The 139564-nt window shown below is 47.0% G+C and overlaps 8 protein-coding genes and 11 non-coding genes across 31 annotated transcripts; 13 read left to right on the plus strand and 6 right to left on the minus strand.

Annotated features, from left to right (window-relative positions):
• Window positions 1-1974: 1974 nt before the first annotated feature.
• Window positions 1975-3219, minus strand: LOC132486498 (interferon-gamma-inducible GTPase 10-like). The gene has a single exon (XM_060093776.1). The coding sequence runs from the start codon at window positions 3217-3219 to the stop codon at window positions 1975-1977; it is 1245 nt and encodes a 414-aa protein (XP_059949759.1).
• Window positions 3220-32427: 29208 nt separating this feature from the next.
• LOC132486497 (H-2 class I histocompatibility antigen, Q10 alpha chain-like) lies at window positions 32428-50614 on the plus strand. Of its 2 annotated transcripts, XM_060093774.1 has the most exons (8): window positions 32428-32791; window positions 36598-36705; window positions 42901-43161; window positions 44405-44680; window positions 46834-47103; window positions 47457-47552; window positions 47878-47913; window positions 48161-50614. In XM_060093774.1, exons 1-8 carry the CDS (start codon window positions 32632-32634, stop codon window positions 48223-48225), a joined length of 1272 nt encoding a protein of 423 aa, XP_059949757.1. In that variant the 5' UTR covers window positions 32428-32631; the 3' UTR covers window positions 48226-50614. The 2 variants fall into 2 exon arrangements, with proteins under 2 accessions (XP_059949757.1, XP_059949758.1); XM_060093775.1 differs by lacking the exon at window positions 47878-47913.
• Window positions 50615-57399: 6785 nt separating this feature from the next.
• Window positions 57400-61427, plus strand: TRIM52 (tripartite motif containing 52). 2 transcript variants are annotated; one of them, XM_060093779.1, is made up of 3 exons: window positions 57400-58233; window positions 60038-60039; window positions 61361-61427. In XM_060093779.1, exons 1-3 carry the CDS (start codon window positions 57448-57450, stop codon window positions 61425-61427), a joined length of 855 nt encoding a protein of 284 aa, XP_059949762.1. In that variant the 5' UTR covers window positions 57400-57447. The 2 variants fall into 2 exon arrangements, with proteins under 2 accessions (XP_059949762.1, XP_059949761.1); XM_060093778.1 differs by lacking the exons at window positions 60038-60039; window positions 61361-61427 and adding an exon at window positions 61153-61203.
• Window positions 61428-70919: 9492 nt separating this feature from the next.
• Window positions 70920-75755, plus strand: RACK1 (receptor for activated C kinase 1). The gene is made up of 8 exons (XM_060093780.1): window positions 70920-71170; window positions 72181-72352; window positions 72887-73034; window positions 73271-73366; window positions 73779-73889; window positions 74524-74664; window positions 75175-75285; window positions 75645-75755. Exons 1-8 carry the CDS (start codon window positions 71062-71064, stop codon window positions 75708-75710), a joined length of 954 nt encoding a protein of 317 aa, XP_059949763.1. The 5' UTR covers window positions 70920-71061; the 3' UTR covers window positions 75711-75755.
• Window positions 71433-71500, plus strand: LOC132487286 (small nucleolar RNA SNORD95). The gene has a single exon (XR_009531575.1). It is a non-coding gene; the product is annotated as a small nucleolar RNA SNORD95 (small nucleolar RNA).
• Window positions 72644-72722, plus strand: LOC132487278 (small nucleolar RNA SNORD96 family). Its single transcript, XR_009531568.1, has one exon. It is a non-coding gene; the product is annotated as a small nucleolar RNA SNORD96 family (small nucleolar RNA).
• An 831-nt stretch (window positions 75756-76586) lies between the features above and the next one.
• Window positions 76587-86466, minus strand: TRIM41 (tripartite motif containing 41). Of its 10 annotated transcripts, none has more exons than XM_060093752.1 (8): window positions 85339-86465; window positions 81501-81596; window positions 79514-79744; window positions 78939-78961; window positions 78614-78843; window positions 78016-78191; window positions 77369-77430; window positions 76587-77012 (listed from the first exon to the last, which is right to left on the minus strand). In XM_060093752.1, the coding sequence occupies exons 1-8, from the start codon at window positions 86137-86139 to the stop codon at window positions 76997-76999; spliced, it is 1635 nt and encodes a 544-aa protein (XP_059949735.1). In that variant the 5' UTR covers window positions 86140-86465; the 3' UTR covers window positions 76587-76996. The 10 variants fall into 10 exon arrangements, with proteins under 10 accessions (XP_059949735.1, XP_059949734.1, XP_059949737.1 ...); XM_060093751.1 differs by having other exon boundaries at window positions 78010-78191; XM_060093754.1 differs by lacking the exon at window positions 77369-77430.
• A 1811-nt stretch (window positions 86467-88277) lies between these two features.
• TRNAV-CAC (transfer RNA valine (anticodon CAC)) lies at window positions 88278-88350 on the plus strand. Its single transcript has one exon. It is a non-coding gene; the product is annotated as a tRNA-Val (tRNA).
• Window positions 88351-88738: 388 nt separating this feature from the next.
• Window positions 88739-88811, plus strand: TRNAK-CUU (transfer RNA lysine (anticodon CUU)). The gene has a single exon. It is a non-coding gene; the product is annotated as a tRNA-Lys (tRNA).
• Window positions 88812-92053: 3242 nt separating this feature from the next.
• TRNAV-AAC (transfer RNA valine (anticodon AAC)) lies at window positions 92054-92126 on the plus strand. The gene has a single exon. It is a non-coding gene; the product is annotated as a tRNA-Val (tRNA).
• A 6445-nt stretch (window positions 92127-98571) lies between these two features.
• TRNAK-CUU (transfer RNA lysine (anticodon CUU)) lies at window positions 98572-98644 on the minus strand. The gene has a single exon. It is a non-coding gene; the product is annotated as a tRNA-Lys (tRNA).
• Window positions 98645-99112: 468 nt separating this feature from the next.
• On the minus strand, window positions 99113-99184 carry TRNAA-UGC (transfer RNA alanine (anticodon UGC)). Its single transcript has one exon. It is a non-coding gene; the product is annotated as a tRNA-Ala (tRNA).
• Window positions 99185-101517: 2333 nt separating this feature from the next.
• TRIM7 (tripartite motif containing 7) lies at window positions 101518-113173 on the plus strand. Of its 2 annotated transcripts, XM_060093762.1 has the most exons (7): window positions 101519-102292; window positions 103182-103277; window positions 107488-107718; window positions 108517-108539; window positions 108826-108941; window positions 109434-109469; window positions 111566-113173. In XM_060093762.1, exons 1-7 carry the CDS (start codon window positions 101786-101788, stop codon window positions 112075-112077), a joined length of 1521 nt encoding a protein of 506 aa, XP_059949745.1. In that variant the 5' UTR covers window positions 101519-101785; the 3' UTR covers window positions 112078-113173. The 2 variants fall into 2 exon arrangements, with proteins under 2 accessions (XP_059949746.1, XP_059949745.1); XM_060093763.1 differs by lacking the exon at window positions 108826-108941 and having other exon boundaries at window positions 101518-102292; window positions 111566-111715.
• A 2425-nt stretch (window positions 113174-115598) lies between these two features.
• On the plus strand, window positions 115599-115671 carry TRNAT-UGU (transfer RNA threonine (anticodon UGU)). The gene has a single exon. It is a non-coding gene; the product is annotated as a tRNA-Thr (tRNA).
• A 2463-nt stretch (window positions 115672-118134) lies between these two features.
• Window positions 118135-118206, plus strand: TRNAP-UGG (transfer RNA proline (anticodon UGG)). Its single transcript has one exon. It is a non-coding gene; the product is annotated as a tRNA-Pro (tRNA).
• Window positions 118207-118502: 296 nt separating this feature from the next.
• Window positions 118503-118575, plus strand: TRNAV-AAC (transfer RNA valine (anticodon AAC)). Its single transcript has one exon. It is a non-coding gene; the product is annotated as a tRNA-Val (tRNA).
• Window positions 118576-118921: 346 nt separating this feature from the next.
• Window positions 118922-119003, minus strand: TRNAL-AAG (transfer RNA leucine (anticodon AAG)). Its single transcript has one exon. It is a non-coding gene; the product is annotated as a tRNA-Leu (tRNA).
• A 2275-nt stretch (window positions 119004-121278) lies between these two features.
• LOC132486503 (EP300-interacting inhibitor of differentiation 1-like) lies at window positions 121279-121786 on the minus strand. The gene is made up of 2 exons (XM_060093782.1): window positions 121631-121786; window positions 121279-121530 (listed from the first exon to the last, which is right to left on the minus strand). Exons 1-2 carry the CDS (start codon window positions 121784-121786, stop codon window positions 121279-121281), a joined length of 408 nt encoding a protein of 135 aa, XP_059949765.1.
• A 14483-nt stretch (window positions 121787-136269) lies between these two features.
• On the plus strand, window positions 136270-137203 carry LOC132486499 (olfactory receptor 2M3-like). The gene is given in 2 exon segments (XM_060093777.1): window positions 136270-136350; window positions 136352-137203. Coding segments are annotated over 2 exon segments (933 nt in total).
• The last annotated feature ends 2361 nt before the right edge of the window (window positions 137204-139564 follow it).

A 139564-nucleotide genomic window follows, 5' to 3' on the forward strand; every position in this document is an offset into this window, starting at 1 on the left:
TCTCAGTAACACCAACCCTCTAGTGGTCATGAAAAGGAGTTTTGTGCTCACAAGGTAAGACACATGGGGACCAAGGAAGTGGATGGCACAATGAGGTGGTGTTTCAGGCTATGGGCTGCAGGCTGCTGAATGAGAGAGTCTCACCCAATGCCTAACGTGGCGGTCAACCATTACAGCACCACCCACAGGAACTTCTGAAGCTTCTGCTGACAGAGTCTGGCTGGACTTCAGAAACTGCCCTTATAAGAGCCTGATGCTCACACATATTGATGTTCTAGACTCAAAGGTCTCAGTTTAGAGACACCGCACAGTTCTGTCCCCTCCTACCAGACCCTGAGACCTCTCTTCTTCTTCACAGCCTCCTCCTATTTCCCCACTTTTTTCCCTGCGAGGGGAATCATTCAGGCACTTCCTGAATGTTCTCCTAGGTACATGAACCCTCCTGTTCACTCTGGATGATGAAAACAAGGCACCAGAACAGATTCTCTATTTTCCTCCCCTGAGTTCTTTCTTCCTAGAGAGAAAGACTCATTAACCCTGCCTGTCTTATTTGGGAATAAGGGAACTTTGAAAACAAAACCACAGATGTAAGTATTTGATAACTCTTGTTTTGTAGCAAGGGTGTTTCCACTGGGACCCACACAAGACCCATTTGATTGGTCCTTTGCTATCTTGATGGAAGGCCACTGAAATGAAGCGAAAAAGCCTGGGGAATGTGGAAAGTCATAATTTCTGGAGAAGGGGAAGGTCATGTGAGTCCCCATGTTGGTCACATCTGATGAACAAAAAATTTTTAATGCAACCTGTCCGTAACAGAAAGTCAAGAGCTCCTTCCCTTTTATCATCTCGCATATCTGTTGAATATGAGGCAGCACACATAGTGATCTGCTTCATGCCCCACGGACTGCTTCTGCCCTCCAGGAGTCCTCTGCTGAGCACTGGGGGAACAGGGAGGAGCAGGGTGATTGTGGGCCCCTCATGCCCTACTTCACATCTCAGTGCCCTCCACCCACTGAGAGAGCCTCCGGAGTGTGGGGATCTAAGGGAAGGCCTCAGCGATGTACATCTCTTAGACCATAAAACATCTACCCTATACCAGTGATATAGGGAAGAAGAGAAGAAAGTCACATGTACAATTACAGTTACAGCAGGAGTGAGAATCCCCAAGACTCGAGATAGGCACTGTTGTTGTGTGCTTCTGTTTCAGAAGTTTGATGTAAAATTTGGGGTGAGAGAAAAAAACACTCTCTTCTCTCATTTATCCCAGTTCAGTTAACCATTTCTTTCCTTCCTAATTCAACTTCACTCTCTCAAATCTCCTGTCCCTCATCGTGCCCTGTTCACTGGTCTCTTAATCCAGCCAGTGTTGAAAAAGTCCTAGAGATATAAACGCTGACTTGGTTTCCCTCCCTTTAATCTCTAACAGTATCTAGAAATATTACATTCTATACCATTTCTCTAATCCTCTCTTCTTCTACTTGCTGTGGTTCCCCATACACATCATCAACTATTCACTTGGCCATATTCCCATAGTTGTGTATTTTCCCTTATTTTGGTGAGGATGGTCTTGAAATGATGACTGGGGATAATAATTCATAAAAAGCCGATAGATAACAGTTATCTTAATTACTACCAAATGTTTATTATCAGAGTAAAACTTGCAAATGAAAAATACCTTATAACACCAGGAGATTAATGAAAGTTATATGGTGCATATCTGTCATGATTAGAGCAAAATAACTTAGAGAGTACAGAAAAGAGGTTATGGTCAAATCCCCTTTACTTAGCAGTGTAGCATCAATGTGGAGCAATGGTCTTTTTCCAACAGTGAGACAATCTTTTTACTTTAGGGTAGTGTTGGCCTTGGTGGTGGGTAGAAGAGGATCCTGCTCCCACCCAGAGAACACAAGACCTGAAGCCCTTTTGTTATTCGGTTAGGCAACTCTACCCATCTCTGCCTCATTCTCTTAGACTTCAGCTCTCTAAAGTCTTATGCAATAGCATTTTAACATCATCAGCCACCGTATTGATGAATTTCAAACGTAGAAAATATACTTTCAAAAACTGAAAGATAGAAGATCGGAGTCCTCCGTTCACTGAGCAAAAGGATTCAGCACATTTCATGGCCTTTGCTGCTATACTGTCATTCTTCACAAATAACCAGAAATCCAAGGACTTTGTGGAGCTCTTGATCTCTTGCACAGATGTGCCCAGCTTCTGGGCAATCTCTTTTACTGACTGCTCATCCAAACCAAAATAGCTTCGATAAAGGTTCAAGCACTTCTCCTGTTTAGGCAAATCAAAGCCACTGAAGAAGGCCATGAAAGGGATGATGGCCAAAGCAGCTGATTTCAGGGCATTCAGCCAGATCTTCTCTTTGAGGATAACTCTCTTCACCTCAATGAAAGCATCAGACAAATTGGACAACTGGAGCACAAAGGTGTAGCGCTTATGAGCAGGGAGATCCTGCAGCAGTGTCTCCTGCAGTCTTGGGAAATCAAACTTATCCGGGTGAAAGTTGGAGACCAGGAAGACACACGGATTAGATACTCCGATGTTGCTGAGAATAGCCAGGTAGTCATCTCGGATCTGCTGAAGGACTCTCTCCTTTTTGAAGGATATGGGTTTGCTTTTCTCTTCACTATGCAATTCAACATCCACCATTGTTCTAACAAAGTAGAAATTCTTCCCCTTCTCCTTGATTTTCTGGGCCAGGAGAGCATCATTTGAGCTGAACCGTGAGGAAGAAATAATGATGAAAAAGTCATAGTCACCATCTCCCACAATTTCTAGATAAGGATCTGGAAGGGAATTGGGAGTCCCAGTTCCAGGCAGGTCCCAGAAGGTCACACTGGGATATTTTGGATATTGATAGGGGGTTTTCTTCATGGTAGTTGGCACAACTCCAACATGAGCAGACCCCTCCTCTTCATGACCAAGACCTAGCAGGGCATTGATGAAACTGGACTTCCCAGAACCAGATTGCCCGATCACAGCCACATTCAAGGGAGCATTCTCAGATTTCTGAAGTGCTTCCTGAATCTCTTCAACCACCTCTTTTAGCTTCCCCTCCTGAAAGACTCTTTGAATACGTTCAACGCTTTCCTGAGAGAGGATCTCCACTGCCTTGCTGATCAATGTGGAGTAGTGAGGGACAAATTTTTGGGCCAATTGCTCAAAATTCTTTCCTGACAGGAAATATGAGGTGAACCAATCCATGCCAGTTAACTCTGGATGATCTGTGGAAAAGGAAAGAGAATAAGGAGGCAAGGTGAATGAAGCGGCAGAACAGGCAGGTTCAGCTGAGGAAACACAGTGGTCTCAACAGGTCAGTCCCATCTCTCACACTTACTCATGTTACTACAGTTAATTTATTTTTCCTGATGACTTTTGTTTCCATTGCTACAGAAAAGACTACCTGTTTTCAAAGCTGATGATTTATAAGTCCCAGGAGTCAGGACAACATAGAGACAGAATAATGGCCCCTAAGATGTCCACATCCTGAACCCCAGAACCTGTGAATATGTTACCTTACATAGCGAAAAGCACTTTGCAGATGTGATTAAGTTAATGATCTTCAGATGGAAAGATTATCTTGGTTTGTCCACATGGGTTAAATATAATCACAGGCATCCCTATAAGAGTGAGGCATGGCCAAATGCAGAAAAGAAGATGGGATAACAGGAACAAAGGTTGTAGTGAAGATGGAGGGAGGGCAATGAGCCAAGGAATGCCAGGCAGCGTCTCGAGCCTGGAAAAGACAAGAAAATGGGTTACCTCCTGGAGCCTCCAGAAGGAACCAGTCCTACTGACACTTTAATTGTAGCCCCTTAAGACTCATTTTGACTGCTCACCTCCAAAACTATAAAAGAATGAACGTATATTGTCTTAAGCCACTAAGTTTGTGGTAATTTGTTACAGAGCAATGGGAAACTAATATAGACTGTCTGTATTTTCCTGAAACCTGAATACAGAGCCCAGCATCTTTCCATTCTGCAGGAAGAATCACTTAGGCCAACACGTTAGTGAGCACAGACGACTTTCAGGAAGACCTTCACTTCCAATAACCTGCAGCAAATCAGGACAGGACTTGCCTTGTGGGAGAGGCAGGAGACAGAGACAAGCCCACCAGGTGGCCTGCCCGCCAGGATGTATGTTCCATAAAGTGGACAACCAAGAAAATAGTCATTGTGGTAATAGTTACCCCATGGCAGCTTAATGTCTATTTATCTCACTTTATGGACCAGTTTGGGTGGAACTTAAAACATGTGACAGGAAGTTGCAGAGGAAGTAAATAAGAGCTCTAATTTTCCCTATCCAATTCAGCACAGTTTTGAAACATGGGCATCTGATTAAACAAAGGCAATTTAAAGAAATTATTAATATGATATTGATGGGACTTCCTATCATTCACTATGAGTGAGGAAAGTTATACCAAGAAACTGTGATTTAAAAAATATTTATACCATAAGATTGTTTCACGTATTACCAGTGGGTTCTGTCCAGTAGGGGTGTGCTGAATGCCCTCCACCCCCATTCTACATATTGTGCAAAGACAATTTTTAAAAAAAAATAAAATCATGACTATCAAAAAATATTAGGGCTTCCCTGGTGGCACAGTCGTTGAGGGTCCACCTGCCGATGCAGGGGACACAGGTTTGTGCCCCGGTTTGGGAAGATCCCACATGCCGCAGAGCGGCTGGGCCCGTGAGCCATGGCTGTTGAGCCTGTGCGTCCGGAGCCTGTGCTTCGCAATGTGAGAGGCCACAACAGTGAGAGGCCCGCGTACCGCAAAAAAAAAAAAAAAAAAAAAAAAATATATATATATATATATATTAAATGAATACATGTTAAAAATTTTATTTAACTGATCACTAATGAAGGAAATAAGCAGATATTAATGTTAGTTGAAAGGAGAATACCAAAGAAGAGACACATTTATAGCTCAGGAATATTGAAATGAATGTCAAAGTGAGACAAGAGTGCTGTCTTCTAAGAAGAAGGTGGGAAGACTATTGAACCTCAACAGACAGATTGTATTTCTATATGGGCTATGGACTAAATGTGTCCCCATAAATTCATAGATAAAATGTAATGCTCAAAGTGATTTTATTAGTAAGTGGACCTAGGTCATGAGGGCAGAGCCATCATGAATGGATTAGTGCCCTCATAAAAGAGACCCCAAAGAGCTAGCTTAACCCTTCTGACATATGAGCCTAAACAGAAAAGAAATTCATCTAGGAAGTGTGTTGTCATCAGACACCTAATCTACATGTGCCTTGATCTTGGTCTTTCATCCTCCAGAAGTATGAGAAATAGATTTTTCTTCATAAGGCACCCAGTCTGTGGTATTTGGTTATAGCCTGCACAGAGTAAGGAAATGGCAAAGAAACTAATTATTTTGCATTGCTATTAATTACCAAAACTCAAAGAAATTTAAATATCTCTATGGTAATGAAAGGCTAGAATCAGAAAACCCTGAGTGTACATTAAACATTACATAGTTTACTACTGGAGAAACCAGTAAACATTCTGTTGCCTCAAATTTTCTTACAACTTTCTCAAAGAAAGAAAGAAAGAATGAAAAGGCATCTTCAGACACAGGGGTTGTCTGTTCTTCAAAGAGGTTGGCATGAACTGCTGGATGGAATTCCAGCTCTCCACCAGCCAGCCCTGTCCTCAGCCCTCCAAGCACAAAGCTGGCCTTGGCCACTGCAGGTATAGAGCATGTTTTCCAGAGAGAAAACAGACTTCCTATGACAGAGATCAGATCCAAATGTTTCCACTAAAACAGCAGAAAATGCTGAGACTGCGCAGGGACACTCCCCAGAACTGTTCTCACCAGGAAATGCAGACACAGTGTGCTCCTGTGCTCACTGTAGAGAACAAAGGCTGGCAAGCCTCTACTGCCTGAGTAATGAGGCCCAGAAGCGGGAGGCGTCAGGAAGTACAATACCTTCTAACCTGAGCCTCTCCTGCTGGAAAATCTGATTGATATTTGAGAACCCACATTTCAAGGAGGAAATGGGAGGACCTGCCATACCTTGTATGGTATATTTTCATGTATATTTTATACATTATAAAAATAAACAAAGTATATTTAATGCTGTACTTGGGTGCTGGCGTAGGGATAAACCAACTGACTCACAGAACACAATACCAATCCCTGTCTTGGACTCAGGCATATGTGGAATTATGTTGAAAGGGAGACATATGGGTTGGCCAAAATGTTCATTCAGTTTTTTCCATAAAATGGCTCTAGTAGCACTTAGTTGTCTTTAACTTCATTTGAAAAAATTTTCCTAGAGTGTATGTGACAGCTGTCATATCAGCGTGCATTTAAAAAATGACATCAAAATTGATGAATTTTTGTGTAGCCATTTTAATATTGAAGATGGAAGAAAAAAGCAACATTTTTGGCATATTATCCTTTATTATTTCAAGAAGGGTAAAAATGAAACTGAAACGCAAAAAAAAAAAGATTTGTACAGTGTATGGAGAAGGTGCTGTGACTGATTGAACATGTCAAAAGTGGTTTGCAAAGTTTCGTGCTGGAAATTTCTCGCTGGACAATGCTCCATGGTTGGATAGACAAGTTGAAGTTGATAGTGATCAAATCGAGACATTAAGTGAGAACAACCAATGTTATACCATGTGGGAGATAGCCGACATACTCATAATACCCAAATCAAATGTTGAAAATCATTTGCACCAGCTTGGTTATGTTAAGCGCTTTGATGTTTAGGATCCTTACATAACTTATGCTAAAATAAACCTTCTTGACCATATTTCCACGTGTAATTCTCTACTTAAATGTATCTTTTTAAAAATAAATTGTGATGGGCGATGAAAAGTGGATACTGTACAATAATGTGGAACGGAAGAGATCGTGGGGCAAGCAAAATGAACCACAACCAACCGCACCAAAGTCTGGTCTTCATCCAAAGAAGGTGATGTTGTATATATGGTGGGATTGGAAGGGAGTCCTCTATTATGAGCTCCTTTTGGAAAACCAAACAATTAATTCCAACAAGTACTGCTCCCAGTTAGACCACCTGAAAGCAGCACTCGACGAAAGCATCCAGAATTAGTCAACAGAAAACTCATACTCTTCCATCGGGATAATGCAAGACTGCATGTTTCTTTGATGACCAGGCAAAACCTGTTACAGCTCAGCTGGGGAGTTCTGATTCCTCTGCCATATTCACCAGACATTGCCCCTTCAGGTTTCCATTATTTAGGTTTTTACAAAATTCTTTTAATGGAAAAACTTTCAATTCCCTGAAAGACTGTAAAAGACACCTGGAGCAGTTCTTTGCTCAAAAAGATGACAAACTTTTGGGCAGATGGAATTATGAAGTTGCCTGAAAAATGGCAGAAGGTAGTGGAACAAAAGGGTGACTATGTTGTTCAATAAAGTTCTTGGTGAAAATGAAAAGTGTGTCTTTTATTTTTACTTAAAAACTGAAGACACTTTTTGGCCAACCCAGTACATGGAATGTCAGTGAGTAAAGAAGGCACTATCAAGTAAATGAAGCTGTACAAACTGGTTTTCCATTTGGAGAATGTTACTCATTCCCTACCTATATCACTTTTGATAATCAACTCTAGAGGAAGAGTAAAGATCTAACTTCAAATAGAAAACTCTATTAGAAAATATAGCAGATCTTAGGGTACAGAAAAAATTTTTAAACAAGATACCCAGAAGATAACTGTATAAATAAGATTGAAAAATGGGGTGCCTTAGAGTACATTAAAATTAAAAGTTTCTGTTCATGAAAAGAAATGCTTCAGGGCAGTAAAAAATTCTCCAGACATGTGGAGAAGATATTGGCACAAATGTCGTAAACTAAAAATCAATACTAAGAAGGTATTTTTAAAATGCTAGAGATCACTAAGAAGCAAAACAATCCACTATGGAAGTGCAGGGCATGGGGGGGAATGAACAGATCTTTCTCAGGAAAAAAAAACAAAACAAAACAGGTGTGGTCAATAAGCACACAGAAAGTTTAGCATCCTCCTTAGAAATGAAGCAAATGCAAAACTGTGCACAGTGAGATGACATTGTACATCAATTCAATTGGAAAAATTTTAAAGTTGGACGATATTGAGTACTAGGGAAAATGTGAATCAGTAGAATCTCTGAAATATAGCTGCTGGGAATGTAAAATCAATACAATCACTATGAAAAAACTATAGATTAATTTTATTAAATTGTACATTCATGCACCTTAGGACCCAGCATTTCCACTCCTAACATGGTACTTAGGAATCACTGTGCAAAAATGTACAGGGGACATGTAAAATGTGTTTCTAACAGCAGTCTTCATTATTGTGAGAAAGGAGAGGATAGCCATTGACAGAGAATGGATAAATAAATTGAGCTCTACAACACTGATCCATTGTTATACATAGTGAAATAAATCTTAGTAACACAACACTGAGTTTAAAATAAATAGAATTTAGTAGAAATGATAGAAAAAAAATAGTAGGAAAAAAGAATACTCTTTAAATAAATCTTCAAGAAAATACAACAAAATATGGTTAAGGCATGCATATGTAAGTGATAACACAACAAATGACAGAAAGGAATCGTAAATACATACTTCAAGAAGTTGCTAAACAAGGGCTGGTGACAGAGTATGGAGTAAATAGGAACACATAGGTAAGTATAGTTATTGAAGATGTTCTACTTCTTGGGATGGTTGTTTAGTGTGTAGGTGATCATCATATTATATAAGTAAACAAAGGATTTTAAAAAGAAAAATATCTCAGTTCTTTCAAACTGGTGCTGCATGTATTCTTTTCTCTGTAGTCAGTCATGAATCTCTCCCTACTTCCATAGTTTGGGAACATCAGAGAAATACTCTCTCTGACACATAGAGACAATCAATGCTATGATGGAAGAAAGACAGAGAAATCATTGAGGGAGGAGGTGGGGACAAGAGAGGTTGTCATTCCAGGCAGAAAGAACTGCAAGGCAGAGATGAAAGATCACAAATGAATTTGAGAGCTAGCTGTAGATGCAGATGAACACATACAGACACCCAATTAAAAACTTCAGTTTGGGGACTTCCCTGGTGGTCCAATGGTAAAGAATCCACCTTCCAATGCAGGGGACACAGGTTCGATCCCTGATCAGGGAACTAAGATACCACATGCTGTGGGGCAACTAAGCCTGCGTGCCACAACTACTGAGCTCGCACACCTCAACTAGAGAGCCTGCATGCCACAAACTACAGAGCCCTTGTGCTCTGGAACCCCCATGCCACAACTACAGAGCTCACGCACCTGGGAGCCTGTGCGCCACAAATAGAAAAGAGAAAACCTGCGTGTCACAACTAGAGAGAAGTTCGTGCGCCACAATGAAGAGACTGTGCACCACAGTTAAAGATCTCGCATGCCTCAGCAAAGATACCACGTGCCACAACTAAGACCCGACGTAGCCAAAAAATAAATAAAATAAAATAAAATAAAATAAAAAACCTCAGTATTAATTAAAAACACCACTCAGAGTTCTCCAGGGCTGGGCCAGTCCTCATTGTGAGGGTCACTCACTCTGAGTCTGGTGCCCCATTTCATAGGCTCTGGCCTGGAGAGGCCATTGCTCAGTGATGGCCCTCAATGCACACCTCATGGTCCGTAGTCAGACTTTCTAGCCCTAAGTCCACTGAGATCACACGAACCTTCCTCAGGACAAGAGGTGACACAGCATGTCATGGTCACTGCTGTGTACCTACCAAATGGAATTTTTCTTGGACTCAAGCACGGCTTCTGCCTTTGCAGGAGAAACTCCTAACAGGTCCCATCAGAGGTCCGTGAGTCTCTGGCAAGGTGCCTTCTCCCTGCACGGAGTAGGAACCCAAAGTATGATGTGGGCAGAGTCCACAAGAGACATATATAGGTTGCTGATTGCACTTTAGGTCCACACTTTGAAAACCTTTTCTAGGTTTGGGTTCTGCTTTCAGGCTAATCTGTCTATTAGATGCCTGAAATCGTTTGAACCTGGGCTCAAAGGAACTCACAAGGTCCAGGCAGGCAGCCAAATTCAGCCTCTTTTTTGGTTGAGCCACCTCCTCTCATGTTTCTCCATCTTCTGGCAGGCCCTCAACCCATATGATGTTTGCATGGTCATCACTTCACCACCAGGAACTGGGCAGGCTGGAGAGCTGAACAAGAAGCTGTGTCACGCCTGTATCTGAGACCAGACTAGGTCTGGGAATACTAGCAAAGCAAAGCAGGGAACAGGAGAAAAGGGAAGGAGGACAGGCCTTAAATGCCTTGCCTTAAGCCCTCAGGCTGGGGTGTGGGCCAGCAGGGTTCAGGCTGAGTTCCTCCAGAAAAATCCTCTGCAAGTGGCTTAACTATAAAAGTGTTGCTAAAGTTGAAAATGGGTGTGGTCCTTCCGTTACCTTGCAAATATTTACTGAGCTTTTCAGTTGCAATTCGGCCCTGTTCTGTGGATGACTGACAAGACTAGGCCTCTAATATCTCGGTCTCCTTAGGACATCACACCTTCAGGACAGGGAAGTTATTCCTGGACATCAGTAAGGTCTCTGAAATGCACAGAGGCAAAACACACATTTCCTGGTTGGAAGAGGGGAGGAATGTCTCAGGAAATATCCTGTCTCCTGGTCCCACTCAGGTAAGCAAAAGTCCAATTGGTCTCATAAACAACCTGCAGACACTTACAGAGTTGAAATCTCTCCTGCCCTGGCTCAGTGCCTCCACCAAGTGAGATAGATAGCTGCAGCAGGGACAGGAAAAGAGTCTGCTTCTCCCTCTTTCTTCCTCCTACTGACCCTATTACAAGGATGGGAACAATAAAGGGTAGGAAAGACACACTCAGGTGGGACAGGTGCAATCCTGCTGAAGCCCCTGGTGTGGTGACTGTCCCTCATGTAGGTGGGGCCATGGGTGGCTCACACTGACATCCCCATTGGAATCTCAGGGACAGGCACAGCCCAGACCTGCAGGCCGGCTACCTCCTCCTTAGAGTTGGGCAAGGTGGGTAGCCCCAGCCTCTTATCTCCTGATATCATCTTACCCAGAAAAGAACATCCAGCCCTCACTGTTGGCCACACCCCTTGCAACAAGTTCACTAAAGTGATCTTTGCCTTCCCCTTTCCTCAACCTTTCAACTGTCTTCTTCTGACCCAGGGAAGGAATCGATGGTGGCTAAACTGAATTCACAATCTCTTAGATGCATAAGAATTTCCTATCCTATTATTGATGTTTGCAATTTCTGCCCAAACCTTGGAAGCATTGTAAGCCTTGAAAAACTTCTAACTATGTTACACTCACACTGTCCTCTGTCTGGGGCCTCTCTCCTGACCACAGAAGACTTGGGGAGCTTTTCCTTCTGATCCCTTCTGATCTTTTCTTTCTGATCTGAGAGCGAGCACATGACAATCATTAGGATGTTAGGCAGATGCCCAGGGTCACCTGGCCAGTGGTGAGCATTGCTGGGTCTCAGGCCCCCAGCAGGTGCATTGACAGCAGGTAGGGGTCAGAGCTTGGAGTCATCAGGGAGGTCACAGTGGATGGAGAATATGCACTCTGAGCAAAGCTGGTGATAGCAAGTGAACCCAAGTGCTGAGTGAGCTGGGCAACACCAGGGAGCATCTCTGCAGACAGTGTCTTGAGCCTCAGGAAGGGGCAGGGTTTGGGTGACGGTGAAGCTGAAGGTGGACATAGGACTGAGCTGAGGACCAACATCCGAGGACATGGCTCTAGAGGGAAGCAGCAGGGCTGGACCCAGGGCACCCCAACTCTGTGCTTGGCCTCTGTGCACTAACTTGACACTGACGCCTTAGAGTCTGGCTCAGGCCAGTGCCCCCTCCACTACGGAATGCAGAAAGGAAACTGGCACTCCCTTTCCTGGACAACTAGAGTCATTTCCAGGAATAGAACTGAAACTTCCGCTGCCTGAGTCCCCCTGGAGCTGGGGCCCTGCCAGCATTCAGATCTAGAAATAACCCAGAGGAGAGCTCCAGTGTCCCCGAGGGGCCGCTGAAGGAGAAAACTGCAGTACAACCAACTGTCCTTCCCAGTTCCTCTTCCCTCCTTTCCCTCAGCTCTCCCTAGGACAACCCCAACCCTCCACAATTCCATTTCTTCCTTCTAGAGCAACCTGAACTTGGATGGTCCCAGAAGGAATTGCCTCTGTTTGAGGAGAGGACTGTTCCCCAAGGAGGGGTGACATGCCAGGAGGGCCACTGACATCTATCTGATCACCGTCACCCTCTGCTTCCAAGGAGAGGGCTCCTAAGATGGAACTTGTTTGATAACTGTGCTACTGTAAGGACATGAAATGTGGAGCCCACACCAGGACAGGAGAACTTGGCATCTGGCTTACTCATTTCAGTGAGTTTTCATAGCAGGACCCCTCTCTGACATTCTTCAGGGACCACATCAGCACACAAATACTTTGTTGCTTCAAACCCATCCAGCCCTCCAGTGTGGAGGCAGTGTGCCTCCCATCTCCATGTTCCTGGCATTCGGGGTCTTCTGATGGAGACCACATGTATAGAAGGAGGGCAGGACGTGCCACTCATACACTCTTAGAGTCTAAGCTGGAGAAGGAGCCACTGGCCATTTCTGGGGCATCTGGAATTGTGACTCCACTAGTTCCCCAGGGTGGACCTCCCATGGAATAGGGACCTTAGGTAAGCTTTCAACGATGAGATGTCTAATGGGACTTTTCAGTCCCCCTCAGTTTAATTGTGTATTAGCATTGGAGAAACTATCTCTATTGCAGGGCACCAACTCTTCCCTTTACAGATGATGTTAGTGAGGTGGGAGCTTTTCAAACACCATCTTCCCAGATGTGTCCTGTTCAGTACCAGGCCCTTTGATGATGTTGAGGCTTATCATACTTTCCTGGAATAATCGAGCATGTTGATTTTCTGTCAGCCTTTCATGATAATGACCAAATGGGGAACAAACTTGGGGCTTGATGTACATTGGATTCTGGGCTCACAGAAGTCCTTGATACCTCAGATTCCACATCTGGTGCAAGGTGGGCCACACTTCTCCATGGGTCCCTTTGGTTGGGACTTGGGATAACTGGGCATGTTTGGAGTTATATAGAAACCAGCATGGGAAATCCACTAATGAGTGGTTTTCATTCTGCTTGTCTGAAGTTGTGAAATCTATTTTGTGGGTTATAACAAGAGTTGTTTTTTTTTTTTAAGTTACCCACTGGAATTGAATAAAGTGAAGAGATGGCAAATTCTGCGGTAAAATCTCTTTTTCAGGTATGTGCCTGTGTCTGTGCATGTGTGTTGAGTATACTTCGTTCCTACGTAAAATGCATCTTTTACTCCTGGACTCATTCATAAGACTGGTGGCTGAGGGAGAATGTAAAGCCAGCATTAGGAGCAGTTGGGAAAGAGTGGACAATTGCCCAAACCTTCACCTAGAAGCAATCATGGAGCAGTCCTGTGAAATTAGGGACTTCGCCACATGTCACTTTCTGTCTGCTTGTTGTAAAATTTACTTTAAATTGATGTATCCCCAGGCTATTTTATAATCAAACTCTTAGCTGTTGACCATTCCTACTATTTCAAGAGAAATGGAATGGATGCTTAGCTCTTAAGTTGTGGCAAAAGTGACATTAGTGCTGTGAATGGCTCTGAGCTTACTGAAAAGTCCTGTATCCATGGCTAACATTCAAACTGACCGCAAACCACAGGTATTAACTTGAGACTCTGTGTGGCCTGAACTTAGTTGTTTAAGCAGAGAGTAACTGTGCTTAAGGATAATTGTATCCCATCTTACTCCACTGCCTAAAACCTAGCCTAGCCTCCCCTCTGATGTGAAGGCTTTGGGACTTGTGAAAATATAGTACCAGTAATATTGAGTTCATATCTTCAGAAACTATCACTTGCTTAAAAAAGGGATCTCAATAAGCCCAAAGCAATCACAGGGGGAATGAAAACAGCATGTGAACTGTCAAATAATTCCTTCCTTTACTTCTTTATTCTAGAAGCAAATCCTCCCTTTATTCTCTAAGCACAATCATTCTTTATTCTCTAATCAAATTCTTATTGAGCGTCTGCTCTGTGCCAGTCACTGTCCCAGCCCTGGAGCTTCAGGAATGGAAATCATTGATTTCATAGAGATTGCTTTCCAGTGGAGAGACAGAGGAGTGAGAGAACCAAGTGAAATGTGGGCCAAGCTTGATGTGATAATCAGAGAAGATTAGATTGCTCCCCTAGGGACAAACACACAGATGGGAACAAGGGCATGGAGATGGTGGATTGTGAAGATGGGAGGGGCCTGAGCTCTACCAGACCAAGACGAAACCAGCACCCAGCTGTGCAGTCTGCTAACCTCTGCACTGCCCTCAGAGGGAGGGAAAGCCTTCCCTGGTGCTCCGTCTCCATGGTTGAGTCCCTCTTTTACAACAGCGTTGTCTGTACCCTACATAATACTGTGTCCTTTTTATAATTAATAAATAATGGGATATACATTTGACTGACTGCTGTGTCAGAAAATATAAAGTAGACCTATGCACATCAACATAGAGAGATGCCCCAAATAATATTGATTTAGGAAGTAAGAAACTGACCTTGTTAGGGGTTTTAATGTTTTGTTACATAGGCACGGTTGAATAAGTCATTGACCACTGATGATTGAACTCAATCTCCAGCCCTCCTCCACTCCCTGAAGTTTGGAGGGAGGAAGGGTAGGAAGGAACTGAAACTGCCAACCCTTTAATTCTGGCTCGATCTTTCTGGCCACCAGCCCCCATCCTGATGCTCTGTAGGCTCCCTGCCCCAATAATCTCATTATCTTACAAAAGACATTCCTATCACTGGAAATTTCAACAATTTTAGGAGCTCCTTCCAGGAATTGTGGACAAAGACCAAATAGGTATTTTTATTATAAAACAGACTTTAAGCTCAATACTTTTTGTGGACAATTAAAGGGATAAACATAAAGCATTACTATATAGCTTTCACGGGTACATATATACATTAATATACATTAATAAATATGTTCAAGATGAATATCCTGACACATATTAAACTGAAAAGACTGCGGTAGTCTGTGATGGGAAGAGAAATGAACTGGGAGAAAGAGGAGAGAGATTTTTAAGGTGGGCTTTAGAGTCACAAAAGGCAAGATAATTTGAAAACGGACACTCCTGTCATTTCCCTAGAAGTGAAACCACCCAATCCAGGGGTGAAGCCCTTTACAAACACTGTCTCCCCTTGGGAACCCTAAAGAGAGGTGAGATGTGCAGCCTTAGGGAACCTCCTTGTTCCGTCTACTCAGGTCCCCCACATCTCCTGCAGCCCCAACGATACAAGACCACATACTCACTGATGACTCCTAGGTGTGCATGCACATCCCACACTTCTCTCATCAACTCCGTGCTCTAGACTGGTCCCTCCTGCAGGTAGCCCTCTGAGAAATGCCCTGAGGTGACCCCACACCAGCTCTCTCCTGCATGTGGCCTGGATCAGATGTATGGGCCACACGACACCCCCTTCACCCCAACATACTCTCTGCCCAGCTCCTTCTTGGGCTCGCCTGCCACATCTTGCTAACCTGACTTTCACGTTTAGATATCTCAGGCTTGGGAAAGACCCAGTTCCCTGTCCTCTAGCTGTTCTCCCAAAGCTCCTGCTAAAACCCTCATTCTGAGTTTGAAGTGAGGAGGAGGCATCACCCTCCAACTTTGCCCTGGGGATCCCACACCCTAACATCTCCCTCAAAATATCCCTTCACAAATTCCCTCACCCCAACCCTTTTGTACCTGCTATTCAGGTGAGAGCTTTGACAGTGGTCTAACTAGTTTGTGGCCACCTGGTTTGAAATATCTTTGTGGTGGTTTACCTTGAAATGGAGCAGCAATTATTGCCATGTATCAGCTGATAGGGAGAAAGAAAGAATGAGTCCCATTCTGATGTTCTGTTACACTTAGCATCAAGGACCTCAGCCTGGAGAGAGGGTATTTTGAATGTATTTGAAATGTGACCTTTAAGTCATAAAAACGAAGGGTACTAGAGCAATGAGAAGACATTTTGTTTCAAAGGTGAAAGAAAAATCAGATGAATGACCAGTGTAGGGGATAAAATTGCCACCACAAAACGCTTCTCTAGTATGAGGATTATTTTAGGTTGGTTATTTTTAAGAAACAGAAGACTCAGGAAGTTTTCCTTTTTACCTCCCCCTTAACTGCTTAAAAGCATTTAGATGGGGAGCTTGTTCCAAAAGGGAGCTGTCACCAGAGATAACTAAAAAAATATGAGCTAGACATGTAGACTGGGAAATTTACCAAGGCCTATTTGTTCCCATTCCTCTCTGTGTCCCATTGTCTTTACATGGCAAAGCAAATACTTATTTACCAAACATTTCCTCTTCCCATTACCCTGTGCCTTATCTTCCTCACCTTTGAAGTCCCACACCCTTAGCCCCAACTCCTTTGCTCAGAATGAATACATAACCTTGATTGTCTGACTGCCTCTGCACCCAATATTCTTCTGGAGCCCTCTTTCATAGGTTTAGTAATTAAATTTGTTTTTTTTTTTCCTGTTAATCTGTCTCATGTCAATTTAATTCTTAGACCAGCCACAGAAACCTAGAAGGGTAGAGGAAAAATTTCTCCTCCCCAACACCATTTTGTTAAACTAAAGCAGGAAGTGGGTGTGGCCGACCACTCCTTGCTTTGTGTGCATGTCCCCCCACACAGTGTGATCTGAAACTGGGGTGCCCATAGCATAGGGGAGCAAAATTTGCTGTCCCAAAATGTATCTCTTTGGCATAGGATTATTTTAGGATGATTATTTTTAAGAAACCAATGACTCAGAAAGACCTTTTACCTTCCCCTTAACTGCCTAAAAGAACTTAGATAAAGGGCCTATTTCAGGAAGAAAAGCTACCACCAGAGATTTCTACAAAGACTATGAGCTAGTGTGGTAGACTTGGGGAAACTTAGCAAGGCCTGTTTGATCAAAGTCCTCTCTGTTTCCCATTGTTTCTGCATGGCATGGCAAACATTTGTGTACCAAACATTTGTTTTTCTATCTTCCTGTAAATTGACTTCCCTCTTTGAAGTCCCAGACTCCTACCCCTTCTCCTGAAGTCTGAATAGCATATAAGCCTCAACTGCCTGAACGCAGGTGTGCCTCATATTATGGAACCCCTGCACATACAAAGTTAAATTTGTTTTTTTCTTCTATTAATCTGCCTCATGGCATTTTAATTCTGAAACCAGCCATAAGAACCTACAAGGGTAGAGGAAAATTATTTCCTCCCCTACAACAGGCTCAGTCCTGACCCTGCTCCACATACATGAGCCCTTTAGGTTATCTTAACCTGTCCCATGTTGTCCAGCACCATCTATGTGCTGGCAACTCCCAAATTTATATCTCTATCCCAGGCATCTGCCCTGACCTCGGACCTAAATATCCTATTGTTTATACAACATCTCCTGTTTGTATGTCTAGGATGATCTTTAGTAACTGAACAAGGCCAAACCTATCTCAAGCCCCCATCCCTCTCCTCCCATAGACTTCTCCCTGCCAGATAATGCCAATGCCACCCCTCATTTGCACATGGGGCTGTCCGCATAATCTTCTTTCTCTCACACTTCACACCCCCAATCCTGCAACCTGACCAAATTTATCCAGAATCCAGTCACTCCTCCCATTCTCACCACTATTGCCCCAGCCCTGGGCAGTTCTCAGCCCTCCCTCACTCTCTTAACCACCTGAGAAGGATGACCAGGCTTTCTGCACCAAGCCACAGGTCTCCAACAGCCAGCCCTGCCCCTCAGGCCTCCAAACAAAAAACAAGCATCCCATCCCTGCAAGTGCAAAAAGCTTGCTCACTCACCAGTTCAAGAGAGAAAAGACATTTCTGGTCAGAGCTCCGACCCGAATGTTTCCACTAAAACAGTAGAAAATGCAGAGTCTGGTGAAGTGCTCCCTGCAGCCCCCAGCACAGGAACAATCCAGAGAACTGTCCTCGCCCAGATAAAGGCAGACACAGTAGAGAGCAAGGACTGGCAAACTTCGGTCCTGCCTGGGACATGAGGCCCAGGATGGAGGCAGTAGGAAGTACAATAGCCTCTGACTTGAGGCCCTCCCTTAGGAAGAAAAGATTGAGAGTTGAAACCCACATTTCCAGAAACGAAAATGAAACCAGGGGAATCATGTTTATGTCTTTCTCTACAGCACCACATTTTCCAGTAAAGAAAATACAAGAGTGTGACTTCCAGAGGATCAGTGAGTAAGGAGAGGGCAGAGAGGTACTAAAGGCCCGGAAAGGCAGGTCTCTTAGGACCCCTGGGAGGTCACCTAGCCAAGACACCCAGGGGAGCACCGACAACAGGGAGGAAAGAAGGCTGTGAGAAACTTTTCAAAGCTTCCAGTGAATGAGGGAGAAGCATTTCTCTAACTTTTCTCTGCCTTTTTGTTCTTTCATCATTAGGAGACCTATACCTGACTGCCACATTGTCAACCCGGGGCCTGGATCACTCTGGCGGGTCATGGGGTCACATTTGATGAGTGAATCAAACTACCAGAAGGGGCTCTGGGGACACAAGGCAAAACTGCAAGGAGCTGGGCACAGAGAGGAGGGAGGAGCCTGGATTCCTAAATTTACATGGAAGATTAAGGAGAAAATACCAAATTTTCTTTAGAAGAAGAAGAAATGGGAGGGTTTGCTGTACCATATATGGTATTTTTCATGTATATTTTATACATTGTAAAAATAAAGTATACTTTAATGCTGTACTTGAGTGCTGGCACAGGGATGAATGAACTGACCCACAGAACACAGCACAGAACACTGTATTAAACTCAGGATTTACAGAATTGTGTTGAATGGAAGAAGTACATCGTATGTCAGTGTGTAAAGAAGGCACTGTATAGTAAATGGAGTTGGACAAACTAGTTATCCATATGGAAAACCGTTACTGATTCCCTACCTATATCACTATTGATAATCAACTCTAGAGGAGGAAAGGCCTAAATTTCAAATGGAAAACTCTGGAAGAAACTATAGCTGATCTTAGGATTCAGAAAATTTTCTTAAACAAGATACCCAGATGATAACTGGATAGAAAAGATTAACAAACAGGGTGACTCTGGCTACATTAAAATGAAAAGATTCTGTTCATGAAAAGAAATGCTTATTGACAGTAAAAAAAAAAATCTTCAAAAACCTGGAGAATATATTTGCACAAATGTTGTCAACTAAGGGTCAATGGAAACAAGATAGTTTTTACATTTTACAAATCACTAAGGAGATGGGAAACAATCTAGTGTGGAAGTGGGCAAAAGACATAAATAGACCTTTCTCAGGAAAAACAAAAGCAAAAACACATCTGGCCAGTAAGTACTCAGAAGGTTTAGCACCTCCTTAGTAACAAGGAAAATGAAAATCTGGGCACAATGAGATGACATTGTGCATCAATTCAATTGGAAAAACTAAAGTTGGAAAATATCAAGTATTGGTGAGAATGTGGATCAATTGGATCTCTGAAACATTCCTGCTGGGAAGGTAAATCAACACAATCACTTTGATCAATAAAAAATAATAAAAATTTAAAAAATACAATCACTTTGAAAAACTGATATGGCTTAATTTTATAAAACTGTACATTCATGCACCTTGAGAACAAGCATTTCCACTCCTACGATGGTACCTAAGAGTCACTATGCACAAATGTCCAGAAGATATGTAGAAGTGTGGTCCTAACAGCAGTCTTCATAACTGTGAAAAAGGAGAGGATAGCCAATGACACAGAAGGGATAAATAAATTGAGTTCTACAGCATCGTAAAGAATGGGTCATAGATATAATAGATAAATAAATATTAGTAGCATAATGCCGAGTTTTTAAATTAAGAACCAGTATAATGCCGTTTAAATAAAGTTTCAGGAGAACACAACAAAATATTGTTAAGGCATGAATATGTCAGTGATAAAACAACAAATGAAAGAAAGCAATCATAAACACGTACTTCATGAAGTTGTTACCCAGGGGCTGGTGACAGAGCATGGAGTAAATAGGACCACATAGATAGGTATAGTTATTGAAGATGTTCTGTTTCTTGGGATAGTTGTTCAGTGTGTAGGTAATCATTATATTATGTAAGTAACTAGAGGAATCTGAAAAGAAAAATAACTCAGTTCTTTCCAAATTGGTGCTGCATATATTCTTTTCTCTGCAGTCAGTCATGAATCTTTCCCTCCTTCCATAGTTTGGGTACATCAGAGAAATACTCTCTCTGACGTATAGAGACAATCAATGCTATGATGGAAGAGAGACTGAGAAATCATTGTGGGGACAAGAGAGACTGGCAAGAGAGACTTGTTGATTATCTGTTTTATACATAGTAATGTGTATATGTTAATCCCAAACTCCTCATTTATCCCCACCCCCATCTTTCACCTTTGGTAACCATAAGTTTGTTTTCTAAGACTGAGTCTGTTTCTGCTTTGTAAATAAGTCAATTTGTATCATTTTTTTAGATTCCACATAGAAGTGATATCATATAATATTTCTCTTTGTCTGATTTACTTCACTTAATATGATAATCTCTAGGTCCACCCATATTGCTGCAAATGATATTTACTTCATCCTTTTTAATGGCTGAGTCATATTCCATTGTATATATGTATCACATTTTTTTCTATGTATGGTAATGTCAAAATATGTAATACATTTTCTCACATATTATTTTTTTTAATTTTAAAACATTTTTATTGGAGTATAGTTGATTTACAATGTTTTGCTAGTTTCAGGTGTACAGCAAAGTGATATCATGATATTTGTCTGTCTCTGACTTACATCACTTAGCATGAAAATCTCTAGGTCCATCCGTGTTGCTGCAAATGGCATTATTTCTTTTTTTCTGGCTGACTAATATTCCATTGTATACATGCGTATATTCTTTATCTATTCCTATGTTGATGGACATTTAGATTGCTTCCATGTCTTGACTATTGTAAATAGTGCTGCAATGAATATTGGGGTGTATATATCTTTTCGAATTGTGGTTTTCTCCAGATATATGCCCAGGAGTCAGATTGCTGGATCATATGGTACTTCTATTTTTAGTTTTTTAAGGAACCTCCATACTGTTCTCCACAATGGGTGTACCGACTTACATTCCCACCCACAGTGTAAGAGGGTTCCCTTTTCTCCACACCCACTCCAGCATTTAATGTTTGTACATTTTTTTATGATGGCCATTCTGACAAGTGTGAGGTGTTACCTCATTGTAGTCTGAATTTGCATTTCTCTAATGATTAGTGAGGTTGAGCATCTTTTCATGAGCTTTTACCCATCTGTATGTCTTCTTTGAAGAAATGTCTACTTAGATCTCAGACCATTTTTTGATTGTGTTTTTTTTTTTTTTAATTGAGCTGCATGACTTGTTTGTATATTTTGGAGATTAATCCCTTGTGGGTCACTTCATTTTCAAATATTTCTCCCTTTTTGTGGGTTGTCTTTTTGTTTTGTTTGTGGTTTCCTTTGCTGTGCCAAAGCTCTTAACGTTCATTAGGTTGAATTTTTTATTTTTTATTTTATTTTCATTACTCTAGAAGGGGGTCAAATAAGATCTTGCTGCAATTTATGTCAAAGAGTGTCCTGCCTATATCTTCCTCTAAGTGTTTATAGTATCTGGTCTTACATTTAGGTCTTTAATCCATTTGAGTTTATTTTTGTGTATGGTGATAGAGAATATTCAAATTGCATTCATTTACATGTAGCTGTCCAGTTTTCCCAGCACCACTTATTGAAGAGACTGTCTTTTCTTCATTGTATATTCTTGCTTCCTTTGTCATAGATTAGTTGACCATAGGTGCGTGGGTTTATCTCTGGACTTTCTATCATGTTTCATTGATCTATATTAATGTTTTTGTTCCAGTACCATACTGTTTTGATTACTGTAGCTTTGTTGTATAGTCTGAAGTCAGGGAGCCTGATTCTTCCAGCTCCATTCTTCTTTCTCAAGATTGCTTTGATATTCGGGGTCTTTTATGTCTCCATACAAATTTTAAGATTTTTGTTCTAGTTTGGTAAAAAATTCCCTTGGTAACTTGATAGGGATTGCATTGAATCCATAGATTGCTTTGGGTAGTATAATCATTTTGACAATATTGATTCTTCCAATCCAGGAACATGGTATATCTCTCAATCTGTTTGTGTCAACTTTGATTTCTTTCATCAGCATTTTTTAGTTTTCTGAGTATAGGTCTTTTGCCTCCTTAAGTAGGTTTATTCCTAGGTATTTTTTTCTCTTTGATATGATGGTAAATGGGATTGTTTCCTTAGTTTCTCTTTCTGATCTTTCATTTTTACTGTATAGGAATGCAAGAGATTTCTGTGTATTAATTTTGTATTCTGCAACTTTACCAAATTCATTGATGAGCTCTAGCAGTTTTCTGGTAGCATCTTTAGGATTTTCTACGTATCCTGTCATGTCATCTGCAAACAGTGACAGTTTTACTTCTTCTTTTCCAATTCATATTCTTTTATTTCTTTTTTCTTTTCTGATTATTGTGGCTAGAATTTCCAAACTATGTTGAATAAAAGTGGCAAGAATGGACATCATTCTCTCATTCCTGCTCTTAGAGGAAGTGCTTTCACTTCTTCACCATTGTGAATGTTTGTTGTGGGTTTGTCATATATGGCCTTTATTACGTCAAAGTAGATTCCCTCTATGTCCACTTACTGGAGAGTTTTTATCACAAATGGGTGTTGGATTTTGTCAAAATCTTTTTCTGCATCTACTGAGATGATCATATGGTTTTTATATTGCAATATGTTAATGTGATGTATCACATTCATTGATTTGCCTATATTGAAGAATCTTTGCATCCCTGGGATAAAATTCCACTTGATCATGGTGCATGATGCTTTTAATGTGTTGTTGGATTCGGTTTGCTAGCATTTTGTTGAGGATTTTTGCATCTATGCTTATCAGGGGTATTGGCCTGTACTTTTCTTTTTTTATGATATCTTTGACTGGTTTTGGTATCAGGGTGATTATGGCCTTGTAGAATAAGCTTAGGAGTGTTCCTTCCTCTACAATTTTTTGGAAATTTTCAGAAGGATAAGTTTTAATTCTTCTCTAAATGTTTGATGGAATTCATCTGTGAAGCCATCTGGTCCTGGACTTTTCTTTGTTGGATGTTTTCTAATCACAGTTTCTATTTCAGTACTTTTGATTGGTCTGTTCACATTTTGTATTTCTTCCTGGTTCAGTCTTGGAAGGTTGTAGCTTTCTAAGAACTTGATTTCTTCTAAGTTGTCCATTTTATTGGCATATACTTGCTGTAGTTGTCTTTTCTGCTCCTTTGTATTTCTGTGGTGTTTGTTGTAACTTCTTTTTCATTTCTAATTTTATTGTTAGTCTATTTCATTTATTTCTGTTGTGATATTTATGATTTGTTTCCTTTTACTAACTTTGGGTTTTGTTTGTTCTTCTTTCTCTAGTTGCTTTAGGTGTAAGGTTAGGTTGTTTGAGACTTCTCGTGTCTCCTGAGGTAAGATTGTATCACTATATATTACTCTCTTAGAATTGCTTTTGCTCTGTCCCATAGGTTTTGGATCATTGTGTTTTCATTGTCATTTGTCTGTAGGTATTTTTTAATTTCCTCTTTGATTACTTCACTTATCCATTGGTTGTTTATTAGCATATTGTTTAGCCTCCATATGATTGTGTTTTTGTAGTTTTTTTCTTACAGTAGATTTCTAATTTCATAGTGTTGTGGTTGGAAAAGATGCTTGATATGATTTCAGTTTTCTTAAATTTACTGAAGCTTGCTTTGTGGCCCAGCATGTGATCTATCCTGGAGAAAGTACCATGTGTACTTGAAAAGAATATATATTCCGATGTTTTTGGATGGAATGCTCTATAAATATCAAGTAAAAGTCCAACTGGTTTAATATGTCATTTAAGAGCTGTGTTTCCTTATTGATTTTCCATGTGGATGATCTGTCCATTGATGTAAGTTGGGTGTTAAAGTTTCCCAGTATTATTGTCTTACTCTCAGTTTCTCCTTTTATGTCTGTTAGTATTTGCCTTATATATTGAGGTGCTCCGATGTTGGGTGTATATATACTACAATTGTAAGATCTTCTCCTGGATTGATCATTTTGTTGTGTTCTTCTTTGTCTCTTGTAACAGTCTTTATTTTAACATCTATTTTGTCTGATATGAGTACTGCTACTTCAGCTTTCTTTTGATTTCCATTTGCATGGAATAACATTTTCCACCCACTCATTTTCAATCTGTATGTTTCTCTAGATCTGAATTGGGTCTCTTTAGACAACATATATGTTTTTGTTTGTTTGTTTGTTTTTGTTTTTGTATCCATTCAGCCAGTCTGTGTCTTTTGCTTGGAGCATTTCATCTGTTTATATTATGGGCAGATCTGTGTGGACCCTGTTGGTTGCCTGGACTGAGGTGACCAGGCACTGGAGCCTACTGGCTTTTGGGGGAGCTCAAGCCAATGACTACTCCCTTATACCTCCACCACCAGTGTCCTCATCCTTAGAGTGAGCTGCAGCCACCTCCAACCTCCCCAGTAAACCCTGCAAGAATAGCAGGTAGGTCTGGTCCAGGCTCCTGTGAAGTTACTGATTATTCCCTGGGTCCCAGTATGCATGAGACCTTGTGTGTACCCTCCAAGATCAGAGTCTCTGTTTTCCGCAGTTCTATGGAGCTGCTGCAATCAAGCCCCACTGACCTTTTAAGTCAAATGCTCTGGTGGCTCCTCTTCACAATGTCAGACCCCCAGCTTGGGAGCCTGACATAGGGCTCAGAACTCTCATACTTGTGGGGGAACTTCTGCAATGTAATTATTCACCAGTTTGTGGGTCACCCACCCAGGGGTATAGGATTTCATTATATCGTGAGTGCTCCCTTCTTACCATCTCATTGTAGTGTCTTCTTTATGTCTTTGGATGTAAAATATATTTTTGGTAGGTTACAGTCTTTTTCATCAATGGTTGTTCAGCAGTTATTTGTGATTTTGGTGTTCTGATGAGAGGACGTGAGCTCAAGATGCCTCTACTCTGCCATCTTGTCCCTTCTCTCCACATGGGCTTTCTTTGATCTTTTAAAATTATATTTCTTTCTTCTCTTCTAACTGTGTATTTCAAAATTCCCATCCTCCAAGTTACTTACTCTTTCTTCCACCTTGTCTGCCCTGCTTCAGATACTCCCTATTGCATTCTTCTTATCATTCATTGAATTTTTCCGCTGCAGACTATCTGTTTAGTTCTTTTTTTTAATTTCCATCTCTTTGGCAAATAACCCACTTAGTTCATATATTTTATTCCTGAATTCATTGAGTTGTCTTTCTGAGTTTTCATGTGACTCACTGAGTTTCTCACAACTGCTATTTTGAATTCTTTATCACTTAGATCACAATATTCTGTGCCTTTGAGTTTGTACACTTGAGAATTATCAGTTTCTTTTTTGATGCTATTATTTCCCTATGTGGTTATTTTCATATTAGTTATGCAATGCTGCTTTCATATTTGAAGTAGCAGACATCACCTTCACTCTTTGCTCTTTGCCTTCAGCAGATGTGGTGTTATGTTCTATGGTGTTGATATTATCTCAGTTTTTCTTCTGTGCTTGTGAAGGATTATTTGCTCCTCTCTTCTTGCTTCCCTTTGTAGACAAAATTTTAAGCTTTTATATTTTCTCTGGTCCTTACAATACACCAGGCTGGCTTTTGAAACCCCTCTTTTGTTTTCCACTAGGTGGCACTATAGACAAGTTTGTGATGTCCCTCTTGCCAACCATCATATCCTGTCTTCAGACCCCACTCCCTGTCTACCAGGACTTGTTCTCCCAGATGCACTTGGGAGCACACAGGAGCCAGTAGCCGAGTGGGGACGTGTGGGTTTGGCATTCGTGCCCATCTGGGTTGCCAGTGGACCTGGTAGGGAGATCCCTGGGGATGGTACTCCCAGAGGCTCATGGGATGACTTCCTGCTCAGCACAATCCCTTTAAAATACCTTAAATTCTTATCCCCACCTTAGTACTAGAACTCCCACCTTAGTACTAAAGGTGCTGGTGCAAAGAAATGGATTTCTCCGACCCTGACTGATCAGATGAAGAAGCTGGGTACTCACTCACTGCTTTTCTTTTCCCCTACAGGAGCGGTCACCTTCACCAGATACATCATTTCCATTCAGTGTTTTCTTGGGGGAGGCCAGCACAGGAAAACTTTCTCTTATCATCTCTGCTGCAACCAGACTTGTATTTTTCTTTTGCTTTTCCTTCCAGTGATGTACTGGATTCTCTCCTCAGGAATGCCAGACTTCTGCAAGTTCTTCCATGGGTGAGTGCCTGCCCAGCTCAGCATCACCTCATTTTTTGCTTGCTAACAAACTGAGGAGTCTAAGCAGTTTCTCTGGCTCTGCTAATTCTTCAGCCATATAGAGGTTTTTCTGTTCCTACCAGCTTTGCTCATGAGTGAATTTCCTCCCAAGTCCTTGGGAGTAAGGTGCTAGGTCCCAAGGTTCCAGATCCCAGGAACCTGGAGCCCAGAATGGAGTAGGGGAGGCAGTACTCTGGTCCATACAAGACCCCTTATTTCCACTGGGACTTCCTGGACCCTCTGTCGTGTCTTCCAGGTGGTGGTGTAAACGAGGCAAAGCAGGAAAAGCAGCATCCTCCTTGCTTGTGTTAAGAGTCTGCAGCCTGCTGGTTTCTGCTTTGATTTGCAGGTACAATAGAGGTAGCAGCTGGTGTAGGGATTGCAGCAAGTGTGTAAGCAAGTGCTTTCTAAGAGTTAGAGCAGGCAGATAGCTAGATATGAGCAGAGAAAAGGGGGGTCATGGATGGAGTGGCAGGAAACCATACATCTTTTGAATGACGGGGGTTCTTGGGCAGACAAAGAAAAGCAGAAACCTCTGGACTGACAGAAAACCATACATCTGTCGTGACAGGGTCCTAGAGGCAGACAAAGAATGGTGGCAAAAGGTGAGAATCTCTGGTATTGGAATGTAACTTTTTGCTCGTTACAATAAAATTAAGACACTACAATAAAATTAAGACACTGGAAGACACTTCTACATTACAATAAAATGTATTTTGCTCAAATACAATAAAATTAAAACAGAGACTCTGCTCTTGGATGGTACACACAAGGTCTCATGCATACTGGGACCCAGGGAATAATCAGTAACTTCACAGGAGCCTGGACCAGACCTACCTGCTATTCTTGCAGGGTTTACTGGGGAGGTTGGAGGTGGCTGCAGCTCACTCTAAGGATGAGGACACTGGTGGTGGAGGTATAAGGGAGTAGTCATTGGCTTGAGCTCCCCAAAAAGCCAGTAGGCTCCAGTGCCTGGTCACCTCAGTCCAAGCAACCAACAGGGCTTGCAGATAAGAAGTTCCCATCATGCACCAAGGCCGTGACACTTCTAATCAAGACAAATAAGAACAAAAATCCCTCCTCCCCTCAGGAAGGTGTAGCTGGGATAAATAATCAGGAAATATGCCCCTCCCTTCCCAGTGAATATTCCACCCAAACATTTTTAACCAGTTTGCCAAAGGAACTCAGGGCAGCTACTCACATGAGCCTGCTTGCTCTCCTTTCTGAGAGTGTATTATAGCTTAATAAATCCTCACTTTGCTTTCTTGGCCTCCGTGTCCTGTCTCTGAATTCTTTCTTCAACGAGACAAGAACCTACATTCTGGGAATATAAGTGGCACAATGTTACATACACAAACACAAGGTTGGTTTTACCATCCTCTAGTTCAGAAGTCGTTATTTACTGGTAGCGGGGTTGCTGTGGAATGTGGGTGATGTGCAGACCTGATCCTACTACACCACTGTCACTCACCCACAGGTTCTGTTGTGGTTATGGACAAGATGATGGGTCATCTGAGAGGAAACCAGGCCACTACACTTCTCAGTCCTGTGCTGAGGCCAGGCCCAGAGCCTGCTCTACTGGCTGCAGGACCCCTGGGCACTGAGGGATAAATATAAGACTGGTGGGGGAGGGAATGCAGACCACACCTCCTGAAGAGGGTTAAGTGCATACTTTGAGCAGCTGGAAGCACTGGAGGCGGAAAAATAACAACCTATTACCACTTGAAATAAAAGTCACTTGTGTATTTGCCCTAGGCCTGCCTTCGTAAAAACTACATTTGCTTGTCAAAAGCATTTGTATTTAGAAACATTTCAAACAAACATTAAAGTAGAAAGAAAAATATACAGACCTCTCCTTACATCCACCACCCAGTTGCATAGCTACAACATTTGCTTCATCTCTGTCCATTTCATTGCTGAACTTAATCCCAAAGCAAATCCTAGACAACTTGCCATTCCACACCTACATAACTCAGGAAGGAATTTCTAAAAAACATGGGCATTTTCTTACAGAATTTCAGGACCTTGTCACATCCAACAATATTAACGGTAATCCTTGGTAGTGCTTAATGCCTGGTGCATAATTAAATCTCCATGATGGATGTAAGTATATCTTTTTAGTGCTAGTTTTTGGATTTGGAATCTAAATAAGGCCCACTCAGTCCCCTTTCTGTCTGTACCTCTCCCCATGCCAGGGATGCATTCTCGTGGTATTTCCTTCTTGTAGAAATGAGCTCTAGAGTCCACTTGTGCTTTCTGTTTTCTAATAATCATTGTAGTTGAAGGACACTGCATTTGCTTGTTATTTACTCACATGCTGTTTATAACTTAGAGGACAACATTCTTGTCCCTGGAAATGCCACACATAGAATTTGGGATGTTTCCCTTGTTGACTGAACAAAAATTGCACAACCTAAAAGTGAAGAATAGATTCAAGGTCCCGGCTGATGGCAGTGTCCAAGGGTTTTGTCAGTTTGCTCTGATGTGCAGGACTACATCACTTAGAGACTGATGGCTGCCATCATGTCACCCTCAACACCAAGTGCAACTGGGAGGCAATGTGGCCATTGAAAAGCAAAGGAAGTCTGGTCTGGGGCATGAGTGTGTCTACCTCCTGAAGAGGTTCCTAAAGGACCAGAGCAAGCCCATGGGTCAGACAGGTACCTGTCCCTCCAGCCTCTCATCCCAGCAGCTCACCATGTCCACGGTCCCACCATGTATAACAGCAGGGTTTGGGACCATCAGTGTTTAAGCGGTGCCCAGTAGAGCTGATGGCCAAGCTGTGCTGCCCACTGCTTCTCCCGTGATTAGAGACTATGCATCCACAATATCAACACCTCATTCAGCAAAGGTGGAAGCACTACCCCGTGCCTGTCTTCTGGGGATACTAGGCTGAGAACATCCCAGTGCCCACCCTAGGGCTTTACCATCTCCTGGACAGAGGCTGTCCTCCTACAGGAAGGGCTGAAAATTAATTAATTTTGAAATTAACGTTGAGCAAGAGCCCATGGCACATGAGTCCTGATTCCACATCTAGCAGCACCTGTCTACATCTTTATCTCTTCATTTGGAAAACGCGGGTAAATTGCATGCACCTCCACACTGGTACAAGGACCACATGAAATTTTGAAAGTGTTCAGTAAGGTGCGAAACACCATTCACAGGTAAAGTGACGTCATTATTGTCAATGGATGTAGCAGGACACAGGGGCTCTCTGGGGGCATCTTCCTCCCCCTCGAGTGTACAGGCACTCACCTGAGTTTACCTGAGTGCCAGTGTGAGTGTACAAGAGAGGCTGTGAGGAACTGTCTTTCTCTTGTGTCTCCTTTCAAAATGAGGCTGTGGCTCTGGGTGACCAGAACTCAATGGATTGGAGAGCAAGCTGAGAGGTGCTGCCAGGACCTGCCCCGGAGGTGCAAACGCACCCCCTTGTCTCACTTATGGACTAGATGTTTCTGTTTACAAAATGCCGTCTTGACTGGAAGAACAGAAACATGGTGCATTTTGCTAACCCAGCTGGGCTCCATGCTGCGTCTCTCAACCTGCCTCCTCCAATGTGAGTCCCAGACCCTCCTCCATTTCCCGTCCTGTTGCTGGAGGCAGGTGGCATAGAGCAGCCTTAACTCAGGTCTTGTCCTGGGACTTGTAAGGGGGGGTGGGAGGGAGGTCCAACAGGGAGGGGATATATGTATACATATAGCTGATTCACTTTGTTGTACGACAGAAGCTAACACAACATTGTAAAGCAACTATACCCCAATTAAAAACAAACAAAACAAAAAACAGCTCCAAACATGATGGAACACCTGCTCTGCACCCTGCACTCTCAAATGTGTGTCATCTCAGCTAATCAGCCTTCCTTCATTTCCTTGTCTTTTTTTAACATCTTCTAAGCAAAACTCTTTGCTATACTCTCGGTAGATTACAGTTTACCTCTGTGGTTAGTGAATTTCCAGAATTTCAAAGACCTGATGTATAGAAGAGTCATTTTACCAGCAGTAGAGGCTACCCGGGTGAGGCGTTTCAAGCAGGTGTAAAGGGGGTCCTCAACTCACAGAAATCTGGGTCTCCAAGGGGACGGTGCTGGTGAGTGTGAAAACCCAGGTGCTCTGGGTTCCCAGAGCAGAAGTCCTGGGGTGCAAGTATTCGCTGCTCGGGGTTTGTCCCCAGAAACCAGGAGGGGGACAGGGACAGGGAATGCACCCTCTCATCCTGGAAGGGATCAAAGGCTGGGTACCTTTGATCAAAGCTGGGTACCCGGACTTCCCTTGTGGCGCAGTGGTTGAGAGTCCACCTGCCGATGCAGGGGACACGGGTTCATGCCCTGGTCTGGGAAGATCCCACATGCCGCGGAGCAGCTAGGCCCGTGAGCCATGGCCGCTGTGCCTGTGCATCTGGAGCCTGTGCTCCACAACGGGAGAGACCACAACAGTGAGAGGCCCGCATACCGCAAAAAAAAAAAAAAAAAAAAAAAAGCTAGGTACCCCGTGTGTCTCCTCCTGGTCCAAGGTGTGGATGGGAGGACTCCCTGGCAGGAAGCTCCAGCACCCCACATCCCCCCTGTAGCTCTCTCTTCCCCTCCATTAACACCCTCTTCATGGGTTTGCTGCCATAAGGCAGGTTTCTCAGGATAAGGTTGCCAGGACCATGGTCACTTTAGCTTCACATCCTCACTGGCCAGGAGCCCTCATCCACTTCAACTCCTCTCTCCTTTCACACCACACACGCCCCAGTGTCCCTCCTGACTGTGGACCTGGACAACTTTTAGTATTTCTTCTCTTGCCATGTCTTTCTCTGAAGGTGAGCTAAGCAGACCTTGGAAGGTGGGGGAAGTGTGAGAGAGGGCAAGGGCTCCAGCTCAGAGAACTTTGTGGTTCCTTCCTCCTCTTAGGTGATGGTAGCCAGCCCTCCCCCACAGAAGGAGGCCTGTTTACCACCTTCCTTTCTCCTTCCTCCCCTCAAAGCTCTCAGGCCAGAGCAGTGAAGACCTTATTGGTAGATGAAGCTTACCCAAAGGTTGTGAAGGGTGAGAATTGTTTTCTTATAAATTTATTTATTTTTATTTATTTATTTTTGGCTGCATTGGGTCTTCGTTGCTGTGTGCGGGCTTTCTCTAGTTGTGGCAAGCGGGGGCTACTCTTCATTGCAGTGCGTGGGCTTATTGTGGTGTCTTGTTGCAGAGCACGGGCTCTAGGTGCCCGGGCTTCAGTAGTTGTGGCACGTGGGCTCAGTAGCTGTGGCTCACAGGCTCAGTAGTTGTGGGGCACGGGCTTAGTTACTTGCTCCGCAGCATATGGGATCTTCCTGGACCAGGGCTCGAACCCGTGTTCCCGGCATTGGCAGGCGAATTCTTCACCACTGTGCCACCAGGGAAGTCCCTCGGTTAACTAGATTTTTCTGATGCCCATCTTCCTCTATTCTTTCCCCTCCTTGTGTTCTTTTGACAATATTAAAACTCAACAAACGTTGTGTTTTAGACTCAGATCGTTACAATCCGGCTTCTCCTCTCTTGTTGGCCTGGCAGGACACCATGTGTGTGGTGGCCCCGAGACAGCGCAAAGCTGTACTTCTGGCCTTTCCCTCTGTTGTGTAAATTGCTCCCCTCACTTGCCCCAATCAGGCTCACCAAAGCTCTTCCTATGAATTTTCAAATATCAGAAAAGGCCCAGCTGAAAACTATTATCCTGAACATGGGAATCCCTGGTCAGAATTCAGGGGGTCTGTGAACCCAGATGGGGAAAATAACCTCTATTTTCACTAACTTCTAGCTGAAATTTAGCCATTCATCCCGTGATGAGTAGAGGTAGCAAAGCTCAGTGGTGTTAGCAGGACCGTTGCCTCGGTCCCAACAGAAACCACAGGTATTTTCGAATCACATGGCAGTTGTCTCAGACACCGCCCGACTTACCAAATGGCTGTAACTTGAGCTTCACTGCCTGGTCTCGTGGTCTCGTTTCGTAAGGCAGTAAAGAAGCATATGTGCTGTATTTCATAATTATCACAAACGATTGGGGTTTTTTTTCATGTTTTCTTTTCCCGAACCCACCAGAGGGCGCCATCAAGGACCTGCGGGCGGGCCCCAGGGGGCGTGCGGTGGAGCCGCAGCCAGAGCCCGGCCGGAGCCTGAACCCGAGCCAGGGCGGGGTCGCAGCTGCCGCGGCCCTGGGGGCACTGAGCGCTCTCCCGCCCGGACCCCCGCGAGGGACGCGTCCTACGGTCGGACGGCGGCCGGCGTTGGCACGAGGCCCCTGCCCCACAGATGAAGACGGACTCCACCGGGACCGGCACCCTGGGGCAGCGCGTGAGGCTGCCGATCAGGTGGCCGCAGAGTCCCGGGAGTGCGCGGGACCGGCGGTCGCCGCCGCCACCACCGCTGCTGCTGCTGCTGCTGTTGGAACTTGTGCGGGAGGGCGCAGCAGGTAACCGGGCGGAGAGGTGTGGGAGCCGGGGCGGACCCCCAATCGTCCCCCAGCCTCGCGCCTGTGGCGGCGCTAGGGAGAGATCAGCCAAGAACGCGGAAGCTATTCCGGGTTTGGGGGAAGGGGCCGGATGGTGAATTGGAGAGCTGATCCAAGATCGCAGGGGTCTCTGAGCCCCGGGCTAGGCAGGGCCCCTGTTTTGCCGCCTCCCATTTCAGAACCCTGATCGGACTGAGCAGTCAGGAGGGTGGGGACCCCGGGGGGCTGGCGGGGCGCGGGGGCTGGCAGTAACCCCCCTCCACCGCCCGGGACCCAGCCGACGCCACAGCTTCCTGGGGGTCCCTTGGCCTCTCTGGAGGACGCCGTTCGCGCTCGGCTCCCGGGGCTGGGTCCTCCAGGAAGGCCCTGGGGAAGCTCCGTGGAGGCAGGAACCTGAGCGCCGCCTGCACAGCCCCTGCCTGCTAGCTCGGCGAGGCACCTGCCCATCGCTATAGGTCTCCCTGGCTCCTTGGCGAGGTTCTCTCGGGTTGCCCGGGCAGCCCCTTGTTGAGGTGGCGGGTGATGCGGAGCAACAAAGATTTTTCTGACCTAGCGGGGAATTTCCATCCTTTAGCCATTTCCGTTCTGCACGCAGAACTGCAGGGCCGGACCTTCCCTTGGATTCCCCACCGCTCCCACCGAGCACCGCCCACCCTGACCGCATAGAGGCCTGAAAGTTTATTAGCACAGGCGGGGGGAGTGTCCACCATCATGGCAGTAATAATAGCTGATGTCCTTTATTCCAGGCTCTGTTCTAAGGGCTTCACGTCCAAGAAGCCATTTCGGCTCTTAGAACATACAAAATTTACAGTTTACAGATTTAAAATAGGGCCCAGAGCGGGCGCTAGGTGGCAGCACTGGGATCCAGAGTCGGAGTTCTTAGCTTTTTTGTGCTTGGACCCTGTCTCAGAATGTTTTTAACACATAAAATGAAATACATAGGATTACAAAGGAACCCAATTATGTTTTTATAAAGCTACTAAAAAATTTAACTAGAAGTATAAGTTTGTGATATGTAATATATGTGCTTCTAAGTTAGCACATTAAAGAATGCATTAAATAGCAACAATTCCCAGAATTTGGAAGTAGTGAGGGTAAAGCATATTTCCAGGTGTCTGCAACAACTGTCATGTGATTCAAAAACATCTGTGGCTTCTATCAGAGACCAAAGCACAGGTTCTGCAAATCCTGCTGAGCTTTGTTGCCTCCATTCAGCATGAGAGAAAGGCCAAATTTCAGCTAGAGGTTAGTGAAAATAAAGAGGTTATTTTTTCCCTCCAAGTTGAGGCTCCTGAATGCAATAGGATGCACCTCCAGGAGGATTCAGCCCTCAGCTCCCCATGGGAAACACTTGAAGGAGAATCACCCTGGATGTCTGGGCAGGAGATCGGTGGAGAGAATGGAGCCAGGGATGGGGACGAGTTTGGCCAGTGTCCCTGGAACAGGAACCCCAGGGGAGTGGGGCTGTGAACCTGAAAACCAGGACTGGTTACACTGTGTCTCTGGGCCAAGACTGTAACCAGTCCTGGTTCTCCGGTTCACACAGCCCCTGAGGATCCTTCTTACAGCTCCCCCCAGGGCTGATGCAGGGGCACATAGGCGATTCCAGTTCTGCATGGCAGGGATGGTCATGGGTGTGTGTGCATAGACCCTGTAGCCTTGTGAGGGGAATGGTCAAGGCTGGCCCAGGGGGACAGTTCCCCAAGCCAAGGAGGAGGGAAGGAATGGAAGGTGACCCTGGTGTGTGCCAAACTGTAGGAAAGAGATGGCACATGGCAGGGAGGCAGCTAGGCAACTCCAGCAAGCCCCCTCAAACACTCCTGGATGCCAGGGCTTTCCCTGCAGGAGGTGGGGAATGAGGAAGTGGATTTCAAGGGGCAGATATGATCATGAGTCATGCAGCAAGGAGTTCTAAGCCTCATAGCAGCACCCTATGACAAGGATTCAATTATTCTCCCCATGGTAAAGATAGGGAAACTGAGGCTCAGAGAGGTTAACTGGCTACCCAGGGTCTCACAGAGTCTCACGGCTTGTTAGGATTTGGATTCCAGGCTGGCTCTGGAGCCCATGCTGCCTCAGGTAAAAGCTGAGGCAGGGAGTCCTGGCCGGGTGAGAGGAGATGGCAGAACTAATCCGTGGCCCTTGGGATCAAAACTGTGAGAGACAGATTAAGTAGAGATAAATGATTACAAAGCTGGTTACTACAGCAAAGCTGGAATTAGGGCCCGGGGAGTGGGGGTGAGAGCAGGGTAAGGGCCGTACTCTTGGGTATCTGGCCTGGGCAATGAGCTGGCACCGAGACAGGAGCAGCATCAAGGGCAGGCTAGGGGAGGGACTGCAGAGGCCAGTCCTATAGAACTTCAAGGGCCATGACCACTGAGACTACTTCTGGTCTCCCTCTTCCTCTTTCCACCCTCCTCCTCATGTGACTCTGCGTGCCCTCGTTACCCTGCCTCCCCCTTCCTGCACTCCATCTCAGGTTCATCTAAGCCAGGGATTCAGGGTCCCCTCCATGCTGTCCACAGCCACACCCTTTCTCTGGCCCAGACCTTGCCCTTGAACTCCAGCCCGTAGGACCTGACCCAATTTGGCCTCAAGGAGAAACTGAGGCACGAAAAGGCAATCTAGCCCTTTTTTTCCTCCCCAGACTCATCTCTTGCATTTGTAGTCATCCCTTGACCTTGGTTTTCCTGAACACACTACACTCTTTTTCATTCCAGGCATTCCCATGTGCTAGTGCTTTTGCCTAGAGCAGTTCTCAAACCTTAGAATCACCCAGAGGGCTTGCTGAACTACAGAAAGCTAGGATCCACCCCCAGAGCTTCTGACTCAGTAGGGTTCGGGCCCAAGAATTTGCATTTCCCCAAGTGAGGCTGATGCAGCAAGTTCTGAAACTACACTAGACTCACACGAGCCCAAAATTTTCTTCGCTCCTCACCCACCCTACTGCCTGGTAACTCACACTGGTGAGGTCTCCTCCAGGTTTCAGCCTACAAGACCCCTCCTGCCCCAGGATGCCCCCGGCACCTGGTACTTCTGTTCCCTGACACTTGTCAGCCCCCACTGGCCTTACTGGATCTGCTTGTTTAATTGCTCAGTTGTCCCCTTCCCTGCCAGACCTGAGCTCCCTGGGGGCTATGTCTGTCTCTCTGTCCCCACACACACCCCCACCTGGCTCAGTGCCTGGCTTGTAGTAGGTGCTCAATAGATGTTTGTCAAATGAGTAATATTGCAAGGGGAGAGGTCAGGGCTGGCACAGCTGAGCAGGTGGGCAGGGCAGAGCCAGGTAGAGCCAGGAGTACCTGGGCAGCACATGAGAATCACCTGGGAGTTTTCAACGCCCGCCAGTGTCCAGCCCTCCCTTACCCCCAAATCCACTAAATCCATATCAATGGCAGGGTTGTCAAAGCAGTGTTGGGCAGCCGGATGGAGAACCTCTAGCAAAGCCCAGTCCTGGTTTCCCTCCTCTCTAAGTGGGAACAATCAAGACCTGCCTCATAGGAATGCAGGGAAAACACCACGAATCAATACTTGTAAAGCTCAGGAACCACGCCCGGCACCAAGGCCCAGAAATCAGCCCTGCTGGCTTTGTGCCTGGATGCTGGGGGGAGTTTCCAGCCACTCCTGTGGCAAAGGCCCCACGTCCCTCTTCCCTTTCAACGTGCCTCTCATTGTCATTCCATACTATCTCTCCCAGCAAACAGAAGGATGCGTAGGATGTTTATACCTTGAGATTCATACTTCCCTTTTCCATTTCTCCCTTGCAGAGAGTCCCTGGGGGCTGCCCTTGGTGGCCGATAGCCCGGCGGCCAGGGCAAAGGCGGTGATGGCAGAACTGGCACACCTGAAGTTGGAAAAGAAGCCATGGCCTACAAGTAAGATCGTGCCTACCGGGGCTTCCCTGGTGGCGCAGTGGTTGAGAGTCCGCCTGCCGATGCAGGGGACACGGGTTCGTGCCCCGGTCCGGGAAGATCCCACATGCCGCGGAGCGGCTGGGCCCGTGAGCCATGGCCGCTGGGCCTGCGCGTCCGGAGCCTGTGCTCTGCGGCGGGAGAGGCCACAGCAGTGAGAGGCCCACGCACCGCAAAAAAAAAAAAAAAGATCGTGCCTACCTGCTGCACAAGGGGTAGGATGGTGGAGGCCAGGAGCCCCCAGTCTGCAGGAGGCCGTGTACGCAGTCTGGGAATCTGGTGGACTGTCTTGGGGTGGGGGAACTCTGCCAGGGTAGAGGACACAGAGGCCAGAGCCTTTGGAGGGTGTCCCAGGGGATGAGACCTGACCTCCAGCGAGCTGCCCCTCACTCAGTCATCTTTCCCCACCCCCGACTCCAGCTGTCTCCTTCCCACGGCCACCTCTCCCTTCAGAATAGGAAAGGACTAAGACTAAGAAGATGAGGTCTCCATGCCTGTACTTCTTCCTTATTTTCATTATCTCACTGAATGCTCTAGCACTCTGGAGCAGGTCAGTTAATTGTACCCACTTACAGATGAGGACACCAAGGCTTGGAGCTGTGAAATAACTTCCTCAAGGCCACGCAGCTAGGAACTGGCAGTGCTACATGGATTGTGGGGGAAGTGAGGCAGATGCAAAAATGTCTCCTGGGCAGAGTGGGAAAGGGGCTGGCCTCCTCCCTCCTCCACCACAGCCAGAGGAGGTAAAAGGCTGGGCCAAAGCGGGTGCAGGACTGCTCCTTGTTGCGGGCTGGCCACATGGTTCAGTGACCAGGAAGTGGCAGTGGAGGGGGTCAGGGGTGGGAAGCTGATGATACAAACAGGCCCTGAAGCAACGATGGGCATGTAGCCACTTCCTTAGGCCATGTCACAGCAGGAGCAGATCCCCCTGGACGCCTGCTGTGTGTCCCCCACTTCCTCCTGCCATGGTCCCACAGTACCTGGCACTGACCCCCCAGCCTGGCAGGTGGTATCACCTCCAAAGCCAGGAGATGGCCTCCTTCGGCTTCTTTTGCCACACTCTGGGCTGCAGCCCAAGGCATGATGATCCCTCCTGGGCCCAGTTAGCAAGTGGGAATCTAGTCCCAGCTGAGACTGTCCTCCTGGGGAAAAGATGGGAATGGGCAGGGTGTGAGCCCCTGCAGAGAGCCGGCTGGGCTCTCAAGACCATCTGGCAGGCAGAGCAGAGAGCAGTGGGATTTTCAGAGAGGAAGGGATGGCAGGCCCCTCCCTGGATACATGGGAGGTGGTACCTGGAAGTCAGCTGAGGGGGTCACAATCATGAACTTGCCCTAAAAGCAGGTCCTTGACTCTTAGGATGGGTACCAGATGCCAGGATATAGGCCATGGTGAAGCAGTCCAGGGCAGAGCAGATGCCAGGAACCAGGGCCCTCATGGCAGGGAGGGCTAGGCCAGAGGGCTATATCCAGGCCATTCCAAACACCATCTGGACAAGCCTGGGAAGAATTCAGAATTCAGCCCCTTCTTTCACCCCTACACCTACTACACTGAATCACACCACCATTTCATTTTTCCCCTGCATTCCTGTTTTTTTTTTTTTTTTGCGGTACGCGGGCCTCTCACTGTTGTGGCCTCTCCCGCTGCAGAGCACAGGCTCCGGACGTGCATGCTCAGCGGCCATGGCTCACGGGCCCAGCCGCTCTGCGGCATGTGGGATCTTCCCAGACCGGGGCACGAACCTGTGTCCCCTGCATCAGCAGGCGGACTCTCAACCACTGCGCCACCAGGGAAGCCCCCCCACTGCATTCTTGCAGCAGCCTCAGAACACCCCAAGCATGCTTCTGCCTCGACCTTTGCACTGACTTTCCCCTCTGCAGACCTGGAATTCTGTCTCCCAGATCTTTACATGCTGGTTCCTTGAGTTCTTTAATAGTTTCCTTTCTGGGAAGGCCTTCCCTGCCCATTCTATCTAAAATTTTCAACTCCTCCCCTAACATTTTGTATATCTCTGCTTTATTTTTTTCCCTCAGCACTTATCACTATCCAGCCTACCATACATTTTACTCATTTATCTTGCTTATCCTACATTCATGTAAGCTTCCTGAGAGCAGGCACTTGGGGCTCTTTGGGTTATCCCAGCATCCCCAAGGCCTCAGAAATAGCCAAACAGTAGGTGCTCAGACAGTACTTACTGAGTGGGGCGGCAGGGTGGGCCCTGCTGGGCCATATGATCTAGGCTGCCAGGATGAGCAGAGCTGAGCCATCTTAAATTGCAGCCAGGATGGTGTCTTGGGAGGGCAGAGAGTGGAGAGATGCCATGGGGAGGGGCCTTCTCATGTGTCCCCAGCCACTCAGTGTCACCCAGAAGTGTGTTCACTAAAGGGCGGGTGCAAGCCAAGGATCACCTTGAGAATCTGGGTGTGCAATCTGTTCCTGCCTTTCACTACTGGTGTGAGCTTTGCAGGTGGCTATGCCTCCCTGTGGCTCAGTTTCCTTATATGTCATAGATAGATACAATAGTACCCTCCTGATAAAGTTATGAGGGTGACCTGGCCAACATCTTATAAAGTGCTCAGGACAGGGCCAGACCCTAAGTGCTTTAAAAGTGTTTTGTAAATTTTAAAATATATATATATTGATCGACTTCCTTTCATTTTAACCAAAAATAACTGGCCACTAAAGCAGCTAACATTAATAAATAGTAACATTACATAGTAAGCAAGGTCATGCACCTGCCCTAACAGAACGACCAGGTATGTGTTGCTCCCTTTCCCACCAGGCCTGACCTCAGGATCACTTGCTCTTTCCTGCATTTTCCACACCTGGGGAAGAGCACATCAGCCCCTTCACAGCCTCTTTGCTTAGGTGATGGGAGCACCGGGGTTCCTGGGCCTCTACTTCTGTGTCCCTCAGTCTTTGGCACAGCTTTCAGAGGATGTCCTTGCTCCCAGATGGTGCATTTCTCTCTCTCTCTCTCTCTCCCTCCCCCCTCCACTACCCTCCCCCGGCCCCAGGACTCACTGGCCACCAAACTCTCAGGACCTAATGGGCTTCAGTCGAATACTATTTGTTTCCTGTAGCTGCTGTAACAGATGACCACAACTCGGTGGCTAAAAGCTACACATTTAGGGCTTCCCTGGTGGCACAGTGGTTGAGAGTCTGCCTGCCGATGCAGGGGACACAGGTTCATGCCCCAGTCCGGGAAGATCCCACATGCCACGGAGCGGCTGGGCCCGTGAGCCATGGTCGCTGAGCCTGCGTGTCCGATGCCTGCAACAGGAGAGGCCACAACAGTGAGAGGCCTGCGTACCGCAAAAAAAAAAAAAAAAAAAAAAAAAAAAATATATATATATATATATATATATAAAATGCTACGCATTTATTCTATTTCAGTTCTGGAGGTCAGAAGTCCAAAATGCGTTTCACTGGGCTGAAATCAAGGTGTTGGCAGGGCCAGCTCCCTAAAGAGGCTGTAACGGAGAATCTGTTTCCTTGCCTTTTCCAGCTTCTAGAGCTGCATTTCTTGGCACATGGTGCCTTCCTGCATCTTTCTCTTCTCCATCTTCACATCACCTTCTCCTCTGACGTCATGGACTCTCCCTCTGCCTTCCTCTTCTAAGGACACATTAGGGCCTGCCTAGACAATCCAGGATAATCTCTCCATCTCAAGGTCCTTAATTTCATCTGCAAAACTCCTGTTACCATATAACGTAACATTCAAAGGTTCCAGGGATATCTGGGGGGGGAGCATTATTCAGCCTACCACACTATGCTTCCTGAGCTGTGGAGACAGAGGCAGGACAGGAAGCCCAGCTTGCATGGCTTCCTCACCACCCAGGAGGCCAGCAGCTACCCAAAGACACAGGATCTTTGCCCTCCCTCACTTCCAGGGCAGGTAGAGCTGCTGCAGATCAGAGCCAAGGAGTGGGTGAGGGTCACCTTGACACAGAGAAACCGTAGCCTCTGTTCTCCCCAACGCCTTTGTGCCTGTTCACAGCTGCTAGCACAGGAGCACCCCACACTGATCTTAACTCAATGGTGTGCAAGCAAACAGCCCCGTGAGACTCCAGGCATTTCCCAGGAGGCCCACACCAGCCCAGACCCGATGTTAACCCTTCACTCAAACACTCTTAACATTGACCCCTCTTGCCTCCCATGAGGAGGTTTCTCCAGCTGTGAGAAGAGAGCACCTCTTTCCTCAGCTTAGAAAAAGGCAGCAAACCCTCGGGAGAGAATCTGGGCTGCCTTCTTTCTAGTGCATGCCTTTGAGTGCTATACGTGGCTTCCCCTGGACCTCGGTTCCTTTATCTGTAAAATGGGGCCAACCACACTGACCTCTTAGGTTTATTGTAAAGATCTACTGAGATAGTGAGTGAGGAGCAGTTAAACCAGTGCACACAGTGGTCATTCCAGAAATGGCAGCTGTGATTACTGTCACTGCCATTCATGTTCTTATTTTTTGTCCAGTTCAACAAAGGCCAGAAGTAAGTGCTCACTGTGTGCCAGCTGTGCTGCTAGGCCCTGGGGAAACAGCGATGACAGAGTCAGATGTTTTGCCCACCCTCATGGAGTCCACAGTTTCATAGGGAGCACAGGACACTATTGAGACCCCTCTGAGGGACATCAGGCTGAAATCAGGAGGACTTCCTGGAGGAGGGGACACCTTACTGCAACCTGAGGGATGAGGAAACTGGCTGAGAGAAAACAGAGAGGGGAGTGCCCAGGGCAGAAGAAACAGCAGGTGCAGAGGGCCTGGGTGGAGTTTGGTGTGGCCTGAAGTAACAAGAAGGCAGTATAAAAAAGAGCTGTGAGTGTGGAGATGTGTTTGACCTCTCCTTTCTCACTTGAATGTTCAGCCATCGAGCACCTACTGTGTGCCAGCAGCTAATCTAGGTGCTGGGGAAACAGAACAATCCATACAGGAATCGCTGCCCTTAGGGAGCTGACACTGCAGAGGAGAGACAGACCATCAGCAAGACAGACAAAGTGCATATTCTCTAGCAAGTGTAGTGCTATGGAGAAAAATAACACAGAGACAGGCGTGTTGAGGGATAAAAACTTCTGAGCAAAAAGTTTTTAAAAAATTAGGTAAGAGAGTAAGCCAGGGATATCTCTGAGAAATGTGGCCTGAGTTTCTTAAGATACAGCATTTGTTTTAATAGCTTGAGTCAGGACTGGCTGCTAAGTAGATTTCATCTCCAGCACCAAGTTTAATTGATGAGTTGGCGCTTTTGGAGACATAGTAGAGAGGCAGCATTTGGACTCAAAGAGAAAAGAGATTGACTTGTAACGTCTGCTGTGGGAGCAGGAGGGAGTAGGGAATGGAGTCAAGGTGCCACCAGCTTGGCAGCAGTGATTCAAGCTAAGAATGATGGCCAGCCTTTCCCAGGCATGTCTGGGCAATGAATAATTCCATGTAAATTAAGCTTCCAAACAACCAACTCTTTTTTTTTTAAATTAATTAATTAAATTTATTTATTTATTTTTGACTGCGTTGGGTTTTCATTGCTGCACCCGGGCTTTCTCTAGTTGCAGCAAGCGGGGGCTACTCTTTGTTGCAGTGCATGGGCTTCTCATTGCGGTAGCTTCTCTTGTTGCAGAGCGCAGGCTCTAGGTGCACGGGCTTCAGTAACTGTGGCTTGAGGGCTCTAGAGCGCAGGCTCAGTAGTTGTGGTGCACTGGCTTAGTTCATGTGGGATCTTCCCGGACCAGGGCTCAAACCCGTGTCCCCTGCATTGGCAGGCGGATTTTTAACCACTGAGCCACAAAGGAAGTCCCCCAAACAACCAACTCTTAAAGAGAAATATTTTTAATTGTGAAATGGGAAACCAGACAATCATACTTATTAGAGATGAGTATAAAGTATGAATACGTAGGCCCTGAGTGAAGAGCTGAGAAACTTTCTGGGAATAAAATCCATAAGCCTTAATGCGTGAACTTTGTTCTCAGTGTTTGACTGATTCTGTCTATATTTAAACTCTTTGCATGCCCTTATTTTTTCCACTGAAATTCCCAGTTCTTGCTCTTGCTGATAACGAATTCTCTGGATAAGTTTCCACTGCCAACCCTACCCAGCACACTGACCACCTCCCCCCGACCCCCACCCAGTGCAGACCCAGGCAGTCCATGTGAGCCTGAGACCAGTCTGTGTTTCCACAGGGACACACTCGCTCCACTACTACTACCTGACCCTATCAGAGCCAGGCCCAAGCCTCCCTAAGTTTCTGGCTGTAGGCTACGTGGACGACCAGCCCTTCATCCGGTTTGACAGTCGTGTGGGCAAGGCTGAGCCCCAGGCCCCATGGATGACGTCAATGGATGCCCAGTACTGGGAGACGGAGACCAGGAAGCAGGAGAAATGGGCGGAGGTGCAGCAGGTGGAGATGTGGACGGTGATGGGCTACCACAACCACAGCAGCGGTGCGTTGGGCAGAATTCCCATGCTTCACACTCTGCACACTGACCCTCGAGGCAGCCATGCCTATCATAGGGTGTGGGGCAAGCTTCTGATACTTGGCTCTTCTTAGTCTCCTTCCCCCACAGCCAAGCAGGGGCCTCAGGTCCTCAGAATCAGTCGGGGCTTCAGCAGCCAGCCCGCAGGCCAGTGCAGCAAGCATCCACAGGAACAGAGGGCCCATGATAGCTCCCCCTCTCCCCTTGGCTACCCAGGGTTCTGGACCTCAGCAGACTGGGAGAGGCTTCTCCCTGCCTCACGCACCACCCTCAAATCACGCCTGCCCACCCCAGGTCCTCAAGATGCCATCTCAGTTTCCCCATCTCAGCCACAGCGAGCTTACAGCTACCACCAAGGCTGCCGCTAATTCTCAATAAAGTGCTTACGGAGCACAGCTCATTCACACCAACACCCTCCTGCTCTGTGCCCAGACACACCCAAATGACCAGACTTGGCAGGTTGTGTCCCAGGTTCTGGGAACCTTGGCAGGTTCCCAGAGGCCTCAGAAAGAGTAGATATAAAGGACTGAGCCTGGGAAGGGCTGTGCATCAGCTCAGGGCCCCTGGGATAAGCATGGCATGACATAGTCTTAGCACTGAGGACATTATACACCCATAAGTAGTGTGGGATATGAAATAAGGATGTGTCTAATTATGAACTTGAGTGTTCATCCCACATGAGAGGCCCAGCAGGTTTCTCAGCCCAGGCTGCTTATCAAAATTACTTGGGAGATTTTTTTTTTATAAACTTATTTATTTTATTTATTTATTTTTGGCTGCATTGGGTCTTCGGTTCTGCGCGTGGGCTTTCTCTAGTTGCGGCGAGCGGGGGCTACTCTTCGCTGCGGTGCGCGGGCTTCTCACTGCGGTGGCTTCTCTTTTTGCAGAGCACGGGCTCTAGGCGCACGGGCTTCAGTAGTTGTGGCTCATGGGCTCTAGAGCGCAGGCTCCATAGTTGTGGCGCACGGGCTTAGTTGCTCCATGGCAACTGGATCTTCCCAGACGAGGGCTCGAACCCATGTCCCCTGCATTGGCAGATGGATTTTTAACCACTGCGCCACAGGGAAGCCCCAGTTTTTGTTTTTTAAATGCTGACACCCTGTCCCTCCACCCTTTGGAGGCCCCTCTGGGTGGTGGGCTTCTCCGCGCCTCTCAGGGACTTGACACCCCCGGCCACCACTAACCAAAGCCTTCTTACCTGCACACACAGGCATGCACAGCACTCAGCGCATGTTCGGCTGTGAGATCCAGGAAGACGGCCGCTACAGGGGCTTCTGGCAGTTTGGCTACGATGGGCAGGACCACCTGTCGCTGGACCTGGAAACCCTGAGCTGGGTGTCAGCTGAGCCCGTGGCCATGCGGACCAAGCACTGGTGGGAGACAGAGCGCTGCTACGCAGAGTACGACAAGGCCTACCTGGAAGGCCCCTGCCTTGCCTCCCTGCACAGATACCTGGAGCTGGGAGGCCAGAGGTTCAGCCGGAGAGGTAAGGCCCACCCTGTGGCAATGCAGAATGGCCCCATGCTCCCATCCTCGAGAGCCATCCCATTTGACAGAGAAGCCTTTGGGGGGAGTGAGGAAGCAGGCAGTGTCCTCCTGGCTCAGACAAGCCCACTAGGACCCAGAAAGATGGCCAGCTAGCCAACAGCTTTTTTCTGCAGAGGAGGAAGAAAGTCCAGACCCCAGGCCTTCACTCCAAGTGAGGTGGAGTGGGGAGTTCTGGAGTCTCCCCGTCCCAGTGTGGTCTTGGAGAAGAAACCCCCTTATTCTGGGCCTCATTTTGTTCATCTACAGAGCGAGTGGGTTCAACTAGGTGCTCATAAAGTCCTTTTGGGGTTTAACATCCTTTGGCTCTCCTCCTTGGGAAACAGACCCCAGGCCCCAGGGGATAGCATCCCTCACCACTCCCTGGACCACTGGGGACTGCCAGGGAAACTGAAGCCCTTTGCCCCTGTCCCCCCTCATACCCCTCACGCTAAACATGCTCCCCAGACTCCAGGTGCATCGCAAACTTCTCCTGAACCCAGTCAGCAGGGCTGGAGACACAAGGGCTGGGATGGACACTAGGGAAGGTGGGTGCTTTGGGGTGCCGAGGGTGAAAGCCTCACGGCTGTGGTGGTCAGGAAGGCTGCTGGGGGTGGGGCTGATCAGAGCACCCAGCACACTGTGATGTCTGGTGATTGAGTAGTGGGATGTGAATCAGTTGAGGTAATGGGGAGGATATTCCTCAAAGGGAGGACAGGACAGATAACATCAGGAGCAGAAGATGTGATTATGAGAGCAGAGCATGGTGGTTCAGGGCTCAGGCACTGGAGCCTAGCCTCTAGATACACATCTCAGCTCCGGGATTTGCTGGCTGTGTGACCTTGGGCAAGTTACTTGCCCTCTCTGTGCCTCCGTTTCCTCATCAGTATAATGAGGATGGTAATAATACCTGCTGCCTCCCCAAAGCAAACATATTGGTGTGCGTTAAATAAGTAGTGTGGAACTCTCATTCAGCACCAGGTGTTGTCCTATGTCCTTCACCTGGTAGATTAGTCAGGATTCTCCACAGAAACAGAAGCCACAGGATGCATAGAGAGAGAAAAAAAGAGATGTGTTCTAAGGAGTTGGGTCACATGACTATGGAGGTAGAGAAGTTCCAGGATCTGCAGTCAGGAAGCTGGAGACCCAGGAAGAGCTGATGTTGCAGTTCCAGTCTGAGACCAAAGACCTGAGAACCGGGAGAACAAATGGTGTAGTTCCAGTCCGAATGCTGGAAAGTTCAAGGAGCAAGAAGAGTCAGTGTTTCATGTTTTGAGTCTCAAGGCAGGAAAGACCAGTATTGCAGCTCAGTAGCCAGGCTAGAGGAGCTTCGTATCACTCAGCCTCCTTGTCCTGTTCAGATCTTCAGCTCAGTGAATGGGCTCACACACATTGCAGAAGGCAATCTGCTTTACTGAGTCCACTGATTCAAATGTTAATACCACCCAGAAACACCATCACACACCCAGAAAGATGTCTGACCAAATGCTTGGGCATCCCGTGGCCCAGGGAAGTTGATACAGAAAATGAACTATCACCCCTGAATTACGTCCTTTGGAACTTGAACTCTGAGTGGAAGGAATGATGAAGGAAGGCCCTGAGCGCTGGCAGAGGGCTGTGGACCAGAGTCAGACTGGGCTTCATAGCCAGGATGTCCAGCTCCGGAGCCCACAGTCATAACCATTCTCATTATAGGGTCAGAGAAGTATCATCCTTCTTGCCCTCATTTAACAAAGTCTTATTAGGCACCTCCTGTATGCAGGAAGTCACAGGGGGAAGTATGTCAAGTCTCCGAGAAAACCCTAGGGTCTCTGTAGGGAGAAGGGGGAGGGTCAGTCTAGGGCCCAACAGCCCCACCCAGGACCCTCCTTGGAGGTTGGGGGCAGGAAGTCATATCCCCCTCATGGAAGTTCCCGGGACAGTGCCCCTCTGGAATGGTGGGCAATGGGCTGTCCCTGCTTGCAGCAGTAATTGGGTGCCTCCCCTGGAGAGAGACCCTGTCCCTACTTCCTTGTCCTCCGCCCTGGAGGATGCGGGAGGAGCCCAGGATTAAGCAGGAGGGATGCGCAGAGCACGGGCACTCACCAGCCTCCCTCGCTCCCCCTCCCCCTGCAGATCCACCCACAGTGCGGATAACGGAGCACTCGGCCAAGGATGGGGGCACCACCCTGAGGTGCTGGGCCCTGGGCTTCTATCCACACAACATCTTGTTGAGCTGGTGGCTGGGGGAGAAGGAACTGGACTCCGAGAATGCGGAGACACGCCCCAGTGGGGACGGCACCTACCAGACGTGGGCGGCTGTGTGGGTGCCGGCGGGGGAGAAGGCCCAGTACACCTGCCACGTGCAGCACTCCAGCCTGAACCACACATTCACTGTGTCCTGGGGTGAGATGGGGCTTGGCCCGGAGCGGGTGAGGAGGGGCTGGGAAGGGCCCAGGGCACCTGGAGACAGTCCCATGGACTGGGTGGCGGTGGAGGGAGGGTGGGGCTTTTCTCTGTCTTGTCTTTTTTTTTTTTTTTTTTTTTTTTGCAGTACGCGGGCCTCTCACTGTTGTGGCCTCTCCCGTTGCGGAGCACAGGCTCCGGATGCGCAGGCTCAGCGGCCATGGCTCATGGGCCCAGCCGCTCCACAGCATGTGGGATCTTCCCGGACCGGGGCACGAACCCACGTCCCCTGCATCGGCAGGCGGACTCTCGACCACTGAGCCACCAGGGAAGCCCTCTCTGTCTTTTCTTAGAGTCCTCTCATCCTGGACCTACTGCCATGGTTATCTCCCTCATCCTGGTCTTGCTGGTGGTTGTTGGTGGTGTGATCTTGACCAAGTGCATTCAAGGTAAGTGGGGAAGAAACAAAGGAGTGGGAGGCCCTCTGGCTGGTCCAGCCTTATGGGGAAAAATGCTGTGCTCCCATCCCTGCAGCTAGAACTGTTCCCTCCTGGGGAGCAGCAACTACTGCTGAGGTCCTGCCCCCTGTCCCCCACCTGTGGAAAAGCCCAAACGTCCCCACCACACAGCTGCACACCACCCCGAGGACCCTGCAGATCCCACCGTCAGGAGAGACCACTGGTCCTGACTTTGGGAAGGGCCCAGAGCGGGAGCGGGAGGGAGAAGCTGGGGACACACCACCCACCTCCTCTCTTGTGTTTTCTTTCCCCACAGCCAGGAATAAGGAATCTTATTACAAGCAAGCCCCAGGTGATTGTGGGATGGACCGGTTGGGGAGAGGAAGCCCCAGGTGTTCTCAAGCATGGCCGGGATGCCTTGGAACTCAGGATGGGGGCGGGGCACGGGGTGGGTGCTTTCCCTGGCCTCAGCCTCCTGCCCCATCCCACCATCCTGGAGCCAGGCAGAGGGGGTAGGGAACACTCCAGGGAATCACCACCTGGGTTTGGGGGAGGGCCGGGGAGCCGGCTGGGGTCACCTCCCTCCTTTCTCCCTGCAGGTGGAGAGGACCCCCATAATTGCCAAAGCCCAGCAAGAGCAGGGGCTACTCAACTCATCTGCTGACAGAAGGTCACTGTCACAGATCAAGGAGGTGTTTTGTGGGGTGTCTGGGGACCTGAAGGCCCCCTGTACTGGCTGGCTGGTATGAAATCTGACTGTGAAGGGCCCACCCCACTCCAAAACTGAGGCGACCTCACCCCATCAGTCTTGTTACAAGCGGTCTGTGCCACTAGGATGGCTTTGCCATCTTCCTGAAGTCCTTTTGAAAGTCTCATTACTTCCTGTTTCGGGGATGGGGAGAAAGGCAGTAGTATTCCTCAGATGGTTTTACACTTGACAATTTGCAAAATGATTTCATGTTAAGTGTAAACCCCACTTGAGCTTCTCAGGCACCCTGTGAGAGTTTGGCTATGTTATTCTCATTCCCACTTCCCGAACGTGAAAACCAAGGCTCTGGGCAGTCAGGGAAGAACCAGAACCATAGTCAAAGAGTTACAGGGGCAGCATCCTTCATGCACCTGCTAGCGTCAGGAAGAAATGGCTGAATGCCTGCCTCATGTATAAGTGTGTTCTCTTATGTATGTCTGATCCTAATCTTTGTAAAGATTAGGGTGTTGGGGCTGTGAGGGTGTAGGGGAGGCGGCAAGGGTGGGAACACGTGTGTGTGAGGGTGTGTGGGTGTGTATGTGTGAGGGTGAGAGGATATAGGGTGTATGTGAGGGTGAGTGTATGTGTGGTGTGTGGGTGTCCTTGTGTATATGAGGAGAAGCTCAGAGAGACAGATGCCTGGGGGCCTGTTCGTTGGTCCCAGGCAGTTGGAGGATGAGAAACAACACAGGCCATATTTTCCATTATTTCCTGTCCTTTTGAATGATTTGAATTTTTGCAATAAGCACGTGTTACTTTTACAATAAGGGAAAGACCCCTTTTCGCTGTGTCCTGTGGAAATGCTTGTGAAAGATATGTCTGGAGAAGGCCCAGCCTCACCTTTGCATTTTCAGTGGAGCAGAAACCCCATGTCTCCTCTGTGAACGAGAATCCAGTCTCACGGCCATTTGACGTGTTAAGGGGCTGGGACTCCAGAGCCCCGGCAGAGAGAGGGAGTGCTCCACTGTCATAAAGGACACAAGGCCAGACCCCTCCCAGGGCACCTTCTGCCTCCCCTTCAGCTGACCCTAAGGTGTGACAGAGCCTCCTGTGGGGACTTTTGAAACCTCCGTGTCTGCAGCCCTGGGAGGCTCCGAGCCTGAGGATGTGAATGACTGTAATACTAGAAAAAAGAAAAAGATTCAGCCTGCCCTGGTGGCCTGCAGGACCTCAGCAGTGAGCTTGTAATTATCAGATTGCCCTGAAGACGTGTCTTAAATGTCTGTCTTTCTCAGTGATGTTGTCATGTTCCATATATGCTGAGCAAACCACATACTAAGCAGGGTTCTAAGCACTGTATTGTATACTAAGCTGTTTAACCCTCAAAGCACACCTGTGCGGGAGAATTAATACTCCTGTGCTACAGGTGAGGAAACTGAGGCCCAGGGTCCCACAGCTGGTTCATGCCAGAGCTGGGATGTGAGGCCAGGTAGTCTGGCCACTGCACCAGAAGTCTCAATGACAACTGTGCTGTTCTGTAAATAGGCAAGCAAGTACAGGTCTGCAATCCCGAAATCCAAAAAAACCGCCAAAAGCCAGAAGTTTCTTCCTAACTTTGTCATCATAACCTGACCTGGGGGACTTCCCTGGTGGTCCAGTGGTTAAGAATCCGCCTTCCAATGCAGGGGACATAGGCTCGATCCCTGGTCAGGGAACAAAGATCCCACATGCTGTGGGGCAACTAAGCCCATGAGCCGCAACTACTGAGACCGTGCGCCACAACTAGAGAGCCTGTGCACCACAACTACTGAGTCTGCTTGCTCTGGAACCTGTGCACCACAACTAGAGAGAAGCCTGTGCGCCACGAGGAAAGATCCCGTGTGCCGCAACTAAGACCCAACACACCCAAAAATAAATAAATAAATATTAAACTAAAACTAAAAAAAAAAACTGACCTGGGAGAGAGGTGGTAGGAAAAACAAACAAACAAAAAACCTTAAAGTGAAGTGATGGTCTGTGCTTCCACTGCAGGGGGCATGGGTTGGATCCCTGGTTGGGGAACTAAGATCCCACATGTGCGATGTGGCCAAAAAAAGAAAAAAAAACGTGTTATTCATGCTCTTCATTTATTCCTCTAGTGTGCATTTTCACAGTTTTCCAAAGAAATACTGATGTGGGGGATTATGGGGTGTCACCCCAGACCCCTCTGGTAGTATTATGTAATATTCAGCATCCATACCTGGGTAGCTTTCTAAAGCCCAAAGAATTCTAAATTCTGAAATACATCTGGCCCTAAGGGTTTCGGGTAAGAGATTATGGACCTGTATTAATAAGGTTTTGCAGCAATAAACATGTTTTATTTTTACAGTCGTCTGTATGGTGAGACAAGTTAGGAAACAGGGCAGGTCTGGCCCCTGCAGATAGGAGGCACAAGTGCCCAGGTGGACCCTCAAGGTTCCCTCAGCCCTGGGTGCACTTAGGTCCTCCTGAGCAGAAGTGAAACATTCTTCCCTGGGGAACGGGTAGAGGCAGAGTGTGTTTGGGGAGAAGCAGATTGGAGGAGGCTTCTGGCCAGTCATTCTCTCTTTGAATTGGTCCAGCTGTGTCACCTTTCTGTACCCTACACATATGGCCAAGGCTTCAGGCTCCCCTACACACCTCCCAGACCCACCTCCTCAGCTTTGGTCCTGCCCAGCTAAGTGTAGACCTTAGACTGGCAATTTGCATGGCTTCTTTGATGCAAGGGCACTGAATATTCAGGGAGCCTTAGATAGAGGGTCCGGCTTCTATACCAAGCCCTGGGCAGAATGGGCCGGAAGTTCCTGTCCAGTTCTGTGCTCTGTGTCTAGGACCCTGAATACCTCTGGGGCCACGGGATTATAGGACAATCCCTCCAGATGAGGAAAAGGGGCAGAGAGGCCGTGGACTGGAACAGTCCCACAACAGCCCCTACAGGACAGTAGCAGGGCCCCAGGCACCTGCCACCCAAAGGCTACAGCCATTTTGCTCTTCCATTAGCCTCACTGGCTACTTGGTTTAGAAACTGCCAGAGGGCAAAGGCCGAGCAGTCAATATCTGTCCTGGATATCCATCAGCAAACCCTAGTTTTTACACCTCACGGCCTTTTCCTGCTGGCTTTCCTCACTCTGTCCACTCGGCTTCCTGCCTTCTCACCAGAACACCACAGCTGCAAGAAAGCCTGGAGCTCCGGGACCAGGGGACTGGTAGAAGTGCCTGAGGTGAAGAGACAGCCGCTACGCCTACCCTGGCCTGGGGGCCCTTCTCCCCCTTCCTGAGTCCTACTAACCCTTCCCTGCTGAAGCAGCCCTCACCCCAACTTCGCACCCCAGGCAGAACCTACCAGCCTTTATGCTGCTAGTGGCACCACCGTCCTGGCGTTCAGGAAGTGTCTGCTCCATAACTGGATTAGGAGATCCTTGGCAACTGGGCAACTTCAACTTTATTTTGTTTTAATCATATTTCCCTTAGAGGCTAGCTAGTTCAGTGTTTTGCCCATGGCACCATAAAATACATTTTAGGGGAAAAAAACAAAAAGTATATAAAAATAAAAAATAAAATAGGGCTTCCCTGGTGGCGCAGTGGTTGAGAGTCCGCCTGTCGATGCAGGGGACACGGGTTCGTGCCCCGGTCTGGGAAGATCCCACTATGCCGCGGAGCGGCTGGGCCCGTGAGCCATGGCCGCTGAGCCTGCGCGTCCGGAGCCTGTGCTCCGCAACGGGAGAGGCCGCGGCAGTGAGAGGCCCGCGTACTGCAAAACAAAACAAAACAAAACAAAACAAATAATAATACATTTAAGACCTAAAGGGATCCTAAAGCATCTCTAGGAGCCCCTGATAATTTGACACTCTCACTAACTACCCCACCCCATCATGCGACTTCCCTCTGCTGAGGTCTTGAGGGCTCTCACATTACAGTCCTTCCTGTCCAGGCTGTGAGCTCTCTCAAGTGTGTCTCTCTCTTACCTCCCACCCCCTCCCCAACACAGATTGGTCTAAGTCTGGTGCACCTGCAAAAACTGAAGCAAAGGCAGATGATTCAACTAGCACCCGCCAACCAGGTAGGAGGTGAACCTAGGGGCCCTGAGTCTGATTCCACAGAGGGATGAACAGGCCCAGAAAGCATGGCAGTTTCCCCTAACCCAGGCTTTACTCCCCCCTCATTTTTGTTTCCCTGCTTAGTAGCAGCTTGTCAGTGGTTTCAACCAAAGTCCGGGGCTCTGGGCCCAACTGGACCAGCCCGGATGCCTGCCTCTCTCCTGGGTTCCTTCCTCAGCCACCCCTACCAGGTGAGAAACTTGAGGGGACGGAAGGCAGCTACAGTGGGAGTTCATCTGAGCCCTGAGTGTTCCCCTCAGCGGCCCCAACAGCTACCACAGTCTCAGGAGTGGACAGAGACAGGAAGGCAAGGAAGGAGGGCTCTGAGTGCCCTTGGAAGCACAGAAGGGGCATGCGAATCTGGCAGGGGTAGGATGGCAGCTTTGCAAAGGCTCTTCCCTCAGAGACCTGAGGCAACAGCCTTCCTACCCAGCAGGGCACCGACTTTGTGTCCTGAGGGTACTGCCACAGACCTCTCCTGGCTGTGGCTGGACCGGGCTGGCTGTGGCCCAGAATTGTGGGATCTCCACCCGAAGACCAACCCCTCGCTCACCCTGTGGGTAGAGTCCAGACTTCAAGACCTCAGGCCACCCTGATATCCTCCGCACCCCGCTTTGCACAAATCTCACATGCTGACCACTCACTCAGGAGTCCTGTCCCAAACCACAGTTTTTCAGGGGCCACTACATTCAGAGCAGAATCTCTGGCTGCTCAGTGTGGCCTGGTGCTTTGTGATTATGTGTCAAATGAATGAAGGAATTCATTAATGAATCATAATGAATCATGGGTATTCAGTGAATGACATTAGAATCCAAACTCGCCGAATGGCAAGCCTTTCTTACAAGCCATCTTCAATGCAGCCTCACTCCCCCAGTTACCCTCACGGTTCCAGCCATGCCTGCCCTCCCCCAAGGCCTTCCAGAATCCTGGAGACCTGGCCATCCTTGCCATGGGTACCATGATGAATAATGCAGGACATATCCAGGCAGCCAGGGCCTGGCCAGATGGGAACATACGACAAAGGCCAGCTGGAAGGCCCAGCCCTGGGTTGGTCTTTTTTTTCTCCTCTAATTTCCTAGCCCCTCCAGGCACCTTTGCTCCACAGTGACAGAGCCAGGACAGGGAAGAGACCCAGGAAGCCAGAGCTATCTGCACTGCAGCAGGGGCGGAGGAGAAGCTGGGCCTGAGTTAAGGAAAAGCAAGGCTGACCCACTGGTCATACTCACTCTGCCCAGCCAGGACCTCTGGAATCTGACTGGGAGGAGAGAGTGCTAGGGTGCTGGGGCCGAGCCCGAGTCTTGAACCCAGAGGGGAGAAACAAGCCAGAACTGTAACATCAGAAGGCATTCTGGAGGTCCTCCATTCCAGCCTCCTAGCACAGGGGTCAGTAAACTTTTCCCGTAAAGGGTCAGAGAGTAGATATTTTGGACTTTTGTGGCCACATACAGTCTCTGTCCTAATATTCACCTTTGTTTTCTTTTTTTACAACCCCTTTAAAATTTAAAAATTGTTCCTTGCTCTTGGGCCTCACAAAAAGAAACCGAGGGCCAGATTTGCCAATCCCTGTGTGACCAAGCCCGTGCTAGACTGCCTCTCTGGTACCTCTGATAAGTGGTCCCCAGTGTCTGTGTGACAAGTACCTGCCTCCTCACCATAAACTGGAATTTAATCATCTGCAGTTGTGTGGGGTTCTTCAGCCTAAAAAGGCTGATGTAGGTTTCCATGGATAAATTTTCTGAAATCAGAGTCCTGAGAAAAATGCACTGGCAGCCACCACCATTGCTGAGCCCTTGTTCCTGAGTGCCCTCCGCTGCAGCTGTTTTCCCAGTGCCCCTGGGACAATGGCACCTGAGGCCCTGTGTGTGCTAAATGGTCTACTCCAACAACCCACAGCTCCCAGCTGAGTTCAGGAGAAGGCTAGCAGTCTTCCTATGAATAGAAGAGTGTGCCTGGTTGCTGGGGATGTGGAATTTGCAAGAGGGCTTAAAACCAAGCCTCCCATATACCCTGATAAATAACAGCTAAGCCTCACAACCTGAGGGAATCTAAACAAAGCCGCCTCTCCCAGCTGCCACTTGGATTTGAGGAGACGTAATTCAGAGGTAAAAGAAGATAAAATAGGTATTGAACTTTACAGGTCTTTATTCACCTAGGTATTCTTGATAATGGGTGTCCACACTATGTTCCTTTTAAGTCTCAACAGTTCCTTCAGGATGATCCCCCAAGCCTTCTCTCACCATCTTCTTCCGCCCATTCCCCCTTGCTCTTTTCTCCAGCTCTCCTTCCCACCTGGGCCCTGCTCCCTGGGGCAAGCAGGAACTTGCTTTTATAAGCAGCCCCGTCTTCCCTTGGTCTGCTCCCCAGCTCTTTGCCCACCCGCTTCCATGTGCAGGGGAGAACCTGCATTTAGAGATGGGGAAGTATTCCAGCCTTGAAACTCAGTTCCAGTTCTCATTGCTCATATTTTCCCCGTGGCTTCTCAGGGTCAGTCGTGACCTCCAGGATGGTTCCCAGATTGTATATGGGAGTTTACTTGCTAGTTTTCTAACAAACACCAGCAATAGGTGTCCCACCTTAGGCAGGTCAGACCTGGGTTTCAACTCCCTCCCTCTCCAGACAAAAGGCTCTCAGAACCCCTAGCATGACAGGGAATTCCCTGGCGGTCCAGTGGTTAGGACTCCAAGCTTCTACTACAGGGGGCACGGGTTCGATCCCTGTCCAGGGAACTAAGATCCTGAGCACTGTGGCCAGAAAGAAAAAAAACAACCTAGGATGACACATGGCATATTATTTTTCCCCTCAGCATTCAAATCACTTGGCCCTACTCAAAGTGGGAGAGAATAGGAGATAAGGGAGAGTTTCTTCTAAGGCTTATCTACTACAGGAAAGGAATATAGTGACAGGTGATGAGGATAAAAAGATAACTCCAGTGGGCACTGTTCAAACCATTTTACAATTAATCCAACTTCACAACAACCCATGACGTGTGTGCTACTATCATCTTTATGTTGCAGATGGGGAAACTGCAGCACAGGGATGTTAAGAAACGAATCCAAGGTCATACAGAGAGTGACAGAGTTGGGGTGTGAACACAGCCTGGTGCCAGCCTCAGGGAAGAGTCTCCTTCAGGAGATTATGCCTGGGCAGAGACTTGAAGGTTAATTAGGGATTATATCCAAGTGAAGCAGTGAGGTGAGAGCCTTCTAGGTGAGTGAACAACATGCCCAAAGACATAGAGGCAACAGCTTGGCTTGAGTGTGTCAGACTTTCATTTCAGGTGAACGGTACTGGTGGCTGAAAGATGGACTTAAATGAGGCCAAGTGACCCTTCAGGAAACTTCTTGTCCATTTGGAAGCTGATGGGGTCAGATGTAGGCTGGAAGGAACAGAGATAGAAAAGACCTAGATTTCAGGAGATAAAAACCAGCAAAACTCGATGGTAGCAATTTGTTGGGTTCCATTTATTTACTCAGCAGATATGTAGGGAGTACTCGCTATATATTCAGCACTATGACAGAAGAGCTATGTGTACAATGTTGAATAGCACGTTTACCATTCTTGCTCTGTGGGACTTAGAGTCCAAGCTTGGGCCCAGAGAGGGAAAGGAAGGGATCCAGGGCTCGCTGAAGTTTCCATTAGGGCAGGTGGAGTTCCTCAAACCAAAGTGACCAATTATTGAGAGGTGCAATCACTCCAATGGGTGTTGAACAGCATCTTATTGAAGTAAAACAGAACATATCAGAGTGACTTGAACGCCCTAAGGAAAAGAACAATTTCCCCCAATTTTGTTTCTGTCATATATGTGCAAGTCTGTATTGGATCAATATGTGCAATGTACTTCTTACTGAGGGTCAAGTTAAAAAAAGAAAAAAATAAACCTTGCGAACCTTGGGTGAAGGACGACCGCTCGCCTATAACTCTATACTCCTTGAAGGAACAATCATGCCTTACTCATTTTTTTGTTCCTATAACGTGGATAGATGAAAATGGAGGGATAAATGGATGGATGGGTTATGCATGCATATGATGGATGGATGGAGAGATAGAGGGATGGATGAAAAATGGTTATTTGGGTGGGTGGATGCGTGCATGCATGGTGAGTGGATGGTGAATGGAAGGATTATAGATGGAGGTAAAAAGATCCACAGGCCAAGTTGGTGCCTGCTGAGGGCAGGCAGCAAGAAAGGGGTGAATTGGTCTGAGGAAAGTTGGAAGCACCCAAGTCTTCACGCGAGATGCTTTGATCTCACCGCCACCCAACCGCGCAGCGAGCTCGATCCCGCCAGGTTGCTACAGACCACGCCCTCGAGCGCTGTAGCAGTGCAGATAGAATGCTCCCTACCACAAAGGCCTCTGGGTAGAGGGGCCGGAAGTGCACGAGAGTACCAGAGGGCGGCCGCCGTAGTCCCCACCATTTTGGGTCCATGTGGGAACGGGCTTTCCTGAGAGGCTGTTGGACCCTCTGCGTCTGGCTGATTAGAGCGCTCAGTGGCTTAAACTGATTCTCTCGCCGCCTCCACCCATTCTGACCAGGCCGTCTTTCCTGTCTGGGGCTGCTGGATGGGCTGCAGGGGTCTCCGGGGTGTGCGTCTCCGGGGGAAACCATAGAGAGGTGGCCCTCCGTCCGCCCAGTCCGCCCCCTCCCGAGTGTGGATTAACGCGCCTGCGTCATTTTCGGTCTCCTCTGGCGGGCTGAGGAGCGCCGGCTTGTGAGGCGGACGGCTTGTGAGGCGGACGGCTTGTGAGGCAGACGCCGCTGGGTCAGGCAAACCGAGAGGGAGGCGAGAAACGTGGAGGGATCCGAGTTTGCACGCTGAGTCTCGAAGGGAAGTGGGGGCCGCAGCCTGGTTCCGCCCCCACTGCCTTCCGAGGGCAGCTGTGAGTTCGGGCCTGGGGCTTTCGCGCTTAAAGCTGAGGAGAGTCTGAGAGAGGAGAGCAAGGCTTCTCTGAGGGCCCGAGTAGGCAGAGCAGGGTTGGGGACAGCTTTGGATCACCAGCGTAGCTTGGAGGCAGGCCTGCCGGTGTGTCCCCCGCTTCTCAGCTGTGAGCTGACGCATCCATACCAAACCGGCAGCGCGTTAAGATGGCTGCCTATACCGCTGCTCCCAACACCCTGCAGACCCTTCAGGAGGAAGTGGTGTGTGCCATCTGCCTGGATTACTTCAAGGATCCCGTGACCATCGACTGCGGGCATAACTTCTGCCGAGGGTGTGTGACGCAGCTGTGGGGCAAGGAAGATGAGGAAGTCAGGGACGAAAAGAAAGATGAATGGGAGGAGGACGGCGAGGCGGTGGGGGCCATCGGTGGATGGGGCAACTCCATTCGAGAGGTTTTATACCAGGGGAATGCTGACGAGGAGTTGTTCCAGGACCAAGACGATGATGAACTCTGGGACGGTGACGGTGGCGTAAGGGATTATGTGTGGGACCAGGAGGAAGAAGAGGAGGATACGGACTATTACCTGGGAGGCGTGAGACATGACCTGAGAACTGACGTCTACCCAGAAGAAAAGGAGATATTGGAAGAATACGATGAGGACAACCAAGAGCTGTATCCTGACACTCACCTGCCTCCTCCCCCGGCCCCTCCTCGGCAGTTCACCTGCCCCCAGTGCCAAAAGAGCTTTACGCGTCGCAGCTTTCGTCTCAACTTGCAGCTGGCCAACATGGTCCAGATAATTCGCCAGATATGCCCCACTCCTAATCGAGGGAGCCAGGGGAATGATCAGGGCATCTGCTCCAAACACCAAGAAGCTCTGAAACTATCCTATGAGGTGGACAAAGAGGCTACCCGTGTGGTGTGTCCAGAATCCAGCAGCCAAAAACAGCACAGTGTGGTGCCAACGGAGGAAGTGGTTCATGAGTACGAGGTGAGTGGCATGAGGGAATGTGGGGATTTGAAGGGAGTGGAGGAGAAACCAGGGGAGCTGGGGACTTGGTAGTTGAGCCTCTTCTTTTGTGAGGGATGGGGCACAGGGTGGAGAGAGATGGGCATATGCGGACGAAGGAGACATTGGCTGAGGCTGACTGGCTTCCCCAGAGGAAACTGAGTAAAGACAAAAGACAGCAACTGGGAGCTGACCACTGTTGTTACTCCCTTTCAATCTACCGAAGTATAAGGGGGTATAAGTGACAGACCCCACCCCACCCCCAGTACTTAATTTCCCTCTGATGTGAGTCCTGAGTCTATACCTGACCAAGACTCGGGGATCCTTCACATATAGGAATGGAAAGCCACAGTACTTGTAGATAACAGACATTCAGGACGCCAGCACAAGCAGTATCAACACAGAGAACTAATACTGGTTAGACCAAAAAGCCAGGTGTGATTCCTGGACTAATAAGAGCAACTGGACACACCCACCCTCCCAAAGTCTGGGGTCACTTTCCCACCTTCAGTAGGGCCCATTTTCCCTGCAGAGAAAGGCAGAGGGCATAAACATCTTTGATGGATCAGAATAAACCTCTTGGCCTGATCACTTTCCTTACCTGGTATTTTATCAGAGTGGAAGAAGTTAAGGATTTAGGATCAGATGACCTGGCTCTGCAATTTACTGTCTAATCTTGGGCAAGTCTCAACCTCTTAGCTTTACTTTTCCCCTAGGCTTGTTAAGATTAAAAGAGATCATATATGTGAAAGTATTTTATAAACCATAAAGCACTGAACAGATGTTTCTTTAGTTTGACTTTCCTCTAGTTTCCTTTCATTTCTTTGGGTTCTGATTTGGTTAATACCTTGCTTTCTAGGCCTGATCTGAGTATTAGAAAATTGTCTCAATGACAGCATGAATACTGTCAAAAAGCCTAGATGGATGTGACTCCTAGCAGTACCCAGGGAGGGAGAGGTTGTCTTCAAGTCCATAAAAGTCTTATAATCAATAGCAACTGCTCACGTCTTAGTAGTGCTTTACAGTTTATAAAATGTATTTCCTCATGTTCTACAGCAGTGGTTTTCAAACCACAGATTTTGACCAATTAGTGGGTCTTAAAATAAATGGATCATGCCCAGCATTATTTTTAAATGAAACAGAAAATATCAGAGTGCATGGGAGCACAGTACGGGTAAGTATTGTTTTATGAAACTTTTAAATTATATGTACACAGGTGTATACTTGGTTTCAAAACACAAACAGAACACTGCCCTACAGGAATTATATATTAGATAATATCATCACCCCCCGTTTCACAGTAACTATTGGCAAGTGCACAGTTAAGACACAAATCTTCACTACAAACCACTGCTAATTCCATCATATTAATATGATTTAAGGATAAACCCTACTACCATGCTTTCCCCCCAGGGTAATAATTAAGTTTGCTTACAGAAGAAACTATGTCCTATATTTTTGGGTTTTGGTACATTGAAGCTGAGGAGAGGAGGTAACCTTTCATTCCTCTGCTAGGATTTTCTAGGAAGGATTTTGAAACCAAAATTTTAATTGAAAGCCAATTTAGACGAGAAAAGAGGTGGTCTTTTCATCTGGGGAGGCCAGCTAACACTCATTTGAAACCTCAGAAGTTATTTATAAAGCACCTTAGTAAGTATAAACAGCAAAACCAAGTTAAACAAATAGAAGATAATCCCTTTCAAAATATGTAATATTTTTTAAAAAAATAAAACTTTTATTTTCAAACATATACCAGAACTTAGGTTGATGGTGTTACCAAATATAGGAGTTACACTGAAGACGTAAAAATTATGTAGGCTATGTGTAAACTGATATTAACTGACATATTCTTTCATTCTTTATACAGTTTATAGTTTTGTCACTTCCTTTCATTGGTAAACATGCACCTTACAGTAGCATGATTTAGAATCATAGCATACAAACCTCTCACAATAATAGTTAACATCATATGGAACTATTTTTATATAATAGTTTATTTAATATGCTATACATTAGCCACCACACAGTTCTGGTTACGTTAAATTCTCTCTTGTCGGCTACTAATTCAACAAAATTTTAATCTTACTTTGGAGATGATCAAGCTTTTTTAGCTTTAGGGGCTATGAGTCGGAAGTTGTTACTCATAGACTCAAGGAATAGGTCAGTGATTTTCAGGAATAGAAAAGAAAGGCATTCTCTCCCCCTCCCTTCACACATTATATCAGCATTGCAGGGTGTGGGGAGAGTTATCATTTATAAAATCATATTTAGTATTATAATGTTAAAAAGAAAAAAGATGTAATTTTTCATAATATAAGAAATAAATTGGAAAGAACTCCTTGGCTGGTGGGAATACCAAGATGGAGCAAGAATCATTCAGAGTAAGGCCTATTGTCAATGAGGTGTATAACTAGTTGGATACCCAGAGATGTTTGTTGTGGATATGGTGCCATTTATACTGCTATTCCTTAAAGTTTAATTTTGTATAAGAAGAGGCTTTTTAGCTCTGAAAAGTTTACTTATTTACATCTTCCATTTTGTCCATACCATGAGTTAGAGTTCATCTTGACTCTTCAAGCTAGAATCAGAGGATTATGAAAATAAGATCATTTAGATTGACCAAGGGCACCATTAAATGGTGTCAGGTTTTAGGAGGCAGACAGGTGTATAAAAAGAAAATGAACAAAGATTTCACTTGTTGAGGCTCAGGCATAACTGGATGCCTGTATTGCCCTGCCACCCAGCTGCCGCTGATAAAATCATTCATCGCTTTGCAAGAGGGACCAGATGCTTCCATCATCAGTACTCCTTGTTTTTCTGTTTTCTCCTTTGAGGTAGCTAAAGATGGCAGCCAAAAATTTTTTGAGGCTTTTATCAAGTATGGATTCATGTATGATGCAGAAGATAGGGTCAACTTCTTCAGCTGAGTTATCTGAAAGTGTTGGGCAGTGACACATGCCAAACACTGTTAAAGTTATGCCACTAAAAACAGTATTCTGCAAAGCACAATCCTCTGCAGTTTTACGATTGGACAGTATTGGAATATTAACAGGAATCTTCAAAGGCAATGAAAGCCTACTATTAAATAGCCCTTTTAATTGCAAAGGAGAAAAAAAATGGAGAAACTTGTGAAACCTTGCATTCAGAATCCTGCCACAACTTTGAGAGGAAATTGAGGAATTCCAGAATTTCTTCATCGATCTGCCTCTGAACTCTGAATTCACTGACTGAGCATATCAAATGTCAGGTTTTAAAAAAAACAGCTCATCCTTCTTTGCTATTAGTTGAGATTAATCTACTGATAAAGAAAATTGTGCTTTGCTTATGTTCAGAATAAGGCTTTAAAAGCTGTGGATGTGCTATTTTCACTAAGCGAGCACTAAAGACAATATTTTTGAAGTTGTATGAAATGAACTTAGTTGGAAGAAAAAAATTATAGGAGTATATGTTGGTGGTGCTACAGCAATGACATGTTTTAGATATGGGTCTTTGTCAAAAATTCAAGAAAACTGGCATTCAAGATGTACTGCAGGGCTTCCCTGGTGGCGCAGTGGTTAAGAATCCGCCTGCCAATGCAGGGAACACAGGTTCGAGCCCTGGTCAGGGAAGATACCACATGCCGCAGAGCAACTAAGCCCATGCGCCACAACTACTGAGCCTGTGCTCTAGAGCCTATGAGCCACAACTACTGAGCCCGCATGCCACAACTATTGAGCCCGCATGCCACAACTACTGAAGCCCGCACGCCTAGAGCCTGTGCTCTGCAACAAGAGAAGCCACTGCAGTGAGAAGCCTGCACACTGCAATGAAGAAGAGTGGCCCCTGCTCACAGCAACTAGAGAAGACCCATGCACAGCAACAAAGACCCAACACAGCCGTAAATAAATAAATTTATTTTTTAAAAAAGAAAGATGTACTGCAGCAGTCACCATCAAGCATCGACTTCCATCAGTCTGCCCATAATCTACTGGAAATCTTAAGCCTTGCTGTCAACATAACTGTTGTGAAAAATAGTACATTTGATCCCAGTTTGCCTTGGTTTTTGAATATCTGAATGCTGCTAAGAGTGTTTTCTGTCATATACTGAGGTTCTTTGGTTGTCAAAGAACTTAGTTCAGCTGAATTTATGGAAAGAACTGATTTTGGGACACCTGTGATAAAGAATCTATATTTTAAAACTTCAAAAATTAAAACTTCAAGCATAATTTAACACATTGAAGCTTAAAATACATTGACCCCAAAATGTCAGGGGGCAAACACCAACATCACTGCTCCTTATGAAATACTTTAAGTACTTGCCAAAAATCTAGCTACAGATAGCAAACTCATGCTAAAAATGTCTGGCCAATCTTTAGAGAATGGGATACATGAATGTTATTTCCAGGAAAGGAAGAAAGAGAGAAGGAAGGAAGGAAAGAAAAGGAAGGAAAAGGAAGGAAGGAAGGAAGGGAATCTAAAACTATTTTGGGTGATGTGTTCTTGACCTTGTTCTTGAAACCCACCTGCGGTAGCTTTTGGGAAGAATGTTTCACACTGATGTTCAGTCCTCACTGGAAGAACTTCAGGAGGAGTTTGTGGAACTCAAAGTCTGATTGTTTTGACTAGAAACTTTCAGACTTTAATCCATTCATTATTCCATTTTCTCCTTATATCTTAAAAGCCTTTTTTTTTTTTTTGGTATAACTAACTGTGGGAGAAAACACTGCAAGAGTGTTGTCAAAGCAGCTTGTGTTTTGTTGCATCTTGTATACACCATCCAGGAAAGAAAAGTTAAGGCTTAACAGTGACGTGGTTATTACATCATCTGAATAAATTTTTGCCTTCCAAAATTACCATTGCTTTGAAACTTAATTTTGAAATTTTAAATAACACTGAAGGAGATAGAATGTGAGATGTTAAGGTATATGGAAAGTAAAGGTATGGGTTACAAAAACATTGAGAAAAACTGATATATATATCTATATGCACCAGACACTCATCTGTTTATTGAATGTCTTCCCTACTAGGTTCAGCTGTTGACTGCTGTATCACAAGTCAGACTGTTTAAACTTGCTCCTCTCTACTCCTGTGGCTCTACCCTGGACTTCATCTTCACAGACTTGCTACACATTTGAAATCCTGAACCCCAATTGCACCATGACCTTAGCTCTTAGCATTCTAGTGCAGTTAAACACACTCCAATTATACCTGCCCTTCATCTTTATGGAGGTCACTGTTGCACTGACTCCTAATTTTTTTCTTTCCCAATTTATCAGACACTTGTTAGCCTCACTTACTATCCTTCTGACCCTGGACCGCATGATTAGTCTTGGCACGAAGAACTGATCCATGTTGTGGTCTAGACCAGGGTTTCTCAACCTCAGCACTCTTGACATTTTGAGTGAGATAGTTCTTTGCTTTGGGGCGTGGGGGATGTCCTGTGCATTCAAGGATGCGTAGTAGCATCCGTGGACTCTACCCACTAGATGTATGTAGCACTCCTCCACCATTGTGACAACCAGAAGTGTCTCCAGATCTTGCCAAATGTCTTGGGGAGGGGTGGTGCAAAAAGCATCCCTGGTTGAGAACCACTTGTCTAGTCCCAGGGAAAAGTGGTCATATCTACAGACGTGCCATTACTAGCCTCACTTAGGCCCTATAGCCAGTGCCTAGCACAGGTGTTCAAAAGTGTTCAGTGGAAGAACAGCCTCACCTATCTGGAATTTTATTAAATGTAGCCTTAGCATCTGTGGATTAATTGATAATGACCCCCCACTTCTCCCAGCTCTTGGCATACAGGTGGCAGGGTCAACAGGCCTTTTGTAAACATTAGAACTGCCTATATCACTGCCATCAAGGACTAAAACAGATAAAGCAGTATATGAAATTGAGATCTAGAAACAATTAGTAAGAAAAGGCAATCACTTCAGCTATTCCTTAGTTTCAGCAGGGCCATAGGGCAATTGTTTATTTTGTTTCTTTAAGTATTATTCAGAACTTATAGATAAGACCAGAGCCTCTCTTCCTGTCAGAGTGGGAGAAGCCCTGGGCTGATACATATTATATAACATCAGCCCTTAAAGCACTTCCTTAGCGGGCTCTCCTGGTGGCGCAGTGGTTGAGAGTCCGCCTGCCAATGCAGGGGACACGGGTTCGTGCCCCGGTCCGGGAAGATCCCACATGCCGCGGAGCAGCTGGGCCCGTGAGCCATGGCCGCTGAGCCTGGGTGTCCGGAGCCTGTGCTCCGCAACGGGAGAGGCCACAACAGTGAGAGGCCCGTGTACCGCAAAAAAAAAAAAAAAAAAAAAGCACTTCCTTAAAATCTAAGGCTCCTCCTTAGATTGGCCATCAACCTCTGGTCCCTATGCCATCCGTTCTGAAACCTTTATAGGACCAAGAGATTCTATACTGTTTCCCACCCCTAATCCCTGACCACCTTTGAAAGCTATCCTATAACAGTGAAGTTACCACAAATATTTATTGACTGATAAAACAGGATTACAAAAAGGGGGAGACAGGGACACTAGCCCTCTATACCAGCTCTAAAAGGACTTTCTGCAATGATAGAAGTGTTCTAAATCTGTGCTATGCAATATAGTAGAGGTACCACTGGCTGCATATGACTTGAGCTCTTGAAACGTGTTAAGTGCAACTCAGGAACCGAATTTTTCATTGTATTTAATTTTAATTTAAATAGTCATATATGGCTAGTGGCTGTCAAATCATGTTGAACTGTACAGTTCTATACAAAAAAGGCAGGTTGAATTCTGGTCCTTCCTAGGACCTTCAGGAGTAGTAAAATCCAAAGGGAAGAAAAGGGAGAAGTAAGACAACTTTCTTTTCTCAATCAGGAGTGAGACGGCTGTAAGGTGATATTTTTAGGTATAAAAGGAGAAAAGGCAGCTCTTTTTTTTTTTTTAATCTGACCAAAATGGCCTTGAGCCAGTTAAATTGTGATCCATGTGGATCACATGTAAGAGATGTGACAGGGGAGAACTCTAGTGAAAAGCAGCTAAAAAAAAACCCCATTACCCCCTTCCCAAAAAGAGCTGGGGCTAGAACCTCAAAACAGGAGTGTAAGTATAAATAAGGTTTTATGTCATGCCTAACTTTTTGAAAATGGGATGAGGGGCAGAACCTAGTATTAAAGCAGGTAAGGAGGTTCTTCCCTTTCTCCTTTCACACTAGATCCTGACAGAAGGTGGTGAGGAGGTCTTGGAGTCCTGGAAGGGAAAGCAGTTTGTGCTGGCAGCGTTAACGAGAGAAGATGAAGTGAGAGGTTCTAAGAATAACAGGACTGAAGAGGAGACTGTGAGAGCTAAAGGTAATGATAAATCTAACTTTTAATGATAGTGTTTGCCCACAAACCAGAGTCCTCAGAGGTATAGTATGAGAATCTGGGGCTTGGGGAAACAGCTCATCTGTGCATGTGGGAAGTATAGGAGGAGATGCCACAAGGCTCCTGTTACTAGGGGACCTGTTACTCTTCTCCCCAACTATCCCCCTTCCAAAAAGGGGGGAAAATGGATACCTCAAGGATTTGAATTAGATATAGCCTTAAAGAACAGGGAGGTTCATTCCTCCATATCTCACTAACTGAGGTTCATGCTTAGGCCTTCCTTGCTTTTTCTCCCATCCTAAAGGATTCAGATCCAAAGTTGGTCAGAGACTTCTGGTCGAAAATTCCACTTGGCATCTAGCAGGGCCCCTGCAAAGGTAAATGGGGATCCAGGTGGCCTGCAAGAGGATCCCTGGAAGTCACACTCCCTTTTTTGTCTACCGTTTCCTAGGCATATAAAATCCCTTCTCTCCCTCTGTAGCAAAGGATGGAATTTCTCAGCAGGCTCTGGCTATTATCCCAGGTGTGAGCAGGGAAGGGTTATGAGAGCTGAGGGCTGTCTCCTCAGCTGTCATATCTTGTAGTGAGCTAGCTAGCCTCAACGTTCCATTTCAACATAATCTCCTGACCCTGGTTCATATGAAATCCTCTTCCTGGTAAAAAGCCGAGAACAGGCACCTTGGGTCACCTTTTGTCTCTCCCTACCACCTAATGCTGCTTTAAATCCTTTAACAAGGCAAGAAGCTTGCCTTCTGCTGGCATTTCTTATAGTTCTGCCTGGAATATAGCCACCTGACCAGATCATGCCCACTTTCATAGCCTCTGACTCTGCACATCTGCTAAAGCACCCAGGCCCTGGGGAATCCCACAGTCCCTCTCGCAGGGAAGACCCAACAGAATGCCTTAGCAGCGTTCTGCGCGACTGTTAGACCTCAGATTACTGCCTAAGATGGACAAGAAATCTTTTTCAAGAGACATTAAAAAATGGCATGTGATTTCTTTGTAAGATCTGTTCCCAGCATTAAGTTAATGCCACATCCCCACCTCTCACTAGGAAGAATGGAACAGAACCTATAATTACAGTCTCACATTTCCTTGTCTCCAGCCTTTTTGAACTTAATTCTTTAGGCCTCAATCATTAAATAGCTTCTGTATTCAGAACCCGACTCTAGACCCTGGAGTAAAGGAAGCAGGGTAGAGATGGATTGGAAGAGATGGTCAACCCCTCACTCATAAGGCCTTTGGTTAAGTCCTCTGTCCTTTCCTTTGTAAGACTCTCATGATCCTCTAGGAGACCCTCCTGTCCAGCTTCTGAACTCTACTTGTTTCTAGTCTTACTCCTCCAACCTAGCCTTCACTCTGACTACAGATGCCTTTCAGTAAAGTCAAGGCTAGGCAGGAGAGGGATGAGATAATCCTAAAGAGACTGTCCTGGGCTTCAGGACAAAAGCAGTAGGGTTCCCTGCCCACCTTGGATTTCACTCTACTTTCCTTCTTGAAACCATCACTCCCAAACTTGAGCATGCAAACCACTTGCACACCTCGTCCCCCAAGCTGATCCCTCTGCCTGGAGCGCCCTCCCTTTAACTACTTGCCCCTAACTACTCAGCCTGTGAGGCTGGCCACCAAGATTAGAATCTTCCTCATACCAAACCCTCTACCAGGTGCTGGGAATGCAACATGTGAGCAGAAACAGCCTAGTCCCTGTCCTTAGGGCACTCAAGAGGAGACGGTGGCACAATTTAAATGAGACCCAACAAACACTGCACCACTACTATGACAGCATGAAATAGAGGAGCCTGACCTACATCTGAGGGTCACAGAGGGCCTCCCAGATGTGGCAACCGGAGCTGAGACCTGAAGGAAGCTTAGACTTAACTAAGAAAAGGGGGTTAGACACGGTGGGCCTTCCAGGCAGAAGAACAATATGTGTTCTGTGTGGGAGAGAACTGATGAGTTGGAGGAGCAAGGGAGGGCCAATGTAGTCACAGCAACAGAGTATGGGGCATGCCAGAGCCAACCACACTGCATCCGCAGAAGGACAGTAAAATGAAGGGAAACCGCCTGCCCAGGGCTGGCATTCAGCAGGCCCTCTGGTCCTGGCCACACACCTTTCCCTTAGTCCCTTACCCGGCACCTACAGAAGCCCTCACCTCAGCATTCAAGGGAAGACCTCTCTCACCTCTTGAATGCTGGCAGGAGGGGATGGAGGCCTCTGCTCCTGGAGATCATGGGCCTCTGGCAAGAAGCCTAGGGGGCTCTTTCCAGCTGTGTGGGTCCTGGGGGCTCCCTTCAGAAAGGAATAGTGAGACAGACTTCCTTAGAGGAGCCTCTCCAATTTCTTCCGTGGGATTCTTACCTTGTGTGGAATGGAGGTGGTGCCCGTCGGGACGGGAAGGATGGGGCAGCCCAGGGGCTCAGATGATAAGTGGGTGAGACAACACTAAACTCAGGGCCAGGACCAGTCCTGCCTACAGGGCGTGGGCGGCCTGGAGAAGAGGGAAGATGGCTTGGAGGAGAGCTGAATCTTCCCCAAAGGGCAGGTGAGAGCAGGCTTCAACCTCCCTGAGGTTGGAGAAAAGACGCCCTGGGTGAGAAGGAAGAGGCCTGGAGGCCCGGCCCAACCTGGCTAGGGTAGTTAGTAGACTTCGTTGTGAAAGGCACAGCTGATTCTCAAACTATCCAGCAGCGGAGGGACATCACTCTGCTGGAAGGGGCCAGGCTCCCTTTGCTAACTGAGAGTGAACCTACAGATTCCTACTTGAGAGGGGTGAGGAGACCAGGTGGACCCTAACCGGGCCAAGTGAGGACCTGGATGCCCAAAGGGAGCCACGGATGCCCTTGAGGGAAGCGGGCATGGATGGGGCTCAACTGCAGCAGGGGCTGGGCAGGAAAGGCTGCTCCACCACCACCACCCCCCCCACCGGCGGAGCTACTGCCAGAGGTTCCCAGCGTCCCCAGGGTTGGGGCAAGGCCTCCTTCGGCTAAAGATTGTCTTTCAGTGGCATTATGGCCTGCTGGCCTACCCTCCAAGAAAGGATAGGCCAGGTGGTGGTTGGAGGAAAACTCTGAAGTGGAAAGCCTGAATCCTGCAGGGTCTCTGGTCGACAGGAAATTCCACTACATCCCATTTCTCTCTCCTCCACTGGCTTAGTCCTGGTGGGCTCCAGGGCAAAACCTGAATTCCCTCCTTGGCCCCACAGGAGGCAGCACTGCGAGAATGTCTCAAGAGTAGAGGCAAGTGTGGGGAGAGGCCTGCGGGTCGGGAAAGGCACCTTCAAGGGTCTCAGCCCAGAGGCAGGGCAAGGAGGACTTGGGAGGGCCTGGGCAGAGGTGGGCTGGGGAACCCGGGAGGGCAGGGCTTATCTGGGAGGCTTCTGGAAAAGAGCCTAGTGTTACAGAAAGGTCCCATCTTTGAGCCAACGTGAAGGACCTGGCTGGCTCCTTTTAAACCTAGTCTCCTGGTGTCCTACCTCAGGGATGCAGATTCCACAGGGGCACCCCGGGCGAAGTTGAAACATAGAGCCGAATGAGGTTTCTCGAGGGGAAAAAATGTAATAATGTGATTGAGTGATGGCGTCTTTGGAGTGGAGGTAGGAGGTGGAGGAGCCAGTGTTCTCGAGGGCAGAGAGGAGATGCTGGGCAACATTCCACATTCCACACTGAGATGACCAAGAATCGCTCACCTCTCCACTGTGCTGAGCGCCCAGTGGGGCGCAGGCACGGCGGGAGTCGTGGGCAGCGAGCTGGATACTGGAGTGAGTAAACGCAAGGGTCTACCACGACCATAGGAGAAACAGAACACGTGGGTGGGGGTAGAGTTCAGTGTTGGAAAAGCGACAGGATAGCCAGGTGGGGGCGCCATGGAGGCAGATGATGTACAAGCCTGGAAGCCTTAAAGGACAGTCGTTAGGCGATGGAGGAGCCCAGCGTGGCTGCGGAGGAAGGCAGGCGTCCGCAAGGGACCAGGAGAGTAGCTGCCCTCAAGCGACGGATTCTGGCCTTCTTCGCACACTTGAGTGGCCATAACCCACAGCAGCTTTGCCATTGCCCCTCGCCTTTTTTCCCAAAGGCAGGCAAGGCGTTCTAGCACGGCTTTCCAAGGTCCTTTCCCCAGACTGCGAGGCCCTCAGTCAATTGCCCTCCACCTCCATCTCATTGTTTTGGTCCCCACGGCCTCCAACGCTCCAGCTCTGTACTTTTGCACTGACTCTTCTCTCCGATTGGAACATTATCCCCCCCCCCCATAAATTCTCAGGGCTTTCTCCCACATCTTCCTGTCTTTGTTAAAATCTCCCCCTCGAGCTCTCTTCTCCCCATCCCATCGGATGTAAACTCAAAAAACAACAAAGAAACAGGTACGTTTTATCTTGTTCACAGCTGTATTCCCAAGACCTAAAATAGGGTCTGGTACCCAAGAGGTTCTCACTAAGTTGTGTGCATTTACTCTGCCAGGCATTTTTCTGGGCGTTTTACCTATCTTAACCCATTTACTCTCCATACCATGAGAGGTAGGTACTATTATTCCCACTCTCATTTCACAGATGAGAAAATAAAGTTAATACATGTTACAAACAGGAATGAAATATTTGGGCACGCCTGAACCCGCAAACCCCTCACCTTTCTGTGAGTGGTTTGGCCTGAGTACGGAGAAGTCAGAACCCGGAGGTCCTTCCTCTTGGGGCTTTTCAGTTTCTGCGAGAGCTCTCCGCGCTCTTGCCTAGGCGGGAGCGGGCTACTGTCCAGCAGCCCACAGACTGATTTTTTCCTCCATCCCCGGTTTTCCGCTCCGTAACCCATTCCTGCCTTAGCCCTGGGTGGACTAAATCTTTCCGGGCATGGAGTTCCTCAACCAAAACCATCAGAACATCAATCTCTTGAGGGAAGAGTTGCCCCCCGCGCGCAAGGAAATCTGTTAGGGTTTAATAGTTCACCTGAGCACAGTTTATTTTTAAAATTTAATACCGTATTTTTCACATTGCCCACCGTTACTCACAGTTGCGCCCACGAAATTACGCTCCCTCTCCGCTGCCTTCCAAGCCATCAAGCGGAACGGGCGGGGTTCGCGCTGAGCCACGTAGGGACAGTGAAGACGCTAGGCGATCCTTACGGGAAAGGGGCGTGCACTTTCTCTCTTCCGCTTTTTAGACCTCATGCCCCAACCGTGAGGCGCCTTTTTTAAATATTCGGGCGTGTTGGTTTCGGAATGTATTTGTAAGGTGTTGCCAAATTATGTTGCGCGGCGGAGGAGACCATGAGGTCTTCTTATTTTACATCCCACCGTGCACTACACGGCTTCACCATCTTGAGCAGAAGTGAATTATAGGAGGGCGCCATTTTGCTCGAGAGGGCGGATATTTCCGGTTCCGGCGTGGAGTTGCTCGCTCTTTTTCTCCGCAGGGCCGCGGAGGGGACGTGTGTTTGTGGGTCGTCTCTCTGAGCAATCCAGTTCCATCCTTGTCGCTGCGGCGACACCCGCACCCGTCGCCGTCATGACTGAACAGATGACCCTTCGTGGCACCCTCAAGGGCCACAACGGCTGGGTGACCCAGATCGCTACCACTCCCCAGTTCCCGGACATGATACTGTCAGCCTCTCGAGGTACGGCTGAGGTGCCAGGTAGAGGATTGAGGGGTAGGGGGCGTTGCGCGCGTCGCATGACTGGGCCCGTGGGCCGCGAGGTGGAGTGTGAGTTGACCCCTGCCTAGGTGTCAGCACGGCTAAACCCATGAGGCGTCCCCACTTTGCAGACTCCGAAACATGGATGGCTGCCGGGAGGGTTGCACGGTTGGGGGCTTTTTAAAAATCTCTGGCCCCCCAACCCGCGTGTGTGGCTGTGTGCCCAGGAGCCTACGGGTCGGGCGGCGCGGTGATGAACCCAACATGCCATCTGAGTGCCCATGCTGAAACCCAGAGGCTGTTTCTGAGCTGCCGCCCGGCCGTCTACTCGGTGGGAAGTGGGGGGACTCCACGGAGAACCTCGTGACACCAGTCTCACGGCTAACCCGGGTCTGCCCATTCTGCTCTGGGTTTTTCTTATTCACTGTGTACCTGGTTGCCTTTGGAGACTTCTTGTGCCTTGCGTTTGCGCCCACGCTATTTAAAAATGGATCATCTAAGGCTAAGATCACATCTGGCACTTAATAGGAAAGCTTGTTGAGTGGAACACGTTGCAGGGAAAGCATGCAGTCCTGTAGCGCCTAAAGTGACTTATGATTCCAGCACTTCTTGCAGCCCTCAGCAGTAGTCTCTGGAGGCCCACAGCTAGTCTTCCCATACCCAGGCTGCTGTGTTCATGCATTAGACCTCAGAAAATACTTAAAATAGACGTTGAATTGGTCTGAATCTCCAAAAGGGGCATCCCTAACCTGGTGAAGTTCCACACACCTGAGTTAAATTCTCAGGGTACCAGTTAGCTCTACTTGACTCTTGAATAGAGAGTCACTTGGATTTGGCTAGTAACTGCACTCATAGCCTGTAGTTCCCCTACCCCCTAAATGCCCTTAATTTATCTTGTGAGCCCACCAGTCACCTTGAGGCATTATCCAGTAGGTCAGAGGGTGGCCTGTGGGGTTTCTCACTGGGTTTTCTTTTGTTTTACCTGCCCTTAGACAAGACCATCATCATGTGGAAGCTGACCAGAGATGAGACCAACTACGGTATCCCACAGCGTGCTCTTCGGGGTCACTCCCACTTTGTTAGTGACGTGGTCATCTCCTCAGATGGCCAGTTTGCCCTCTCAGGCTCCTGGGATGGAACCCTTCGCCTCTGGGATCTCACAACGCAAGTAGCTGCTCTGGGGCACTAGGGGAAAGCTGGGTAGAAATGAGGTAGATAATATCTGGAAGTGGTTTCCCAGGGATGATTGGGTTCGTTGTGGGAACTATAAGGAGAGAATACCTGGAGAAGATAGTTGTGGTTGTTTGGCCACCCTCCTTGTTTTTAATGTTATACAGAATTGCTGAGGAGTGGTCTGGCTGAGCAGTTTTATCAGATATTGCACTTGGGAGCAGGCAAAGTTTGACCGTGTTGTGTGCTGGGAGCTCGGTCTTTGGATGGTCGGGCATAACAGAGGATCCTGGTGATGAGAGGTGACATTGTCAGCCAATCCCCACATGGGAGTGAGGACATGTCCTGCAATTCTGAAGGGATTCTCCGGCATATTCTTGACCAAGGGCCTGCTGTTATCAAAGCCATGTCCAGGGTTGTGTGAGTGATGCCGCTCCATTGGGAGAGGAACCAGGCCAGGGAAACAGTCTGACTGTGTAAGAATGTTTGCAGAGTCGGTCTAGAGAGTAACCACGTCCTTCCTCTCAGGGGCACCACCACGCGCCGATTTGTAGGCCATACCAAGGATGTGCTGAGTGTGGCCTTCTCTTCTGACAACCGGCAAATTGTCTCTGGCTCCCGAGATAAAACCATCAAGCTATGGAATACTCTGGGTGTATGCAAATATACTGTCCAGGTAAAGTGAAGGCACGTGTAGGTAGCACATGTTGAACACTTTCTCCCACCCTTCTTAATGGTGCCTTTATATGGTGATTTCAAGCCTCATCTGGGGTTCTGTCAATCTTAAAGATTTGGGTTCTGAAGGTATGAATACACGACTGTCAACATCCCACGTAACTGAGGGGAGGGGTGGGGGTCTACAGTTTCATGGGACAAGACAGTTTCTCCTTATTTCCTTTCCATCCTTTGCAGGATGAGAGCCACTCAGAGTGGGTGTCTTGCGTCCGCTTCTCGCCCAACAGCAGCAATCCCATTATTGTCTCCTGTGGCTGGGACAAGCTGGTCAAGGTGAGCTTGGACCCAGGGTGTAAGGCCTTTACCAACCAGAATGTATTCCCACTGCCTCCCGGTTGGTCACTCTGAAAGCTTTGTTCCTCAACTGACCATTTTCTTCTTGATATTTTCTCATTACAGGCCATTAAATTTTGACATTTGGTCTGAAGTAGCTAATTGGGAACCCAGAGTCCCTTGTAAGATGGCAACACAGAAAGCTTTTTTTTCCCCCCCAGTTTTAATCCTCACTGTCCTTACGTGGTCAAGACAGATTCTTTGACCCTTTTTTGTTACTGATAGAATGGAAATTGGCTATCCTATCCAGGAATACTTTTAAGCACGGTGCCATGCCTTTTATTTGAGCTGAGCCCTCTTGACCCTGATGGATCCCCAGGCCAGGTTCTTCACCTGTGACCCACAATTTCAGGTATGGAACTTGGCAAACTGTAAGCTGAAGACCAATCACATTGGCCACACAGGCTACCTGAACACTGTGACCGTCTCTCCAGATGGATCCCTCTGTGCTTCTGGAGGCAAGGTATTCAGAGGCCAGGAGTCTCCTACTCAGTGGGGGACAGTGTCTTAGAATACCTAAGATAGTGAGATAGCAATTTAAGAGTAAATGTTTCTGAAGAATATTCTGAGAATGACGTAGATACGGTATGCTCTTTAAAAGAGATCGTTTTCTGTGAAGCTGGTTTCTTAAAGCTGCTGATGAGATTAGGATCCTGTGTTTTTGGAGCTTATAGCGATGCATTTTGAAGTTGTCAGAGACTCTTGATAGGGTTAGTGAGGTGTCATGTATTAAAGGAAAAGCATACAGAGATAAATGCTGATACTTGAGAGGAGGTCAGGGTACTGTGATAAGCAGTTAGGAATTAAGGCAGAGGGCTTCCCTGGCGGCGCAGTGGTTGAGAGTCCGCCTGCCAATGCAGGGGACACGGGTTCGTGCCCCGGTCCGGGAAGATCCCACATGCCGCAGAGCGGCTGGGCCCGTGAGCCATGGCCGCTGAGCCTGTGCGTCCGGAGCCTGTGCTCCGCAACGGGAGAGGCCACAACAGTGAGAGGCCTGCGTACAGCAAAAAAAAAAAAAAAAGAATCTTGAGACAAGGTGGGTGGGATTAACATCTGGAAGAAGTCACATTGCCCTGACTCGTGCTTTGTCCACCCAGGATGGCCAGGCCATGTTGTGGGACCTCAATGAAGGCAAGCACCTTTACACGCTAGATGGTGGGGACATCATCAATGCCCTGTGCTTCAGTCCCAACCGCTACTGGCTCTGTGCTGCTACAGGCCCTAGCATCAAGATCTGGGTGAGTGTGGGCTGCAGTTGAGGCCAGATACCTGGCTCTGCAAGCCCCGGCAATGTTATTTCCTAACGTGTCATGTGGCTCACTGGTGGGATTTGAACTTCCTGAACAACTGAACCATCACACTGCCAGTGGATACCTGAAAAGAATGAGTAAAACTTCTTGGGATTGGGATTTGCAGTGGTGGGAGATCTTTGCCTACTGAAAAAGGACGACGACCAAGTGTAGCAATTTACTCAGCCTCAGCACAATTGAGACTTTGGGTAATCCATTGTTGGAAGAGGCAGTCTTGTGCACTTTAGGATGTGTAACAGCCTCCCAAGCCGCTGCTTCCTACAAGATACCTGTAGCAAACTAGTGGCAAACAAAAATGCCTCTCAGCATTGCCAGCTGTCCCCAAGGGGGCAAAAACATCATTCTCTTTTGAGAACTACTGAATTACAGATCAGAGAGGCTTTTGAGAGTGGCATTGAAGTGCTGAGTGTCCTCACCCTGGGTTTACCCCTTCCCCAGGACTTGGAGGGCAAAATCATTGTAGATGAACTGAAGCAAGAAGTTATCAGTACCAGCAGCAAGGCAGAGCCGCCTCAATGTACCTCTCTGGCCTGGTCGGCTGATGGCCAGGTAAGTGGGTCTGTCCTCAGGTGATTCGGCTTTTAACCTTTCTCACTTTCTGCTCGTCAGCCATTTATAAAACCAGTGTCTTTGACATAAGTAAAATGATTATTGTCATCTTACTGACACAGCGTCAGTAGGAAGATTGTGGTCTATGGGGCAGTGGTTATCTGTCTTCAATTAAAACCTTGGTTAACTTCACCAGTTTACAAACCTGTGAGTGCTTAATGCCAGCTGTTGCTTCCTCTAGGAATACATAACTACCCGTGAATAGTAGTGGGTGATTAAAAAGAAGGGCCATCTTTGTTGCAGTAGCAGGACTGTAGAATTCCATGGCTCTGACTTAATCTGTCATCTCTCCCTTGCAGACTCTGTTTGCTGGCTACACAGACAACCTGGTGCGAGTGTGGCAGGTGACCATCGGCACCCGCTAAAAACATGGGAGAGCTTTAAAAATTAAAAAAACTGTTTTTCTTTTATAGTGAGTGTCTTCTCTGAAAACTTCCTGAAACTCATCAGGTTTGTGCAGTCTGCATCAGATTGTGGGGCTCTGGTTAAAAAGGTTTTTTGCTTTTCTTGTTTTAATCCTTTAAGGCAGCGCTCCCCAACCTTTTTGACAGTAGGGACTTGTTTCATGGAAGGCACTTTTTCCATGGACCGGGGTTTGGGGAGAGGTTGGTTTGGGCAGTAATGTGAGCAATGGGGAGCAGCACACCAAAGCTTCCTTGCTCGCCCGCCACTCGCCAGAGGTTGGGGACCCCTGCTTTAAGGCAGGGCAACTCACCAGAAGAGCTGCTGCGTAATGACTCCTTTGCACTCCTTCCATAATTGAAGATTTAAAATAGTGTGGGATGGTCTAGAGGTGTTAATAATCAGAGATGGCTTTTCCTCAAGTGGCAACTGGTCTCTTACATATACCCTCCAACTCATAATGGCAATGCGTCTTTTCTTTGACTTCAATTTAGTGGGACTTCAACTAGATATAATGACATATAAAAAGACTTTGGAGATGTAGTGTGCCTGAGTCTTGGGCTTGAGGGCCATGGTATGGTATAAAGTCTCACAGCAGTGGTAGAAAAGAAGTGGCAAATGATCTTCAAGTAGGTATTCTGAGGGGCCTGCCAGTAACAGGCTAGGCAGGGTATTCAAATGGAGGGGGGTAAGATTTATACCTCAGTCTGTTGAAACAGAATCACACCTGATAGGGAAGGTACAATTAATCTGACCTCCATTTGGTGGCATCTCCTTACTTTATACTTTTCTAAAGGAGTGGACTCCACAAAAGCAGCAAATAAACTTTTTATTTCCGCAACACAACCCATCTTCCCTTTCCCCCAGGAGCATAAACTGACCCCAGCCATCAAAGCAGAGGACAAAAGCTGATAAGTGACAGAAGGCAAAGGGTTACTAGAAAAATAGATTCTGCCCAAGGCTCTCCTCCCAGGGATTCAAATCCCTGTCCCCAGGCTCCCCTCCAGGGCTCACCAAATGGAACTAAGCACAAGAAGAGAGGCTGGAAACCTGACAAAAGGAACTCCACTGAACAAAAGGGAAAGGAGCCTGGCAGTGAAAAGACCTGAGGGTTTGGGGAGGGGAGGAGCTTTGCTCCTAGATTAAGTGCTGGAAAAAAGGAAGGCGGTGGGGGGGGAGGAATAATTTATTGGGTGATGTGACGTTTGGAGTTGCGATCATGTCGGCCATTCCAGATCTCTCACTGAAGCTAAATTCTGGCCAGTCTATGGAGGTAGAAATTGGGGATGGAAGAAAAATTAGAATCCTTCGTACTTCCCCCAAAGAGTAGACTGTTTATTATCCAGGTCTACCCTTTTCTCAGCCTGCCTCCCCCCAAAAAGCTTCCAAATCCCTTAGCTAAAATTTACATCAGAAAATGGAATTGGAAATGAGGGCTGTCATGAGTCTTGCCCAAATCCTCCAGTCTCAGAACTGACATGAAAGTTGAACAGGGATGGGGAAAGGGAAGTTGATAATGAGATTACAATCTCCCCTCATCCCCTACTCAAAAACTCAGATCCCTGGGCAGAGGGAGGGAGAGAAGACCAGGCAACTGTTTTCATCAGGGACCCATGCAGACCTGTTGGACAGACTTAGTAGATGAGAAGACTGAGCTGGAGGCTGGGGGCATTCATTAGGCTCCTAGAGGAAGAAGCAGGGGCCTGGGGTCAAGGAGGAGCAGGAAGCAACGCAGTCACAAATAGAGGAGCCTTTGAGCTCCCAAACTTATGGGCTACTTTCCACCACCACCCGCCCCCCCAGTGCTAACCAGAGGGGCCCCTGCGGGTGGCAGGTTGATCAAGGGCAGAGCTTGATACGGGTACCCTTGGAGAGCACCCGGAAGAAAGGGAAGACACGCTCGCCCAGGAAGGCAGCCGAAAAGGTGTGCACGTGAGCCAGAGTCTCTGCATTGTAGAAGCCCAGGCGCCCGGCCTCATAGTCCAGGTACACGCCAAAGCGCCTTGGTTTCTCACTTGGGCTCAGCAGTGTCTGCTCCGTTGAGCTCTGTGCCTGGTAGCGTTTGCCATTGGTGCCCACACACCACACTTCCCGCTGGAGCAGGGGCTGCTGGGGCAGGTGGAGCCGGCGGCGGCGGTGGTGATGGCGAGAGGAGGAGCTGGCATCACTGCTGCCCACAGAGGACCCCCCAGAGCCCACCTTCTCCTTATGATGGGTTGATTCACGGGCAGCACCCACTGCCCAACCCCGCCGCCCACCCACCTCTACCTCCCAGTAGTGCCGGCCAGAGCGGAAGCCCTGGGCCCCCAGCACGCAGCAGTCTGCCGAGAAGCGCTTGGAATGGTCAGCAACCTCCTGCCGCCGCTCTGCCAGGCGGACCCCCCGGCGGTCAGGGGACAGCATCAGGGCCGGGTGAGCCGTGTCAGGGTCCAGCGTCAGGTCCACTTGGGAGGAGGGAGGACAAATACGCCAAGGCTGGAACGACTGTTCCCCATTGGCAGCTCACTCCAAGGTTTGGCCTTTCCTGCTGCCCTTCCCTTCACCTCTCTCCCTCCCCACCATCCAGCTGTCCTCAGCTCCCCACCCCAACTTAAGAGTCCAGGCTCGAGTTCCTAGGGGCTCCCCTTCTTTCCCCACTCTGTTTTCAGGACACCAGACAGGTTTTCCCTCTGGCCCCAGCTCTTATTCCCCAACACCTACCTGGGCTAGGACAAAAGCTACTCTTGGCTTGAAGCCCCCCCAGTTGGCCTCCCTGTATCCTGTATCTCAGCACCCACTATTCCCCCAGGGCCCAACTTCCCTCAGAACCCAATCTCAGGTATGTGAAGAAAAAGGCAAAGGAAGGTCAAACAGATGACCTCCCTACCTCGGGCAGCCTGACAGAACATCCGGCTCATTTTCCTCACGATGGCGTCTGTCAGGAAGTCATGGCTATGGGGTTGACACGGGTCAGGGGACCAGACCTCTGGGGGCTGCAGCTGTACCTCTTCACACCTGGAGGAAGGGGACCGGGCAGGGGGTGGGACCATGATATTCCCAGAGGGAAGAGCAGAAGCTGAGGGGAAGGAGAGGGTCCAGGAGGCAGAAACTCGGGTCCTGGGGAAGGAAGGAGAGGAGCAGGATATCCGAGAGAGGCAGGGATGGGGAACCAGATGCCACTGGGTCACAAAGGATAAAGGGTGGGAACACACCTATTGAAAGTCTCCTTGATGTCCTGGGAATAACAGAAACAAAAAGAGGGAGAGGGAGAAAGAGACAAAGAGAGAGTCAGCTGCACAGGGATGGCTCCCTTCTCCCCATCTGATTCCAGCCAGAGAAAGAACTGAACTTGAACAAGGGAGTGAGAAAAAGGACACAAGGCCCTCAGTAAACATGCATCCATCTCGACCACCCCTGTGCCTCAGTATGCCTAATTTAACTCATCCTGCTGTGGGCCAAGTAGAATTGTCAACCCCAGTAAAAGGATTTTCACAATACAACTTGGTCATATTTTTCAGGATGTCACTGTCAAAAATTCTTTCCTCAACTCTTAAAACCCTCCTCCTACGAACGGAATCTTCGTTCTTTTCATTGCGTATAATCAACACACACCACATTTGGCATCAACTACTCTGCAGCCTCCAAAACCTTTTGGTCTTCAGGTTAAATCATTGTGGGTTCCTCCCAATGAGAAGAGAGGCAGCTCTGGGCAGGTGTTTGGTAAGCACCGCCTGACAGAGCAGACACAGGGTTCTGGAGGGTGGACAGGGAAGGGGCCATCGCTCACCTGGAGCAGCCGCAGGCCCCCCTGCTGGCTCCGCTCCTGGGCCTCAGCCAGCAGGCGGCTCAGCTGGGCAGCCTGCTCCGAGAGGCGGCTGGCCGCTGCTCCCGCGCGCCCCAGCTGAGCTTCGTGCATCTCTCGGAGGCGCCGCTCTAGCCCTGCCTGCTCTTCGGCCAGAAACCGTGTCAGCCGCCCAAACTCTGAGGCCACAGCTGCCAGCTCTGACTTCATCTGGCTCTGGGATGATGCAAAGGGGATGGTGGATACCACCTCAACACACAGAAACATAAACCTCCAATTTCGCAACTGTTGCCCCTCAATCCAAGGCAAAGGAGCCCTACATTCTGAATGGAAAAAGGGCCCTGTCCCCTTCCCCATCTCCTGGCGTTAGCAGGCACCACTTACATGCTCCTGGCACACTAGTCCCAAACTCACCAACCAATGCCTGCAACACTTATCTCCACCCTGGCTACCTAACTTGACGCGTTCTTCGGGTCTAAGCTTAAACAGTCCTAAGAGAAGTATCTCTCTTCCAGATCTAAATCAGGACCACCCTCATAAATATCATTGTATCTCCTCATGGCATATATCTCAATTTGAAATGTTGTATTTACAGTGGAGTATCTTTTAACATTGTCTTCACCCACTCCTCTGTAAGCGCTGTTGCCACAGGGTCCTCGGACCCTGGCACAGTGCCGACCACAGAGTAGGTGCTGGTAAGAAGTTTTTGAAATGAATAAAAAATTCAGGAATCAAGATATGAAATTGGGGTCCTGGCTATACCACTAATGACCTTGGGAAAGTCACCCAATCCTTCTAGATCAGGAGTCAGCAAACTTCTTCTGTAAAGGGTCAGATAATATTTTACACTTTATGGGCCAAGAGGCAAAATCAAGGATGATATTATGTAGGTAACTTCGATATATAATGAGAGAAAACCTCTGCCCATTCCCACCCCATCTGCCTGGGCTGGACAATCCCAGATGATGGGCGCACTTTTCGCCCAGATATAAGCTGGAGACATTCTTAGGAAAAAGAGTAACAGGCCAGAGTGGGGACGAAAGTCCTGGCTGGCCAAGTGGGTGAAGGAAATAGTCAGTTTCACCCTCTGTCCCAGTGAAACTCAGATCCTGACACCTCTGCACTCCAGGAGCCCAAAAGTCTCGACTTGGGCAGCTGGCTTAGAAGCAAGATAACTCCCCAACTCCCAGACTCAGATTTCACCACTCAGTGCCTAGCAATTGCCAGCAACAGAGTCCCTAATGTGTAGGTGGCAATGAATGAGCACGGGCCCTGGAAGTGGCAAGGCTCAGCCACCCTCTCAGGGTGGCAGGCATTGGAGGGATGGGGGAAGAGGACAGACAGGAAGGATGCCCTGGCTTGGTCTCCAAAGCTCAGTGCCAGGCTATTCCAGTGCCTCCCGGCCTTACAAAGAGAGGCAGAGGTAAGGGGTGGGAATTAGGGGGAAAATATCTAAAAATACTCCTTGGGGAGGGGTGAGCAATAATAAATAAAAAAGGCTGAGAAACACCGGACTAGAAGATATTAGGTCTCTGCAGTGCTAACATTCCTCCCCTCATGCTCAGGGCTGCTTTGCCCACCATTTGCCACCTATCCTGGAACCTGGAGCTTCTCTGATAGCTGATATCTGAATCTTGCCTTGCCCTCTTCTGCCCCCTGTGTTATCTGGTGTGGTGGGCACAGCAGTATGGAGCAACAGCTCTTGGGTTGGGTGTCTGGGGTGGTAAACCTGCTCTGCAGCCTTGGGCCAGGCACCAACCCTCTCCAAGCTAAACCTGTTTCACTCCATTTTGGAACCTAGGAACAAACATGCCTCTTGATCCACTAAGGCCCCTCTCTCCTCACAACCCTGGGAAGGTGTCTACCTCTCTCCCAGGCCTCGGCTGCCCCTCTTCAGCAGATCTAGTCACCCCTTGTGAGAGCCCATCTTCCCTGCTCTGACCACAGAGCCCTGTCAAGGACATTTACTCACCTTCAACTCTGTCACCCGCCTCTCCTCCTTGGCCTTCATCTTCTGCACAGCCTCCAAGTGCTTCCTCAGTGTTTCCACATGCCCCTGCAGTTTGGCCTAAGGAAACGGGGAAAGGAAGATTAGAGGCCTGGGATGCGAGAGGCACCTGTTCTCAGAGCCCACATACCCCATTCTCCCATTTGGGGTTGGGGCTCAATGCCTCATCACCATCACAGGTATCAAAGGAGCATCACACTCCCTTCCTCCCCTTTCTTCTCTTCAGATGATGACAAAGGCCTCCAACCCTCCACCTGCTCTCATGTACAAAGCCCTGGGTGTGCTCTGAAGGTAGGATCCTGGGACTTCCCAGGCGGTCCAGCAGTTAAGATTCCACGCTTCCACTGCAGGGAGCGAGGGTTCGATCCCTGGTCAGGGAACTAAGATCCCGCATACCATGCAGCGCAGCCAAAAAGTAAAAAAAATAAAATAAAAATTAAAAATAAAGGTAGGATCCTGATGACTACATAGCCCCACACTCAGAGTTGGAGTAAACCTGGCTTGAGCCCCTCACCACAGAAAGTCCTTCCATATGAATGTTCCTACCTATAGTCCCTTCCCCCTCATAAGCAATCTTCCTCATAATTTTCATCTCTAAATACTCTTCTGATGATTTTACGCCTGTGCTAAAAATCTTTCAACAGTTCTCCATGACTTGCAAAATATGAGGCTCTCATTGCTCCTTCATTTCTAGCCTCCCCTCCTACACCCCCTCAACATAGACTCTTATTTTTAGTCACATAAAACTTGTCTTTTCCTGAGCATAATTCCATACCTTTATCCATGCTGTTCCCTCTGCCTGGGGCTGCCCTTCTACACTTAGCCCAAGGCATTCTTCCTTTAAAACCCAGCTACCTGACCATGCCCCTGATGGTCCCCAACTTCCTCTGTGATCCCAAGGAACATGAATACGCCTTTACAATACTCCCCTGCACTGCAACCATTTACAAGTGTGCTGCCCCCAGGACACACAGGCTCATGGCAGCAGGAACCCCGCTTTACTTATTGTAATTTCTGCGCTTCTCTCTGTCCATTGGCTTTCTCTCCTACTCAGTTACTTGCTAAATGGAAAACAAATACCCTCTCCTCCTAAAGTTTTAACTCTCTCAGCAAATATGCTCTTGAGCTCTGTGTTCTAATCATCTGTAGCAGAATCTTTTGCTTTAAAGGGCTGTTAGACTAGAATGGAGGAGATAAGCCCGACTTTTGTGCTCTTTCCTTTTTTATGCCATCCACTCCTTCTGCCTTCTATGCCTTCTCCTTTTCCTTAAGGGGTAATACAGCATAGAAGAGCTCAAGCCTAGACTCTGATCTGAACCTGAATGCAGCCCGAGACAAGCCATGCTTCCAGTTTCCGCATCTCAAAAAGGGAACTGGGAATAACAGAATCTACCTCACAGACACTATGCTTAGCACAGTGTCTGGCATGGAGCAAAAGATCAGTACTAAATGTTATCTAGAATTCCCTACCCAAGCCTAAGCTGCCAATGACAGCCTGATAATGACCCTTGATCTAAAGAGGTGAGTGTCCCAGAGCACAAAAGGTAGTCGTTGCACAGGTTAACTGGTCGAAGAAAAAAATCATAATAAAATTACAATCAATCCATAACATAAACTACACAAAATTTTGCCTTTTGCTATTACTATCTACTTTTCTCCACGATAATTTCAACTCTATTAGGTCAGAATTCATGATGCATAAATTTCTCATTTAATATTTTTCCTAAATTGTTGACAAAAAATTCATACACACAAATTCAAATAGAGTACCATTTAAGAGAAAGTTTCAAGAACGTTTAACTTTTTTGAAGCTTTATTTATACATCATTTGTGCATTATTACCTATTCAATAAGGAGATCTCTCTACAAAACAACAGTGTGCCAAACTAATGCTAGTTAGTGTACATATCTGAAAAGTAACTACCTGCCTGTAAAATACCCTGTAAGTTAGAAAGGGAGTCACTCAAATTAGTTTGACATAATGAAACTTATGTATTTGCATTTGCTGATCAGATTATTTGTGTCTATGTGGCCTCTCCAGATTGCACAGCTCTACTGGCCTGGCATTCAACAGCTATGGCTAACACAAATTAAAATCCAGTTTCAGAAGCTCTTCAGAGGAGTTCTGCAAGGGGAGGGTGGAGAAGGGGTGGAATGCTCATGGATATTCCGCCCTGGGATCCAGTTAACAAAGTGACTGCACATTGTATGATGAGTACAATTAACTAGAAACTGAGGGGATACAAAATGGAAGGACAAAAGGAGCTCACAATCTCCCCTAATAATGTAGGGCCTAAAAGGCAGGTGGTATTACCAGTTCAGTGATTCCCATACTAGCTTGGGCTTTCTAAAGATATTCTCCCTGTCACTGATTCAGAATCTCTAACGGTAGGGCGCACTGTACTTCTGAAAACCTCCACTAATAATTGGAACAATCAGCCACGTTTGACAATCACTGTGTGCAAGGAGTAGTTACTTGTCATGAGGGGTGTAGGTTTGTGTTAGCTGTACGTATCACAGCTGAGAAGCTCTAGACATCTCACTCTAAAACTGGGGTAATGATAATAATACCTAAATAACGTTACTGTAGGAATCAGGGGAAGGTGTGAAAACGCAAGTCATAAAACAAAAAAGTTCTGTGCAGACTACGTAGAAGAAGCTACCCTCTCCTCCTGGTTGCACTGCTACAAACCCATCTGGGCCTTTGCTAAATAATGTTATTTCTACTGGCTGTCTCACACACAAATCTCCTTTATCTGTGTCCAAAGAATCAAGATCAGAAGTAGGAGGCAAGATATTAACTAAACTAGAATCAGACTCCAAGAAGAAAAGTCACATGTCAGAAAAGTCAAACAAACAGCAGACATCCAAACGGCGCTGACCCTGTTAACGGTATAGGCCAGGGCTGGGGGTGGTCATAACCAAGTCCATCAGTTACTAGTAGCTATGGGGCCCTGTGTATATTACTTAAATCTCTGTTTCCCAATCTGTAAAACAGGAATACAAACCATATCAAACTCACAGGATTGTTTTCAGTTTTAAATGAGACAGTCCATGAAAAGTGCTTAGTACAGTGCTGGGGTACATACTAAGAAATTAAAGTTCAAAGACATTCAGAGACTAAAAGCCAGGTCTTCTGACTTAAAAACCTCTCCCTTTTTTCTGAATTCCCAGGAAAGGTAAGAAGCCCTGGCCGCGACACCAGAGTGATGCAGATCCACGTAGAGAACCAAGCCGTACCTTGGAGTGGGTGGGGAACGCCTTAGAAAGCCAGTGAGGAGCGTGTGGGTCTGATACGAGTAGTCAATACTACATTCCTGCCCCTCAGAGCCCCTTCTTATTTGAGCCCCAAGTTCTTTCCATTGCGAGGGGTTTTAGTCAAGGATACATTTAAGAGTCACCCAGAGTTAAATGAGACTGGTAGTAAAGCCCTAGGGGCTTGTCACTTGCATTCCTATTACTTAGGGACAGTGGAAGTGTAAAAGAGCAGTGGCTTTTCCCCAGAAGACAAAGCCCAGAGATATGGCATCACCAATTTTGCCAGATCTCCTTTGAGGAAGCCAGTCTTCCCTGGTCTTCTTCACTGTGTCTACTTTGTCTGTGTCCAGGATCCTTCTCACTCTAACCCATCCTGGTGCCAGTAAGTGCTTAGGTAAGGAGAATCAGCTCAACAGTACATGAGGTTCTTGGCGGGGGGCGGGGGGGAAGACACGTTTCCTCTTCCCAGCTCCTCTTACCTCCTCTCCACCCCCTCTTACCTCCTCTCCACCCCCACTAAACTCCCATCTTCTACTTCTCTCACCTTGTACTCCTGCACCACCTCCTCCAATGGCACCACGCTGTGCTGTTTGTGGCTCCTGGATTCTCGGCACACCACACAGATGGCTTCTTCATCCACCTCGCAAAAGAGCTTCAGGGCTTCTTGGTGTTTGGGACAAATGCCCTGCTCGTTCCCACGGCTCCCTCGACCAGGGGTTGGGTGCATCTGCCGAATCACCTGGACCATGTTGGCCAGCTGCAGGTTGGGGCGGAAGCTCCGCCTGGGAAAGCTCTTGCGGCACTGGGGGCAGGTGAAGCACCTCCGAGGGGCTGGAGGCGGGGTCAGTGGGGTGACAGGATCTAGCTCCTCTTCCTCGTCCTCCTCCAGCACTTCCTCCTCATCCTCCTCGTCCTCCCCCCTCAGGTCCCCCTCCACGTTCCCCAAGTAGTAGTCCAGGTCTTCCTCCTCGTCCTCCTCCTCCCACACGTAGTCCATGTTTTCCCAGTTGGACCCGCCCATGCCACTGGTCCACAACACACCCTCCTCTTCCTCCTCGACTTCCTCCTCCATGTCGCCCTCATAGTCTTCATACCGCATGGGGGTGTCCCACCCCCCACTGGCCTCCACTTCCTCCTCCTCTCCGTCCTCCTCCTCTTCCTCCCGGTCTAACTCGTCCCTGTCCTCTTCATCCTCCCCTCCCCACAGCTGGGTTACACACACTCGGCAGAAGTTGTGCCCGCAGCCGATGGACACAGGGTCCGTGAAGTAATCGAGGCAGATGGCGCACACCGCCTCCTCCTGAAGGGTCTGCACAGGGTTGGGTGCCATGGCAACGGCAGCCATCTTAGTGTCCAGTCAGCCAGTGTAGACGGGCGGTGGGGGGGTGGGGGGCGGGGGGGTCTTCCCTCTCAGACGCCCTGACGACCCAGCCCCACCCCCAGCCCTGCCTCTCCACACCTTGCCTCAAGCGCAGCCAGAGAAATGTCCTCCCGACAACCCACCCCTCCGCACAGAGTTCCCTACTCCCAGACGACAACCGTGTCCCTGAGAGGGGAGGGGACACAGCTGAGCGATACCGCCAAGTCCCTCAGGTGGCCCTGAGTGCAAATCTACCCCAAAGGTCCGTTGGCCTCCTCATAAACCCCCGCCCCTCCTCACTTCCTGGCTCCGCCCCCTCATTTCCGTCCCCCCAACACTTCCGGTGCTGTGAGCCACCCAAGCTCGCGAGTTCCATCCGCGGTCACGCTACATCCCTTTCTACCCCTCTCCCTACCCTTACCCGCCCCGGGCCCCTGGGTGACAGAAAACGGTGAGAAGACACTCTAGCAGGCACTCGGGAACAGGGCGGGAGACCTAGAAAGACGGAGGCGCACGCCTCTGTGATGCGAGGGAGCAAGGAACGCAGACGAAACAGAAAGCTCGGCCTCCCCCATCGCCCGCCACTGGGGATAAACTTCGGGGGACGGTGGAAGGGCTTGGCGCCCGTCTGCTCTCGGTGCTATGACCGCATCGGCCCGGCGCCATCCTACCGACCGGATACGGAGAACTGCAGCAAGGACTCCGCACCGCCGGTACCGGAAGCGGAGGGGCGGCGGTTGGTGAGCGCCCTGAAGTACTTCCGGCCCTTCTAGGCGAAGGACTTTGTTGTTTGAGGGCTCTGAGCGTCCCTCCGAGACTAGGGGGCGGGGCCTGTAGAAGTGCGGTGGAGGTGGGACCGGAGACCCTCCCCCTCCTCCTCCCCTCTGTAGTTGGCATTTCCACACCCGTTTTAGAAACTGCGGTCGGTCACTATCGCATCGTTTAGATGAACTTTCCTAATTGCCATCAGTAAAGGAACGGTTGCAAATCATGACATGCACATTCACACATTGGAACACTTTAGATATAAAAAAGGAATCCTCTTCAAAATGTACAGGATTCTGAAGTGAAAAAAGCAAGGTATTGAATAGTGTGTAGAGTATATCTGTAAAAAATGGGGGGGGGAATAGGATGTTAAATGTATGTAATAGCTTTATAGTCTTGTGTTTATTCATAAAGTAAGGGCAGTTGTTTCTAAGAGGGCTTAGTGAAATTAATGTAATGCAAAGCTATTAGAATGTTGCTTAGCTACAAGGTTTAGCTACCCATTATTATCATCGTCGTCGTCTGTCTCTGGAAGAATACTAGTTTCTCTGGGAAGTCTGAGGATCCAGGATAGGAAGGACACTTTTCCGTAAAGGTCGTTGTGTGTGTTTTGAATTTCGAACCATGTCAATGTATTGCCTTAAAGAAAAAAAAAAAAGTGTTTTTTTCCCCCAAGTGCTGTCGATTCATTTAACACTTTCTGAGCTGTGCACCACGCGTGCTCCACGCCCAGAAAACCTCGAGGTCTGTCTTCGTGGAGTCGCAGTCTAAGAGCAGGGACTCAGAATGGGTTTGCGGAATTGATTTTACTTGAGAGAATCCTAGGGGGCATGTAGAACGGCATCAGTAAAGATACTGCTGTGGTACTCAGAGCAACTCTGCCAAATAGATTATTTGTGCAATAGAAATAATACTTGATGCTTTAAATATATATATATATATATATCGCTTAATTAAAAATTAAAAAAAAAAACTGCGGGGAAAGTTACAGGACCTATATCCATGTACAGAATCCCCAGCGAGTGTCGGACGCTGCGCGATGCCAGGGCTGGGCACGAAGAATTGACCCTGATCTCGAGGCCCTTCCCGCCTCTTGGGGAAGCGCCAAATGGACGTGCTTTCTAAAGTGGTGGTCCGAACGCGCCAAAACCACGAATCCTCGTGCGTGAACTGTACTAGGCCGTGCCGGGAGCTGCGAGCGCTACTGTGGCAGAAAAATGGGGCCACAAGACCTGAACACGGTTCAGCCGGCCCCTGATGGCAGCCCCTTGTGCCTCTGGATTTGTGGCGTTTCTCAACCCCGCCAGTTCCGGCCACGTATAGATTTCAGGGTGTAATCAGGTTGTTTTGCTATGGATGTTTCCGTAGTGTAGTGGTTATCACGTTCGCCTCACACGCGAAAGGTCCCCGGTTCGAAACCGGGCGGAAACAACTTTTGGTCCTAGGCACCGTCTCTTCCGCATCCTGGAGAGTGAAGGCTGTCACATGAAGTGCAAGTGTGTGTTTATCTCTATTTCTATTTCTCGGAGACTGGCCGTGAGGCGGTACCGTAGCAGTCTATATACTCCATAAGTGCTCCAACGTAAATTCAGGTCTCGTTACCTCAGCTAATCTCTTTGTTCTTCCCCCCGGAAGCCTGCACGGCCACCTCTTCCGTGTCGAGGGGGCGTAGACTTCGGACCCCTCGGCCCTAGTCATTAGGGCAGAGCCAGGCGCACCGTTGGCGCTCCATAATATTTCTGCGGTTGCTTAGCAGTGTGCCTGCATCCTTGCTTGTGGATCTTGGTCTCTTGGGACAGAAAGCGTACCGTCACTAGCCGCCCGGCTAGCTCAGTCGGTAGAGCATGAGACTCTTAATCTCAGGGTCGTGGGTTCGAGCCCCACGTTGGGCGCTAGTTCGTTTTGGAAATTAGGATAATAAAAGAGCTTTTAATGCAAGGGCAGCAAGGTATTCTCCAGACCAAGACCCGCACTCGAGATGGAGTGCACCCAGCTCTAAGGCTTATCGCTTCCCGAAAGGGAGAGTGAAGGGTGACTGCCGGCGGACAAATTCCTAGGGGCCTGTTCTTCAGACCAGATTCCGCTTACTGACATCCGCCTATCAGCGCTCAACATGTATTAGGCGCCCTCTATTTAAGAGACGACCCGCCCGCGTGTCCCGGGCAAGCTTCCCTGGGAGGGAGGGCACTGAGTGACCCCCGGAAGCTGCGGTAGGATCCCAGGGCCCCCTGATTAGCGACCACCTTACCAGGTGATTTAGAGGTTAGTATTCCGCGCTCTCACCGCCGCCGCCCTGTTTCGATGTCCGAGACCCTCATGTCCAGTATACTCTCTTTATGCGCCATACTGAGTCGATCTTTTGTGAAATGTTGCCCCACACATCCCAGCCTCCACATTCCCCCTCCACATAAAGGAACGTGAAAATGTCCTTTCTTGGAACACCCTAACATGAACATCTTCGGTTTACCGGTCTTGTCACGAAATTCTTCCTTAACTTCACTTGAATTCATTCTTTTCCATTTATTGTTCCTTAGTCCTGCAAATTCAGCCCATTTTCTATTTTCCGTCTGTAGAAGTCTCCCCACATACATACCAGACCACAAGAGAAGTCTGTTGATTATATAAAGCTGGTTTATTAAACTTGCTAAGCGAAGGATACTACCACCTTCGGTCTCAGAAGTGTAGCAAAAGGGAGCGTTAGGGAGGATTTAGCATGACACCCTCTGAGAGCATTGTGGACAGGAATTGGGCAGAGTTGGTAAAATAGGCAGAGTTGCTAGTACAGGCCTACCTCACGCGTCCCTGGGGAGTTAGTGTTATTATGGTCTTTTCTTGGAACGTTTGGGTCTAAACAAGACGGTGTTAGAAGAGTTTGAACTTTGGCATTTCGTCTTGCACAAATGCTTGTGGATTCGTTTGCAAAGTGGTTTCAGGGTTATTTTTTACCACCTTTAGTGGGACTGGAAAACATTCCTAAAAGATTCTGGCTTTTTCATTAAGAGAAAGCAGAGTGCATGACAGGAATAAAGATGCAGAAGTAGAGAATGGACATGAGGACACGGGGAGAGGGAAGGGTAAGCTGGAACAAAGTGAGAGAGTGGCATGGACATATATACACTACCAAATGTAAAATAGATAGCTAGTGGGAAGTAGCTGCATAGCACAGGGAGATCAGCTCGGTGCTTGTGTCCATCTACAGGGGTGGGATAGGGAGAGTGGGAGGGAGACGCAAGAGGGAGGAGATATGGGAATATATGTATATGTATAGCTGATTCACTTTGTTATACAGCAGAAACTAACACACCACTGTAAAGCAATTATACTCCCATAAAGATGTTAAAAAAAAAAAAAGAGGGAGCGAGAGAAAGCCTAAGTGGACAAGCTTCTCTTCCCTGTCTCCCAACAAGCCCAGGGCACGCCCGCCCGAGCTTTCTGCTACAATTCCTGCTTTTCTCTCCTCTCCACTCCTTCCACCGCCGCCCCTCGGGCCAGGTCTGGTTTAGAATCCCTGTGCTAGTAAGTGACCCACGTTGCTTTTGGCATTCATAGGTTCAGACGTTAGGCAAACGCATGGTAGGATCTTCGGCCTTTTTCTCGAGCGGTAGTAAAAGCTGCAGAGGCAGAAGGACTCGCACTGATTTACGTCTTGGATTCTTTCAGGAATGATGAGCAGAAGGTGTGAGGGGACTGAGACCGCGTCAGGGAGAGGGGCCGGAAGGAAACAGTCACGGTCCAGACAGGAGGCGGCTGGCGCCAGGGGCAAGGCAGCAGCCGACCGGAGAAGCGGTGAAGAAGCTGGATGTATGGTTTGTACTCAGGGCAGGAGAGGGGTCTCCTGGATTTCTGCTTTCGATGGTTTAACAACCGAGATCGGATACTGAAGATTGGAAGTGGTGGGGCAGAGAGGAGTAATGAGTTCAGTCTTGAACAAGTTGGGAGACATCTAAAGGGACATGTGCAAGACAGGGGAGAGCAGTCTTAGCTGGAGTCTCAGTTGCAGGGATAGAGTGTGGGTCAAGCAGTGAGCTGGGATCAGACCCTCAGGGAGATGGCCTCAGGTAAAAGAAGGAGGAGTCGGAATAGGAGGAAAGCCAGCAGCGAAGCTTTCATTGAAGCCAAGGGAGTCGAGATGTGCAAAAAGGGACGACAAGTGGGTAGAATCAAATTATAGTCTAGGAAGGGAAAATGGTAAAGCGTCCATGGATTGGGCCACTTGCAGGCCCCTTGGTAACCTTGAACTAGACTTGGACAAGAGGGCCTCCTGCCCTGTGCTCTGGGGGAGAGGGCCTTCCGTGTCACAGACACTTCAAGGATCCCTACTCAGTAGGACTCAGCCTCTGTTCCAATTCCTGGCTACCTAGGTCTTTGGGAACAAGGATCGGCAACAGAAAAACATTTTGCAATATTATACCATCGATACTACTCTTAAATCTGCATACATGTAGATCTACATATAGCATATGTTAAACCTCATCCCAATTCCGGAAATTGAATGAGTTTTATTTTTATAAAATACTTAAAAGATTTCACTACGTTTTCAAAATTTAATAAATATTTTCAGCTTTATTTAAATAACATCGACTTAAAATTTGATATTCACTAATTTCAGTCTCCCCTTTATTCTTAATAATTTTGTATAATTTCTAAGAAATATATAATTATATTGAAAGCATATGTAAAATTAATTTCATTGTTGCTTGTTCGTATCTAATTTACATTTTGACGAAAATATATTCAAATCTTATATACTTTGAATGTATTTGAACCCTTTAGATCTAACTGTCAATAGAGCACAAATTATCTGAAAATTTAAACCCGGCAGCTATCTCCCTAGAAGACAGAGATAATGGAGAGGGTTATCCAGCCTCAAGCCACATTTTACCTTCCCTCCCACGAGGCCCGCTGCTTTCATTCACACTTTTTTTTTTTAATTGCTACACTTGATTGATTTCACTACCCACTAATGGATCGCGCTCCACAGTTTGACAAACACTGTTACCCGAGGCCACCAAGGGACCGGTATTCCAGGGCAGAATGGTTCGGGGGGCTCTGAGCCAGCGGGTGGGTAGGGGGTCCTGGACATTGACCATGATCATAAGTCCTATAAAATATATGGGAAGACAAGCACCTCTGTGTTTCCGTAGTGTAGTGGTTATCACGTTCGCCTAACACGCGAAAGGTCCCCGGTTCGAAACCGGGCGGAAACAACAACGTTCCCTGTTTTTTTTTTTTTTTTTTTTTCTTCTTCTCCCCGGCTAAGACAGTTCCTTCCAGTTAACTTGACTACTTCTGTCATTTGTTGCTGGAATGTATGTGCCTAAAAGTATGCATAACTTTTACAGTTTTATCCATACTCCTGTCTTTTCCAATCTATTACCAGTTCCCTTCAAGCTAATATGTTCCACATCTCTAGGTCTGTAGTGCAAAACCAGGTGGTCTATGTCATTAGAGCCAGACTTCACAGAACTTAAAATCCTAGAAGATTTAGAGGCAGCAAAAGGCGGGAATCCCACTCAACGACAAATGAAATATTAAAAAAAAAAGTACAAGAAGGAGTGCGTTGGAAACGTATAGTGGAAGTCAGGCCGGGGAATTGTTCACAGGAAAGATAGCAGTAATAACCATACCATCTATCACATCACGTTGACTGTGTCTGGTCCTGTTGTAGGTGTCTCCCTCTACTGTAGGTGAGGCCACTGAGGCACAGACACATCACATAAGGTGAGCAAGTGTGGGGTAGAGGAAATAGTAGACGGTGCTAAAGGACGGAGAATGGGAGAAGAAACAGGGCACCGAGAGAAATTCAAGTTAGCACAGCCCGAAAAACAGCTGGTTCTGCCAGTGATCTGCTGGCGACTGGCTCCCGCTCGGCGCTGCTATCGCGACAACCTGCACCTTACAGACACCACCGTGAGCGAGTCTTGAGTTTTTCTACCCTGACTGGTTTCACTCCCATCCTGCGCCTCCTCATCAAACCGTCCTCAGCGGCAGTGCAGAACAGTAAAAAGAACCATCAGTCTCTCCAGAGGTGTCTCGGTCAGCCGCCTTCTTCACCGATCTCACTTGCTGCGCATCTGTTTCGGGCCCGTGCGAAGTGACAGGTGTGTTGAGAAATGGGCTCCAGAGATCAAGGGGAAAAGGCAGCGAAGGCTTCACAGAAGCAGACCAGCGGTGCTTGGAGTCCCCAAAACAGAGTTCCCGGCCGGGGAGATGTCAGTAGAGAAGCACACGATGTGGACTTTTGCAGTGCAGCCTGGAAAATGGGGTTCACACTTTCATACACCTGACGGTACACCAACTTACACGTGAGAGAAGCAACTTCTTTCCCAGAACTTCTGTCAAACTTGAAAGTCAAGTAGAGAAAACATCAAAGTGGTAAATCAAATTCTCTTTCAAGTTTCACGCATTTTTTTTTTTTTTCTTTTTTGGCTTCGCTTCGCAGCTTGGGGGATCTCATTTCCCAGACTAGGGATCAAATCCTGGCCCTGGCAGTGAAAGCGCTGAGTCCTAACCATTGGACCTCCAGGGAATTCCCTAAAATTTCACACATCTTAAATGCAGACAAAACATAACCAAAAATAGCCCAGTGATGGCAAAACTTGTTAGGCCACCTGCATTCACATAACTTACACACACACACAAGCAATATCGGGCCCATCTCTTTATCATTGCTCTTTTATACTTATTTGTATGCCTTACCTGGGTTTACAGATGTAAACCCAACCAAGAATGACAGGGCCCTGTCATGCAACTTAGAGCCCTAGAAGAGTGAGGAATTTTGGACCCCACTTGGAAGAATTCTCCCAGGCTTTCCCCTGCTGACCCAATTTCTTTTTTTTTCCTCGTGTTTTTCAGACTAATTTGAGATGAGTCAGTACAGTCCCTGCATCCGAGGCTCCAGACTGCCAGAGGTTCTCTTGCAACCCCTCCAAGCCGACCCAGGACTCTGGAAGGCCAGGACCATCACTCAGTCCTGTCACTCTTCTCCAGGTGGATTTTGGTCTGTGCCTCAGCTAATATAAGAGTTGTCATCTGACTTCCTTGGGGAGACAGTAAACAAATTCAGTGCAACACAATTAACACCAAAGAACCAGCTGGACTGAGCAATAAGCTCCACAGAAAGCTGTCTCACGTGAGTCATATTTCTTTTGGGTTACATTTAATGCTAAATTGTCAGTAGGACTTGACAGCTTTCCTAGATTCATCTTGTTTCAATTAATGCTAAAATTATTCTCTTTTTGATGCTTAAATTGTAGCTGCTTGTCAGTGGAAGCCCCTTTAAATTAGCCCCTTGGTCCTTTCAGCATTGCCCTAGCAATTTGAGAGCATCCTTGTTTCCTGGTAGAAACTCACACTTCGGGCCTATCTATAATTTTTCCTGGATGCAGGAGAATGTTCAGGGAGCTTGATTGATTGATTGATTTTTAGTGAAGAGTAAAAGAAAAGAGCCAAATCTGGGTGTCAGGACAGTGCATGGGGCCAAAAGTCCCTGGCTCCCCCACTTCTGACGTACCCTAGGGAAATCCTTTAAAGGATGTAAGCTTACACTGAGAGCTCTATTTACTTGTAGCTTTGCTAGATCTTTACTTTTTTTTTTCAAATAAACCTCAACATCATTACTCTACAAAATCATTTACCTAAATCTCTCACTCAAAAGTAATTGTATTCCTTTTTACTTTCATTTTTTAAACTTTTATTAGAAAATTTAAAGTAGACAGAATGGTATTAGGAAACCCCAAGTACTAATCACTCAGCTTCAACACTTTTCTTCCACCATTTCTGTTTTATCTGTACATCTACCACTTCCCATCCCACTGCCTCTTTTCTTCATAATCCTCATAGATCTCATGGAATAGCCTTCTATAGTCACTCTATTGATCATCTCCCTTTCCCTCTGGTTCTTTTATGTGTAAAACTTCAAGGTTAGGAAATAATATTAATAGCTACAAATCTCATGAATTGGGTCCTTACCGTGGACTAGAAACTGTTCTAGGTGCTGGGCATCATTGACTCCTTTGCACCCTTGCAACAAACCTATGGTGTGCCACTATTAAAAGGAAACTTCATTCACTCATTCATTTACATTGCAGTGAAAAAGACAGACCAGGTCCCTGCCCTCCTGATGTTTACCTTCTGATGGGCAATTAAAATAACAAACAAATAAACAGGTAGAAAAATAATCTCAGAGAGTGATAAGGACTGTGAGAAAATTAATGAGGGTGATCTGATAGAGTGTCAGGCAGAGCACAGTATTAGAGAGATAGGCCAGAAAAGATGCATTAGAAGAGGTGACAATGAGCTGAGTCAGGAAGCTAAGAAAGAGCCAGCCTTCCAAATATCTTGGGGAAGAGGCCTTTGGGAGAGGGAGCAGAGAGTTCAAAGGCCCTGAAGTAGGAGTAAACTTGGTGGTTTCAAGGACGGAAGACTGAGGGCTTGGAGGCTAAGGAGCCACACCTATACCTCCTTAGCTCTGCATTCGGATGACCGCCTCCGCACCATTTGCTGGTTTTGTTTGCAGGTGGATAGAAAAATGAGTGGAGGACACGGTACCTTATGTCTTTGAGGACTCCCAGGCAAATGAAGAGCACAGTAGAGTTTTTAACACAATGTGGAGTTTTTAACGACAGATGAATTAACACATAGGTTCATTCAGAAAATTTCAAATAAACAATTAACACCAGCTCTAGATTCCAGCTGTGACCTAATCACTGCCTCCCCAGTGCCTCCCTCACCTCACCACGAATTGAAGTTTCAGATAAATTCTGTAATTGTCATTTAAAATGTCTAAGAGAATATCACCAGTGGCTTAGATGTTCAGGACGATGCCTTTTGGTAACCTTAATTCATGAAAGAACCAGTGAAAGGGATTGTTCCATTTGTTTCAAAAATTTCTAGCTTTATACGAAGAACAACAATATTTGTAAATTAAATTTAAAACCTTGAGGAAAACTAGGCTTTAACATTTGCAACTGTAATACATTGAATGTTAATCACAAAAGAAGTATGTATTGAAAAGAATACATACTTTTCCCTATTCAAAAAACTCCCCCTTGCCCTTAGGCACTAAACATCTCAAATGATAGCAGAGAGGGTTTCCCAAAATAGCCAGTGATTTTAGTTCAGTTGGTCCTGACACAGAATAGAGGAGCAGGTCATTCTGGGTCATCTTTTTTGGCCACTCTTCCTTTTGCAGGCAGTCCTCCAGAATTAGCTTGCTCTGGTTGACATTTTGTCTTCCTCCTTACCCACAATTCACATTCCCCATGACACCAGCATGTGACTGAGACCTGCCTTTTTCCTGGGGGGACTTGCACCCTTAAACCAATGTGATATGACATAAACAGCAATGAAATAATGGGTGAGCATTTGATAATGATTGAACCTTCTCTCCTGATGCTACACAGACCATAGAAGAATGATTTTCTCAAGTTTAGTAAAGGGAAACCAGTGGCTGTTAAAGAAAAAGATGATACTGGAGTATTTTTAGACTAGTTAGAATATAGCCATGAATATATTAAACCTGGAAATAATCTTCTGTTTCAAATGAGGTTTTTAAATAAGAATATTCATGTGGATGGTTGATTAATAATTTACATATAAATTATATATAATCATTGTTTTAGACCACTTCACAAACTACATGCATGATCTAATAATTTATATATCCCCCATATGACACCAAGACCTTATATAATATCACATACAAATTTAATGTCTTATATCTGGTTGGAATCTTCTTGTCCAAGGGGAAAATTTGCCGAGTAAAAAATAACTGAGCAGACCTTTCCAATGATGTCATGGCTTTGCAAGTGAAGAAAACATGATGGCCTCCCACAGAAACAGGACTGAAAAGAGAAAAAAATAATGTCCTGTAGAATTGGATTAGAAACCATAAATTAGAGTGACAATGTGATCTTCAAAATCTTTTGTCCAAGTATGTGCCTGTGAGAGGCAAAAGGGAGGTCCCTCTCCCTGTTGGCCCTGCAATGGTTATTATCCTATAGGACAGACAGTAAGGGGCCCTGTTAATTTTAAGGGGGTAGGGACAGTCACATGTTAGGTTTGTTGTTAAAGCATCCCGATGCCACCAAGGCAGTGTAGAAACAGTCAGTCTCATTCATGACTGGTGGCAATCTCATTCATGACTGGGTCCTGTAGGACCCACAGCCTGGTGATTTGTCTATTTTACATTACAACTTCATATATACCTCGACCCAGGAATCTTACTTCTTGGGAATTTGCCAAACGGATATAAGTTCAAAAGCGCAAAATGACAACACTACATGCTTATTAACTGCAGCATTGATTGTAATAGCAAGAGATTGGAAACTATGAATATCCATCAGTAGGTGATCTGTTAAACTAGGATTCATCTACAGTGGAATATTATGCAGCTGCAAAAAAGACTGAGGAAAATTTGTATGTCTTGAGATGGAAAGATCATCAAAATATAACAGAGCTGTAATTATATTTTTGTGTAAAATAGGGGAAAACAAAAATATATTTGCATTTAAAAACTCTGGAAGAATATGTACATAGATACAAAACTTGTTACCTAAGAAGGGAGGATGGAAGTTAGATTCTTTTCACTGAATATTTTTATAAATGGTTCAATTTTTGAACAGTACAGTTTATTACCTACTCAAAAGATGTTTTAAAAACTCATTTTGTGGTGTAGCCTCTGTGGAAAATTGTATGGCAATTCCACAAAAAACTAAACAGGGAAATACCATATATCAGCAAATCCACTTCTAGATATATACCCAAAAGAGGTGAAAGCAAGAACTCAGACATGTGTACTAGTAGTACACCCATGTTCATAGCAGCATTATCCACAATTGCCAAAAGGTGGAAGGGACCCAAGTGTCTATTGAGAGATAAATGGATAAACAAAATGTGGTATATACATACAATCGAATATTATGTAGCCTTAAAAGGAAGGAATTCGGACACATGCTACAACATGGAAGAACCTTGAAGACATTATGCTAAGTAAAATAAGCCAATTACAAAAGAACAAATATTGTATGGTTCATCTTATATGAGGTCCCTAGAGTAGTCAAATTCATAGAGACAGAGAGTAGAATGGTGGTTGCCAGGGGCTGGGAGAAAGATAGTTAGGGAGTTAATGTTCACTGGGTACAGAGTTGCAGCTGGGGAATATGAAAAAGTTCTGGAGATGGATGGTGGTGATGGTTGCCCAACAATGTGAATGTGTTTAAAGCCACAGAGCTGTGAACTTTAAAATGGTGAAAATGAACAACAAGGTCCTACTGTATAGCACAGGGAACTATATTCAATATCTTGTAATAAACCATAATGGAAAAGAATATGAAAAACAATCTATAGATCTATATCTATCTATATTATCTTTGCTGTACATCAGAAGCTAACACAACATTGTATATCAACTACACTTCAATTTTTTAAAATGGTGAAAGTGGTACATTTTATTATGTATGTCTTAAACAATTTTTAAAAACCCACTTTGTTAGTAGGTAAAGGATAGATTAACCAATGAACAGGAGAGTGACAACAAAACGCCCTAGTGAATATCACACACACAGGGAATTTCCCCGTACAGGATTGCTTTATTTCTTCCGAAAGCTGGTCAGGCAAGGAAGTGCTTTCGTGTGACCAAAATAGACACCTCGCCCAACGTGGGGCTCGAACCCACGACCCTGAGATTAAGAGTCTCATGCTCTACCGACTGAGCTAGCCGGGCGTGTATGTCATGTTCACTAATATTTACTTCAAGGTAGGATTCGAGCTGTATCTAGCTCCAGGTTTGAAGTTAGTTGGGACAAGATCTGGCCACTAAAGACAAGATTCTTAGCAGCCCCGGAAACTCAAGCTCTACCGATCGTGCTTGACTGACCGTCCCTCCTACTTCTGTCCGTTTTCTTCTTGCCCTTTTCTGCCAGCGACCTCGCCCTCTTCCATCCCTGGAAAACGTACGGCTCAGTGCAAGGAAAAACTGCGCACGCTGATGCCATCAACGAACTCACCCTGTGATTTTTCATTCCGAAGTTTAAAGGCAGGGCCGCGGGCTTGGGCTTGTAGTGGGTCAGGGCCGCCGGCTCCTCCAACCTGCGCAAACTCTACTCTTCAGGGTTTTTTCTAGTGTTCTGCAAAAACCCTGCCTTTCGAAACTTGGAAAGAAAGGAAGCAAAACTGTCACGCACACCTGTGCTGGAGATGCCGGGGATCGAACCCGGGGCCTCATACATGCAAAGCATGCGCTCTACCACTGAGCTACATCCCCACTCTCCCAAAACGCGTTTTCCATCTTCCCTTAGTGCTTTATTGGCGAAAGGCAAGGGTGAATGAATGACATCGCCAGTCGCGACAACCCAAACGCAGCAAAGCTCGGCGGCCAGCGCCGGGAGCTGTTCCAGGGTCCTCTACTGATTCTAGGCGAGGGGACCTCTACCGAGGGTCGCCCGGAGGCGGGGCGGGGGTGGGGGGGAGCACAGGACCGGGATAAACCCTTGGAGGCAGCGGGGGAAAAAGAAGGGAAAGTCATCCGGCACGATGCCCAAAATGAACTGTGAGCCGAAATAAGGTAAGTTAAGACTGGGTGCAGGATGTTACTTTTGTTAAACAAAAAGAGGGGGAGTGTAGCAAAATATGTAATATTTGTATAAAGTAATTCAGAATTGCAAAGTTGATTGCTTGGGATTGTAAGGGAACTGGGACGTAGGTGATGGGCAGATTTTTCACTGTTAACCGCTCTGTACATCTGAATTTTGAGCCACATTTAAATCAATTCAATCCAAGAAGAGTTTACCGAGCTCTACTGTGTTCCAAGAACTGCTCTAGAAAACTGGAGGTTCAACCGTGAACAAAACTGACATAGTCCATTACATCTATCAGCTCCTATTCCAGAGGAGGTAGAGTGCTAGAGAGAAAACAGAGCCAGCATTGAGGGAGAGAATGTAGTAATGTGTGATTTTGAGAAGGTGACTTTTGAAAAAAGGCTTGAAGGAGATGGGACCTGAGCCATGCAGGTATCTGAGGAAAGAGAGGTCCAAGTAAAGGTAACAGCCAGTTTATAGGCCCTGAGGTAGGATCTTTCTGACATGTTATTTCAGGAATAGTAAGGAGGTCCATGTGGCAGGGGAGAGTGATAGGAGATGAGGGTGGACAGGTTGTGTGCAGGGGATGGAGAGGAAGAATGGGTAGGGCCTTTAGACGATTGTGAAGACTTCGACTTTTACTCTGAGAGAGATGGGAGCCACAGGAGGATTTGAGCAAAGGAGAGCCCCTATCGGATGTAACATTTTAACAGGATTGTTCTCACAGCTGGATGGAGAAGATAGGGCAGGAGTGGGACAGAAGGGGAGAAAACTGTTGTGATCATCAAATTATAGGAGATGATGCGGTGGAGGGGGTGAGAGAGTGAGGAGATGCTGAGGACTGGGAGTGGGGCCTTCGCATTTCCCCTGTCTGGGGGAGCCTCAGAGGACTCACCCCTTTGGGCCTGAGCACCTGGAGGGGTGGAGTTGTTAAATGCGAAGGGGTGGGGAAGGCTGTGGGCTGAGCAGGTGGAGGGGCAGAGCAGAAGTGCATTGTGGAAACGGTGAGTGTGTGCCTCCCCCTTAGAACGCTGCATGTGGAGATGCTGCCCAGTGAGTTGGATGTGGGAGCCAGGCATCCTAGGAAGAGCTGGGCTGGGGCTTTGTACTGTGGAGCAGGGAGAAGGGCTTTTAAGCAAGAAAGTGGAAGAGATCACAAGGAAGTGAGTATAGACAGAAGTCCAAGGGTTGAGCAAGGGCAGGGAGAGAAGGAGGAAACCACCGCGGTGGCCAAGAAGTGGGTAGGAGGCCATGGAGGTGGGAGGAGAGTCAGGGAGTACAGCATCCTGGAAGGCGCTGAGAAAGGGTGTCCGTAAGGGGGAAGCATCAGAGGACAGGGGAGGTAAGGCCTGAAAAGGGGCCTGCTTTCACCTCTGGGTTAGGATCGCTGTGGTCACTGGTGACCTTTGACAAGAGCAGTTTCTGAGGAGGTTGGGGAAGAAAATCTGCCCCAAGTGCCCTCCAGAGGGAGTGAGGTGAGAGAGGGTGTGAGTAAATAACACTGGCAGTTCTGGGCGGTGGGTAGGGGGACTGTAGAAACGAGCTAGAGAAACAAAGGATTGGGTTTTGGAGGGGTATAACACCGAATAAAGTGGGGGAATTGACTGTAAGTGTATTACTTGCTTTAAAAAAACAAAAAGAATAAACGGGGAGGCGGGGGGACACAATCGCGGGAGAGGTAGCTACAGAAGTGGATACAAGGCCACGCTTTGGGGTCGGGGGCAAGAGTCAGGTTCCAGACTCTAAATTTAGCTCAGCACAGGGCCGGACAAACCTGAGCTCCGGGAACCTGACACTGGTCCGGCGCCCGGCCCTCGGGCTGTGCTGGGTCGGCCTCGGGCGGCAACTGGGAGTGGTGCCCAGATGGGCGTGTGCTTCCACCTGTCCCGGCCCGTTTTCCAAGGCTGACTGGGTCAGGCTGGGACGGCCTAGACAGGCTCCCGTCAGGGGTGAGAGAAGGGAGAGACGGAGAGAGGGCGCCGCGGGACCCAGGAGGCCGCGGGCCAAGGCGGGATATTGAGGGGCCCAGAACGGGAGCGCAGAGCACTGGCCTGCACTGAGATCCCCTCGCCCTGCGCTGCCCGGTCAGCTATCAAAGCGCACCCTCCCCTCACTTTTCACATCCTGGAGCACACTCGGCTCAAGTCTCTGCCAGCAGGCGTCAGCCCCGCCCTTCTTCTTCCCGTGGGCGCTCGGAGGCCCGCCCCGGCCGCTGCGCTGGGAGCGGCGTACCGTAGGGTAGGGTAGCCTCTCCCGCGCCGCCCGACTTGGGTGAGCTGAGGGTGCGCATGGCGGCGGTGGGGCCGCGGACTGGCCCGGGCGCCGGGGCCGAGGCGCTGGCGCTGGCGGTAGAGCTGCAGGGCGAGGCGACCTGCTCCATCTGCCTGGAGCTCTTCCGGGAGCCGGTGTCCGTCGAGTGCGGCCACAGCTTCTGCCGCGCCTGCATCGCGCGCTGCTGGGATCGCCCGGGCGCCGGGGCCACCCCCGCGTCCCACAAGTTGTCCTGCTCGCTGCCCTGCCCGCAGTGTCGCGAGCCCGCGCGCCCGGGCCAGCTGCGGCCCAACCGGCAGCTGGCCGCGGTGGCCATGCTGCTGCGGCGCTTCAGCCTGCCAGCGGGCGCGCAGGGGGAACGCGGGCCTCCGGAGGCGGGGGCGGCCGGGTGCGCGCAGCACCGCGAACCGCTCAAGCTCTACTGCCAGGACGATGGACGTGCCATTTGCGTGGTGTGCGACCGCGCCCGCGAGCACCGCGCTCACGCCGTGTTACCCCTGGACGAGGCGGTGCAGGAGGCCAAGGTGAGCGCCGTCCCCACCCCTGAGCGTCCCCGGGACCCCCAGTCCCCGTTCTGCGTTCCCGCGCAGGCAAGGAGGCCCAGGTGAGCCCCTGCTTCTTTTCCCTTATCCCATCCTGCGCAGCACTGGCTTCGGGACTGAGCGCGGCTCTCCGTCTGTCACCCCCGACACCACCAATACCACCTTCCCAAACCCCTCGCCTTTCCCTCTGGGCCCCTACTGGACCGCCTGCACGATGCCCCACAGATCTGGAGATTTTCCTTCTGTCGGTACCTGGCTTTGAGCGGTTTCTCCGGCACACCCATACATTCGCTACCCTCACTCTCAGCCCTTTCCCTGGGCATAGCTCTGTTCGGTGTTCTCACCTTCTGTGGCCGAGTGGGACGACCTTCCCAAGAGATCGGGGTAAGGGGGTGGGTGGCTCCAGGGCTGAGTAGAGAGCCAAGAGCCATCTGGGATTCTGGCACCTCCCTTTCCTGCCAACTTGCTAGGGTGTGCGCGGAGGCCTCTGGCACAGTCCCCAGTCTTTCTTTGCTCTTACCCTGCTCCAGCTCTCCCACCCAGAGGGCTTTCTGATGGTGGTGAGGAGAGCAGAAGGGAGGACTAGGCAGGTTGGGCTGCTGGGGGGCTTGATTTCAGCCTGGATGGTGCACAGATGGTCTTGAGGACGGGAGACCCTGAGACCTTTGGAGTCACCCAGCAGCTGTCCTGTTCCCTTACGTGCAGCTTGTGCAGGCTGTAGCCATCCCGACGTCCAGAGGTGGCTTCAACCCTGCCCGCCTCCTCCTCAATGAACAGGGCCTTCCCTTTCTCCTGGGTGGCTTCAGGAAGGCACACGTGGGAGTTGCCAGAACCCTCTCCCCACAGGGTCCTCCTTCTCACTCTTCCGCAGGAGCTCCTGGAGTCCAGGCTGAAGGTCTTGAAGAAGGATCTGGAGGACTATGAGGCATTTCGTTCCACCGAAGAGAAGGAGAGCAGGGAGCTCCTGGTGAGCATGGCAACCCCCAGGTTGGCTCCCCTGGGTGACAGCAGAGGGCCACCCACCACTCTGGCTAGGTGTGTGTGGCTTTGGAGTGTGTGCCTGTGGAACAGCACAGGTGCATTTTAGAAATATAGTGAGATGCATATTATAGAGGGTGATCGTGTAATTTATTATATAACCAGAGCTTTTGAGAGTGAAAGGGAGGGCTAAAATAATAATTATTATTTTTTTTTTTTTGCGGTACACGGGCCTGTCACCGCTGTGGCCTCTCCCGTTGTGGAGCACAGGCTCCAGACACGCAGGCTCAGCGGCCATGGCGGGCCCAGCCGCTCCGCGGCCTGTGGGATCTTCCCGGACCAGGGCACGAACCCGTGTCCCCTGCATTGGCAGGCGGGCTCTCAACCACTGCACCACCAGGGAAGCCCTAAAATAATTATTTTAGAACAGCTGGCTTGAAGTGGAACTGTCCAGGTGAATCAGAATGTATCGTCCCCCTAATATTACATAACACCCCAGTTAGGGTCTGTGGAGCATCTTGTAATTGAACACATTAATATTTCTATAGAGAAACATATGAATATTTATACTAAGTGTGAGCCTTCTGTCAGTCTATGGCATATTTTACCACCAAAGGAGTTGGGAAAACTTTTTTTCACTGTTAGAGTTTTTTAGATTTTGAAATCGAGGCTAGGGGAGAGGGGTTGGGGGATGGGGGAGGGAAAGGCAGAGCTGCTCCCCACCCAGCAGAGGGCAGGAGGTTCCGGGACTTGGGTTTTCAGCAGCCGATTGTGCTAGCACCCGCCCTGCCCAGCGCTTGGGGTGTTATTTTGTCTTCCTTGAAGTGGAACAGGAAAGTGAAATGGGGTTCATTTTGGTTAAGGTGGGCAAATGTGGGTCACTGTCATTTTCTATCTCGAAAATTCAGTTCCTAGCTCAAAAACTAGGGGTTAAAAGAATGAAAGGATCCACTAAGGCCTGTTAGGGCAGGGCTCTGAAGTTCTGGAGTTGGAAAATGGAGGGAGAGGAACCTGAGGGCTGCCCCCCCTTAAGGGAAGGAGGTGTGGGGTGAACGGGAGGACCCTGTGTACAGGTGCCCCAGGGTCCTTTCCTGACCCTGAACTGCATCTGGTACACCTGCATCCCATGCACGTCTCAGGCATTCTCTTCTGAACATTCACTTCCCTCCACAAGGAAGGGCTCACCCCTCACCCCCTCCAGATCTCCACCCTGCTCTGCTGGAAAAAAGAGGAAGCATGTGGCTCTTTGGCCATTGCTGTACATCTGTGATCCAGAGGGCCTTCTCCAGCTTGGGCAGCTTCATGGTCTCTGACCCCACACCCCATGACATTGCTTAGCACTTTCTACTCTGTCCTACCCCCACCCAGCCAACCCCCCTCTGGCCCACACATCCTTTATGATTACAAAATACCTGCTTAATGAGACAACCATTGCTGCTATGCGAACAAGGAGAATGAATATTTTTATTTGAAAATTGCTCTTACCATTTAGAGGACTAGTTCTCAACTGGTGGCAATTTTGGGCCCCAGGGGACATTTGGCTATGTCTGGAGATATTTTTGGTTGTCAACACTGGGGCAGGGGTGCTACTGGTGTTTACCGGTAGAGGCCAGGGTACTGCTTAAACATCCTGCAATGCGTAGGACAGCCCTCCACCACAAATAATTACCTTGCCCCAAATGTCAATAGCGCCGAGGTTGCAAACCCCGATTTAGAGTATTTTGGTAAGTATTGTCCCACTTGTGTTATTTCCTTGGGAGACCATACGCTACAATTGCAAGGAGCTTGGACTCTGGGGTCAGACTCCCTGGATTAGAATCCTGACTTCCCACTTCCTGGTAATGCACCTCTCTGTCTTGGTCTTCTCATTCGTAAATCAGGATGAGAGTGTACCCACGTCGCTGGGTGGTTGTCAGCACTGAGGGGGTTAACGCCTGTAAAGTTCCCTGTGTTGCTGCTGCCCGCTTGCCCAACATCCTGAAGACTGGGGAGCAGTGACCTGAACCCAGGTCTCCTGACTTCAGAACCCACTTACAGTCTCCTCTTCCAGCCACCCCCTCCTCCCCTAGAGTTTTCAGGGAAGAGGAACTTTGACATTTGAGCTTGTGCTGGAGGGATGGAATCCTTCTCACTGGCCATGAGGGGCCTCACTTGGTATATCATGCAGCGTCCCTCCCAGGTATTCACGTAAAGAATCCAGAGGATCAGGAGCGAGAGTCTGTGTCTGAAAACGCAGGGGTGAAAGTCCTGTGGATGGTGGTAATGGGAAGCACAGAATAGAAAGCTTGCACACAGCGGCCTCTTCCTTAGGTCGTTGTGGGTGTGCTGTTACCTCTGATCACTGGCATTGATTTTCCTTCCTTCTTGCTACTTTTCTGCATTTCCGGGTTTGGTATTATGAACTTGTGTTGCCTTTCCAATTGCTAAACAGAAAAGGTGCTCTTTAAAATGAAGTAAAGTGAAGAGTGAAAGTTGGAGGGGTGACAAATGTTAAAGTACAAAATTCAAATGAGTAAAATTTAAAGATCTGATTGGCTTTATTCAGTGATTCATAAATCAGCCAACATCCCATCTCGCAGAAAGAAAGAAGTTCTGAAGAGCTGTACGAGGCAAGAGACTTTACAGGCAGAGGAAGCAGCAACAAGGAAGTTGTACTAGGCAGAAAAGTGGGTTGGCCACAGAGGCTCATGAGTAGAATAGTTGTTTTGATGGTTAAGAAGGCTTTTCATTGGCCCAACAGCATGGGCTCCCACTCACCACGAATGATCTAGCAACTGCTGCTGCCCAGTGTTCAGCCTGGCAGCAACAGAAGCACTGCAGAGGCCTGATACATCGTCCTTGAAGGAAACCAGTTACTTGGTAGCAGATGGATTGCACTGGACCTCTTCCACCCTGGAAGGGACAGCATTTTATCTTGGCTGGAACTGACACATTTCTAAGAGTTGTCTTTTCTGCCTGCAGAGCCCAAGCCAGCACTACTAAGGACTTACAGACTATTTGATTCATCAACATGATTTATGATCCCAAAGTAGTTTGGGTGTCTGATTAGAGAGAGAATTTAAACATAAGAAGTGCTGTGAAGGTAGAAGTATTTTAAATTTATTTCCAGTCTTGCAGTTTTGATATCCTATTAGTACATGTTTTTAATGCTGTGAATATGCTTCTTTAAATGTGAGACCTGCCACCATCTCTCCATGTAGATACTTGCCTCACCCTTGCAGCCTAACAATGAATTAGGGTACTTTGTTGGCCTGCTTGTCTGACAGCCAGTGACATCAATGATTTACTTTAAGTTTCTATGTCTTAAAATGAGTTTTCATCAGCAGCCCCCACTCCACAAAGGTTTTGCTTCAAAGCCACACCTTAAAGTTGCCTTATAAATCATATTAAATCATTGCTGAAAATGTTGAACTAAACCAAAATGAGAAGAGTTATACAGCATTATGTCTGAGATCTCAGTGTGTGCCATCAAAGATGTTTCCCAACTCTACAATAACTTGAAACCATCATGTGTTTGGATGCTCTAATTTCAGCGGAATAAAGATCATAAATTTGGTCACACACACAAAAAAGTGGGTTGGCTATTGCAAAGTTGCTTTCCCTGTAGGGGATGGCAGGGGTTTATCAGGCAGATTACTGAACAAATACTGATCAGGCCATTCCTTATAGGCTGGTTTAAGATAACATTTGTGGGAGAGCCGAAACTGTCATTGGGTCTCGGTTTGGTGATGTGGGGCTTAACATAAGCGACTCCATTTGGGGCCTTGTTTTGAACACAAAATAAATGTGTTTGGGGACCTCAGTTTAATCCTTACAGTGACTGCAGGAGGCACTATTTTATCCCTCCCACTTTTCAAATACGGAAACTGCAGCCCTGGGGGGTTCTGGGGTGAGTCTGAAGTTGCCCTAGGTTGGTGGGAGAGCCTAGGTTGGTGGGAGAGCCCAGGTCTAAAGAGACACATGAGCGCAGCTGTGACAGGGAAAGGGAAAGCACGTGTTGAGGCTGCTGCGTGCTCGGAATTGGGACGTTTAAACTAGAGCGTGTGCATGGTGGGCGTGCATGCGTGAGTCTCTGACCCCTGAGCCGTGAGGGGGATGGACCCCTGCCCTGTGGGATGGCTCAGAGGCTTCTATCCGAATGCTGTATCTCAGATGCCCACATCCCTTTGCCCTCTTCAACTTCACCTCTCCTGGGACAGAAGCAGATGGCAGCCGAGCGAGAGAAGGTTGGGGCGGAGTTCCAGGCTCTGCGGGCCTTCCTGGTGGAACAGGAGGGCCGGCTCCTGGGCCGCCTGGAGGAGCTGTCCCGGGAGGTGACACAGAAGCAGAATGAGAACCTGGCCCAGCTTGGGGGTGAGATTGCCCAGCTCTCCAAGCTCGGCAGCCAGATCCAGGAGACAACTTGCAAGCCTGATCTTGACTTTCTCCAGGTGAGCCTGGCTTGCCCAGGGTGTACGTCATTTATCCTAAAGCAGGAGGCATGAATTTATCCCTCCCACTTTTCAAATGAGGAAATAAGAATGGCAGCGAGAACAGAATCAGATCCTATGAGTTTAGTAGAATCACACATCTGGAGCCAAAGTGGACTAGAGAGAGGAGCGCTGATTTTCCTGGGGTTAGAGGTCTGAAGGGATGTGGTAAAAACTTTCTTGACCATGGTCCACAATAATATATCTTACAATGTATTCTATTATATACATTGTGACAAAAGTCTCAGAAAATGACCCTTACCTCTACTACATGTGATGCACTTTGATGTTTTTTATTCTTATTTCCTTCTAAAAGAGTCACAATCCACTAAATAAACTGCACAAGTCACAAATGGATCAAGAATGGTCATTTAAGGGAATTCCCTGGACTCTGTACTTCCACCGCCGGGGGCCTGGGTTCAGTCCATGGTCAGGTAACTAAGATACCACAAAGCCATGAGGCCAAAAAAAGGTCATTTAAAAGGCACTAATCTGAGTGATGACCAGTTGTTGCATAAGAGCTGTCACTTGTTTTGGGTGATGTTGAAAGCAGAGGCAACACTGGGTCCTAGCACTTGGCTCCAGTGATGATTCTGTAATAAATGGGAGCATCGGGAAGCTGTTGCCACCTGGGGCCCATGCAGGAGGTAGGGGGTGATACACCTGCTTACTGCTTATTCCCCTGGAAGGAGGGAAGGGGCCAGTTTTATTTTCTCAAAGGTGAATGCTGATTTGGCTTTCTCTCATTGTTCTTTCCAGGAATTCAAAAACACACTAAGCAGGTGAGTGGACCTAACAATACCTTGGGCCTCTCTAAGCTGGCTCTTCTTTTCCACTTAGCTTCCTCTCTTCATCCCCCACCCCTGACCTCTCACCTCCCGATGCCCCCACTGCCTTACCTGGGTACCTTCTGAGGCAAACATCTGCTGCCTGGCCATGGGTATTCGGTACGAGGTCAGGCTCTCCTTTTCACCTCTCCCCACCCAGAGGACCTCACCATCCTAATTGTCAAGCCCAGTGGGAGTGGGACAGTGTTAGTGGGTCTTCCTCAGGGTCCTTGTCCTGCAGGTGCAGCAATGTGCCTGCCCCCAAGCCAACCACAGTCTCTGCTGAGATGAAGAATAAAGTCTGGAATGTTTCTCTCAAGACCTTTGTCTTAAAGGGGCTGTTCAAGAAGTTCAGAGGTAGGGGCTTGTGTGTGGGGCTGGGCCCTGCAGTCCTGGTGGTGATGGTGTGTTTCTGGTGGTTTGGGGTCCTGAAGATGTGCCTTTCCAAAAGCTGTATGATAAAACAGGAACTAGGGTGTGTCAAGGCCAGACTGTTTCGGGGAGGCGGTGGTGGCTAATTTATTTAGAACCCCCACCCCTACCCCAGGGCATGAAGCTTCCCCTGGGGACAGATGGAGTAGAGAGGCACTGGGGGCAGAAAGAAGGATGAGGAGGGAGAGCTCAGCTCAGAATGGCTCCAGACAAAAGAGGGGGAAGTGGGAGAGTAGAACGAGAATACAGCCCCCTCCCCACCCCCATGATTGGCCCAGCACTTGCCCATCAACTCTAGGGTATCTGGGGAGTGAGTGAACCCCCAGATATTTAACATTTACAGTGGGGCTGTCACTGTTGCCAAATAGAAATTTCCCGTGTCATTCACACACAACCTGCTTTGTTTCTCCTCTTCAGAGGATCTTCGGGGAGAACTGGAGAAAGAGGAAAAAGGTATGATGGCTGTTTTAACAGTGAGTGCCCGTCAATTGGCCATGCAGAGATCCAGTGACTGTCCCCCGGGGCTCTGTGCATGGTTGGTTCCTTCTGCCCATCCGCCTCAGCAACTTTGCCATCGACTGCCCTTTCTTCCTCATCCTCACAATTCTGATTCCTTCAGGCCACAGTGGGGCCCATAGGCCCATAAGTTGTTCCAGAGCAGGAGTGCCCTGCATCTTGAGATACTTAGATCAGGGAGTGCTTGTCGGTCACCTGGACAAGCCTCTCTTCCCTGCTCCCAGAGAGATGGAGACCTCTCCTGGGGACAGGGATTGTGTGCAGGGGTCGGGGGAAGCAGGGGGAGACTGAAGACTGGAAGGGAGGTGGTTATCACTCCTGCAGGGCTCTGGGGTGAGTGGGATCTAACCCCAAGGGGAAGGGAAGGCACATATTCCTGATGCTGACTGAGCTATCAGATTTTACTCGGGAAGAATCTAAACCAACTGAGTCAGAGTATGTCCTCCTCTGCTTAGGACCCTGTGACAGCCCTGCCCCTCTCAGTAAGGGCTGGAGTTTTTTTATTTGTTTGTTTTTTTTATTTTTTTTGCGGTACACGGGCCTCTCACTGTTGTGGCCTCTCCCGTTGAGGAGCACAGGCTCCGGACACGCAGGCTCAGCGGCCATGGCTCACGGGCCCAGCCGCTACTGCGGCATGTGGGATCTTCCCGGACGGGGGCACGAACCCGTGTCCCCTGCATCGACAGGTGGACTCTCAACTACTGCGCCACCAGGGAAGCCCAGGCCCGGGGTTCTTGCAGTGGTCTTCAAGGCCCTAGGGATCTGGCCTCACTGCACACTCTTCCCTTGGTTCACTCCGTGCAGCCACACACAGTCCTTGCTGCTCCTGGAAGGCACCAAGCACACAGCTACTTAAGGGCCTTTGCACTGCACCGGCTATGCCAGGGCCTGGAATGCCCTTCCCCCAGACAGCTGCATATCTGACTTCCTCATCTCCTTGATGTCTGTGCTCAAATGCAGGTTTTCAGTAAGGCCTTCCCTGGCCCCTCTAGTTGAAATTACAGCCTGCTCTCCTGATCTCTCTATCATTTATTGTCTCTCCTCCTTCTCCCCATAGAAAGGAAGCTTCAGGAGGGCAGGGATACTCCACTGTGGGATTCTCAGTGCCTAGAACAGACCTGGAACATAGTAGCACTTACAACAAGTGTGCATATTTTAACTTTTTTATTATGGAAAATTTCAAACATACACTAAAGTAGACAGAAGAGCATAACGCGTATTATGTACTCATCATACACCTTCATCAATTATTGACTCGTGGCTAGTATTTTTCATAAACACCCCTACCCACTGCTTCCCACTGGATTATTTCACAGCAAACCACAGATAACTCTCATTTCCGTAAATATCTCAGTATGTTGTCTCTAAAGAGATAGACTTTTAAAAAAACATAAACACAAACCCATTAAAAAAGCAAACACAAAACCAACATCATAACTAAAAAATTAATGATTCTTTCCAGTATCTAGGGTCTGAAATCCCCCACTTGTCTTTTTTTTATTTTATTTTTTCAATTGAAGTATAATTCATTTACAATGTTTTGCCAATCTCTGCTGTACAGCCCCAATTGTCTTTTTGTTTTCCTCTTTTGGGCTGCCTTGGGTCTTCATTGCTGCACGCGGGCTTTTCTCTAGTTGTGAGAGCGGGGTCTACCCTTCGATGCGGTGCACGGGCTTCTCGGGCTTCCGAAGTTGTGGCTTGCGGGCTCTAGAGCGCAGGCTCAGTCGTTGTGGTGCAGGGGTTTACTTGCTCCACCTGTGGGATCTTCCGGAACTAGGGCTCGAACCTGTGTAGCCTGCTGTGGCAGGCATAGTCTTAACCACTGCGCCAGTAGGCAAGGCCCCCCCCCCACCTCTTTTAAATTGGATTTGTCAATCTGTTTGAATTGAGATCCAAATGAGGTCCATAAATTGCCTTTCTGTGATTTCAACACCTACTTAATGAGGGGGCGGTGGGAGTGGGGCGAGGGGAGCCACGCAAGGACGCTGCATGGGTTGTCTCTCCCTGTCTTCCCCCCGCCCCAAACCCCACAGTGGAGCTGACCTTGGACCCCGACACGGCCAACCCCCGCCTCATCCTCTCTCTGGATCTTAAGAGCGTGCGCCTTGGACAGCGGGCCCAGGACCTGCCCAGCCACCCACGCCGCTTCGACACCAACACGCGAGTTCTGGCATCCTGCGGTTTCTCCTCTGGGAGGCACCACTGGGAGGTGGAAGTGGGCTCCAAGGACGGCTGGGCCTTCGGCGTGGCACGTGAGAGCGTGCGCCGCAAGGGCCTCACGCCCTTCACCCCCGAGGAGGGCGTCTGGGCGCTGCAGCTCAACAGCGGGCAGTACTGGGCGGTGACCAGCCCTGAAAGGACAGCCCTCAGCTGTGGGCACCTGTCCCGCGTGCGGGTCGCCCTGGACCTGGAGGTGGGGGCCGTGTCCTTCTACGCTGCGGAGGACATGCACCACATCTACACCTTCCGTGTCAACTTCCAGGAGCGCGTGTTCCCCCTTTTCTCTGTCTGCTCCACTGGCACCTACTTGCGAATCTGGCCTTGAGGGGCATTGCCCGGCCTCCCTGAGGGGGTCAGTCGATCAAGGGTGAACTCCTCCTAGCCCTGGCTGCCCATGGGAAGGCACGGTGCCCTCAGATGGAGCCTCCTGGTCACTCTAGGTATGCCCTGCAGACTCTTGCCCCAGGCTGCCTTAGAGGGGCTTCTGCAGACTACAACATCAAAGACATGAGAATGGGCTGTTGGGGACAAGGGCTCTGAGGTCAGTTGAGCAGGGGAAGAGATGCTTTGGACCCTCCTGGCATGTCTCCTGCCTGTTGTCTGCGTGTGGATTTGGCCTGAGCTGTGAGGAGGTGGACGTGGATGAGGACAGGAGCCCAGCTCCACCAGAGGTGCTTCCTACCACTGCCCCAACTCAGCAGGGCTTCTGGTTCTGTGGATCAAAACCAAGCTCTGGTCCTGTGCCATCCTCGGTTGCAAGGGGGCAGGTTCCTGCCAGGCCAATCAGGTTCATGATCCCTTCTGCTTTGCCTTCCTGTCAGCTGCCAGCTCTGCCTTCAGAGACCTGAATCTAGCTGGCCTGACGAAGTTGTCTACTCAGGGAGGATCACTGTACTTCCAGCTCAGTGGAGAGTTTGGGCCGGAACTGGTAGGAGACCCTTGATCTGTACATGAGGGAAAAGCCCAGGGTAACAGCATATAGGCATTGCTGCCATCCAATGTGGCTTAGCCTGATGACAGAGTGGAAATGTACAATACAGCCTCGGCCACAGTGACTGCTCCGTGTTCTCAAGTTTGCCTAAACCCTTTTCAAGTGCCAAAGTACAGTCTCCCTTGGGTAAGGAGACCAAAGATTCTGGAATTTTGAAACTCAAGGTGGCACGTATAATTTTACAGAAGCAACTAACACCAGCATGGAAATGCACAGAGCATAGGCATGCCCTTGACAGACACTTCTGGAGCTTCCCAAATGTATGCCAACAGCAGAAGACCCTGGTGCCAAGGCCTGCTCAGCCTGTACCCTGGAGGGTGTGATTCCCTTGGCTAATTGTTCCCCAGCATGGCTGGGCTTCTGGGAGAGTGGAGGTGGGCTGTTCCCTGCTTAGGGTGCTCCAGGAAACGGGGATGGGGAGATGGAAATACAGACTGTGAGCTCATTTCTAGGGTGCCTTGGCTCATTCTTTTTTTGCGGTACGCGGGCCTCTCACTGTCATGGCCTCTCCCATTGCGGAGCACAGGCTCTGGACGTGCAGACTCAGCGGCCATGGCTCACGGGCCCAGATGCTCTACGGCATGGGGGATCCTCCCGGACCGGGGCACGAACCCGCATCCCCTGCATTGGCAGGCAGACTCTCAACCACTGCGCCACCAGGGAAGCCCATTGGCTCATTCTTAACTCCCCCAGTCTGAATGCAAGAGCACAGTTATGAGCAAAGGTTTCTACCAGACTGGGTGAGCATGTGTGTTTATCTGTGTGAGGAACGTTTGCATGTGTGTTTATATCTCAGATCTCAGGAACGGGGGGCGGGGCCATGTGGATTTTGGAGAGGGCATTTATGAGCATGCGTATAGGGTTTAGGTGCAAGCAAACATAGGTCAGTATGGTCGCACCCTATTTTTGATTTGTAATTGTAAAATATTAGCCACTCCATATTTAGGTGAAAGCCAAAGGTTTCCTTCCCCCACTACCTAGCTACCCAGCTAGATGAAATCCACTCTCAGACCTAATTCTGTCCTGCACACATTGTTTAGATAGACATGTTGGCATGCAGGGGCAGTGACCATCAAACAGTCTGATCTGCAAGCATTTTGGAGTTTCCATGCTCTGTCCCTGAGATACTTCAAGCACACTTTGCATACAAGGGACGGTAAGAGAGATGTTCTTGTCGGGGCAGGCATGAAACTTTTCTAGAGGCAATCCAGAGATATAGCACTAGGCAGTCAGAATCCAGTGTCCTATGGGCTGGGGACAGGACCACTGAAGAGTCCAGCCTATAGCAGCATCCCAGAGGATGAACCCTATGTGGTGTTCATACATAGGGAGTAGCTCTAGAACACTTTAGCTAATCCATGTATTTGGATACCACTGATTTCCACAAGGAAAATCCATTTCTAACATTCACTTATTAATTAAATTGCCTAATGCTATCATCAAGCCTTAATGTTATCCAGGCTTGTATGGCTTTTGGATTGAGTAGCACAATTACCCTTTATATCATCTAACAACTGTGCTGAAGTACTGCAACACATTACAGGTCACAGAAGGTAGGGTGACTGTAGGTTCAGGTCTGGGCACTGCAGGGATGGCTGTGTTTATATTTTCAGCTTTTGTGTTTGTGAATGTGATTGTGTGTCTATCAGAGTTTGCAGAATAACCATGTAGGTATATACATATTCGAAGAGATGGAACAACAGTTACATAACAATTACACATGGACAGTACGACAGATGTTCTCTCTTGGTCACTAGGGTGGTGCAGTGACTTAGGATGTCACAAGGCTGGTGTGAGAGTATGCCTGTGTGTGTGCATTTTCCTCTCCCATCCTCTGACCATCATAAGATCTCTGAGATGTCTGGGCCTCTGAGAGCAATGACTGGCCTAACTTGGGTTCCTTCTGACTCCATCCATTCATTGGTCCTAGATCCTTGTGAGCTGCTGAGACATGAAAACCCACATCCTTGAAACTAGACCCTTGCACCACTCCTCAGCATCCAGACAAGAGGGCACGTAGGGACCTTCCTCAGGCCTGGCCACCCAGTGACCTAAGTCATCTGACCTTGCAGGGACCAAAGGGTGGGTTGGGCCATCAGACCAAGTTCCACCAACTACAGCCGTAGTTTCTGACCATTTCCGGGCTCCTGTCCCTCACCTGGGCTCTCAATCACTTCCCTTTGCCCCGTGGGCCCTTTTGGGGGCCCCGATGGAACCAGCTCTCCCAAAATTCAAGACGAGCCCCTAAGGATTTCCTTTTCCTAATTTGCCGTAAGTTGCGGTAGGGGCTAGGGACCTCCTGTCCCGTTCCAGTCCTTCACACATCGACATTTTGATTTTCCCACCTTTCTCTACAAATCTTTCCCTCCTGATCACGCACCCAGCCCAGACCTGTATTCCTCTCAGGACAGGCATACTGACACCCTTCCTCTAGCCCTCCTCTCAGAGCCACGACCTCGGACCCCTACTGTCATAGGACCTCTATCCTCAACAAGTTTTCGCCCCAGACCCCAAAGCCGTGCGGAAGACCCCGGGTCCTCCTCGTATTCAGCCCATTGGTGGCCCCGCCCCCTCCCGCAGCGCGCCCCGCCCTCACCAGATCTTTCACAGCTTCCGCTCCCCAGAGGGCGCAACGCCGCCCTGTCTCCTCTGGGCTCTCTCCTAGGATTTGCAGCTCGGCCCGCGACGCTGACACTGACGCCGCAGCTGAGGTGGCGGCAGCCGGACGGGGCGCTCACTGGCCGAGGGACGTGGGACCCGCCTGTCGTCACTTAACTCCTGCATGTTGGTGTCTGCGGCTGCGCGGTGACCAGAGCGGTGTTAAGTACTCGTGCGCAGAGAGGCGATTTGCAGTTGGCTCCATAGCTCAGGGGTTAGAGCACTGGTCTTGTAAACCAGGGGTCGCGAGTTCAAATCTCGCTGGGGCCTGCCACAGTTTTTTTCCATCCCTCTCCTCTGAAGAGCTGAAAATGCATACCCCAACACGAATTTCCGCCATTACGTGTTTTTGCCCCTCAAGTGCCCCTTAAATGCTTGGCACCCTTCGGTCCCTCCCTCCCGTCTACTCTCGCGAAGATCCAGACCCACTGCATCCCTCGCTTTGAGATCACAGGTTCTGCTGGCCCCGGGCGCCTTCTCCCCCGCGACCCCTCTCTCGCTTCCTTATGCGCGCCCTCTCCTCGAGTTCACGGCGGGTCTTTCCGTTCCCTTCCTGTCGCTCCACTCGGCCAGGGGCTTGCCCTGGTCTCTAATTCTTTCTGCGTTGCTTGGGGGATCACCTGTGAAAGCCCTCCCGCCCCCGCCCCCTGGGAATCTACTATTTTAGTCGAGAGTGGAGCGATGTTTAAGACCCCGCGTAGCTTGCCATTGGTCCCCGCAGGGGCTTCTTTAATGAGGTGGCCTTCCAGTAGGGCAGTCACATAGTAGTTGAAGAATCCCGGGAGTCCGGGACGCGCAGGTGCCTCAGCGTGCCCGTGTGGGGCGAGTCCCTTCGGGTCTTGATGGAAAGCTTGCCTCTTTGGATGGGAGCTGGCTTGTGTGAGGGAGGGAAGTGGGTACCTCCTCTGCCACGCCCCCCACTCACCTCATTCTCCCCTCCTGGGCGTCTACCCAGGTTCCCGCGAGCGGTTTTCTCTCTTCTGGTGAGGAGGCCCGGGTTCTGTTATCGAAAGCTGATCCAAGCTAGACCTCACGTGGGATGGCGACTCGCTCAGGGCTTTTCTGAGGGTCCTCATCCGCTGGAGAGAGGGCTCCAGCGCTCTCGGATGACGCGGCGGGGCCTAGTCAGGGCTCTGCTTCTGCCAAGGCCCCCCGGATGGGTCATGCCCGCAAAGGCCACGGCGGGGGGGCGGGCGCCCGAGACCTCTAGCGGGCCTGGTTCTGCCCATTGGGCAGGGGGCCCCATGTTCACTGAGGATTTAGGGTCATTTTGTACACTTGACTTCCGTTAACAGAATAAATAAGTCAGAAGGTCAGCATGTATTACTTTTTTTTGTTTGTTAAAAGGAAAACTAAATAGTTGTTTTAAAAAAAGACTGGAAGCGAATGTGACAAACTTACACTTTTTAGGTCCAGGTGTCACGAGTGTGGACATTTGTTTGCACTTCTCTTTATATAATTCCACAGAGAAGAGAAGCGAATGCTTACAACACGGAGGCGGTAGTGACTGGGAGGCCAAGGACGCACAGCCGCCGGAAGCAGAGGAGAGCCCACCTAACGCTGAGTGCGCACGGGAGGAGGGGAAGACCACAGCAGGTGGGGATGGAGTGCGTTAGCCACGTGGTCTCCAAGGAAGAGGCCGAGAGGAGGAGCGGCAACGAGTAGAGAGGTCAGGTCAGAGGGCTGAGCAAGATCTCGGAGAGTGGCAATGGAAAAAATAGCACTTTTTCCCCCTCGGAGTAGGTTAACCAACATTCGTCTCTCTCTTTTGTAACAGCCATCCGTGTAGGGAATTTCTCTGCTGGTGGCACAAAAATAAACTTTTGGGTCCACTCTGAGTGGATTTTCGTGAACTTTGAAAGCAGTGATCCCAGGAATCACTGCTTTTTACTACTAAATAACCCAGTGGAATTGGAGGAGGAAAGCGCCCCCACAGCCCGGGCCTCTCGTTCACTGGGCGGGTGACTGTTCTGGGGCGATCCCGGGAGAACGCAGCTAGGGCGCCGCGTGTGTGCGTGTGCGTGCGCGCACCGATGCTAGCCTCGGGGGGCTGCGCACCAACTACCGTGGTCGATCACCCTTTGAGGGAGCGGGGTTCCTGGCCATCTCATTTATGCTTCTAATTTCTCACTTCCCTACACTTCCTGAATATTTTGCAAATAAGTATATGTTGTTTTTAACATTTTCATAAAACGATAAAGAAACCCCCCCCCCAAGCCCCCCCTCCTGCCCTTACCAGGCGCTTCATAGGAAGGAACTACCCAGGTTTCATTTCGTCTGTCGCGGCTCGGGACCTAGTCTATCCCGCCTCCCCTACAAGCCCGGCTCCCGGTTCTCTCCAGGAGACCCCCGGCTCTCCCGGCTTCTGTACTCTGCCCTTGGGCCTCCAGACTTGCGCCTTATTTGGGCTTCCCTGGGAGAGGAGGAGTCCCCAAAGTGGAAGGATGCCCCTGCCTGCTGCCCGAGTAGCCTTAGCAATGAGGCGCTCATTTGGATTCCAGGAGATCTCAGAGGGGCCAAGGGATACCGAGCTTTTATGCTGAGCGAACTATCTACCGCTGAGAGTTAACAGCTGACGCGATGACGGTCGAACAGGGATAGGTTGGGCGTGAGATACTCGGAGATCCAGAGAACGCTTTCATTATACCAGAAAAAAATGTTCACTTTCTCAGCGATTAAACGACTCTATATAGCAGCATATCAAGGATTGAACCAGGTGTTATTCCATCGGGTGGCTCGTTGGTCTAGGGGTATGATTCTCGCTTTGGGTGCGAGAGGTCCCGGGTTCAAATCCCGGACGAGCCCGATTTTTTTTCTTTTTTCATTTTACCTTCTGAAAATTTCTTGTTATGTGGACAGTTTCCGTCCTGGACGGGCAGTGGGCATCACCAAGAGTTCCGGGATGGGAAAGAAATGCAGGTAGAAGAGTGGGTGAGCAGCTTGCCGGTGAGAGGTTGGGTGCAGAGCCTTCTGTGGGCGTTTCCAATGATCTGGATCGTGGCACCATTGTTTCACCACCATAGAGCTGTGTATGCACCGTACTCACAAGTTTTCCTAACTAGAGATTTTCATGAGTATTACGAAAAGTGTATAGTGGGCCTGTTTCCGTAGTGTAGTGGTTATCACGTTCGCCTAACACGCGAAAGGTCCCCGGTTCGAAACCGGGCGGAAACAAGGTTAGTTAGAGGCTGTCTCTCCTTTTAGCTTTTTGAAATTTATTACTTTGCAGTAAGTTTGGTCCCAGTTCAGGACGTCCCATCATCACCGCTCCCGGTTTTCCAGGGAGGGGAGAACCAGCATCTACAGCGCTGGGTTCCCCAACTCATCCTTGGGCCCCCGTAGAGACCTTAAGCCACCCAACTTGAGATCTGGGACTTCGGCGCGCCCTGAGCTGAGATATATCTCAGCAGGCTGGTGAACGCAGTCCCATGCTCCGAGTGAAGGCGGGGCCCGCAGTTGAGCGTCCAATTTGCATAATCCTTTTTGTGATGAATGCGGGGGGAAAAAGGGATAAACAAGCTGGCAGCGGTGGGATTCGAACCCACGCCCCCGAAGAGACTGGAGCCTTAATCCAGCGCCTTAGACCGCTCGGCCACGCTACCCTGCCTTTAAACACGTTTGGGGAGCTATTTTTCAATTTAGATAATATCCGCAGGGTCCTGTGGGAAATCAGTTGTAGGGGTGGGTCTACAGGTCAGCAGAACCACACTCCAACTAGCAGAATTAGATTGCCCAGAGCCACCGGCGTGGAATCTGCGCTCTGCGAGCGCTCTGACAAAGGAGGATTCACGAAGCACAGAAGCACACAATGTTTTTGGGAAGGATACTCAAGAAGTCACTCTGGCAGTTCACTTTGGGGGAGTGGGCGTGGACGCAGGGGAAGCCTTCTACACTATCACTTGTTTTGTTTTGTTTTACCCGTGAGCTTTTGTTGTTTTTACGAATTAAAAAAAGGAAGGGGAAACACTGCACTACTTCTTCCCAATTCTTTTTTGTTTAACCCATAACATTTTTTGGCAAATAACACCGACACATTCAGAAGTGGTTCATCAGTGACCGCCTTGGCGGTCTCAGAAGCCTCCATCCATGCAGTTCTGTTGCCTGATGTTTCCACCCTTGAAACAAATGTTCTAGCTGGAGGTATGGAGGTACGGGGTCTTGACAAAACACGCTTGACTGCACACTGTACGGAGACACCACCCCCCCCCGCCCCGCATTATAAAAACCCACTTCTTAAAAAATAGCAAATCCAAGAAAAGTATATAGAAAAAAATTCATCTGCAAGCCCCAAACTCAGAGACAACCATCACTATTTGGTGAACGAATCTCCAGTTTGGTTTTCTGTTGATTTTTACCTGCATCAGTGAGTGATTTTGCTTCAGATACAGACTTGAATTGTGCTTTAAAAAAAAAAAATTACCTCGAATGCCAGTGCATAACCAATAACAAGCTTAACTAGAGAAGGAGACTGAGGAAACTTCAGATACTGAGGGGGATTTCTGGGCAGGTTTAAAACCTTTAAGTGTTGACGGACATGAGTGTTCATAAAGTCTTTTAGATGTAGGGCTTTCTTTTTACTTGACAATTTTCACTTAACAGTTCTTACATTATGAAGTTGAAACAGTCTTTTTTACCTGTAAAGTTAAATGAAAAAAAAGAGAGCAAGTAAAACACTTTCTCTAGAGTATAAGGATGTTAGAAATAGTTTGTTTTCTTGTACTTTCACATACATTTTAATGTCTCAAATTTGAAACTTTTTTAAGGAAGTCTTAAATTTGACTTTTAAAAATAGTCAAGGCGAGGTATTTTCTTGAATTATAGATCACAATAGCTATCTAAATGATTAAGATACAAGTACAAGCAAAATTTCAGATGATCTTGGAAACACATTTTAAGACATAGCACACACAATACATATTTCTTTGGGAGCTTGATTAACCTTTAGGGATACTGAAGAATACTCAATTTATCTTACACTAAAAATTTAGCCTTTGATAACCACAGCTTGGATAGATCACACAGTGGAATCTTCAAAGTCTTCTCCGTATACTTTCAGACAAGGGAATTCCCTGGCAGTCCAGGGATTAGGACTCGGCGATATTACTGTTCAGGGTGCGGGTTCAATCCCTGGTCGGAGAACTAAGATCCCGCAAGCCTCGCGGTGTGGCAAATAAATAAATAAAAATGCTTTCAGTCCAAATAACTCAAAGAGATCATGTCTTTAATTGGACAAATTAGTTACTCTTTGTCATGCAACTAATACAGTGGGCTCTTGTGCTGGTAGTTTGTCTTGGTCATGACTTATTCTTGCAAAACCATCCCTTACATATGAAAGATATTTTCCCCAATGCAAGGAAAATAATCTGGATCAATAACAAAGTCAAAGCCATAGGTGTTTTAGGACATTCTTGAAAACAGGATTCAACAGTACTAACAGCCTTTTTCTTTTCTTTTTTTTTTTTTTTTGCAGTACGCAGGCCTCTTACTGTTGTGGCCTCTCCCGTTGCGGAGCACAGGGTCCGGACGTGCAGGCTCAGCGGCCAGGGCTCAGGGGCCCAGCCGCTTCGCGGCATGTGGGATCTTCGCGGACTGAGGCACGAACCCGTGTCCCCTGCATCAGCAGGCAGACTTTCAACCACTGCGCCACCAGGGAAGCCCCAGCCTTTTTCTTTACCAATTATCTTCCTTTTTCATAACTGTGCTGTCCCTGCCCTATTCTACTCTGCAAAAATAAATAAATAAAATTAAATTAGAAAAAAAATTTTTTTTTAAGATCAAGTTTTCCATTGGCACGGACCTATTTGGAAAGAACCCGAGAGACAGTGGAACGCTGGGTCTCTCCCAAATCACTTAGTTACTCTGTATCATATCAATAATCTAATCACAGCCGAGTTCTTCGGTCAAACGATTGCCAACCATAAGTGAAAAAAGCTTTTCCACAAAAGCCAACTGATCAAAAGAGGTGTTTTCATGACCCATTTGAAACCCGCCATCCAGAGCTGCTTCTCTTACTCTGGAGGTTCTCAGAAACACGTTGTCTCCTCCAAGGGCTGCTGAAACTCTACAGCCTGCACCACTCAACTGCTCCTCTGCCAGATAGTCGCAGTGGTCCTCCCAGTCATCAAATTCCTAGTCTTTCTCGTCGTATCCCCCCTCCCCCCTCCCCCACCTTTTCCAAGCCAGGGCTGGCGATCTGGCCTGGCTACTCCCCAGAGCTGGGCCGGTTAGCAAGGCCTCTGTCTCCCTGCGGCTCCGCCGTTGGCTGGGCCTCCTCCTCCTCCACTGGGCCGTCCTGGGCTCCGGTGCGGGGGTTCGGGGATGGCTCCCGGCTCCCGCTGCCTACCTCCGTCTGTGGAAGGTCACTCTTGCCAGGCATCAGGTCCATCTGCACGTCATTGCTCTCTTCATAGAGCTGGGACGGCTCGTTCATTCCCAACACTGTGCAAGCGGCTTAACCTCCCAAAAGGCATTTTTAGCAAGATCGGAGCTACGCCTTGAATCACGTTTTTTAAACTTAGGTTTTTATGTTATTAAAATTTCCAAAACCTCATTTGAATGGTTGGCTCAAATTCTAGAAGACAAAAGTAGCCTGATTTCTGTCCCTAGGGCTCTGAGTTTGGATGGGAGATTCGAAGAGAAGAGGGTAACCAATACTCTAGGATTACTGCTGCATTCGGTGGCTTTATTCCTTGTGCTTATGTTAAATCTTAATGTAAAGATTGTGGTGTGATTTTTATAACTTTGTATACCTGTCTGCTTTTCAACCAATGTGTGTGTCTTTCAGGCCTCATGGGCCTGCAGAGATTGGCCTTAGCTGAGTATTTCGTGTTTTAATAACACGACCTTCCGCTCAGTCATTTTATTAACAGGCCCTATCACTGCTCCACAGTGAGGTCCTCAGTGTGGATTAGAAAATGTCTGTAAAACCACATGGAATCATGAACTGACCACAGCCCCTGACATTAGCAGGGCTCTTACTATCTACACATTAGAGCATTAGCTTCTTAGAATGTTAATTTGGAATCTGGGCTCAAAGAAAGAGAGAAAGAAAGGAAGGAAGGAAGAAAGAAAATATTTTGAAATAATTATAGATTCACATAAAGCTGCAAAGAAATATACAGGGAGGTCTCATGTACCTATCACCTGCTCTCCCCAATGATGACATCTTGTATAAGTATAGTGCAGTAACAAAACTGGAAATTGATATTGGTACAACCCATAGAGTTTATTCAGATTTCTCCATATCTCTATATAGCAATTTTTTTCCCCAGCACATTCATTTTCTCATTCTTTATTTACACTGGAATCAGCTCACTATTTAAACTTATATAATTTGCCTTAATTTAATATGTACATCATTATTCTTTTTTTTTCAATAACAGAAGTAAAACTTTAATTCACTAATTTGTGGAAACTAAACAATACAATCTTAAACAACCAATGGATCAATGAAGAAATCACAAGGGAAACTGCAGAACACTTAGAGACAAATAAAAATGAAAACACAGCACACCAAAACTGCATGTTTTTTCAATGTCATGATTGAACATTGTCTATTAGGCTACCCAAGATTTAAATTTACCTAGTTCTCAAGAGGCATGATTCTTTGTTTGACTCACTACTTCTTATTTTTTTTTTTTAAGGGGACAGGGGAGGATCTAAGAGATGGCACTGGGCCACAGTCGACCCCCCCCCGTGACAGGTAACAGCTTCACGGCTGCCCCTTCCTGCCCCAGGACCTGATATATAGCAATTTTATCACATGTGTAGCTTCATGAAAGTGTCACAATCAAGATACAGAACTGTTCCATGACCACAAGACTCCCTTGGGCTACTCTTTTATAGCCACATACAACCCCTCTAATTTCTCCTGTCTCCCATCCCTAACCCCTGGCAACCACTAATCTATTCTCTGTCTCTAATTGTGTTGCTTCAAGAATGCTATATAAATGCAATAAGACAATATGTAGCCTCTAGAGATTGGCTTTTTTACTCTGCATAATTGCCTTGGGATCCATTCCAGTTATATCAATAGTATTTCTTTTTTTTTAATTGCTGAGTAATATTCCATGGTATAAATGTACCACAGTTTGTTTAACCATTCACCTGTTTACTTTTATTCCTAGTCTGTTGAATGTTTTTATCATGAAAGGGTACTAAATTTTGTCAAATGCTGTTTCTGCAGCAATTGAGATGATCATGTGATTTCCCCCCCCTTAATTCTGTTAATGTGGACAACTTTTTAAAATATTAGGTTTTGATAAGTTCTTTATTTAGTCCAGCTACAAGTCCCTTGTCAAATATGTGGTTTGCAAATATTTCTCCCCAACTAATCTTTTTGTCATTGTTGTTGCTATCCTTTTTGCTGCTTGCCTTTTTTTTTTTTTTTTGAGGTAACATTGGTTTATGGCATTATATGTTTCATGTGCAACATTGTATTTCTACTTCTGTATACGCTATGCTGACAAAGGGGCAAAAGCAATTCAATTTCTCAGAGAAAGGACAGCCTTCTCTATAGATATTGCTGGAGCATCCATAGGCAAAAGGATGTATGTTCTGCTCTCCCTGGAATTTCCTCCACTCAAGTCTCACTGGCCTCCCTTCCGTTCCTCCAACAGAGCAGGCGGATGCAAGGCTTGTTCTTACTTCCTCATATAAGACTCTCCCCAGGTATATTCCACCTTGTTCCCTTACCTGCTCCTCACCTTCTTATCCAGGCCTTCCTCCACATCTATTTAGAGTTGAAATCCTTTTTTCCTTCTCATTCCTAACCTGCCTCATGTTTCTCATTGCACTAAACACCATTGGGCATGCTACATTTAATTCACATGAATTTTGTTATACTCCTAGTTTCTCAACTAAAACCTATATTCACTGATGCCACTTTTGCACATGGTGGGATCTCAGGCTCTTAGGACAGTGCCTGGCATATATTGTGTTCTCAGCACATATTTGTTGAATGAGTAATTGTATTATGCAAAACAATTCAAGAAATTATTCTGGCATCTCACATGCTCATTTCTTGCACTATAACGTCACTCCTTTCTCTGGGTGTTTAGTTAGCAAGTTCATTTTTCTTCCTAGAAATGTCACCATAAAACAAGTCACCTTTTGGGGAAAAAGCGACTCTACCTCCCCTCTCCTCCCTGCCTCTTTACCTGCATCTCTCTCCACTCATCCTTTGTCTTCCTGCTTTAGAAAACTCTTCAACCCATCACTGTGGCCCCCCAATCCAGACAGAGGGAAAGAGAAAAGAAAAAGGTCAATGAGACACTAAGTTAAGAAAAAGGGAGAAGTAGATCAAAGGAAGAGGACTGGAAGAAAGAGTGAGAAGAGGCATAACACTAGAAGATATATGCCCACTGCCTTATCCCCCCAAAAGAAAATAAAAACTAACAGAGGCAGAAAATAACAGGAAGAGAAAATGCTGATAAACAGAAATGCGAAATAACCAGCAATCAGTAATAGGAACTGCAAAAAGGAGAGAGGCAGGTAACAGGTAAAGACCCTCACCTAAAGGTGGGTTCCCTGGAAGAAAATAAACTCAGCAAATACCCTGTGAAGGAGATTCCAGCCTCAAAATCACTTCAGCCTCCTTTCTTTGTTTGCACTTACTGGGTCAGAGGGGTCAGAGAGGAGCCCCTCAGCTCTGACCTCCTTCCTCAGCTCCCACCAACCTCTCAGCCCAGCTGTGGGTGTCCACGTCACCCTCAGCCTCGCTGTGACTCTCTAGCTCAGACAGTGGGCCTCAGACAGACAACAGCCTCGTCTCAGCAAAAGGGGTGTGAAGAAAGTGAACTTAGTCAAGGAGATGGTGGTGGGCAGATGGGGACAGAGCCAGGATCCGTGTATCTGAGCCCACCCCCTGATTCCCGTCCACCTTCCATGGGCTGCCTCCCAGCATGGGCTGCAGAACTGTCTCCCGTTGCCCATGCAGGTGCTTAACACTGAACCTGAGTGAGGAAGGGAAAGCTGTGAAGTCCCAGGGGAGCCCACAAACTCCAGCCCTGGAGCAGAAGCTCCCAAGTTTATAACTGAAGAAAACCAAACAGGGAGCTTAGGGACAGGACCAGAAGAAGGGCCAGTGGGACAGTGTGGGGAAACCTGGTCATGGGAGGGGCACAGGGCAGCCAGGGCACAGGCATGGGGGGCAAGTTTCTTGGTGCTCTAACCCCCACCACAGACACATTTCAATGGTTCCCCAGTGTCCTCCCAGGCCCACATGGGGTCTTTACCTGTGACTGCCCCAGTTGGCTCTCCCTGTATTACGCCGTCCACACCTGTCCTTTTCCTGCCCTGTGAAGTCAGCCTGCGTCTACTGGAGGCCTATGGTATGCAGAGCGCTGGGTGAGATGTTGCACTTGAATCAAAAGTGGGAACTGAACACGATTCTGTCCCTCCTAGTGGGAGGGAAAGAAAAGCACCCATCTTTGAGAGAGTCAGATGGTGGCATGGGAGCTGGGTGTCTTCCCAAACCCTGTTAGATGTTTATCTAAGCTCAGTGCCCTTCACGTGTTTCTGTGGACAATCCTGTGGTCTAGTTATTATACCTGTTGTCCCAGCGTAATCATGGATAGCACTCCCTTTCACTCTCAAGAGTGTCTCATGTTGAATGATAAATTTTAGGGTTTCTCTATTTTTGGCTTTATGTCCTATAGAATTAATTAATTTTCTCACTGACCAAATATGGTGGCATTTTACCTGCCAAATGGCTAAGTCACCAAACTTGTTTCTTCTAAATCCTTATATTTTTAGGTGTCTGTCGTATAAGCTCTGACAGTGGCTTTCTTGTTTGTTTGTTTGTTTGTTTGTGTTTTGAGTTTTTTTATAATGCAAGTACCTGACTTAAGCTTTGATTGCCACTTCTTTGAAGGCATCCACTTCAAAGAAGACTGTGTGGAATGAACACATTGCCATCCATGTTGCCAGACAAAGAGCCAGAGCCTGGCTGCCTCTCCCCACTGAGGCTCCTTTGTTTTAGACATCCTGGTTGATTTCAGTAATTAGCCATTTGGGCTGCTTGTTTTTTTTTTTTTCTCTTCCTGTGATTTAAATTCATGGTCTTATGTTTAAATTAACTAATAAAGAGTGATCCCCTAAAGTCCTAGGCCCCCACCCTTGACCCCTGTAAAAGCAGGACCCCAGGCCCACTCTTTCTTTCTCTTTCTCTACTTGCTGCCTCACTGTGTGGTCCCAGGTGTGTTGCGTATGTAATAAACCTCTATTTTTTCAAAGTTTCCTGATGGCTATTGCTGAAGGGTATGTTGCAGTCATAATAGGAACCACAAGGGCTGGTCCAGCCACAGCACTGGTTATTGATAAGATGAGGCCATCATAAAACAGTGTCTTCGTTACAGGGTTTTTTTTTATGTACCCCTTTGTGTGGTCTTGCTTCCAGCTCCTTCAGCTGGAGGCAAGGAACACATTGAGGGGGATGCTTAGAGGGAGAGGCAGGAAGACCAGAGAACAGAGAATGGAATTGGGTTCCAGCAAATTGGTTTTCAGCACATTGGCTGCTGAGGACATGACTTAGAGCATTTGCCACTCTTCTCCCTTTTCAGCCTATTCCTCTTATCCTCCTTATACATCTGATGGTTTTCAATGTCCACACTTTTGCTCAAACCATTTTTCCCCATTGGAGATTACAGTCAGCCCTCTGTATCTCTGGGTTCTGGATCTTCAGAGTCAACCAACCATAGATTGAAAGTATTCAGGAAAAAAAAAAAAAACTCCAGAAAGTTCCAACAAGCAAAACTTGAATTTGCCATGCACTGGCAACTATTCACATACCATCTACATTGTATTAGGTTAAGTAATATTATGATGATGATTTACAGTATATGGGAGGATGAGCACAGGTTATATGCAATTTAACCATTTATAAAAAGGACTTGAGCATGCAGAGGTTTTGGTATCCACTGGGGAGAGGGGATCCTGGAGTAAATCCCCATGTATACCTGGGGACGACTGTACTATGTCTGTTTCCTCTAGTCTTCCTCGGTCATTACTAATTCTTCAAAATCGAGCTTGAGCACATCTTCTCCTTTCAAACTACCCCAAAACTCAATCCACCATGATTTCAGCCTCCCACGAATCACTGCAAGCCTACTGTCTACATCCTGGGAAACATATACTGTATTGCCATGTGACATCTCCTATATTACCATTCATTATACTGAACAGGCTCCAGTTGACCTTGTACAAACAAGGAAATGCATTTATTTTTGTACAACCACTGCTTTTAAATAGGACATCTCAATTCTTTCATCCCCATTTTTTCATGATATCTCATGCATATTCAAGAGTTGGGTGGTCAGACTAAAGCTCATTTAAGTATTCTAAATCCAGTCCATTAAAAATCAAACTTGAATCTCATATCCAAATTCAGTGTTTTTCTCCTTGATCCATCCTAAATCAAGATAGCTTGAGGCTTGAGGACCCACAGTAGGGAAGTGAGAAAAGTCTATTAATAGCAATTATTCCTTATCTTTAAAGATTCTAAAGGCTATAGATGTAGTCTTTGAAATGCCCATTTTTCTCAAATAAATTACAAGGAAGTCTGAACTGATACCTTCTTTTTTATTTTGAAAACTACCTTGAATAAATAGAAGTATTCTGTTTTACTTTAATGCATAAGTGTAATTTTCTAAAATAATTTTTCAAGTGTCTGAGAGTATTCAAATTACTCCCCCAAACTTTAAACACTATAAAGAAAGCAGTAACTGTGACATAAATGTCCATGAGATGTCAATATCAATATTTGTTAGAAATTCTTTTAAAATGTTCATTCCATTATTATTTTTAATTTCCTTATCTTTTAGAGAAACACACTAATGTATTTACATGTAATGAAGTTATATGATTCCTGAATTTTTGTTTCCAAATAATCCATAGATGAGGGAGGCAGGGAGAAGTGGGTGGGAGAGCAGATGAAATAATATTGGCCATTAGTTGATAATTGTCAAAGCTAGGTGATAGGTACATGGACATTTATTAAACCATTCTCTCTAACTTCATACATGTCCAAATTTTTTTCATAATAACAAAAATTGAAAGCTCACTAAAGGTGGTCTGATCAAGTTATAATATAGCCACATGATGGAGTACTATACAACTGTAAAAAGCAACACAAAGTATTTCTATCTGCTATGCTGAAGTGATCTTCAGGATATAATGTTGAGTGCAAAACAGTGTACATAGTATGCTATCTCTTGTGTAAGAAAGGAGGATAATTATATATATGTATATATATACATTTGTTTATATTTTCAAAATTGAAAAATGAATGGATAACCAAAAACTAATAAAAATGTGTTTCATATAGGAAGAAGGAAGAAATTTTGGAGAAGACAGATAGAAACTAGGCATCTTTGAATGTACTTTTGTTTATAGTTTGGGTTTTGGCAAATGTTTCACACAATTAAAAATAAAAATTAAATAAAGAAGAAAACATTTCTAGCTATAGTGGAGTAATTTGTATTAGAGCAACTTTCACAATGAGAACAATTATAGAAGTTGGATAAAATACAAGAAAGCAAAATTTTTTGAAGGCATCATAACAATAGCAAAGGAACCATGACTTGAGAGGCTGAGGTCCCAGATAGAAGGGAAATATTTTGAGATGGGTTGGATGTTCTGTGGTGCTTTTTCTTTCAAGGAATTTGTTGATTTAAACAGCAAAGGGTCTAATGGCTGGAAAGCTGAGCAGAGCTTTCAGTAATCTCATAGATCTGGGAGACAGACATTGGAGTTCACAGCCCTCAAAAACATCCCAGGTTTCCAGCTAAGACCACAGAAGGACTCTACCCTAGGAATAATAATTAATCAGAAATAGACAAATTCTCATAAATACTGACCCAGCTTCCTACAGGTCAGTCATAGGCTAGATTAAAATCTGCTGACAATTTAGCTGCATGACAGAAGGAAAAGATTATCATCCAGAGCTTCAGACTATCTCTTAATATGTAATTCATAATGTTTTCCATTCAAGAAAAATACGAGGTATTCCAGGGCAAGGATAAAATGACCAAAAATCAAGAGAGAAGAAAAAGAAACAAACTCAAAGGAGATTCATATATTGACATTACCTTTTAGAGACTTTAAAATAACTATTATTATTATACTCAAGAGGAAAGAAAAGAAGATGGATAATTTCACCAGACAGCTATAATCTACGAAAACATTCAAATAAAACTCTAGAATGAAAAAAAATCAAAAACTAAACTAAGAACTTAATAAATGGATTTAGGAGCAGTTTAGACACAAGTGAGGAGAGCAGTAGGTCAATAGAAAAATCAAGGCTGAAACACAGAAAAAGAACATAAAATATGGGAAAGAGCATGAGAAACATATAGACTCAGTGAGGTCTAACTTAAATGTAACTGGAGTCTCAAAAGCAGAGGGGAAAAAGAGAATAGGGCAGAAACAATATTTGAAAAAAATAATGGTAAAGAAACTTCCAAAAGTGATGGAAAACATCAAGTCATAGAAGCTCTATTAGTCAAAAGCAAGGTGAATGAAAAGAAATACATAGTGTAAACTCTGGATAATCAAAACAAAAAGAAAAAATTTAACAGCATCCATCAAAAAAGACAGATTACATTAAGAAGTGCAGTAAGAAGACTAAGAGTTGCCTTTTACAAAAAATAATGGGTAGAGTGTGCTGAGGTCCTCATGTTAAGCAGGAAGTAACAAAAATATTTGGATTAGACACTAGTAATCAAGTATGCCAGCTGTAATTTCTAGGTAACGACTAAAAGAAGAATAAAAATAATGATAACTAACAAGTTATTAGAGAAAAGAAAAGAATGAAAAATATTACCTAATTAATAATAATAATAACAATAATAATAAGGCAAGCAGAAATTAGTACAAGTGGGACAAGTGAAAAACCAAATAGTAAGATTATGAGTTTAAACTGAAATATATCAGATATTGTTAGGGGCTGAATTGTATCCCCCCTATATTCATACACTGAAGCTCTAACCCCCAAGTACCTCAGAATGTGACTATGTTTGGAGCTATAGCCTAATAAATGTGATTAAGTTAAAATGATGCTATTAGGGCAAGTCCTAATCCAATCTGAGTGGTGTCCTTATTAAAAAGAGGAAATTTAGACACACAAAAGAGACATAAGGGGCAAAAACACACAGAGGAAAAAACATAGTGAGAAGGCAGCCATCTGCAAGCCAAGGAGAGAGGCCTCAGAAGAAACCAAACCTGCTGACATTTTGATCTTGGACTTCTAGTCTTCAGAGCTGTGAGAAAATAAATTTCTGTTGTTTAAGCCACCCACTCTGTGGTATTCTGTTATGGCAGCCCTAGAAAATTATCACAGACATCATACTAAATGTAAGTGGACTAAATATGTCAAAAAATGATGAAAATTGTCAGGCTCAATTTTTTAAAGAGCATAAACTGTACACAAAATATTCTCTTAAAATTAAGGGTATTAACAGTATAAAGCAAAAGAATGGACGAATACATGCTATGCCAACAATGTAAAAAATGTTGATGAAACTATGTTACTATCAGGCAAAACAAACATTAAAGTGAAAAGCAAAGCTAGAGATATAGTGGGATATTTCATAAAAGGTTCATTCAACCAGGAAGGTAAAATAATTTAAAATTTATATGTACCTCAAGCAACTATATGCTAATAAAATGGACAAACTGGAAGAAATGGACACATTCTTAGAAAGGTACAATCTCCCAAGATGGAACCAGGAAGAAATAGAATATATTAATAGACCAATCATAAGTACTGAAATTGAAACTGTGATTTAAAATCTCCCAAAAAACAAAAGTCCAGGATCAGATGGCTTCACAGGCAAAGTCTATCAAACATTTAGACAAGAGTTAATACCTACACTTCTGAAACTATTCCAAAAAATTGCAGAGGAGAGAACACTCCCAAACTCATTTTATGAGGCCACAATCACCCTGATATCAAAACCAGACAAAGATACCACAAAAAAAGAAAATTATAGGCCAATGTCACTGGTTAACATAGATGCAGAAAGCCTCAACAAAATACTAGCAATCCGAATCCAATAATACATTAAAAGGATCGTACACCATGATCAAGTGGGATCTATCCCTGGGATGCAAGGATTCTTCAATATCTGCAAATCAGTCAATGTGATACACCACATCAACAAATTGAAGAATAAAAACCATATGATCATCTCAATCGTTGCAGAAAAATCTTTTGACAAAATTCAACACCTGTTTATGATAAAACTCTCCAGAAAGTGGGCATAGTGGGAACATACCTCAATATAATAAAGCCATATATGACAAACCTACATCTAACCTCACACTCAATGGTAAAAAGCTGAAAGCATTCCCTCTAAGGTCAGGAATAAGACAAGAATGTCCACTCTCACCACTTATACTCAACATAGTTTTGGAAGTCCTAGCCCAGCCAATTAGAGAAAAAAAAGAAATAAAAGGAATCCAAATTGGAAAAGAAGAAGCAAAACTCTCACTGTTTGCAGATGACATGATACTATACATAGAAAATCCTAAAGATGCTACCAGAAAACTACTAGAGCTCATCAATAAATTTGGTAAAGTTGCAGGAAACAAAATTAATACACAGAAATCTGTTGCACATCCATATACTAACAATAAAAGATCAAAAAGAGAAATGAAAGAAACAATCCCATTTGCCATTGCATTAAAGAATAAACTACCTAGGGATAAATGTACCTAAGAAGACAAAAGACCTGTACTCTGAAAACTATAGATGCTGATGAAAGAAATCAAAGATGACACAAACAGATGTAAAGATATACCATGTTCTTGGATTGGAAGAATCAATATTGTTAAAATGACTATACTACCCAAGGCAATCTACAGATTCAATGCAATCCCTATCAAGTTACCAATGGCATTTTTCACAGATCAAAAAAATCTTAAAATTTGTATGGAGACACAAAAGACACTGAATAGCCAAAACAATCTTGAGTAAGAAAAACGGAGCTGGAAGAATCAGACTCCCTGACTTCAGACTACACTACAAAGCTATAGTCATCAAAAAAGAATGGTACTGGCAGAAAAACAGAAATATAGATCAATGGAACAGGATAGAAAGTCCAAAAATAACCCCACGCACCTATGGTCAATTAATCTATGACAAGAGAGGCAAGACTATACAATGGAGAAAAGACAGTCTCTTCAATAAATGATGAGGGGAAAACTGGACAGGTACATGTAAGAAAATGAAATGACCATTCTTTAACACCATATATAAAAATAAACTCAAAATGGATTAAAGACCTAAATGTAAGACTGGATACTATAAAACTCAGAAGAAAACATAGGCAAAACACTCTTTGACATAAATCACAGTAACATCTTTTTCAATCTGTCTCCCAGAGTAATGGAAATAAAAACAAAAATAAACAAATGGGACAGAATTTAATTCAAAAGCTTTTGCAAGCAAAGGAAGCCACAACAAAATGAGAAGACAGTCCACAGAATGGGAGAAAATATTGCCAAATGATGCTATGGACAAGAGATTAGTCTCCAAAATTTACAAACCACTCATGCAGCTCAATATCCAAAAAACAAACAATCCAATCAAAAAATGGGCAGAAAACCTAAATCGGCATTTCTCCAAAGAAGACATGCAGATGGCCAAGAGGCACAAGAAAAGATGCTCAACATTGCTAATTATTAGAGAAATGCAAATCAAAACTACAATGAGGTATCACTTCACAACAGTCAGAATGGCCATCATCAGAAAATCTACAAACGATAAATGCTGGGTGTAGAGAAAAGGGAACCTTCCTTCACTGTTGGTATGAATGTAAATTGGTACAGTCACTATGGAGAATAGGATGGAGGTTCCTTAAAAATCTAAAAATAGAGCTACGGTATGATCCAGCAATCACACTCCAGGACATATATCTGGAAAGAAACATGGTTCTAAATGATACATGCACCCTAATGTTTATTTCAGCTCTGTTTACAATAACCAACACACGGAAGCAACCTAAATGTCCATCAATAGATGAGTGTATAAAGAAGATGTTGTACCTATATACAATGGAATATTGCTCAGCCAAAAAAAGAATAAAATACTGCCATTTGCAGCAACATGGATGGACCTGGAGATTATCATATCAAGTGAAGTAAGTCAGACAGAGAAAAATAAATATCATATGATATTGCTTTTATGCGGAATCTAAAAAAATGATACAAATGAACTTATTTACAAAACAGAAACAGACTCACAGACTTAGAAAATTAACTTACGGTTATGGGGGGAAGGGTGGAGGGGTGGGATAGATTGAGAGTTTGTGACTGACATGTACACACTGCTATATTTAAAAGAGATAAACAATAAGGACTACTGTAAAAAAATTTAAAAATTAAAATTTTTTTAAATTAAAAAAATTATATGTATCTAACAATGTGGCGTTATATAAAGGGAAACTTGAAAGAACTAAACGTGGAAATAGACAAATTCACAACATAATGTGAGATTTTTGCACACATGTCTTAGTAACTTTAGAATACAGTAACAAAAATACCAGTAAGGATATGGAGGATTTGAACAACTAGAGTAGCAACTTGGCCTAGTGGGTATAAGTAGAAAATTATACCCAACTACTACAAAATACACATTCTCTTCAAGTGCATACCCAACAGTTGCCAAAATTGATCACATGCTGTTCCATAAAGCAAGTCTTGACATATTTCAGAGCCTTGAAATCAGATTTCAATATTCTTTTAGTATTACACTAGAAATTAATTGACAAATAAACAAAACTAGAAAATCCATTTATATGTATTATGAAAAATTAGTAAACAGAAAATTCAATTAAATAGAGCTGTGAGACAAGAAGGGGGAGCTCTCATGCCCTTCCATGATAGCAGAGCCCAACAGGAAGAAGAAAAACTTCTTTCCTGACAAGGACTCAGCAGATGAAAAGCTGTGGATTCTGTTTGCTCTACCCCTCCCAACTTGTGACCACCTGGAGAGGTGGGATAGGGAGGGTGGGAGGGAGACCCAAGAGGGAGGGGATATGGGGATATATTTATACGTATAGCTGATTCACTTTGTATACAGCAGAAACTAACACAATATTGTAAAGCAATTATACTCCAATAAAGATGTTAAAACAAAAAAAGTTTCTCCTTCCCTTGCTGTTAGGGCACTTGCATATGGCTCCCCATCGTAGCAGACCTTGAATTGCAATTTTCTGCTGATCCTGAATAAATCTATCTTTGCTGGAGAAATATCTGGAGTCTATTTGTTTCAGGTCAACAGTATATTCGTATATATGGAAATTAAGGGATAAGCTTCTAAGTAACCCAAGAGTTAAAAAAGAAATTACAATGGAAATTTTAAAATATTTTGAAAAGAGAGATAACAAAGATATGACATGTCCAAACTTGTGGAATATAGGTAAAGCTATGCTTAGTGGGAAATTCATAACTTTAAATGGATATATTTTAAAATGAAAAAGGCAGAAAATCAGCTGTCTAATTTCCATCTCAGGAAGTTAGCAAAGAAACACTACATATATAAATCTCTTGTATACATTATATATTTTTTAAAATAAAAAACTAAAAATTAGAAAATCAAGGTGTAGAACAGTGTTTATAGTGTTATAACTTTTGTGTAAACATGGAGAAGGGATTTATGTATGTACTGGTTTTTAAATGCACAAAATATACCCAGAAAGATACATTTGATACTTGGGAGAGAATTTCACTCTACACCACCCCCCCACTTTGTTTTTATTGGGGTATAGTTGTTTTACAATGTTGTATTAGTTTCTACAGTACAGCAAAGTGGAGTTCCCTGTGCTATACAGCAGGTTCTCATTACTTATCTATTTTATACATATTAGTTAGTGTATATATGTCAATCCCTATCTCCCAGTTCATCCTACCCCCAATCCCCTTTCCCCCCTTGCTGTCCATATGTTGTTCTCTATGTCTGTGTATTTCTGCCTTGCAAACTGGTTCATCTGTACCATTTTTCTATATTCCATATACATGCATTAATATACGATATTCATTTTTCTCTTTCTGATTTACTTCATTCTGTATGACAGTCACTAGGTCCATCCACATCCCTACAAATTACCCAATTTTGTTCCTTTTTATGGCTGAGTAATATTCCATTGTATATATGTACCACAACTTCTTTATCCATTTGTCTGTCGACAGGCATTTAGGTTGTTTCCATGAGCTGGCTAGTGTAAATAGTGCTGCAATGAACATTGGGGTGCATGTGTCTTTTTGAGTTATGGTTTTCTCTGGGTATATGCCCCATAGTGGGATTGCTGGGTCATATGGTAGTTCTATTTTCAGTTTTTTAAGGGACCTCCATCCATAGTGGCTGTATCAATTTACATTCCCACAACAGTGCAAGAGGGTTCCCTTTCTTCACACCCTCTCCAGCATTTATTGTTTGTAGATTTTTTTTTTTTTTTTTTTGCGGTACACGGGCCTCTCCCTGTTGTGGCCTCTCCCGTTGTGGAGCACAGGCTCCGGACGCGCAGGCTCAGCGGCCATGGCTCACGGGCCCAGCCGCTCCGCGGCAAGTGGGATCTTCCCGGACCGGGGCACGAACCCGCGTCCCCTGCATTGGCAGGCGGACTCTCAACCACTGCGCCACCAGGGAAGCCCTCCCTAGTCTTTCAAGAGAAATAAGATCAAATCCTGAGGACAGCTGAGAGCAAATGGATATTCACTGCAGAAGGAAAGAATGGGGCTATGACAGTGCGCTGGGCACTGCCCTGTAGAAGAAACAGGAGGCAGTTATTTTCCTTGTATGATGCAGATGCCAGGCAAGTTGCTTTGTTCTTATGCTTGCTCCTCTATTTTTTCTTCAGGGCCAAGGCCATGGATGTCTGGAACCACACCTCCCTATCGGATTTCATCCTTTTGGGTCTGTTCAGCTACTCACCATATGACTTCTTCCTTTTTTTCCCTTGTCCTTCTGGCCTCTGCTGCCGCCCTGGCTGGCAACATCCTCTTCCTCCAGCTCAGACAAGCCGATAGGCGCCTGCACACCCCGATGTACTTTTTTCACAGCCAGCTCTCTATCTTGGACCTGACCCTGAATGGCACGGTAGTACCCAAGATGACAGCCAGCTTCCTCTCGGGCAGTAAGTTCATCTCTCAGGGTGGCTGCGCAGCTCAGGTCTTCTCAGTGGTCATGGTAGGAGGAGCTGAGTGCTTCCTCCTGGCGGTCATGGCCTATGACAGGTACGTGGCAGTGTGTCACCCCCTGCGGTACCCTGTGCTCATGAACTGGAAGACCTGTTGTCTGATGACCTTGGTGTCCTGGATGGTTGGAGTGGCCAACAGCGTGATTGACGTGGGCATGGTCTTCAGCTTCCCCTACTGCGGCTCTCTACAGGTGGATCACTTTTTCTGTGAGATCCCCACCCTGCTGAGGCTCTCTTGTGCTCACACCTCGCTCTTCCAGGGCTTCATCTATGCTTGCTGTGTGGTCATGCTGCTGCTGCCTCTGGGGAGCACTGTGGCTTCCTATGTCCGAGTCCTCACGGCTGTGACTAGCATGCCTTCTACTGAAGGGAAACAGAAGGCTCTGACCACTTGCTCCTCCCACCTGGCTGTGGTGGGCCTTTACTATGGGGGAGGCATATTTAACTACATGCAGAAGGCTTCTGCTAGAACACCAGCGGGAGACAGAGCCATCTCCACCTTCTACACCATCTCTGTGCCGAGGCTCAACCCACTCATTTACAGCCTGAGGAACAGGGAGGTAATGAGGGCCCGGAAGAAGGTGCTGGGGAGATGGAGAGTGTAGACACGCCCACCCTTTTGGGGCTTCCTCTCTTGTTCTGCTCCTTCCTCTGCAAGCTCAGGTGCTCTTGTGGTTCATGTTCCTCCTCTGTACTCTTTGGGCCCTTCTGGCTGGTTGGGTTGAGGCTATGAGCTGAGCAATCTGAAAACATTTGGATTGAAGAGGTCAAGGAAACAGATGGTAAGTGATCAGTTTCACAGTGAATCTTTCCTCCACTGAGCACCCCTATTTCTGTCCAATGAAGGTAGATACATAGATACATTATTTACCTTTTCTCCAAGATTGCTAGGGGCAGTCTTACTTCTGAATTGCATGTTCAAAGTGAGCAAGGAGTGGGGACCGATTCAGAGCTCATTGTTCCCTGAAATGTGGTGCCAGGATCAGAGGTGGAGTCTGACATGTAGGAGCTGTGCGACCTTGGACAATGTTACTTCATTCTCTGGGCTTCACTTTATCCTCTGTACCATCATAGCTACCAATAAAGTAAGTCCAACATTTCCTGACACTAATTACTAGTTACTTACTATAACACAAACTCCATTTCAATCTATCTTATGTCATTGAGCAATGTAAAGAGTTTTGTGCCTTCTTGAAATTGTATGTTAAATATAAGTGCCAAAGTATAAAATCTCAAAGAGAAACAGCCAGAACATTTTTATAGTCTGTAGGTCAGTATAACACTACAGAAGACACAAAGGGATCACTCCACGCAATCAGGGAATTTGGGGAGACTATTAATTCTTGATCATTGAAACCAAAGATGGAATGGGAGTGACGTGAGTGTAAGACCCCAGCAGGAACTGGCTTCTATCATGTTTCCATCACAGGGGCTCTGGAGGGATTTGGGAAATAATCTCTTGAGCCACGTCTTCTACAAAGATCTCCTTGAACACACTGGACCTAAAATCTCCCCTCAACTGTTCAATCACACTGCTCCCAAGGGTCCTGCTCTCAAATCCTGAGAGCCTGTGGGGTTTGGGGCACCAAGTGGCTGTGCACACAGAGTGATGAAGGAGAGGGTATGTTGCCAAAAACCCTTGGCTCTCTGCACACTGATGCCGATCAGAAATACAGAGACAGAGTTTTTGGAGGAAAATAAAGATAGCTCTTAATTCTTTGCCAGGCAAAGGGGAAAACACAGCAGACCAACACCTCAAGAACCATGCCCCGCCTTCCCGGGGAATCGGAGGAGATCTTATAGGTGGGGTTCGCACTCCAGGGTATATGGTTAGGATCTAAGTCATGAAGGTCTTGCATTTTTCTTCTTCTTGCATTATTTCAAAACAGTCTCAGCTGGTGTCAGGTGTCCTGGTAATTGGGTCCAGCAGCCCAGTAATTGGGCTCATTTTCTCTGGTTTATTGGTCTATGACCTTTTTTCTGAAATGCAAAAAGCTACAAGGGGTGATTTGTTACAAGGGAGTGCAGGGGCGGTAAACACCAGGTGCAGGATGTAATTTACATCACACAGAGTTAGGGGGTGACAGGTGCAGGATGTAATTCACATAGTGTCAGTGAGTGATAGGTTAGCTTTGTGAAGGACAAATCTAGTTACAGACACTACAGACTAGTAACAGTTAAAATAAAGCTAGGAGTGATTAACTCTTTCAGGCCCGTTTATGTTTCTTCTCTAGCCTGTTCACTGTTCCCTTTACTTTCCTTGTTCTCAGGAGGGGAAAAACTTCATTTCTATTTTTGCTGCAACAGGTATGGTCCAGCCCTGGGAGAGTTTGGAGTCTGACTACTGATACGAAGTGTTCCAGGCAGAGGGGACAGCTGAGCAAAGACTAAAGACAGTATTCTAGAACAGAGAGACTCAGGGAGACTGAGTAAGAGCTGGCCAGAAAACAGGGCCCACATCTTGTAGGGCCTTATTGGCTTGTGAGGAGGTAGGGCTTTGCCCTTTTTTTTTTTTTTTTTTTTGTGGTACGCGGGCCTCTCACTGCTGTGGCCTCTCCCGCTGCAGAACACAGGCTCCGGACACGCAGGCTCAGTGACCATGGCTCACGGGCCCAGCCGCTCCGCGGCATGTGGGATCTTCCCGGACCGGGGCACGAACCCGTGTCCCCTGCATCGGCAGGCGGACTCTCAACCACTGCGCCACCAGGGAAGCCCTGCCCTTTTTTTTTATAGAACTAAAAATAAGTGCACAACCTAAAAGCTGAGAGTTATATTTTATTCAGTGGACAAAACTGAGGACTTATGCCCAGGACACAGCACCTCAGATAACTTTGCAACGAAGACCATGTAGTCAGAACATAAAAAGATTACTGTTAATTAAAGGAAACCAGATATCTCAAGTTACAAAATTTAGCACTTTTCTATGTATGGGAAGATGCAAAGTCTGGCCTCACTGAAATCATTCC

Source organism: Mesoplodon densirostris, chromosome 3 (assembly GCF_025265405.1).
Source record: "Mesoplodon densirostris isolate mMesDen1 chromosome 3, mMesDen1 primary haplotype, whole genome shotgun sequence".
Classification (NCBI taxonomy): Eukaryota; Metazoa; Chordata; class Mammalia; order Artiodactyla; family Ziphiidae; genus Mesoplodon; species Mesoplodon densirostris.

Bases quoted from the DNA above. Each gene is read 5' to 3' on its own strand.
- LOC132486498 (XM_060093776.1), bottom strand. From the start codon at position 3,219: ATGGATTGGTTCACCTCATATTTCCTGTCAGGAAAGAATTTTGAGCAA.
- LOC132486497 (XM_060093774.1), top strand. From the start codon at position 32,632: ATGAAGACGGACTCCACCGGGACCGGCACCCTGGGGCAGCGCGTGAGG. The intron at 43,162-44,404 runs GTGCGTTGGGCA...CTGCACACACAG, and splicing joins CTACCACAACCACAGCAGCG to GCATGCACAGCACTCAGCGC. The intron at 44,681-46,833 runs GTAAGGCCCACC...CTCCCCCTGCAG, and splicing joins CCAGAGGTTCAGCCGGAGAG to ATCCACCCACAGTGCGGATA.
- TRIM52 (XM_060093779.1), top strand. From the start codon at position 57,448: ATGGCTGCCTATACCGCTGCTCCCAACACCCTGCAGACCCTTCAGGAG.
- RACK1 (XM_060093780.1), top strand. From the start codon at position 71,062: ATGACTGAACAGATGACCCTTCGTGGCACCCTCAAGGGCCACAACGGC. The intron at 73,035-73,270 runs GTAAAGTGAAGG...CATCCTTTGCAG, and splicing joins TATGCAAATATACTGTCCAG to GATGAGAGCCACTCAGAGTG. The intron at 73,890-74,523 runs GTATTCAGAGGC...TTGTCCACCCAG, and splicing joins TCTGTGCTTCTGGAGGCAAG to GATGGCCAGGCCATGTTGTG.
- TRIM41 (XM_060093745.1), bottom strand. From the start codon at position 86,139: ATGGCTGCCGTTGCCATGGCACCCAACCCTGTGCAGACCCTTCAGGAG. The intron at 78,962-79,513 runs GTGAGCGATGGC...TGTTATTCCCAG, and splicing joins GGGGCCTGCGGCTGCTCCAG to GACATCAAGGAGACTTTCAA. The intron at 78,844-78,938 runs GTGTGTTCCCAC...TTCCTTCCCCAG, and splicing joins ATCAAGGAGACTTTCAATAG to GACCCGAGTTTCTGCCTCCT.
- TRIM7 (XM_060093762.1), top strand. From the start codon at position 101,786: ATGGCGGCGGTGGGGCCGCGGACTGGCCCGGGCGCCGGGGCCGAGGCG. The intron at 103,278-107,487 runs GTGAGCATGGCA...CTCCTGGGACAG, and splicing joins AGGAGAGCAGGGAGCTCCTG to AAGCAGATGGCAGCCGAGCG. The intron at 108,942-109,433 runs GTAGGGGCTTGT...TCTCCTCTTCAG, and splicing joins GCTGTTCAAGAAGTTCAGAG to AGGATCTTCGGGGAGAACTG.
- LOC132486503 (XM_060093782.1), bottom strand. From the start codon at position 121,786: ATGGACCTGATGCCTGGCAAGAGTGACCTTCCACAGACGGAGGTAGGC. The intron at 121,531-121,630 runs GCTAACCGGCCC...GAGAAAGACTAG, and splicing joins CGCAGGGAGACAGAGGCCTT to GAATTTGATGACTGGGAGGA.